Source organism: Sinohyriopsis cumingii, chromosome 11 (assembly GCF_028554795.1).
Source record: "Sinohyriopsis cumingii isolate HCF-2022 chromosome 11, ASM2855479v2, whole genome shotgun sequence".
Lineage (NCBI taxonomy): Eukaryota > Metazoa > Mollusca > Bivalvia > Unionida > Unionidae > Sinohyriopsis > Sinohyriopsis cumingii.
The window spans coordinates 38,640,444-38,784,622 of NC_142971.1; the positions used below are offsets into that span (position 1 = coordinate 38,640,444).

A 144,179-nucleotide genomic window follows, 5' to 3' on the forward strand; every position below is an offset into this window, starting at 1 on the left:
CCATTGTCATAGCCTTGGCCACGGCAGTCCTCAAGGCGATTTTCAAAGTTTCCAAAGTCTCCAGGACTAATCTTGCAATATCAGATCCAGTCTTTTTTTGCACAATCTGCAAAGATTAAAAACCGCTCTTCGATGGAAAATTTTCCAAGTTCTTCATGTACGTATCGTATGACAAATGTAGTTTGTTCAGTATGACTCACATCAGGGTTGCATCAACCATAATTGAAAAATACCTTGTACATTCACACTCTTCTACGATTCGTCTCCGAACTTCGGCAGCACAAATTCCCATGAATTAATTTTGAGAACGTTTTGAGAGATAATGCGCTTGAAGCCTTTGACCCTTTTCCTGTGACTGTTTAACTTTCATCACATGTTCCTTGAGAATTGGATCATAATGCGAAATCAGTTCTAGAAATCCTAGGAAATTTCCATTATGAGAATCTCCAATAATATCGGACTTTCTGCGAAAAGCCAATCCACGTTCACCAAGAAACAGAACCACATCCAAGATTCGTTCTAGAATTTTTCTCCATGTAGCTGCTTCGGTGAAGATTTGGCGATCCAGAAAATATTCAATTGACCTATCATTCTTCACTCGAACTTCTAATTCACGCCATTGAATGTCGCACTGTTTATGGGCTTTTGAATGCTCATGGTCAGGAATACGATTGATAAGATTCTTCCATTTCTTTCCAGGTCCCCATCCTTCTGTCATTGCAAGTGATGAAGTCAAGCGTTGAAAATAATCCACATGGCAAACAAAATAGTGCCATCTTTGCTCGGCTAAATACAAGCCAATCTCGCGAAAATGGTTCCCGATTTGGCATTTTACCTTTCAAAAGAGACATTGGAAATATGAAATTTCTAATATCTTTTGGAACCTCCAGAGGAAAGGAAATGTGACCTGCCTTGACAAAAATTTCCAGCTGATTGGGTAAGAATGTTTCAGTTTCACATTCCTCGATGTCAAATGGCTGCAACAAAACTGATCCAGTTGGCCTTGCAGAAGTAGTATGACTCACCAATTTCAGTGATTTGACTGTCCTTAAAAATGGATGGTGTACTTGTACTGTTATTGTCAGCACTGTTACCAGTAACGGATGCACCTGTACTTTTGTTGTTTGCTGAACTTCCTACGCCACGACCAGTGGTATCAGCTTCTAAACTCTCTATAGCTGCTGGAACAAAAGATTGGATGTCAGGGTCATCTTCTTTCTGAGTTGATAAACTATTAGAAGGGGCATCTGAGGTCTCGGTTGTCGTCTTAATTCCAACATCAAATAAGGTTTGCCTCCCTTTTTGAAGAGCTGCTTTTTTGGCTTTGCTGATTTTTAGCTTTGACGCACCTGATGGATATATGCGTTTCATTTCAATTCTTTCCACCTACTATGCAATTGACGACTTCAGGGGTGTATCTTCCATCTAGAAAAGTAACCTACTGAAATGCAGTACTTGTTGAGTACTACTGTAGTACTCTTGAATCTTCAACCAAAGCACTAATTTCTCAGCAGTATTCCCATATTTCCGTCTTTAAATACGGTACACGTGAATTGTTTTCAATTTGGAAGACATCGGCAGAACACAACTCATAGATACTTTTCATGCAAAATATATGCCTGACGACTGACGTTTCAGACCAAGAGAAAGTGACAAACTGGCGAAGTCATATAAAACTCAGGTCAGTCAAGTGAGTCGCATGATCGGTAGAAACTATATAGCAGGATGATTCAACCCTTCATCCACTTCCCTTTTTTTTTTCTTCTTCTTCTTCCTGTCTCACATTGTCATTAGTTACTTCGTGCTGTAGTGCATGTTATAACTAGTTTCACTCTTTACAAAAACAAACAAAAACCCCAACCAAACAAACAAACAAACGAAAACCGCCCTGTTCAAAATACAAAGAACTGATTTCATCGACAGTTATGAGTAGTAAATGGGGGCACCCTAGCCTCAATGGGAATTAGCATTACAGACAGGGTCCCGGCAGTCTAGCCTCAATGGAAATTTAACATGGGGAATACAAGCCCGGCACCCTAGCCTCAATGGGAATTAGCATTACAGACAGGGTCCCGGCACTCTAGCCTCAATGGAAATTGAACATGGGGAATACAAGCCCGGCACTCTAGCCTCAAGGGGTATTGAGCATGGGAAAAAGTCTTGGGCAACTCTAGCCTCAAGGGGAATTTAACATATGGAAATTGAACATGGTGGGTCTGTATAGCGTCAAGGGGAATTGAACATGGTGGGACTGTCGAGGGACAATGATGGTAGAGGGTCAAACACAACAGAAACAGAGACATACATACACTAGTACAAGAGTGAGATTTATATATAAAGCATTACCAAGACCTGAAATCTTGCTGGGGTGTTCAAAAATTTGCATAATTGTAATGATGCTATAAATAGCTATAATCAAGGAAATGCTCAACGACAAAATGTATGTGACTAAAAGTAACGCTAAAATGACGAAATTGTCCCAGAATTTAAAGGAAAATAAACATATCCCCGAAAATTAAGTTACAATGGTTTAGACTAAAATGGATAAAATTAGTAACTACTTACAATATCAACTTGTGTGACGATCGTGGATAAACACCTATGTATCTATTTATAGCTATAATCAGCTAAAATTCCTATGAAATCCCACTATCTATTTATACTACAACTTGTGGGTTATTCCTTTGGAAAACCCCACTATCTTTTTATAGCCTCAGCTTGAGTGACGTTCCTGTTTATGAACTCTAGTAAATATGTATAGCTACAACCTGTGGAAATCCCCAAGTCCATATTTATAGTCTCGAAATTTCCAGCGTCAGTGACGTCACTGTACTGTACAATAGGGGATAAATGTCAACAGTGTTGCAAGTGGCTGACCTGAATACACGCTACTGCAGGTAGGTAGGTAGAGTGTATCTGATAGGGATAAAGTGAGTTTTATAGGGACAAACAGAGACCAATACACACACACACACACAACGTACGCTTGCAGACATACGCACACACACACATACACACACACACACACACACACAGAGGGAAGAGGAAAAAACAAACCCAAAATATACTATCAACACAGAAGGGAGATAATACAAACCCCAAATAAACTATCCACACAAACGTACGCTAACGCGTACAAACCCCAAATATACTATCCACACAAACGGACGCAAACGCATACAAACCCCAAATATACTATCCATACAAACGTACGCGAACGCATACAAACCCCAAAATATACTATCCATACAAACGTACGCGAACGCATACAAACCCCAAATATACTATCCACACAACGTCGCTAACGCGTACAAACCCCAAATATACTATCCACACAAACGGACGCGAACGCATACAAACCCCAAATATACTATCCATACAAGCATATGCGAAGGCATACAAACCCCAAATATACTATCCATACAAACGTACGCGAACGCGTATAAACCCCGAATATACTATCCACACAACGTGGCTAACGCATACAAACCCCAAATATACTATCCACACGACGTCGCTAACGCATACAAACCCCAAATATACTATCCACACGACGTCGCTAACGCATACAAACCCCAAATATACTATCCACACTCGGGAGGAAGAAGAAGAAAAAAAACCAACCAAATATACGATCTACACAACGTACGCGAACACACACACACACACACAAGAAAAAGAGTCAGTGTTTATATTTACACTACTCTACATACACACATTGGTAAATCGACTACTATTTCTTTTCTAGAGTATTGGGTAGCCCTGAAAAGGGCTGTTTGTTTTTTTAACTCCAGTGACACCTGATTAATGATGGCACCTTCCAGGCCTGGCACCACACACTCATCTTCTTCCCCAGTCTCCTTTTACTTTTTTTCTTGAGAGCGCAGAGGGAGGATGATTGGCTTCAGCACCCCAATCCTCTGTCTCTGGTATCTTGTAAGCCATCCTCTCTCCTATTTTCTTTTCCTCCTCTTCCCTCTGTCTTCTCTCCTCCTCTTCCTTCTTCATTCTTCCCTCTTCTACTATGGCCTCCGCTGCCAGTTCATTTAGCAGGCGCCTGACATATTCCAGATGTATCTGGAGTTCAAGAAGTTTGCTTATTCTGGTATTCATTGTCTTGTTAACGAATGAACAGGGTAGCTAGACTGCCAAGTGCGTTTCAATTTATACTAAAAGCGTGGACGTGAAGGAAAACATCCCTTAAAACAAAATTGATATTACCTAGATCATGACCAAACAAACGCGCGGACCTAAAAGAAATACTCACTCACTTTTTATACTGCCCATCACTATTCTAAAAAATTTTATTAAACAAATAATATACTGTCCACATACGCAAAGCAATCCAATCAAACCCCAAATCTACTCTCCCCACACGTCAAACAGCAAAAAAACATGATCATAATCTACTATCCACACAAACGTACGTGAGCACTTACAAACACACAACAAACGTACGTGAGCACTTACAAACACACAATCATATACACAAACACATACACTCACACTATAAAAAAAGAGTCAGTGTTTATATTCACACTACTCTACCTACACACATTGGCAAATGGATTACTATTTCTTTTCTAGAGTATTGGGTAGCCCTGAAAAGGGCTGTTCTTTTTGTTTGCTATGGCAATCTTTTAGTTTCTAAGAATGCGATGTCCTCTGACGATAGACTATCTGACGATAGGTCTGCTTCTTCGGAAAGAGAAGAAGAACTCTTTGGTGTCGATACGACAATCGACAAAGCCTCTGTCAGGTTCAGGTTTCTGCTGCTGCTGCTGTTGCTGCTCTCTCTGCTGTTTCTGAAGTCTGTACTTCTCTGTCCATTCTTCTTTCTCCCTGTTCACGTCTTCTCTGAAGAGCTCTTCTATCAGGTCTTCAGTGACTTTTAGCATTCTCACATTCTCTATCTCTTCTGGCTTCGGTATCAGACTGTGTCTGACCCTGTGCAAATTCACGTAGGCTTCGTTTAGCTTAGCTAGTTTGGAGCACATCTTCGTAGGAGGATGAGTCGACAATGGATGGTTAGACTGGAGACTGCCCCGGCTTTAAAGTCAAAGCGCGGACGTGAAGGAAAACATCCCTCTACGGCTTTCGAGCCGGAACGTTCAATGAGTGCCATGAGAGGGAGAGTAAGACGTCAAAGAGCATGAATCTCTATAGTCAAACAAACCACAAAGACATTTTTTTCAAAACACAACATTTTTTTATTCAAAATCACTTAACACTAACAAACAACTCTAACATTTTTAACAATAATCCAACAATATAACATCAAACATTTTGTTTCAAATGACAAACATTTTTTTCCAACTCACATATTATTTTGGACAGGGCTGACAACGTTGTGAATGAAATTGTGATTTCCACTGTTGGAAGTCATTAGGCCATTGATGGACACTACGTTTCCTAGCTTGAGACAAAAGATAAGCATAATGGTCACAAAACCATTGATCTACTTTCACATCGTTTCTAGAAGAAGAACGAGGATCAAAATGAGTCACTAAATGTTCTAAGGAATAACCCAGACTGCGATGATGCAGAAAATACACACAGTACTGTCAACACACCAAGGAATCTGTGCCTTGTAATTTCACATTATTGAATCGGGTGGTCTGAGCATTTCTTCTCATAAAGTCAATGATATCGTCTTCCAAAGGGGGCAATCCATACGAATCAAAATATTCCACACATCCTTCTTGAGGAAAGTAGACGGCTACCCAGTGGGTTCCTGGGAGATGACTGTCGTCCGTGTTGATCACGTAAGCTTGATGGTCTTGAGGTTTGCGATGAGGGAGTTCATCTTTAGCACAGACGACAGGATTCCAAGAAGCCGTGTACGAACTGTGGTTCAAAAGGTAATAAAGTTCCCAGGTATCCATTGATTTGTGTGGTTTTCTTCTTCACAGGTAATAATAAGTCATCAATTTGATCCTGACTTTTTGCTTGAAAATGTCTGACAAATAACCGTTTCTTCGCTTCGTCTCCCCACTCTGATTCAGGAGAGCTTCGATACGATCGATCTCTTGAGTGGTTAATGGTGGACAAGAATGTTCACGCAAGTCTTTATACCACTGATGCAACACGACTTCGTCCGAGATGAGACTCCAAGCTTCGTCCAGATACTCGTTCAATTTTTCTTCTTGACTCAGCATTAGGCATTTATCGTGTTGAATTTGACTGGGATGATCGTTTTGACATCCATAGCAATCTTTCTTGATCAATTCCGTCATTTTTTCCACCAAGTGTTTGGCAAAACAGGAGACTAAATGGGCTTCTTGTTCTGGCCATCTTGACTTCATCATGATAACTTCTCCGTCTTTGTCTTGAGATTCTTCTTCCCCGATCTCCTCACATTCCATCTTCAAAGTTTCTCCACTAGGCAAAGAGGGATAACAGTCTTCCATGGCTTCTAATAGTCTAGAATGACTTCTCTCAAACTGTTGATTTCTATGGTATTGTCAAATTCTGCATACAGGAGGACGTTCACTGTGTGATCTGGAGGTGGATTTGCAAACTGAAGTTCCACACGAATCTGACCCGATTTTATAGGGTGGAAATGTCCCTCGTCGCTGCCTTGGTCTGGATGAAATCAAAACCCCACAAAGTATAGCCTCCTGCATAATCGTCGTACGAAATACCGTGACTGGTGTTGGTTCCTAACTGTCCCGTGGCTTCGTACAGGGACAAGTACGATCTCAAATAATTCTTCGCGACACCAAAGTTGGGCTCAAAGGGTCGGGTACACAAGGTCTTGCCATCGCGACTGACTTCGATCTTGGACACATTGTAATGTTGAAACTCAAAAGGATTTTGATCGTGGGTTCCGTTGAAGGCTGAATTCCTGACGATACCAACAATCAAACGCTTGGGTAACTGTCCTTGGAACAGATGATCTTCGATCATAGATCGCTGTCCAGCTGGAATGGTGAACGTTTTCACTTCTACGCGTCGTATCGGATGCTTGGCGGTCGTTCTGCTCAACGTCTGACTGACGTCGTTTCCCACTTTAGGTAACACTTCCACACGACGCACGTAAAGTCGGGCTTCTTGAATGATAGTTTTGTATTCATTGGCATGGGCCATCAAATGGAAAGCGGCACTGCTACGATTCAGTCTCAGACGGATATCCTTCCCGTTCAGCAAATACTTTTCTTGTAACCACATGTCCAAATGCAAACGATCCATTAGTTCTAAACTTCGCCCTTGCAGAATTTTCTTACGACGGTCGTTAAACCCCACATTGTGAGAATTGTCATCTTCTGTCAGGACTGTGTCGCTAAACGTGCCTACACCTGCCGTGTCAGGTTTCCATACCACGCAAGCATCCAGATGAGTATTCTTGGCTTCTTTTCCGTACGTCAAGAGATTTTCCTGGTAGGCACGATATGGGTAAGTATCCATGCTGCTGCTGACCAGTTTGTTATTCAAGTCCACTTCGGTGAACAAGGAATGCATGAAATTGTTGACAGGAACTACTCTAGCATCGCCTCCTCGATTGGTGTTGTCCGTTTTGATCACTTTCACTTTGAAATACAGGTAACTGCTATTCAGATCGATGTAATCTTCGGGTTGTCCTTTGATTTCAAACTCGATGGGAGCGGAATCCGTCAAAGAGGAGACGGGATGAAATTCCACCCACTGGGATTCTTGCATGGTCATCATGGTGGGGGAGCATGGCAAACAGATCCACTTCCGACTTGGAACAGGCGCAAGACTCTCCGTGGATCATTTTTTTCTCTTTATCAATAATCGAAAACGTCTAAGTCTCGAACGGTTCTTCTTTTCTTTGCATTTCTAGCTTTAGACGTGTGAAGTCTGGTGAAAGGGTGTTTTCTTCGTCGTCTCTTTCTGCCTTGTCCTTGCTGAATGCCTGACTCGGTAGCGTACAGGGCATTTATAGGTGTGTCTCGTCGGCCAAAAAGGTCTTTGCCCGTTTGCAGTAAGACATTTTTGCCTGCCCTCATGAAGGCTTCTTTAGGATTTTGTTTGTCGATGATGACATTTTGGAGAAATTCTTTGCCTTGTGTCAGTGCCGCATCTTTCAAGGCGTGCAATCCGCGTGTCACCATCGGTTTCAACACCGGGGCCACCGAACGAAAGGCCGATTTTAACATATCTCCTAAACCGTGTCCTCGCTGTCGAGCAACCGCTCGGTACATTGGATACATGACTTACGAATCGTGAGAGAACCATTTTCGAAAATGGAGTTTCACCGTGACTTTTCCTTTGGTGAATGAAATATTTTGTCCCAGATCTCCTTTTATAGCAATGTTGACCGTGTCCAAATACGACTTGCTGACAGGCAAATAGTGAGGATGTACAAATTCGCGGTGAACGTGGTAAGTGTTTCCACATTCCTCGTCAGTGACCGTGGCAGAATCCACTTTGAAAGGAATGACACGCTGTAACGGCACAGAGGTGTGCCCCACCACGTTATACTCCACCACATCGGAGTACACAAACATCAAATTCAGTCCTTGGTTCAGTTCTACCGGGGCACGAAATAACTTGCTAAAAGACTCGTTGTCGTAAATGATTGGTAATTCGTTTTTCTTGAGCATGGCCTTTCTCATGTCCATGTCGCCGCCCAACATGTCAAACAATTAACGACAAAATAAAATGGACACGATTTTACCCCCGTCAAATTTCATCAAGAAGCGACGAACTGCTTTGTGGTATTCCGTGGTGACACTTTTTTTGACACTTTCCAAAACTTTCAGAAACACGACATTAAACCTGGAGGCTATGGTGCTCACCAAATGTTGACCACTAAAATAATAGCCTGGGGGAACGAAAAAGTGATAGGTGGTGTACTTTTGATTTTTTGTGCCAGGGGTTTTCTTGTCATATTTGCCATGGGTATCCAAGTACTGTTACAATTGTTCGTCATGAACTTCCACATCAAAAAAGTTTTGGTTGGGAAGGACATTGAGGACTTGAGTCGGGTGAATGATTTCTACTAAAGCCACTTCCCAATGGGCTTCGTGATCTAATGGGATGGTCTGAGGTAATTTGGCCGTGTAACAGCACAACGTGTTCTTGGGAAACACCTCCATGGAACTGTCACTGGGTAAGGTTAAGTAAAATTGGTTTTGGTGACTCATAATTCCAGAGTTCTGTGGCTGTCCGAGGGGTTACTGGACGTCAGAGGCGTGTCTCCGCCCAAAATAGGGTTGTTCTTGTTGTTATTGGAGTGGTGACTGACACTGGCATTGGACACAAGGTTCCCGTGGTTCCCGTTGGAAGAGAATTTCAGGGAGGGATTGGGAAGCAGGTAACCGATGCAGCTGCTCAATAAAATGGTCCACAATTGTTTGTCTCCTTGTTGCAAACTTAAATTGGCGATGGCTGCCCCGATGACACAATACACCACGAAGATTTGGCAGAAAAAGACGATTTGTGTTTTAGGCACACGTTCTCCACACCACACCCACAAGGGTTGTTTTTGTAAATCTTGCAGAGAAGAACTGGGTGAAGGACTGGTAGCAGTAGTAGCTGCGTCTGTGTGAAAGGGCATGATGGTCACTTCTTTTTATAGTCGATGACTTGCGAAGCGTCGATCCAAGAATCAAAACTGGGTGGATATCCTTTCCAACGTACTTTGACTTCTTTGACAAGTCGTTTGCCCACTTTACGGGTTCTGCGTTCGAGAATGCTTTCGATGTCGTACACGTCGTCTTCTTTTTTGGTGACACGTTGTAACTCGAGTAAGTAAAACGTTCCTTTGAGCACTTCTCCGTTCATGTCTTCCAATTTATAGACGGCAGGATGACGGCCATGCACTCGTTCAGTGACACGAAACAATTCGGTCGTCCAGTTAGGTAAGTAACCTTTGTCGAAAGTGCGTTTGGTTTTGCCAATGCGCACCCAATCTCCTACGGTCAACACTCCACTTTTCTTGGGGGCAGCCCTCGTCGGGGACGTACCAAACAGGCGTTCAAACACCAACACTTCGTTTTCGGGAGTCACGTCTTGCGGGTCACGTCCGATGCTTCGATGGTAAGATTGGTTGTACGCTTGCACCAGGTGCGCTAAGATGTCGATGTACTTGAGAGTGTGGTGATGCGTAAAATATTTCCACATGCGTTCTTTCAAAGTGCGTTGAAAACGTTCCACGATGCTGGCTTTGGTTTCGGGCTTCTCGGTGGTACAAAAATGAATGTCACGTTTCTTTAATTCTTTTTGGAAAGCTTGGTTCAGAAATTCGGTGCCTTTGTCCGTTTGCCATCGAAGAGGGTGACGACCGCTTTGTTTCAACACTCGTTGCAGGGCTCGCACTAACTCGCTGCTCGATTTGGAAGTCAAGGGTACGACCCAGGCAAATTTGGAAAAGACGTCGATGACACAAAACAAATATTTGTAGCCGCGATTGTAGCTGGCCAAATGAGAGACATCGGCTAAATCGGCTTGCCATTGATGATCGATGCCTTCCACTTGGGTGCGACTTCTGGCAAACTTGCGTCGAATGGGTTTGTGTAAAGTGTAGGTAGCTTGTTCGTGTAACCATCGTTGCACTTGAGGTAAACGGAGACTTTTCAGTCGCATTTTGGCAGCACGATACAATTTTTGAACTCCTGCGTAACCTGCAGGATGCGAGGGATCGTAGTAAATGCTGGCTAACACTTTTTCCATTTTGTGTTTGTGTGTTAATAAGGCACCCACTCTTGGAAGATGCTACTCTTTTCCTCTTGGGGTACTTTCTTGGATTGCAATGCTTTGCGTGTGCGACCAGCAATAGGTGTCGCAGAGGAGGTTGCCGGAACAGGGGATATCGGTTCTTGTTTCACTTCTGTCTTCACTTTCTTTTTCTCTTGTGATGAAGAAGGGGTGGTCATCATCTTTTGAATCCATCCAATTCTGGAGGTAGGTGGTGTTGTTAACTTGTGTACTTTTTCTGGTGGAGTTTGAAACCCTTCTTCTTTTTCTGTCTTGGTCACTGGTAGTGGTGGTACTGGTGATGGTGCTGGACTTTTCATCAAGGTCTTAAAATCTTTCATAGTGGGTAGAGCTGTTTCGTCTAAAGCTTTCTGGTGAAAGAGTTGTAGTCGTTGCAAGAGTTGACCGTACTTTTGCGATTTTTCTGTTTCGGACAAATCTTGGCGATCCATCAAGGACTGCAATTCGTATTATAACTGGGACATTTCGCTCAAATGGGGATTAGGCGGTAAATGCGGGGTGCGTTGTTCTTGCCAACGATGGTATTCCATCCATCGTTTGTAAGGCACTAAAGCTAGTTTTCGTGCTTCCATGGGGTTGTCAAGGGTCGATTCTGAGATCTTGGGACTTCAGAGGGCCTTTTCACCTTGCTCCCATCAGTCCTCCCAACATGGTTCCCAAGACTCCTTTCAGCAATGGGCCTAACAAGAGGGGTAAAATGCCTCCACGTTGGACCAACATCTTCTTCTTTTGACGAAGGGGGATTTTCTTTTGAACCATTTGGCGAAGAACGTGACGATGTTTGCCTAAGCATTGTTTCTGGTGTTTGGACAAAGGGATCGTACCTTTCAAGACGTTCAAACAACATTCGCACACGGTATCGATGACCTCTTTGGAAACTGATTGAATGAGTTTTTTTCGTAGGGGTAGAGAAGCTTTGGACAGGACAGATAACATGTCCCCATGTTTGACTAAACGTGGTGGCAGTCCTTTCCTTTTCTTTCCTTGGGGTTGTTTAGAAGAGGGAAGTTTTCTGGAGGGTGACATCTTCAGGAGCACCAAAACACTGATACCCCGACTTGGTCACACACCTTTTTTATACTGGAACGCGTCGCCACTGATTGTCTTTACGTCGTATCAACTTCAGGACAGGCATGACACGTCGTGCAGGGGTACATAACGGACTAAATCGAGCCAGTTCTTGCTTGGACAAATCCAGTAAACTTTGTAACATGCCCGATCTTTCTTGGACTTTGATTTTGGGAGAAGGTACTTTGTGAGCAGCAGCCACTGCCACTAAATTGAAGGGTCCTGCCACTGGGGAAGTTCTTGGGGTCATCAACGGAGAAGTTCATGGTGTGATCAACGTCTCCAAGTACTCTTCAGTTCTTGGTGTCATCAACGGAGAAGTGGATGAACTTGAGGCTGCCGAAGACGCAGTCACCGCCGTGGCAGGTCGTAGTTTGCGAGTGTAAGGTTGCGTCCTGGCCGAAGTGCCTCTCTTGCGACTAGCTTTCTTCTGTGGACTTTTCTTTTTCTGGGGGCTTTTTCTCTGTTTTTTTTTCTGGGGGCTTCTTTTCTTTTTCCGGGGTGGTGTCTGGTAAGAGGAGGGTCCCGCCACTGGAGAAGTTCTTGGAGACACGGGTCTCCTTGGGGACCTGGTCTTTTTCTTCTTCTTGGAGCTTCGTTTGACTTTTTTCTTGGGGAGAACTTTGGGGGCATTAGGATCCCATCTTAAAGAGAGAGCTAATGATGACCCCTCCTAGAGTACCGCTCCCTCCAGGTTTCAAAATGATTTGTTTTTTGGTTTGAGTGTCGATGCGTCGATTGAGTGTCGATTGAGTGTGTGATGAGGAATCTGAATGATCCCTTCTAGTAATTGACGTGCCGTCACCGTGAACCATCGTAAGACTTCTTTGAGACTAGCTTCTAAGACACGAGCTCGTGTTTGTGGATTTTTTTCTCGACTGATGCCATACAAGGCACGAATCAATTTGACGGGAAGATGCGACTGAAGGGACGTCATGTTCAAAATGTGTGTGAGACAGACGAAAAGGGTCTGAGGCTTTTATAGATTTTTTTTGTGGAATGAAGTTAAGTCGAGGACGGAGACGTGTACAGGACAGGCCCTCCGTCTTGGCACCAGTGGTGAAACAAGTGGGTACGAAATCGCAAATCATCGTGGGTCGTAGTTTCAAATCGACAAGTAAATAGGCGTGTGGAGTTTGAGTGGCATCGTCGTACGCTTGAGTCAGCCAAGGTGTCCCTAATTGTTTGGCTAAGACTTGCACTTGCGATTTATCTCGAGGGCTTTTAAACAAGACCACGTAATGCGCATTGAGACTGATGGTGCGATGGGCTTTACTTTGTTGAAACAAATTTTGAGTGATGTAAACGACACTGGCATTACGATGATGCCCTTTGCGCGTGAACCACAGTTTAATTTCTTCTTCGTCTTCTCCTAACATGTCGTCGAAAATGACCAAATGGGTTTGACGGGAGTCAGAGACGATGCCGTCGTCTTCTTTAGGAATGCCTTCCACAAACACGATGGAATCGCCTTGACTTTCTCGCAAGAGGCTGTACGCCGATTGCCACTCTTTGTAACACCACACAATGCGTTGAGGTGGTCGATCGATCAAATGATGTTGATGTTCGATCAAGCGTTTGACGAATTCGGTTTTGCCTGAACCGCTAAGTCCAGCAATGAGCATGTTAAAGGGATGGCGAAGATACAAAGCCTCCCAACTGGCACGATCTAAGTGTTCGTCGATGACTTTGACAGTGGAGGAAGAGAGAGCAGAGACAGCAGAGGTAGCCCTAGTGTGAGGAATGTCACTTGTGACACGAAAACAAACAAGACGAGAGTTTATATACTTTTTTCAGGACACGTTTATTGAATGTTTTAAACATGAATACGAAAGACAAAAATACATAAAAGCCAAAGGCTTAAGTACAACGATAAAAGGCACATGATAACCATCAACGTGAAATAAAAACAAGTGTCTGTACAACATGTTTTGGGTAATGTTCTGACCAGTTCTATAGGGGGTAAGGTCACACAAGTGTCCTCCCGAAAGGGTCTTTCAGTGATCTCCACGACAGTCCTGTCCTGGGTGACGGGTTCTTCTGGTACTGTCACTAACACAGGTTGAAAAGTCGCAAGGCTCACAATCGCATTCCACTTCAGAAGCCCCAAACTTGAATTGTGCCTGTCTCAACTTGTTTTGTGTTTCTCTGAAAGTATTCATCTTGTTCACTTGGTCTTGGTAGTCACAATGAACTATCGATCTTGCCTAGGGTTCCTTTTTATATACAGACCAATACCGGCGTGTCCATACGGCAAGGTGAAATGATTGGGAAGTCGCACTCGCTTCTGGTACACGATTTGATAGACTTTTTCCAAGGGTCGACTGACGATGTGGTGAGTGGGTAAACGTACAATCTTGTTGGGTTGATAGGTGGTCACTTTAAAGTGTTCATCCTCTCTAGAATGCAAGGCTTCTTTCAATACCCCAAAGTTGACCACTCGACTGGTACGATAATTCAGAGTCAATCCTTTCACTTTACACTTCGTGTGCACTTCTCCTTGTGGGTCCCGGTATTCGTAGCCGTAATTTTTTCGACCGCCACTGACAAAACTTAGAATTTTGTCGTCGAGATGCTCGTCTGTCCAGGCTCCTAAACGGTCTCCTTCGATGTCAGGGTGCTGTTGACTCGGGTGATGGATGTAAATGCAGCTGTCCGTGTCAAAGTACAGGACGCGTTCCCCTAACAGTTCTAAAGCTTCGTACAATTTTAAGCGAGCATGAGCTGTCACGTAAGCCGCAATGATGACATTTCCAAAAGGGTCGTCTTGTACAAAGTCCAGATCTTCTTCGTAATTGACCAAGATCAAATCCTCGCGAACGACGTCCACGTATTTCATGAATTTGGTTTTGTCGTGAATCATCTGAATGTAGCGGGAAGGTTCTGTCAAATACTCCATCTTGGGTAAACACGGACGTTGTGCCATTTTACCCCACAAGCAATTTAACATCACTTTGGCAAACGATCGCCTGCCTTCGTTTTTCTCGATGTGATCTAAAGTAATGCCTTCTTGTGCCCAGTATTTCTCTTTGAATGTATTTTGGTCTTCGGGAGTGTGACACCAGGAAGGATAGCCACTGGCTTCTTGTTTCAGTTTCAAAAAGGCATCCACGTAGTCGGCGAAAATGCCTTTCTGCGTGGGGTCACCCTTGTGGTATTGTTGTGTCTTGGGAAAGTGACATTTCGTACACTTCTAACAGTTGATATCCCATGTCCAGAGCTTTGAACAATTCTACGCTGACCCAGGTTCCCGTCAAAGCCCGTTCTTCCTGGGTGTGCTGACAAGGCTGATCTTGGTTGCACGTTTCGGCACAAGTACGGCACAAGGGAAACATCAGTTTGCCTTGGCAATGGTGAGGTAAGACGGGATGGTACAAGTCCGTGGGAGGCAAAACTTTGCACTTGATCAAGCCTTCGTATTGTCGAATGTTTTTCAGGTCGATGTATTCCGTGAACAATTGTGGGTGCCCTGCAGGAAAGGGACAATATTTGCACACGTAAGGATACAGCGAAGACACGTCCAAGTATTTGATTTCTTCTCCTTTCTCTTCGTCGGCTTGGTACAGCAAACAGGTGGCATTGGTCCTTCCTCCGAACAAACTATCCCTCGGGTTCAGCGGGTCCATGAACTGGTAACTTTCCACGAGGCGTTTAAACTCGGGATCGGTTTTCAAACGGTGATCGTATTCGTGTTCCCACATTTCCACCACTTGGTATCCTTGCTGTTCTAACTTTAGACGTCGCTGACAAGTGTCCTGGTACAAGTCTTCCATGGTTCGTTGTAAAAACTGATCTTTAGTGCTACGGTCAGGGTAACATACGGGACATCCGTGAAATAAGCAACCGTTAAACTCGTACACGATCTTGGGGTTTTCTAAGTCCCAGCCATCGACCGAATGCGTTCCGATGGTCTTTTCGCCTCCTCCGTTGCGGGCATGCTGAATCCATTTGTCTTCCTTGTCGCACAAGTAATGTAACCAGCGTAGGGCTTTGACCGAGTATTGACGTTTGACATAGTTGGTCGTTTGAGGACTGATGACAGCCACGGTGTTTTCAGGCATGAATCGTTGCCGGTACACTAAGAAACACGCTTTGGCAATGGTGCAAGCTTCTTTCAAAGGATCGACCCCTCCGTGTTCCATGAACAGTTCTCGAAATTTTCCACAGCAACGTCGTAAAATGTCCACGTCGGAACGACAATACTTTAACATTTCTTCCTGAAAGTCGAAAGGGTCGGAGGCGTGAGCCTGGTACCAAGCGTAGAAAGCTTCTCGTTGTTCGGTACGCATGTTGTCAGGGTCGTAATAGTGATCCTCAGGTAAATGGGGTAGAACGGCATGTTGATTAGCTTCCGTATTGAAAAAGTGTGGAAAGTACCCTTTAGCCATTTCTGTCATTCCAAACGTTTTAGGCATTCGACTCAAAGGCATGGCCAAGTAACTCATCGAATCTTTAAACTGTACTTGTCCCACTTGCATGAAAATGATTTTGGCTCCGTTCAAAGTCACTTTAGGACACTCGGTGCCTTGTTCCGTATAGTATCTAAAAAAAAACTGTCCATCGTATCCGGAGAAATTGTGAGCCATCACCGTGGCATGACAATGACAATCTCCGTAACGTTCGATGTCCTCTTGGCTCCACGTCTTGTCGATGGGGTCTAAGACCCATTGGACAAAATCGGCTAACGTGTTCGGTCCTCGAAAGATTTGTTCACGCCCTCCGGGAATCTTACTGCAGTGAGGGCAATGTCTGAAGATAGGTTCTTGAATGCACTTCTCGCACGCTCGATGAGCCACGCAGAAATTAGGAATGTGAATACCGGTCTCTTGCATGCATTCGAAATAAAAAAAGATGAAATTGCCTTTCTTCTTGTGACCGTCCTCTTTCTCTGGTGGGGGTTGGTATTTTTGCACGTAGCATTCGTGTTCCAAGTCCACGATGTGGTGACAAATGTGACATTTTTTCTTTCCTGAACATACGTGTGCCTTGGTACTGTTGGTACGTAGGCCTTGTCCACACGTAGGGCACAATCTCAGCAGTTGACAAGCACATTTCTGCTGTGAACCTTGCGTCTTCAAATGTTGTTGGTAACAGGCAGGGCTGACAAACGTGCGCAGACAAGTTGAACAATGCACTGGTTCTTCGCTCAGACAGGGTGAAGAGGCCAAACATCCTGAGCATTTCGATCCGCAATGCTTGTGTTGCTCTCGATTGTTATAACCATGGTCACATTTCTCACAATAATAAACATATCCCAGGAATCCAGTGATACTGGTAATGGTATCGAAATGGTCATCGTGATGATAAAGGTGAATGTATTTTCCATCCTTAAAGTCTTTCCCTCGAAACAACAGAGGCCCGCGCACTTCTTGAGGGTGCACTTTCAAGGTGTAGAATGGAGCTAGGGCATCTTGCAATTTTTGCATTTCAGGAATGCCACAGGGTTTGTCTTTGGGCAAGCCAGCTTGTTGTAACCGGGGTTCTGCTTCGTTTCGTTGTTTGGCTCGGTCCGATTGTCGAATAGTTTTCCAGGCTCTTTTCCATTCTACCGTGTCGTTCTTGTTGACATAGGTTCGTCCCACCACGATGGCCCTGGCTAAACACATCTGGTCTTGAGGGTTGTGAATTCGGACGAGACTTATTTTGGTGCTGCGAAGCTCGTCCACCAATAACATCTTTTTGCGTCCAGTCCCTTGAGGAGGAGAGACGTGGGTCATGTCCAGTGTGGCTTTACCATCGGTGATGTCAAACTGGTCATTGGATTGTTGTACGTGTTGAATTTTGTCCATGACTTTGGAAGCAGTCAATTCTGCAGGGGTGCTAAACTCGATCCAAACAGGGGATTTCAAACCGTCATGTTGTATGGAAAGTCTCAAGCGATCGCCTTCTTTGGGTTGACATTGTCACTTGAGTGTGGTGAGCAAAGAATCCCACACCCCGGTGATGAACCCTTCTGCTTTCTCTAACGGTACTTCGGACTTGAAATCTTTAAACTTCACCGTATATTTGTAAGCCGTGGTTCTAAATTTTCTAGAGGAGCGCTTTTATGTCTCTCGAATCGAATAGTACTTTTCAGGGTTAACTAAGGGTGGTGAACTTTGTTTAGAGGGTTCGGATTCTGGTTCACTCATGTCCTCTTCAAAATCACTGGCATGAATTTGTGCCAAGACTTCAGCTCTGGTACGAGGCGATAGATCACGTTTCTGCCTCTTACTTTCTTCTTCTTTCTTCTCAAATGAATTGGATCGTTTCATCTTGAGTGAAAAAAGTCGAATGACTAAAATTTAAACACCATGGACTAATTTATAGTCCTAGCAGACCAGTGTATATAAGGGGTATGTGTCTTGTCCTTTCACTATTCATTTCACTCTCAAACCGAGCACAACGATGGAAGAGACTACCCAGATGGAACGTTTTATTAGAGCGTTGCGAGGGGTCATTAGAAAATTTTCTTCAGACCAGCCGACGGACTACTCTCCTTCCTTTCGAGATAAAAGTGAAGATACTTGCTATATCTGTCAGAAGAAAGGGCATTGGTCTTCAGAGTGTCCAGACCGTCAAAAAAGAAAAACAGGGGTTAAAAGAGACAAAAGTCAAGGTACCTGTTATTATTGTCAAGAGAAAGGACATTGGTCTCCAGATTGCCCAAAAAAGAAACAAGAGGAGTCATTGGTCTCCAGATTGCCCAAAAAAGAAACAAGAGGAGTCAGAAGAAGAGAGGGATTCTTCAGAGGAAGAAGAGGAGGAAGATAGCAGACAGGCGAAGAAAAAGAAACAGGAGAAGAAAAGAAGAAGGGAAGAAAGTGAGGAGGAAGAGGAGGAAAAGACTGTGACGGTGAAGAAATTTAAAAAACAGAGAGACTAAACAAGGAGACAGAAGAAGTGAATGTACTTTTTAAAGTGCTCTGTTGTGAATTGTGAATTGGATTGTAACTCTCTATAAAAGAATAAATTAGGTATAAAAAGGTAAGTGTCTTTGAGTTTTGATTTTAAATAAGAAGCTACACTCACGCACTCATATACACGTACTATAGGGGTAAAAAAAATTTTTTTTTTTTTTTTTTTTTGAGTTATTGGCAATTGAAAGTCTATCTCTTTTCGAGAGAAGTGGGTGGCCCTGAAAAGGGCCTTTGGTTTTTAGTGTAGGGGTGAGTTTAAGCAATCAACTTTAACTGCCTTAAGCCTTTGCCACGGCCGAGGCCTACTTCTGATGATGATGATTGGGTTGAAATCACTAAGGGTGGTACGGTAGGCTTAGTCACAGGGTTGGAGTGTTTAGCTCGGGAAGGTCGTATTCTCTTTGGTCGTGATAAAGAAGTCTGATGCATTTGTTTCAGACTTCTTAACTCCGCTAAAATGTCTAACACTACAGTGACCGTTTGATTTTCACCCTCTTGTTTCTTTGCTGCTGCTTGTTGTTGTTGTTGTTGTTGTTTTCTTACCTCTTCTTGCTGTTGTTGCTGTAAAAGAAAAGCTTCCAATTCTTCTTTCTGTCTCTGTCTAAAATTCTCCACGTGTGGTAATGAAGGTGACGAAGGATCCGGAACAAATTCTTGCGAGGTAAGAAAATCCACAAAATCCCAATGTACCTCTTCTGAAAGTAAGTCCGGGTTCCCTCGTGTAGTCTCCACTGCTGGTGCACCCCAATGGATCGTTTTCTGAGTTTCCGTCATGTTGAATCACTGTCTCGCATCAGTTGACTGCACACAGGCGGTAGCGAATCTATATAGACCACGTGACGTCACAGACTGTTCTCTTCGGATTGGATGCGAGCTGACTGAATTTTGTAACCCGTGTTTGGATTGGTCAATGAACTCAATCCGTTTCAATCCTTCCTCTACCTATAAATAAACGCAGTTCACTGCATTGATTTACCTGTTCTCGTCGCCTCAGCATGTGGACTGACGTTGAATCTTCCACCCTTGTGTCAACAATGATGTTCAGGACGGACATACCGATGTATGTCCGATCCGAATGGACAGTTGTCCATAGGACCGCCAGCAACCTATGGATACGTAGGATTTACGTGGAGAGGCAAGGATGCCTCAAAAGAGTCCTGATTTACGGTCCTACAGTGAGACGAAGCCTAAGGACAAGAAGAAGTCACAGATGCCCTTTATGTTAAGGGCATATATAAACCCAAAGGCCCTTTTCAGGGCCACCCATATTTCTCGAAAAGAGATCGACTTTCAATTGCCTACCCCTTTTTTTATTTAATATATATGTGTGTGTGTGTGTGTGTGTGTGTGTGTGTGTGTGTTCTATCCCTCTCCCCTGTTCCCTTTCCATAGACCCCTCAGGTCGGGACCTTATTAAAATAGGGTCCCGACCCTGTTCCATTTTGTCGCTCAACAGACCCACAATCAATTCCCATGTTAAATTTACATAGTCCCCAGATTGTCCCATGGGGTCCTGTAATGGTAATTCCCATTGAGGCTAGAGTTGCCCAAGACTTTTTCCCATGTTCAATTCCCCTTGAGGCTAGAGTGCCGGGCTTGTATTCCCCATGTTAAATTTCCATTGAGGCTAGAGTGGCGGGACCCTGTCTGTAATGCTAATTCCCATTGAGGCTAGGGTGCCCCCATTTACTACTGTTATGTGCTCCGCTTCTGTGATGAACCTAGCTAACATACGAGAATGACAAGTCTTTTGTTATTTTCATGCAACTGCAAGAATGGCTGGTGTCTTCACGCATTTTGAGCCGTTTAATATTCTTCTCCTTGTGGAATGTCATGTGTGATTGTAACGGAATTGTAACGGGAGTGTGTGTGTGTGTGTGTGTGTGTGTGTGTGTGTGAGATTAGCATTTTTAACGTAGCTTTAAAAAAAATTCAGACATATCGCTACGATGTCTGCAGTGTGGCATTTTATAGTGATATCTAGCACTGGGGCATCATGCCGCAGATATGTAGCATGATGTCCCACCCAGTTATATTATCCTGACACCAGTCTTACCAGTCCTAGCACTAACCTCTTAATGCTGAGCGCCTAGCGAGGCAGCTGTTAGTACCATTTTTGTACGTCTCTGGTATGACTCGGCTGGGGTTCGAACCCACGACCTCCCGCTTCCGAGGCAGATGCTCTAACCAATAGGCCACCGGAGCGGTGAGGGAATGGGAGAGAACGAGAGTTGAATATAGGTTGCAAATAATACATCGGTATGTATACGAACGAGCTGAACATTATATATGAATACGCAGATATTAGTGCAAAAACTTGAAAAGTCTCTGTACAGTGTTCCTCCCGTTTTAACATTCCATAGAAAAATATAAAAGCATTTGACTTTCAAGGTGAATTGAACAGATAGTTCACATACCTTTGAAATTCTTTTTATCACTTGCACAGTATCAGAAGGGAAAAAACCCTGCGCGCGCACACACACACACACACACACACACATGTATGTATGTATGTATGTATGTATGTTGTTGTCGGGTTTAACGCTATTTTTCAGCACACGAGAGGCTATACATGGCGGCCATTATCAATGGTGGAGGAAGAACCCGGGAAATCCCCGGAAGAACCACCGACCCTCGAGAAGCTACTGGCAAGCTTTCTCACATACCAGCATTGGACCAGTCCGAGACTCGAACCCATGCAGACAGAGATGAGGTGGCAATGATCCGTAACGGAGAGCGCTTTAGACCACTCGACGCCCCATGTATGTATGTATGTATGTCCAATCAGAGGTGGACCTGGCAAGGGGACATATGACCCAGGCCTCTACCCAAAGGAGGCCTCGAAAATTTTGTTAACAATTCTGATAATAATAAACATATTTCGCTGTGTACTTAGTTGTCTTAGAAATCTTTATATAATCTTTTTATGGATTTGCTTTGGCGTTCGAATAATTTCCAAATTTCAATATAGCCAGGTCCTAGGGTCTCAAACTCACCAAGTGGCCCTTTCCTTTCTCAACCTCTGAAGGGGCCTCTGTGTGTGTGTGTGTGTGTGTGCGTGCGTGCGTGTGTGTGTGTTTGTCTCTTCTGATATTCTGCCATTTTCTTACTGCAGTGATATATTTCAAAGGCCTGCGAGTACTTCTATTAAATATTCTGGTAACAAACTGTCTGATTGTGGTTCATTTATGCTAAAATTTGACTTATGGATAACAATTTTAAATAATGCTGCATAAGGCCGACAAACCTGGAATTAAACATTATCGACCAGGAAACCGGCAGACACTGGTTAATTCCGGAACTGCGTATGTATATGGTATGCTAATTAGGTGAGTTGGTTAAATGCATTTCTTTGTAGCTGAAATATATCAGTTGTTGTATGCACCTTTCTTTTCTTGTGTATAACTTGCGTGCACAAAGCGTTATGATACATTCACAATAGGAGGACCTGACAACAAGACACGGCCAGAAAGCCAGAAAGGAACTGGAAAAGTATGAATATTGCATTGTAACATGTTTTCGAGGATGCATGTCTAATTAAAGACAATGCCAGCATTAATTGTCTGTGTGCATTGTGGAAGCATTGCACCAAATTGGTGTTATAATTGCGATAAAAGTTTAATTGTATGTGCAATTTAGCTAAATCGAGATCGTTATCCGCAACCTTATCCACCGAAACAGCAAAAATAGTTCCCTTTCAAACCTTTTTGAAAGACCAATCACATTCTCCAATGAGAGACAATAGTTTGTACCTTTGTAATAGGACAAAAGAAGAAACGATTTCGGTAAAGAAGCGAATACGCTTTAAACTAAGCAGAATTGTATCCTTGAAAAAGTATGTTTACTATAAAATTTGGTATGTAAGACCTCGACGCTGATATTTATGTTTTGGGCGTCTAGGTCTTACTGCTTAAATAACGGTGTTGTGTAGCGTGTTTTGATGTCTAATAACGTTACATTGTAACGAAAATCAAATTTTCAGGAATATCTCACACAACTGGCAGCCAATAAGAAAGCTTTTCTACAAATTAAATTCATAATGATTTAGTCGGACATTGCTTAATCTTGTGTCTTTTTTTCTAATAAATTCAAATTCTCACAAAAGAAATGGACCTGTTTTAAAGTTTCATTGGCCTACATTTCATTTGGCTGGGATGCAATGGAAGCTGGGAATTCCAAAATCAGTTTAAGTTTAAGTACACTTTAACAAAACAAAAACAAGTTAATATTAAAGAAAGTGTTTAGATAGCTGTGGTTCTTTCAAGATTCTTATCATCCTTTCATCCGACTTTGGTATTCTTGGCTTCCATTGCATTGTCAACTGATTCGTAGGCCAGCGGAACTTGAACACATGTCCATTTGCTTGTGTGGGAATTTGAATTTAGTAGGAAAAAGACATCAGATTATGAAAAGTCTGACTAAAACATAACTTTAATTTTTAGAAAAGCACCAGTATGGGCTGCCAAGTGTGAGATATTCCTGAAAATTTGTATTTGTCGTTCTAATGTTAAATGACATCAGAACATGCTATGCAGCACTGTTATAAGATCAGTAAGACCTTGATGCCTAAAACATAAATATCGGCATCGAGGTCTTACAATGCATTTGGATGAGTCTTTACTTCTGTGAATTTTCATTTACCTACATGGGTATGAGGAGCAGACATGAAAGGCTTTATAGATAAATATATACATGTATTGAGAGACAATTTTTGTAACTCTGGAAATTAGTTTCACATCAAACCTGTGAATTCTTAACACTGGTATTTTAATTCACAGTGACACTTTAAGTTAATCTAGACATTGTTTTAAATATGAAAAGTTTACTTTTCAGAGTTATAAAACACCTTTTGATGAGTTAGACCAGTGAAAAGTTAAGCTGAAGAATGTCAGCGATTTGTGATTTTTCCTCTGTGCATACATTACACTTGGACCAGGCAACTTGTATTTTCAGCACCTTTATTAATACATTGTCATGCCAAAGCAAAGATGCCAGCTGATGTTTCTGTAAGTGAATAATAGCATCTAACATGACAAATATTGCTAAATTATAGCTGGAGGAGTTGTTTAATTGTCTCCATATATTTCCACTAACTTCTAGGCTATATACACAAGGGTTATCCGTTTATAAAGCACATAATGTTATGACAATCACTTATTGGTCAACATTTTATTGAAATCATGATGTTGTTTTGGATAATAAGCCATCATTGGCAGGCACCTTTGTTTAGTTCTTTAGTGAAATGGATTACTTCAGATGGAAACCTGCTGCAGCTATTGGAAGCTTGCTTTTAAAGTAAGTAAACAAAAAATGTTCTTTTGAAAAGTAATTATTTTTTATAAAAAAAAATTAGAAATATCTGTGTGAGTGTTTGCTTTGGAATGACAGTATTGACAAAGCTGCAGACTTGAAAATATATGTGACCTGGGCCAAGTGTAATGAGCATGAAAACAACATTGGTTCCTGTCATAGCTTAGCAGCTATTAAGCTTGATTGCCATAATATTATCACATGCATCAGTACTTCATTCAGCAGCATGAAATTTTCATATGTGAAATATTTTACCAACACTAAGTATGTATATTTTTAATGTATGTAGATGAAATGCAACAGGGTTCTCAGCAAACCCTTTGGTTTAATAATTTAAATGTGACCCATTTCTGATAAATGGAAATGGCAACTGTGTATTTGTTTGATGCATGTTGATTCATGCTGGAGCATCAGTCATAAACATTGTGAAAGGGCCCATGTAAGGTGACTTCTTACCAAAATTATCATGTTAGCAGAGACTTAGTGGATTACCTTCATTTATTAGCCCACCAAAGCTATGGGCCCAGCGGTTATCACTCTGAAAGTAGCCCGTATGAATTCCATCTCATAGTCTCCTACAATCACGGTGAGTATTCCATGTTTTTGTTTTTATTTGCCATTTGTGGCTTCATGAGCCTTCCACGAAAAGCAAATGGTAAGGAGTATGTGAGTGTGTGGTTATGACCTACCACATCCCACCCAGGGATCTCGCTAGGAATTTTAAAAAATGGAGTACATGACTCCCAGTTTGGTAAAAATAGGAGTCCCACCATCAAAAGTTGCAGTCCCTTCTTTCCTCCAGAATCAACACAGACGTGAGTGCATCTATTTTTAGATGGAGAGGTTTCCATAACGTAATCACTAACTGTAATATAGCTTCATTACAACAGTCCATTTACAGGATTGCAAATTTATGGTTATTTATTTGTCTATGTCCTTGTAGTAATTTTAGGCAATGGTTAAATAGTATCTGATTTGCTGTTTTTTCCTCGTATTTTCGCAAATACGTGTCAAGTCGGAAAACAGCTTAGACCTTAAAGCGCATCTCGCTAATTCCACAACATAGCATTGTCCTCTACGTTTCTGACCTACATAATTTGCAGTTTAAAGTTAAATCTTTAATTAAAAAAAATTCCTTGGCTTTGCTTTCAATGATATATATATTTTTCTGAAAATATTTGCCCGATGATGTACGAAAACAATCTAATAAACTGGTACATCCCAGACTTAGCGAAGTCCGCCATTATTTCCCATTAGGCCTACTGGTTCACTTACAGTTTGAAACTAATTTTATGATGAAATAGTGTACAAGAGGCAGTTAATATATATCCAGATCACCGATTCTGATCTTAAAAAGCAATGTTTGTATGTTTTATCATCAAAGGATATCATGCAGGAAATTGATAGTTGCTACCTTACTGAAAAAGGGTTAATGGTAAGTCAGCTATCAAAACATATGCTTGTGAATGGGAAGGAGTTTGTTTGTCAACGTAATTGATATCAAAACATGGCCTAGCTACTGATCTATAGATGAATACATTTCGCTACAAACACTAGAACTAACTGGGCTAAGGTGAGGGGCATTTTAAAAAAAGTATGGTCAGTCAATGTACCTCTTAAATAGCTTTTATTCGTCCATCAGAGTGATACTGAATTTTGTCAATCCATGTAAGGGTTTATTCCAAACACTAAGCTAGGCATCACACACTTTCTTACACTTAGCTACTGTCCTATCCGAACTATCAATTCTAGCAGCTTTAGCACTCTTTTGAATCTCGTTACAATCTTCGTAAGTTGAAATTTAACCCCAAAATACTTATCCAAATTTACGAATGACGTTTTGTCGAAGTCTCAGCATGTCTTGATTCTCATGCACTACTTATTCCCATACATTTGGAAATGAACACAATGGTTGTAGAAGAGACGGGACATTTTTGGTTTTCTTTGAGATGGATTGAATCAGGTGAAAGTGCTTTTGGTGATGCTGAATGGGGAAAAAACTGTCTTTTAGGCATGGACATGTTATTTTGAATGGAAGATGATGCTAATCTTAATTGGATGAACTGTCTCCAATGGAATGTAGTGATCAGTTATGAAGAATAATGAACAATTTTACAATGCTGGAAATGTGGGTGGTGATGCCTGTTTAAGTATACAATAAAATATTGCAGGCTATTGGCCTCAATTAAAAGCCCTGGTTTAACCTTTTTGTTTTATTTGGTAAAAATGTTTCATGCATGTGTGGGCCAGACATAACTGCTTTGATGTTTTTGTTAAAAGATAAATTGATATAGAGAGATTACAATTTAATGCCATTTCAGTATGATGCCGGTTATATGATGCAGACAGTCATTATAGTGGTGCTACTTTTAACTTGTTTTTTTTGTTAGACTCCTTATGTATCTGTTTTTTCCCCCATAAAGGTCTCATTCATTTCAACCTTTTTAATTTTTTTATGTTGGAAATCATTTACGCACTGCATGCAAGGGCAAGTGAATTCAGTTATGGTGTCTGTGGTATGGAACTGAGTGTGTTTATGTATTAGACTTATTTTAAATAGTTTGAAACACAAATTATCAGAACTAAAGAGATATTCCGTATGTGAACAAGAGCATAATTTTGTTTTAAAAAATGATGGGTTTTTTTCTCCAGTATTTTATATAAATGTAATACTGTGATTTTTAATATAATTTAAGTTTTTCCCATACTTAAATCTTTAGTTTTTCACAGAGGGTTGCCAATTAAAAGTAAAGTTCTACCAATGTAAATATAAAGGATTGCAGAACCAAAAGGTGATGAGAACGTGTAAGTGTTTGAATGTGTCCATACATCTTCAGTCACAGTGTTGCTACATCGCTCTGGTGGCCTAGTGGTTAGAGCATCCACCCCGGATGCGAGAGGTTTTGGGTTCGAACCCCAGCCAAGTCATACCAAAGACTTACAAAAAATCGTACTAACAGCTGCCTCGCTAGGCATTCAGCATTAAGAGGTTAGTGTTAGGACTGGTCGGCCTGGTGTCAGGATAATGTGACAGGCTGGGACATCATGCTACATGTCTATGGCATGATGTCCCAGTGCTAGTCATCATTTTAAACTGCCACACTGCAGACATCATAGCGCTATGACTGGAAAATTGTTAAAGCTACGTTTAAAATCTAAATAACACACACATAGTGTTGAAACATCTCAAGACAAAATTCAAGATCTCATGTTCGTTGCGTAAAGAACAGTCATCTAATTTAAGCATGAACTGTACAGTTATAGAAAGGCTTGAATAATCAATAAGGCAGTCTGCTGGTATTAGAAATAATTGCTCTCATGTACAATAGCTTACTGTTATCAGGGCTTAAATGAATATGTCATGCAAGTTGCTTTATTATGTAGAGCATTGTATTGCAGTCAAGTAGGAAAAGTTGGCCATTTCTTGGCCAATTTAAATATTCCAGTCGACAAGCTTTTATTTAATTAGGTTCCATTTGCAGCAAGAAGAGCAGGTTGGTATATTAGATTTTGGGTTTTAATGGCCATTTTTTTTACAAATTGGCTACATCATGTATAGGAAATGGAAGCTATATAAAAGTGCCTTTCCATTGGACACACCAAGGTAACTGATCTTGAACCTCGACTATTTCAACTGCAGGAACAGAGTTTTAAGACTTAATAATGTTTACTTCCAGAATCGTCAGTATATTTTTGTTTTGTAATTCATGATGTATATTTTTGTAATCTTCTATTTGTTGCTGATAAAACATTACCGTAACTATTCATAGATAACACAAGGAAGCATTAAAGTCGATATATGAATGAACTGAAACCTTCTTTCCAATGGAACAGAAACAGCATACATTGGAATACATCTGTTGTTAGAAAGAGGGGCTTTCATAATGTAACCACTCACATTCTATCTTCATTACAACAGTCCATTGATAGGATTGTAGATTTATTGTTTTATTATTTGTCTATGTAGTTTCATCAGGCATTGGTTAAATATTTGCTTTTTGCCTTTTTTCCATTTATTTTTACAAAATTGAGTGAAAACAACTTTGACCTTACACTGCTTCTTGAATTCCGGAACATAGCATTGTCCCATACCTTGGAACCTACATGACTGCATTTTTATGCTAAATCTTCATTAACATAATATTTAGACTGCTTTCTGAGTTGAATATTTTCATTAATATATTTGCCCAAATGTTTATGAAAACATGTGCAAGAGTTTGTTTGTTGGAGCAATTGAAATCAAAGGCAGTTGTTTGATTCACCTTGAGCCTCAACATAACACTGGACATAACTGGCTAAAGCAAGGGACCATTTAAAAACTTTCAGCATAGTTTTTATATTACAGCTTGTACAACAATTAACATACATGTACAAATTTGTCTGCTATAAGGTATTGACCATTAAAGGGGGGCTGCGATTTTCTTTTGAGCTGAGATATTTGATTTTATTTTATCTGATGATAATTAATTTTTCGAAACATGGTTTTTCTGAGAGACCAGTGACCTTTTTTATTGTGCCAGTGCAATAAACACATGCTCTAGATTGAACCCTGAGTATCATAAATACATGGCTTTATTAATAAAAATTATCTTCAGAAGAAAACAGATGTTAAGACCCTTTATCACTGTATTTGAGGCCAGGCCAAATGTTGAAAGATGGTTCACTGTACTCTAGATAGTGAATTTTAACCACTGTCAGCTGGATCTGTGTATACTATAAAAATACCTAGGTTTTTGTATAATTACTCTTTTAATTTACCATAACTAAACCTTGACTTTATTTCCACCATCAGCTGATTTAATCTCTTAGTGTTCAAGGCAACCTTAGGGCTTTCAGCAGAAAATTGAAGTGGCCATTCAAATTTTCAATTAGGTCACCCTATGGCTACCAGAGTTTGATGGGTACCTGGAGCAATTTGCAATTTTAGGAAGATTGCATTTCTGAAGGGGTGGTAGTTATTTTCATGGGGGTTATATAATAACGAGCATGGGAGTTGGTCAGACAAGCCATTTAGGTACTGTAACATTTGTTTGCTTTTGTCTTTATATCTAAAACTGGTGCATGCAGTGATGAAATTTGGTGTATACATTCATCTTGTTGAGAATTGCACTCCACTAGCATAAGTAAGTCATAGCTACTGATATTTCACATCAGAGTGATTTTGTAAAGTTTGTACATCTTAATCTGTCTTTTTTCTGTCATTGTCATTTGTTCAGTCAAGTACAGTGTATTCAGTCTGGGACTCGTGTTCACACCCAAAGAAAAAAGCCATTATGATGTACTTTTTATATGCCCACTGTAAGGCTGGGCATTAACATACAATGTCCATTCGCCTGTACCTATTTTATTTCCTCAGAATAATTTGGGTTCACCATCCACTATTTAAAACTTTGTAAATAGCTTTGCTTTTGTGATTAGGAGGAAGCCTAGATTTTAGTGTGAAGGGTCAGGGTCACTTATTTCAAGAAAAAAAATGTCTCTGCACAATAACATTAGTTGTGCATCAGTGACATGCACCAAACTTTGTTGATGGCTTGTGCTTGGGGTAAGGAATACATGTAATTAACAAAATCCACATGGTGACGGAAGACCAGTAATTTATGTTGAATAACTTCAGTTATGCATCACAGGCCTGGACTAAACTTTGTGGACAGCTGCACTTGGAGTAAGGCACACACCTGCTTAGGGTCAGAATGTCAAAGATCGCTGGCTGAAAAATGAAAATGCTTTCTGCACAAAACTGTGCTTTCATCAAAGTCTGTAGATGGCCTAAACATTGGGTCAAGGTCACTGGTTTTTAGCTCACCTGGCTATGGAAAAGGTAACATATGCCATGCCCCTGAGCATCAATAATTGCCAATGTAGCGACAGTATTTCTGACATCATTCTGATCAAGCTTAGAATATGTGCTTATATAATTAAGCTCTTTGATAAGTTTGATAACGAGTTGCATGCATACTAATTTGATCTAGCATCTGATTGGCTGAGTTTGTTATCCCCACTGGAGGCTATATTTCATTCCCAATTTTTTTCAAACTTGTAATATGGGTTTATCTCAAGATCTTGGATATATTTCTTAAATTAGCAAGGTCTTTAAAGAGATTGGCTAATAGTGTTGCCACTCAGGAGATCAGATTTCTGATTCAGTTTAGATTTGGATTATATACATGCATCAGCAAGATCTCAGATGGTTTCAGTAATGAGTATGATTCATGCATATTAATTAGGTGGTCCTGCATTTGATTGACCAAGCTTGTTACCACCCTGAAGGCCATATTTCTGATCTTATTTTGATAGACTTGGAATATTTGCTTCCATCATCAAGGTCCTGTACAAGTTTTGATAATGCTAGAGATGCATCCTATTAATAAATTGATTTTGTATCTGATTGGTTGACCTTGTTGCTACTCTGGAAGCAATATTTCTGATTCGATTTTGATCAGTTTTGAAATGTTTTGGCTTGTATCATAAAGATCTTAAATGGGTTTCATAAGAAGTGGATCCACACATAGTGATGGGATCTTGCATTTGATTGGCTGAGCTTGTTATGAGTCTTTCAACCTTATTTGTTATCAGATTTTGGTAAAACTAGGAATATATGCTTCCATTGTCAGGATCTTATATGTTTCACTAATTAGCAAGATGGATGCTTATTAATGAGGTGATCTTGCATATGATAGGCTGGGTTTCTTCTCTTGAAGCCATAGTTTTTATCTGTTGGGTTTCTCATCATCAAGATATTGGATGACTTCGGTTATGGGTACAAGAGACTGCATAATATGCCTTCATCTTTAAAAAGAATTTTCATCAGGATGTAGTAGAATAGATAAATATGTAATTGAAATAGAATGTTTTCTTATACCACTATACAAGCATGCTTAGTGAAATAGTTAGCTTTTAAGCTATGTAAACCAGTTAAACAATATCAGATCCACTTGGGCCTCTTGTAGTTTTTCACTTCAGTTCTAGACTATACACCTTTTCCAAAATAAGGAAAAAAACATATTTATTGTGTTGTCAAAGATCAAGGTCATTGAGGTTAAAAGAAAAATTGGGTTTGCCCTAACTCTTATTAATAGATCTTCTTAACCAAAGTTTGGATGACTTGTTAGAGAAATTGGGAAAGCTATATTTTAGGGTTTGAAGGTCACATGTCAATGTAATGGTTAAGTCTGAAAAGAAAGTAATGCTTTCTGCTTAGCAAAGTTGCAGTTAATTGAGACTCCATTGATCAATAAACTACATGTGCATAGAGGGTTATTAAAGATGGAGGGGGTTCACATGGTACCACTGTACTTTGTTTGCTACAGTAAGATTTGTTGTGTACATACATAGCAGGAGAGATGCATAAAGGTCAGAGTATTTTTTTATAAGTTGAAAGTTTATTTGAATGATTATAAATTTTTGATTGTTTACAAGAGTACACTAATTGAATATTTATTTTCAGATTGGTTGTCACCATGAAGTCCTGGTCTGATGGTCTACTGAAGTTGGTGGCTAAGTGCAACAATTTTGAATTGCCTGGTATGTACACAGTGCAGTTCATTAAGCTGTCCAGAAGAGGAATAGAAATATAATTATTTTATTCGTTTTAATCGAGAACACAAAGAGAAATTAAAACATTGTGAATATTTATCCTTCAAATGAGTCATCTATTATCAGATGAAAAGTGCTGTTAATATCAAGCTTGCACCCACACACACATATACACACACACATATATATACACACACATATATACACACATACATAGCTGCAGTGGCTTAAATAAATCTCACTGGGTACCAATAATTAATTAGCCACATGAGATGTACATACTCCCCATCCTTTTTTTTTAATTGAAACATTAATAGCAGTCAACAAAGCTTTTTCTAACTCAATTTCATTACGATTATCTGATAACAAAATAATAAGTTTTACAGTTTGTCTTATTTTAACCCTTTGAAAATGAATTATAATGCATTTTATATTGTTTAAATGCGGATGCATGTGTATGGTAGCAGTAATTTTCAGATTGCCTTGAATTGTAGTGCTGTAAGATCAGTAAGGACAGATAGCACAAGATGAAGCTTAGTATTATATTCAGATCTATCCATCTTTCGGGTGAAACTGTTGTCACAATTTTTTAATCCACCTGAAAGCACTTCTCATTTTATCTGTGCATGCTAAATCCAAATGAGCAGTGAGAATGTAAAATAGTAGATACATAATAACAGCTGAGTATTGAAGCTCACGCTACACTGATTCTCAGACAAAATAATGTATTGATATATTGTTCAAGCTTCCTGATACATCAAAACCTGTCTTGAGTGACCTTTGCTTTGAGTGATCACTGTTCATTTACAACCATAAATGTATTGCATGGATCGATTTTATGATAGAAACACACTGCCATGAGCGACCACTTCAGGAATGCAGCCAGCAACCATGATTTTTTGACACTGCTGTGAATGACCGCATCACAAAAACGTATGAACACCACTGACTTTGATTTAATCCTTTGCAAACTTGACCACTTAAGAGGGATCCCAGGCATGGTGTAGATTGTTGTAAACAACACTGCTTTGAATGACCATATTGCAGATACACATATAAATGCCTCTGACTTTATGTAATCCTTTTTAACTGCAACCACCAAAAAAGTAAAAATTGTTCTAATTTTTGTGTCAATATATAAATGTATATATATTGACACAAAAATTGGTAACAGTGCAAATTCAAAATGGTTTCCCAATGTTTCAGCTAAACAAGCTCTTTGTCAGGTGAAAAAATATCTTACATATACAAAACAAACACTTAACACATCTGCGAAAAATTCTGGACTCCTACACATTTGCCGCAATTTACAACAAAAGATATAGCAATACAAAGTTGTGTAAAACTAAAAGGCAAGCAGGTCCTTTTGTCTATCACACAGTGAACCAGTACGTTTGGACCTAATTTTAAGTTTTGAACAAAGGGCAGAAACACAGCATGGCAAGAGATCAACGCCATGTACAGGATTTGATAAAGTAATTATATTCTTTTAGAGTAATGCAAGGAGGTTCTGAAGGAAAGATGTTAAGATAACTGTTGGAATAATGGACAAGAACTATAATAATAATAATAATAATAATAAAGTTTTTCTGCTTCTCTGCCTTTGTGATGAAATTCAGATTGTAGTAGAAGTTATTCTGTGGATGCATGTTGGGATTTGGTTTGGTTATGTATGGCACAGCAACACAGATGAGTCATTTAGTGTCAAGGCAATTGGAGTAAAGTGCCTTGCCCAAGGACACACCATGTTAGTTGACCCAGGCTGGTCTGGCGATAGGATTCAAATCTGCAGCTTTCAGTTATTAGTCCAGTATGCCAGCCACCATGGTTCCTCTGCAATAATCATTGTGTTGCACATCAAATCAGGTCATTGTGATCGACTTGTAAGGTTGAATCACCATTGCTTAAAACTGTCAGTCATACCATGGTTTGAAGGGGTATCTTGTTTGGCAAAGATTTTCAGTGTGTGTGTCTGTTACAATGTATGCACAAGGTGTAACAGCACATCAGCACTATCCTGGATAGTGTGCTTAGTAAGCTTAAGTATAAAAAAAATTAAAAAAGACAAAAATCCTTTTTAAACTTCATTCATTTAGGAATGTCTTTCCTGTATTGGCAGGTAGGATGACATTCTTGGTAATTTGCCATCACAAATTGAGTTTTACCCTGTCAGTGGAATCCCTAATATATATACTTGTGTACAGGTCAGATCCATCAGTGGAATCCCTAATATATATAATCGTGTACAGTCAGATCCATCAGTGGAATCCCCAATATATATACATGTACTTGTGTACAGTCAGATCCATCAGTGGAATCCCTAATATATATACTCGTGTACAGTCAGATCCATCAGTGGAATCCCTAATATATATACTCGTGTACAGGTCAGATCCAACTGCACAACCCAGATATGCTGTTGCAATATTCACTAGCAGGTTGGTGTTTTTATAGTTAGAACTAATTAGTAGAACAAACAACAACAACCCCAATCGGCTGACACATTATGTAGCAGCAGATCTTTGTCTCTGTTGTTTGCTGTTGGATCCAGCTTACATGTACAAATAGTACAGTGTTACCCCGCTATAACACAGTAGTTGGGAGCTGTAGAACCTGACAGTGTTATAGACTGAACATTGTTATAAGCAACCAGGTCAGGCAGATGAAGAAAATGATGCATGTACCCCCAAAAATTTGTATGGGGGGGTAGGTAATAAATGCAGGCACAAACATACATGCTTCATTGGCACAGTTACCATCTTAAGTCGATGAATATTAAATGAGCAATACACCTCTATGAAAACAGAGAAGGCATATATAATATGTTACTTTATTCAGAGAACCATACATTGGTACATTTACGTGTATACCTGGGGTGCACAACCTTTTTTGGCCATGGGCCAGATTGCATTTTATAAGAACACTCGAGGGCTGCCAACACTAATTTCTTTAATATAATTACTGTTCAAGGGCCAGATTTATGTATTGTTTTAATTTGCCCAGAGGGCCGGACAGAACACATTTGCGGGCCTGGAGTTGTGCACTCCTGGTGTATACTGTTTATATATACATGTCTGATGTATAGTGTGAATAGAGTATCAACACCATGTACTCACCCACGAATCTCATCACATACATTAAATCCACAATACAAGTAATTCCATCGAAAATATGCACACACAGAGATTTAAAATATTCAATAATTTTGTCACAGGTCATATAGGTCTGAATTCAGTGGAAATAAATAGCACAATCACATAATGAATGATGAAACACATTTACTTTTCAGTACGTCCCAAGTCTGTAAAAGTTAGTTTGCGTTTTAAGCCACAGTTGGTAGCGTTTGTAAGCATAAACTTTTTTCCTGCGAAAAGGAAACTTTCACGACACAGTCACTTTGGAAGACAAAACAATCCATCAGATTCCATTGCTTTTGTGTAAGAAAGGTTCTTTGTTTTTCTTGAAGATTGTAGTCTGCTTTCTTTGATCAAGTGTGCATATGTTATTGATGCTTCTGCTAAAGGACAGCTATGGAGAACCAAACAAATGCCCATTTCTTATTGTGGCGGAAACATCAAATAATTGTATTGCATGGTTGAGACCAATTTTTCCATTTGCTTAGTACGTTTTTATAACAATCAGTGCTTCAAAGGTAATCTGTTTTCTTTGAATTTCAGCAAACTATTTTATCTGGGTACATTTTTAAAAAAGGAATTGGTCGACTGTAGTTACTGTTTCTCCCTGCCTATTGAATAGACCAACAAGTATGATCTTGTTTTGGTTTATTTAATATTTTTTACATTTGTGGTAGTGGAGTCATGCTGCCTTCCGTGCATGCATCAGAAATTTATAAAAGGGTCAATGGACGATAGAGACGCAGGTGTTCTGGTCTGATGACAGGGATTACTACAGAAAATGTGAGTGTTCTGAAGGATTTAATTCTGAGTGAAAAGAAGAGGAATTTTACATACAAATGTCAGTCTATGTAAATATATTAATTACTAGCAACCAGCTAAAAATCTGACAAAAGATAGATTATAAGATAATACCTCATCTGTTTGATCTCTGCTACCAGAAATGTCAATAAAATAAAAGAAAGGCAGATATCTCACAACATATAGTACTCATGCTAAATGTCAACATAAGCGGATTATGATATAACAATGCACTGTTAAGAACGTTTGTCAGTATGGACAAAGAATTTGTTATGTAACAAAGGTAAATTTCAGTACATTTAATGTTAAGTTTGCAGCTTCCTTTCTTGGGACCTCTGAATTTCTCCACTCCAAACCAATGGTTGTATATACAAGTATAAACAGCCAACAATGTCGTCAATAAACAATGTTGCCAATAAACAAAAAAATTCACCAGATGTAGCATCTTGATGTCATGAAAGAATGAATGTTTTTGAAGTGTTTATTATAGATTTTGTTGTTGCAGTTCTTTTTTCATATTAAATAGTACTTTACATTCATATATGTCTTAATTGTTTATCAAGTCATTCTTCAGAATGATATGCAACATCATATCTAACATAGATGGTATATGAAACAACCTGGTAATGAGATGGGTGGATTGTATTTCCTATTATCTTTGTTTTAGGATCCTCAAAGAGTACTTGTCTACCTTTTATAGTCAGTGGCCAACAGGTGGGTCTGGTACGGGAAGATATATTGGAACATTTGAAACCATACACTGACGTCTTTGAGATCCAAAATACAAATCATGGACAGAACAATGGCTGCATAACACCTGGTGTTTATCTTCTTGAGAAATACCAGTCAGTAGAGGAGAGGAATGAGGTGATGAAACATGTTCTGGAAGACCTTAGGAAGAAAAATGGTTTGGTTAGTCTGCGTGGCTGGAGAAATGAGGTAATAAAAAGTGATTTTTTTTCTCCTTCTGTGCAAAGCATTTGCAGTTAAATCACTTGTTGTTTTGGGGTTTAATGCCATTTCTCAGTGCAAGATAGGCTGTGTATGGCAGCCAGTTTAAGTGGTGGAGGAAGAATCTGGGAAAAATCCGGTAAGAACCACTGACCCAAACAAAAGCTACTGGCAGCTTTCTCACATTTCCATAGTGGGCAAGCATGAGACTTGAACCCAGATGGACAGAGGTGAGAGGGTAGTGATCATTAAAGTTATGTGCTTAGACCAGTCATCCACCCTGGGTCCCTGTGTTGTTGTGATTCATGATGATGTCAGTCTTTATTTTCACTTTCTCAACTTGAGAGGTAAATGATTAAAAAAAATGAGTTGCACACATTTTTCTTTCTTGATATTTTAAAATGTCATAAGTGCACGTTAAGAAAATAGTTATGCCCAAAATCTGAAAATTTGTTTTATAATTCAAGGATAGAGTTAGCCATGACAACTAAGTTGGTAGAGACTCAGACTCTTAATCCAAAGGTCACAGGTCTGCTGCCTTGGTGTGTCCGTGAGAAAGAATCTTTCATTATGCATGAGTTTACAATAGAAAAATCCATCCAGTGGTCAGAATTTTGCATCAGAGACATACACAAGACTTTGGAGGAGCATCAGACTACAAATTATTATCCCAAGAGTGACATTTTCTATTCAACACACATGCATATTGAAGAATCATTTCCCTTACATTCCTGACAGTAAAAGGATAATTAAGTCGAGATGTTGTATTGTCGATACTGATGTTACTTTCGAACACTAAAACATCCATTGAAAATTTTCTCACCTTACGATAGAGTGTAAAACGTTAGGTTTACACTAAGAAATTGATAAATGATATTTAAATACTTAAGCTGAAAATATTAATCCTAATTATATTTTGTAAGTTGTTGTTTTAGAATTATCATCATATGCTTTGTAGTTTCTGCATAAAAACAGTAGGTCTACAGTAACAGTAAATTTATCTATTTGCTGAGAAAATGTGTCACATCGACATGTATATTTTGGTCAAAGTACTAAACAGGGCTAGGCTAGCAGTAGTTGTATTTTGGATAGTGCTCTGCATATTTCATTGTGTGGGATAACTATATAATTTTAGAAAAAGCAAACGATTAAAAAGTGTCTGTGCAGGAATGAAAAAGTAAAACCCAACATTCTCAGATTTTTTTATTTTAATAAAACCCACTAATACTTTGCTTGTGACCTCATTTTTGTTTTTGTATGTTTTAAAGCAGAATCTCATCACTGAAATTACTGTTATTAAACTTTGTACATTTTGTGAAGCACCTAAATTTCTCGGGATTCTTTGCTCTTTCACAATCAGTGCATTTCAGTCTTTTGCAATCAGTGCATTTGAATGTATTTTAGTGGACTGGTCTTTGAATATGAAATAGCATTGTGTAAATCTGTAAAAGAGCATTCTGCACTTTGTACTGGAACTGGGCTGACAGTAAGTTACTAGTAATGTAGTGGATGTCCACTTTTACATAAATATATTGCTGTAACATTCTAATTGGTGCAATAAAACTTAATCCAAACATTATGAGATATGTCAAGAACAATCCATCATGACTGCTTTTTCCATTCCATGTTGTAAACAGTTTGGAAGGGTTAAGTTTCACTGTGAGAACATGGAATTTTTGTAATCCATGATTCATATACAGTACGTGTCAGTCCTGGCATATCTTATCGGAAGAAAGTGCCTGTTAAAACATACCTTTACCGTAACGATTTTCTTGCAGTATATGACATTGCATGCCTATTCATGGGTTGTTGTTGTGTTTTTTTGTGTTAAATTGGACTGTGTTTTATTTTATTGGGCATAACCATATTGGGGAGAAGAAAAAAAACTGCCACAGTGTAGACAAAGGGAGCTAACTCTTCAGCTTGATACATCCAGATTACGGGGACTGTTTATGACTGGTTATGTGCAATTATTATGATAAGCTTCAGCCTCATGACATATACCCATGTATTAATTTCTTTCATATGTATTGTAAGTATTCGACTGGATACATTTTATTTATTTATTTTGTTTTAATACCATTTTTAAAACATTGTTGGCTTTATGTAGCCAAGATAATGGGAGCGAAGTAATTTTCCCAGGACACTATGAGAAAGCCAACTCAGGCTGCCCTAGGTGGGCATCAGACTGACAGCTATTATGATTTGGACTCTTTTTCAACCAAGCTGCTACATCTTCCATCAGATACAATAATATGGATATTAATTATTTCTTGTAATGTTCTATCTCTTGTTGCAGACATATGATGTCAGATGCAAAAGGTCGGATCCTGTGATGATGAAAATGGAGAGATCTGGTTGCTGTAAGTCAACATAGAGCAGTCCGATTTTTTTAATGTAGAAGGAACAAATTCCTTTGTGATGCGTATTCCTCCAATTGTAATTAAAGTCTACAATCTTTAAGGTTTATGCACAGATATAATTGTTATAAAGGCTTCAATTTTGCCTCCATTCCTCACCAGTATTAAGAGATTGTGTATTTGGAACATTTTATATAAACAGATGCATATACATCCTCACATCATTTAGGAAATTTCATATTGCATTGGTTTTAAAATTACGGTTGGTAGGTAGTTTTTTATATAAAAAAACCATTGTATATATTTTAATGAAAAGTATAAATAATGTACTAAGCACTTCAAGTTCTTGGCTAAACCAACTCTATTAGATGCACAAATCAATTTTGTGAATTTTTAATTTTGTAAAAATTAATTATTATTTTTAACATTATATGATAATGATTAGTCTATATAATATACTAAGCACTTCAAGTACTTGGCTAAACCAATTCAGTTAGATGCACAAATCAATTTCAGGTGTTTTTTTAGAATTTGTTTTTCTAACTGGGGGATGGGGGAGGGGTTTGGCAAAAAAGTAGAAACAGTTGGCCAACCAGAAACGTATATTTTTTTTGCCTAAGCAGGGTACAAAATTGATACGTACACTAATCACAGTATTCCTTTATTTGGACCTGTACAGCTTTAGGCTAGGTGCAGAATACATGCATACATGAATCACAGTAATGTTTTTTTTGGACCTGTACATCTTTAAGCTGAGTGAATACATACATACATGAATCACAGTAATGCCTTATTTGGACCTGTACGTCTTTAAGCCAGGTGCAGAATACATGCATACATGAATCACAGTAATGCTTTACTTGGACTTGTACGTCTTTAAGCCAGGTGCAGAATACATGCATACATGAATCACAGTACTGCTTTATTTGGACCTGTACATCTTTAAGCAGAGTGAATACATACATACGTGAATCACAGTACTGCATGATTTGGACCTGTACATCTTTAAGCTGAGTGAATACATACATACGTGAATCACAGTACTGCCTGATTTGGACCTGTACATTTTTAAGCTGAGTGAATACATACATACGTGAATCACAGTACTGCTTTATTTGGACCTGTACATCTTTAAGCTGAGTGAATACATACATACATGAATCACAGTAATGCCTGATTTGGACCTGTACATCTTTAAGCTGAGTGAATACATACGTACATGAATCATAGTACTGTTTTATTTGGACCTGTACATCTTTCAGCTGAGTTAATACATACATAGGTGAATCACAGTACTGCCTTATTTGGACCTGTACATCTTTAAGCTGAGTGAATACATACATACATGAATCACAGTAATGCCTCATTTGGACCTGTACATCTATAAATTAATCTGATTATGAATAGAAATAATGTCTTGAGCACCCAAAACTTCAAAGCTCTTCTGTACACAGGAACACAACAACTGCATTTTGAATGTTAGTCTCGTAAATGTGTCTTGCTGGACTCAACATTTTCGGTGAAGTGATCTTTTCCTGCAGTCTGAATGATATGAAAATAGAGTGAAGAGAGCTTAAGATCATCATGGCTCACATTTGAGATGGCATCTACAAGCTAGAGGTGACTCTAACTCCATTTTTAGAAAAAATTAAAGTCTGATAAATTTGTTTTTCATATGTTATAACTGTAAAAACCATACTGTTTTGCAGTCAGATCGTTTATAGATTTCCGTTTAATGCAATAAACGACTGTCAAACAAGGGCTGGTATTTTGGAATTTGTAGAATATTTGCTCAATTCAGCAATTTCAAACTTGAAATTAAATGTGGGCAGACTTGCTCCACAAAGAAATTTGGATAGTTTGTTTATCTGTTGTGGGCAGACTTGTGGTCTAAGTATTATCATGGCTGAAGGTTTGAGATGGTGACTAAAAGCTAAAATATTTACAAATTTTACTGCCTAGAACTGGCACTTTGTTGCTGTTACATAGTATTCACCCCCATGTTGGAGAACCATTGCATGAATCAATCATCATCATCATGGGGTTTTCACTTAAAGACTTCTTATGATATCTAGATAATCCAAAATGAAAATGGTGCCAACCTGACATCTGATATGGCCACCACAAAAGGCATCTTGAAATTCTTATTGCTACTCCTCCTGAATAGAAAGACTTATTGTGTTCATCGTGTTTCTTGTAAATTTTTTATAAATGAAAAATAAATATTTTATTTCAAGTAAAAAAAAGTAATGTATACAAAAAATTAATTACAATATTGGGGAAGACATCATGCATGAAAAAAATAAAAGACCCCAACATTCAGGACTCCAAAATATCTACCTGATCTTTAGTGTTAAATTACATGCGTCATCTGTAATTGTGCAAAAGCATGCACTTGTATATGCTGGATGAATTTGGTTATATGAATGTGTCTTGGAATAGATAAATTCAAAAATAGATAAGTATAACACGACTAAAGTGTGTCATCACATTTATTATTCTGTCACCTGGTGATACAGGTAAAATCTGCCCCTATAAGAGAGACATTTCAGCTTTTCTTCATGCCGTTTAGTTCAATGTACTGCATTATCCCTGTGTAGCCTAAGTTTTTGTTAAATTTAAAACAGTAGTAACGTAAATAAAAATTATACAAAATGCTGCCATACTCCTTCATTGCAAAGATATGTAATTTATATTGAAATATTCACAACATTTATAAGAATGATCTCTTAAAATGCTCTGTTGTTTTCTATGCAAGTAAAATGACCTCCACTTTCCCACCAAGAAGATGTTGCTTTATCAGTAAGTGTATGTACAACTTCCTGTAGTTATCCAGAACCTGTCATGATTTTTGGTCACTTTCAGACATATTTGTTACATTGATTCCAAGACTTCTGTCAGTAAGTATAATAGTTCACCTAGCTGGCACTACACTGTACCATATACATTAATAACATATATAAAGTATGTCCACTGTGACAGTCATCCTGAAAATCATATTATCACTCCTCCTTCTGAATGGTTGGTCATTTTTACATGAGGTTTTGACCAAAGATGTCTAGTTTGATTTAAATGAAAATGGTGCAGATCTTACATCCGGTATAGTATGTCTGCCACAGCAGTTGTATTGAAACTCTCGCTTTTGCATACAAATATCAGGCATAGTTTCAGAATGATCTAAGTCTTTTCTTTAGAATTCATGGAAAATCTTTTTGATCTGTAAAGCACTAGTCCCAGTCAAAAGTGACTCATCTTCCTAGTAATATAGTTGGTCCTGAATGAAAATCTAAAATCCAGTATGGTTACCATGATGGCCATTTTGAAAGTCTCAAAATGATTGTCTACTTGACATATGGTTTTCACCAATAGATTTATGATATACTGTTGGTCCTAATGAAATTGATGCCCTACAGAGACATCCAATATGGCTGCCACAATGAACATATCGAAAATCTTGTCCTACGTCCAGTATGGCAAGCACAGTGGTGTGTATCATGTCGCTCATGAATATCAGAGGTAGTTTCAACACTCAGCAGTTAACAACAAAAAGTATTTCATTATTTGAAATTATTTTTGGACAGAAGAGCTCCAGTCCCATCCAGGGACTTATTATTGTTATTATTATCATTATTATTTTTATTATTATTATTATATCAACAGATTGAGTTTAGTGCACTACAGGTAAAATCGTCAAGTAAATGTTTATATTCTACCTAAAAGTTATGTTCCATATAATTATTGTATTTGCTCACTTGAATCCTTCCTTAAATCAGCTGATCTTTGTTTTATTTACGCAGTACAGGACACCAATTTCGCTACTAATTGACAGCATAGATATGACTGAAACAGGTGTGACTATTTGTATGGCCAACTTGTATAATTAGACTGTTGTTAGTAACACATGAACTGAAACTTTGATTGCCTGTACAGGCAAGTTTTATAATAATTGAATATCTCTCCGCAAAGATTAACATATTTTTAATAGCAGTAATATATTACCTTCCAATATTACATTGCTTACCTTTGGGATGCTTCATGATTCCTTCCTCCTATTAGGATGGAAGGTTCTAGAACCAAGAAAAGAACCTGGTCCCAGTCTGATGCCAGTGTCACAGCTTAAAGCAGGGGAAGCCATTATTTTGGTTAGAAAACACCTGGCTGCTGGCCACAGCAAGCAGGTAACTGTTACATACATGACTTTTATATATAAAATTTGCCAGAAGGAATGACTGTTGTGACTGTGTGGTGGTTTTATGAAGGTGACCATTAGAACAGGTTTGGATGTACTATTTAAAATCTTTTGTCATCTGTTTCAAGTGCAGACCTAATAACAACATTACTTTTGCAATGAAACCATTTTTAGGTTGATGTTTTAAATCTAAAAATGCAGCCTTGTGAATTAATAATTTAAAAAATATATATTTTAAGTTCAGCAATTGATTTATGGATATCAGTGGAAATTCAAGGTAAAATGTAAAATATATTTGTATATTTAATCTTTTTTCAACATGCAGCTGTATTTGGAAACACCATAATTGTCTCTGAAGTACAAAAGCATCACCTCATACCATATACATGACATCAAGAAAATTTGAGAGGGAGCAGAATGTAGTCCTTTTAAGTTTGTGAACAGCAGATGAATTACGTGATCAGCTATTGTAAAGTCAGAACACACTTTGCAGCTCCAAGTGTTGTTGACATAATCCCACTTTTTACCCATAACTATCATAGCAGTATGAACTCTATGAGAGGTTGGACATAAAATGTTGTGGATGTTACCTACTTACTATTCATGTTAAAAAATGGCAAAGTCTTGTACAGTTTTAATAACCAGTTATAGAAGTTGATAAAGTCAATGAAAAGCACACAATACCCAGTGTTTTCTACTACAAAAATGATTGCACATTCAATTTCTAAATTGAATGAATCACCTATTAAAAAATGTAAGCACGTGAAAATTGCACCGTCATATTTGTGAGAATAACAAAACCTGGTACAATAATATTAACAAAGAACAATTAGATGTTGTAGGCACCTGACTTCGAGATTGACCAATATAATCAAGTGAGTTTTCTCAGTTAAGAAATGAGTTGCTTTTATTGATTATCTAGTTATTAAAAGCATCTTACCAACTGTCCTTGGCAAGGTTGTACAATGGTTAACGTGGCAGTTTTCGGTATTCATTGTATTGTCGATGCTGTTACATGTATCTGTAATGCATACGATGTGCCATTATAGACCACTGGTTACAAAACTTGGTAGCCATGAGGAGACCTTCCCCCTACCTTGACTTGAAACAATCATATTTAGTAAACTGAAAAGAATTTATGTGCAGATGAAAATGTGTCACTCCAATGCAGATTAGAACCTTGTTCTGACATTTCTTACATGTTGGAGAAATGACCTCAGAAGTAATGGTAGGAATACACTACAATTTTCTGGGTTTGATGATTTGCCTCGTACAGAGAGCACCACGTATGTTGCAACAGAAATGGCAGAGCAAGTTCTAGATATGAATAGAAGCAACTTTGAATATAGTTTTTAATGGTGGCAAATTACATCTGAGGTTTCTTTTCAACTTGATTTAAAAACAGAATGTGCTAAATGATTCTCAGCCTTTTCCTCAAAAACAAGCTTTAAACACATTCTATTCTTAGATATGATGCAGAATAATATTAATACCATATTCACTCACTCACATATTCACTTGCACTTTATGCAAAAACACTTACATACACATATGAATCCTGTTTTCTTCCTTTTGCATTTTAGGTATCTAATGTTTTTTTTGCATCTAAGTCATTTTAACACTAGCAATGCACAAGTTTGATTGATTCTGCCAGTCGGTCTGATCTGTATCGATTACTGCGTAAGCTGGTGGAATATGTGACAAAAATAATTAAAAGTAGATTCGTACTAAGAGCTTATGTTTCAGCAAGTGTAACATGTAAGTTTCACTAGATTTAGAAACTAAAAGCTTTGATTATATTGTAATTCCTACCAGTTCACACTCCGTACAATAAGTAAATCTGACTGGTATCAAATGGTTATGGAATGGTTATTGTATTATGGGTTAGCTGGTTATGGAATGGTTATTGTATTATGGATTAGCTGGTTATGGAATGGTTATTGTATTATGGGTTAGCTGGTTATGGAATGGTTATTGTATTATGGGTTAGCTGGTTATGGAATGGTTATTTTATTATGAGTTAGCTGGTTATGGAATGGTTATTGTATTATGGGTTAGCTGGTTATGGAATGGTTATTGTATTATGGGTTAGCTGGTTATGGAATGGTTATTGTATTATGGGTTAGCTGGTTATGGAATGGTTATTGTATTATGGGTTAGCTGGTTATGGAATGGTTATTGTATTATGGGTTAGCTGGTTATGGAATGGTTATTGTATTATGGGTTAGCTGGTTATGGAATGGTTATTGTATTATGGGTTAGCTGGTTATGGAATGGTTATTGTATTATGGGTTAGCTGGTTACAGAATTTACTAATCATTAAGAGAAGAATATCAATGGGCTTAGTTTTGGAAATGGGGGAGGGTTCTGATATGGAAATTCAGGGAGAGTATAAACATCAGTTATGGAAATGGGGAGGTGGTTGAGATTTGGAAATTCAGGGAGGGTATAGGCACCATTTATTGAAATGGAAGAGGGTTTAGATTTGGAAATTCAGGAAAGGTATACAGGTGTAGGCACCAGTTATGGAAATGGGGTGAGGGTTCAATTTACAAATTTGTGGAGGGTATAGGCACCAGTTACGGGAATGGTGGAGGATTCAGTTTTGGAAATTAAGGGACGGTGTAGACACTAGTTCATGGCAAGGCAAACTTAACTTTCCTGACATGTTATTGTGAAATTTTACTGGCAACATAATTCAACATTTACACTAGTTTGGTTGCTTGTTGCTAAGAAAAAATTGTTTGGGGACTAGCAGAATTTCATTGTAGCTAGTCTCTTGGACTAGTGACAAAAAAGAAATATAAGGAAATGGACATCCAGTCTTGGCATAAAACTGCAAAAATTACTAAATTTTTAAAATTCTAACTCACAAAACAGGATATAATAAACTATGTTCCTTATTGCCAAGATGGTTTCTACAACTGTGGTGGACTGGATTATACAAGATGCATGTGGCTTTCGAGTATTGCAGATGGCTTCTCTAAAAAGAGTCTACATGTTTTGCATGTTGCAACTGCAGTGTAGAAGTATCTGATCCCAGATTGCAAGGCAACATCTTTTGGGGACTATTTTTCTTTTTTAAACCTTAGTTCCTTTGGCTGGTCTACAAATTGGGCATGCCTCAGTCCCTGTACAGTGGTGAGTACTTGGCCCAAATTGCTTTCTGCAGTAACCCCAGATTAAAGCTTGTGCAGGATAATAGTAACATTAATTGGAGCCAAAATATTTCACTGTTCTAGCAGGAATCTGGAAAGAGCAGTATGCCAGCACACACACACACACCTTACAACTGAACAGAGCACACAAAAATGTTGCTGTAAAAAAAAGGCACTTAATTTTGCATCATTGTACAGGAGACAACACAAATCCAGCTAAAAAATATACCATATAACTGCTTTTATTTTACTTACAAGATGTAACTATTAGAAATAATTAATTGACTTACATGTACCTACATTGGCTGTCACTTAGTATAAAGAAATTTGACTATTTTACCTGCTACATCATAAGGAAGCAATGGTTTACATACCTTTTATGCTTGCTTATAAGTTGAGTAGAACTGCAAACAACAAAGATCCTGATCTGCTTTAACATAATGATCCTCTCAATCAGGGTCTGTGTTGTTTGTTCTACTGATTACTCCTTACAAACAGCGCAAAACTAGATCTGCCAGCACGTTATGTGCTGGCAGATCAGAGTCTGTCTAGTTTGAAGTTCTACTTACCTTATAAGCAAGTACATGGAGTAGCATCCAGATTTTCTCTAATTCTCTGGAATTCTACAAGTGCTGTGTTTTGAGTATTTTTAATGTGTTGAGACTTTTCAAAAATCTGTTTTATATTTGACTTTAATCAAACTATAGAGATTTGTCAGGATTGAATATCATGACACAATGCCATTTGAAGAAACTAGTTGATTGTCAATCTTATCCAATACCATCTTCTTTGAAAAGGTTCTGATGCCAAACACAACAAACATTTAGTATCTAATGACTTATCTAAAGAAACTTTACAGCACGTTCTTTTTTTGACCATTGATGACATGCCGTAAAATCCTTCTACATACCACTCTTGATGAACACAGCCATGTTTTTGTTGGTAAAAGTTTCTTTCATGAGTCTTGGTGAAGTCGCAGCTTAGCATTGTGCACGTTTGCACATACTAAGGGTTTATTCTGGATTGCATACTGTAATACATACAGAGACAGCATGCCAATCACCGAAGGTGAAGTCAATGAAAATATACGTGGCAGCAATCTATCAAATAAAGTCTGAAGACCATAAATAACGTGAGAACATGCAGTGTTTGGGGCATGGTGTCCCAACATGCAGTGTTAGGGGGCGTGGTGTCCCAACATGCAGTGTTAGGGGCGTGGTGTCCCAACATGCAGTGTTTGGGGCGTGGTGTCCCAGCCCTCTGTACCTGCCAAGCTGGAACACTGTGTTATACTAATTTTCTAGAACTGAAAAGAAAACAAAAATGTCATTTAGATTCTTCATTCGTTTTGTATGTATACACATTGTTGAAAAGCTTTGAACAAGTCCTTCCCATTTTAATGTGACTATCTTGTAACATAGTTTCTCCTTTTTGTTGGTAGTATTAACATTCAGTTTGAAGAAATCCAATTTAGGTATAAAAATTCCACTTGAGATGCGGACCTAATGGTTTTACCTAATTGAAAATGGTGCCCAAGTGACAAGTTCTGTGGCCACCATGGCATCTATCTGATTATAGCTGTTCCTCCGGAACTGAAAGTCATATCAACATGGAGTTTTCAGCAGAAGACTTCTCATGATATCTAGCTTGTAAGTGAAAGTGGGTGTCATTTGGACATAAATAAGGCCACATCCTGAAAAATCTTGCTATCGTTACTACTCCAGAACGGAGAATAATTGAATTAACACTAAATATCAGCATAGCAATGAAAATGGAAAAATGATAGATTTTCAGAGTACGACTGAAGCATAAGTTTTTTCATGTTAAATAAGCAGCATAAGACAGCAGAGATGTCAATTTTTTTTTTGTAAATATTTGGTCGCAAACACAGATCCTGTATAGTTTCTAAACCAAATCCTGATTTTGTTTGCTTTGGCACCCATTACATGACTTCCTCCACAAATGCATTGTTTGAGATGATCAAGTACATTTCCCTTTTAACAGACAATTGTAATGCATTTCTTGCATGCTGTGAAGCGCATGCAGTACCTCTATCATGATACAACAGTATACAAACAGTCATGTCATGCAATGTATAAATGAATGTGTTAATAATCAAATATTAATTTAAACAATTCTTTTTTAAAGAATAGTTTCATTCCATTTAAATGTTGGGAATTTTTTTAAAATGTAATCTGATCAGAAGAAATAAGAATTATATACTGCTGTAAATATATGGTTTATATTGTCTGTACTGATAAATATTTCTTGTTTGCCCAAAGTAAATGGAGCTTGCAAGCTTGCACCCAATTGTATTTGGCTTGCCCAGTGTCCAGTTGTACAAACACTATAATCAATAATCACTTGTATAGGTTTATTGCTTCTGTGTAGCTAACCATTTGTCTATGCAACCTTTGCACATGGTATAGCCTTCTGTGGATGCATGGGTATACCTTTGCACATGGTATAGCCCTCTGTGGGTGCATGGGTATACCTCTGCACATGGTATAACCCTCTGGGGTTGCATGGGTATACCTCTGCACATGGTATAGCCCTCTGGGGGTGCATGGGTATAACTTAGTGTTGAACACTGCAGATATGTGCCTTGAAAGAATATTCAAAGGGAATAGAAATATATACCAACATTTTATTAAAAGTCACAGAGAAGCTTTAAAGATTTTTTCAAATATTCATGTTGACAGACTGGGCTGTGAAAGTTACAATGATAGAATTAGTTGTGACATTACTTAGTCATATCCAGTATATCACTGATAACTTGCTCTGTTGATACCATGAAGTCTTTGTAGAACTGTTATAAAAAAAATCACAGAAAAAGAATATTAAACTATATAGCATATAACGAAGATGAATTCAGATTGTGGAGGAACACTTTATAAGGGTATTGGATTTGTACAACCAAGTCCGATAACCTAATACTTTCTTTACATAAACTCGGAAATTTGGAGGAACACTTTATAAGGGTATTGGATTTGTGCAACCAAGTCCGATAACCTAATACTTTCTTTACATAAACTCGGAATTTTAGAGGAACACTTTATAAGGGTATTGGATTTGTGCAACCAAGTCCGATAACCTAATACTTTCTTTACATAAACTCAGAATTTTAGAGGAACACTTTATAAGGGTATTGGATTTGTGCAACCAAGTCTGATAACCTAATACTTTCTTTACATAAACTCGGAATTTTATTAAGATCTTTTTCAAGATGTTTGATACCACTTCGGTGGCTTTATGGTTAGAGCATCCACCTGATGTTCGAACCTGCGCTGAATCATACCAAAGACTTCTAAAAATGGTACTGACAGTTGCCTTGCTTGGCGCTCAGCATTAAGAGTTTAATGTTAGGACTGGTTGGCCTGGTGTCAGGATAATGTGACATCATGCTACATGTCTGCGGCATGCTGCTCCAGTGCTAGACATCACTCTAAACTGCAACACTGCAGGCATCATAGCGATATTACTGATTTTTTTTTAAAGCTACATTAAAAACCCAAATCTCACATATACACATGCACGCACACACACATGCACACACACAAGATACTTGAAATAGAATAATATCCCAATTAAATCCAAACTTTCTAACAGCTGTCAATCTTTAGAGTCACTTTCAACTAACTGCAATCTTGTTGCAGAATCAGATTTGGCTAAACATTGTGACCGGTACAGATAATTATTGCTTTAAAGTGCTTTCACTGGTGAAGAGCTTGCAAATTATGGCAGGCAATATGTGTTTTAGACAAGTTGTGGAAAAGAAACATAGAAACTTATCCCTAACAAAATTGCTAAGAAGCAAAGCTTCAATAAATTATGTTACACTTAATATCATGAGTATCGTAAGCAGTACAGTTTCATTTAAAATAGTACATGCCATTACTTTGTCAGCAGTACAGTTTCATTTAAAATAGTACATGCCATTACTTTGTCAGCAGTACAGTTTCATTTAAAATAGTACATGCCATTACTTTGTCAGCAGCATGTACAGATTTCTGGGTAATGAAAGTGTGACTTGCACATTTGTTTGGCAGTTCAAGTTCATAGAAAGAATAATTATGGCATCTTCACACTCTGTGCTAAGAAGCCTTTAAAACATGGATGTGTAGTTTTTTAATGGCAGCATTTTTTTGGGAAAAATTCTACATGTGACTCAGAGTGGCCGTTGTATGCAGTACTTTAATGTTAACGCCAAACATCTACATCAAGAGTACGAAAGTTGGCATTAAGCTCTAAGGCATCTCTTATTATTCATTGTACAGTTTGCAGTATTCCAATAAGTATGTTAAATTTTGAAGTAGATGTTCTTGTCATTGTTTCAACATTTTTGAAACTTGTTTGCAATAACATACAAGAATATCAGCAAGCCTTTGTTGAGGTCATTAAATTTGTTTCACAAATTTGGAACATGCAACTTAAAGTGTGCTAATTTACACTTTATAAAAATAGAAACTTGAAATGTTGATAAAGTTTAAATTGGAATGAAAAATGCTGCCAACAGCTTTTCAGTTTCTTTTGATTGCATTGGATTTAGGAAAGTTGGAAAGCATAATGGATTATTTCTTAAGCAGATGCAGAGGGCAAAATACATGGATTTAATTTTCTTTCTTATTGTCAGGTCTGTTTGGAACAATGCAGTATGGTGTCCACATTAATGGGTACTTCTATGACAAGGCTGGTCAGCTGATGATGTGGCTAGGACGGAGGTCAAAGACAAAGCCAACATACCCGGACATGCTTGACAACATGGTAATGACCTGAACGTGCAGGTTGTATATCTGCAGATTTGTGGATATCTTGTGGTCAGTCATGTCCATCTCTGATTGAATTAGTGCATGCATCCTCTGCCCATTTTTATATTTTCCTTGTAACTTGAATTCCACACTGATTGAATAAAAGTGATCACATTTGGTACGTGTTTCACAAGGATTAGTACATGGCAACAAAGGTTTCAGATCTTGAATGCAACCAAGGATATCCATCTTGACATAACCTAGTGACTGATTCAACCTTATTTCTGATGTCGCCTCCTGCCTGAAGAGAACCTTTGAAACAAGACCCAGACACTGTGCCTAATCAATCTGGGATGTTTTGAATATTCTAGACTGTGAACGGAACCTACCAGAATGTTCCTTAGAATCTTTCTTGTTAATTTCATTGTCTTTGTTGTAAATTTCAGTGTGCTGGTGGTTTGGCCTCGGGCCTAGGGATTATGGAGTGTGCCATCAAGGAATGTCAGGAGGAGGCTTCTGTTGAGGACAGATATCTGAAGAATCTGAAATCTGTAGGCTGTATTAGGTATGTTAATGCTTATTAGTGTTCTGGTTCCATTAGGTATGTTGGTGCTTATTAGGGGCCTGGTCCTATTAGGTATGTTATTGCTTATTAGGGGCCAGATCCCATTAGGTATATTAGTGCTTATTAGGGGTCTGGTCCCATTAGGTATGTTAGTGCTTGTTAGGGGCCTGGTCCCATTAGGTATGTTAGTGCATATTAGAGGCCTGGTCCCATTAGGTATTTTAGTGCTTATTAGGGGTCTGGTCCCATTAGGTATTTTAGTGCTTATTAGGGGCCTTGTCCCATTAGGTATATTAGTGCATATTAGAGGCCTGGTCCCATTAGGTATGTTAGTGCTTATTAGGGTTTTGTTAAGAGCTCCATACATTTAAACAGTGCATGGGAAAATCTTTCACTATTTTTTTACTACAAATACCATATAAGGCAGTGTGCTAAGAAAAGGTAACTAATTTGTTTATTACTTTCTGCGAATCAGTATTCATAGATTTTTCACGATATCTACATAAATAAATGCAAAGAAAATAACGCTTTTTTATAGTAAATTTTGGACAGGTCTAAAACTAAGTTTTGAAATCTAGATCTGTGTACTAAAATTGTTCTGGATATTTATTCATTAATTTTTTTATGTTTAAATAAACAATGTTTGCTTAAATATCAGCCTGATCAGTAAAATAGAATTCAGATATATCTTCAGTATCCTGTGAGGTCAAGTCAACTGTTTCATGCAGACCTTGTTCCAATAATATATAATAATAATAACAATAATAATAATGATGATGATAATAATAAAAGTGGTTTTGGATGAAATATATATAAATATATATATATATAAATATCTTGAAAATTTTGTAATCACTACTCCACCTAAATGGATGGTCATATCAACATGGGGTTTTCACTAAAAGACTAATGGTGCTGATTTGACAGTCTGGTAGCCAGAAGAAGTCTTATGATGTCATAGTTGGTACTAAATGAAAATGGTGCTGATTTGACAGTCTGGTAGCCAGGAGTAGTCTTATGATGTCATAGTTGATACTAAATGAAAATGGTGCTGATTTGACAGTCTGGTAGCCAGAAGAAGTCTTATGATGTCATAGTTGGTACTAAATGAAAATGGTGCTGATTTGACAGTCTGGTAGCCAGAAGTCTTATGATGTCATAGTTGGTACTAAATGAAAATTGTGCTGATTTGACAGTCTGGTAGCCAGAAGAAGTCTTATGATGTCATAGTTGGTACTAAATGAAAATGAAGCTGATTTGACAGTCTGGTAGCCAGAAGAAGTCTTATGATGTCATAGTTGGTACTAAATGAATATGAAGCTGATTTGACAGTCTGGTAGCCAGAAGTCTTATAATGTCATAGTTGATACTAAACGAAAATGGTGCTGATTGGACAGTCTGGTAGCCAGGAGAAGTCTTATGATGTCATAGTTGATACTAAATGAAAATGGTGCTGATTGGACAGTCTGGTAGCCAGGAGAAGTCTTATGATGTCATAGTTGGTACTAAATAAAAAATGATTTGAAAATCTGGTAGCCAGAAGAACTCTTATGATGTCATAGTTGGTACTAAATGAAAATGATTTGACAATATGGTAACCAGAAGAAATCTTATGATGTCACAGTTGATACTAAATGAAAATGGTGCTGATTTGACAGTCTGGTAGTAAGAAGTCTTATGATGTCATAGTTGGTACTTAATGAAAATGATTTGACAATATGGCAACCAGAAGAAGTCTTATGATGTGATAGTTGGTACTAAATGAAAATAATTTGACAATCTGGTAACCAGAAGAAGTCTTATGATGTGACAGTTGGTACTAAATGAAAATAATTTGACAATCTGGTAGCCAGAAGAATTCTTGAAGAAAAGTTGGTCACAGAATCTTTTGGGATATCCTGTTGTCTATTGTCCATTGTCAATCATCTGTCTGTTATCTGTACATTAGCACATTTTTTATTTCTATTTCTCCTAAACATTTGGTCAGATTACCTTGAAACTTCACACACAAATTCATCCTAAAGTCATTTTGGTCCTAAATGAAATGGGTGCAGCTTGGACTTCTTGAAAGTCTTTTTACCACTCCTCAATGATGGTCAGATCTTATCAACATGGGATATTTGCTGATAGACTTCTTGTGATATTTAGTTAGTCCTAAATGACGAAGATGCTAATCTGACAGCCACAGCAGTCATGTTGAAAATGTTAGTCACTACTCTTCCTATGGTATTTATTTTATCCTGAATTAAAATGGTGCCAATCTGATGTCTGTTATGGCCACCACAGTGGCCATAATGAAAATATTTTTTATTTCTATTTCTTCTGAATGGATGGTCATATCAACATGGATGGGTGTTTCATTGAAAGACTTATTATAATGTTGGTCCTAAATGAAAATGGTGCCAATGTGGCAGTCTTGAAAATCTTAATTTTGCTACTCGTCCTGAATATAAAGTGGTGTTTTCATTTGTAAATATTTTATGTCTTGTTGGTCATAATTGTAAATGGTGCTGATCTCGTGTCTAATATGGCCACTACAGCAGCCATCTTGAAATTCTTGAACATAATTCATGTTGAAATTAAGGTTTCAGCAGAAGACTTCCTGTGATGTCTAGTTGGTCCTAAATGAAAATGGCACCACTGCTGCCATCTTGAGAACTTGTTATCATGTGACTCCTCCTTGAATGGGACTTTTTATGATGTCTAGTTAGTCATAAATGGTACCAATCTGACCTGCAATATGGCTGCCACAATGGTCATCTTGAAAATGTTATTGCCGCTACTTCAAGATGGCTGGTCATATCACCATTGTGCTTTCATCAGATGACTTTTTTTGCTGCCTATTTGGAAATGGTTTGCATTGGATATCCAATATGGCCTATGTGGCAATCATCTTGGAAATCTTGTTACTCCTGCAGAAATGAGAGTCATATCATCATGGGGTTTAACCAGAAGGCTTTTTTAAAGGTCTTTTTATCCTAAATTAAAATGATACAAAGCCAATGTCCAATATGGCAATTATGACAATTCTGTTGGTAATACTCCTCTTAAATGCAGCCTCATTTTGACATGTGGTTTTAATCAGAAGAGTTCTTATGGTGTATAATTGGTCCTTAATAAAAATGATGCAGATTGACCCTCAATTTGGCCACCTTGGTGGCTATCTTGAAAATATGGATAGTTGTATCAAAATGGGTTTTTCACCAATAGTCTTCTTATGATATCAAGTTGGTCCAAAATGAAAATGGTGCCAATTTGACATCCTGTATATTCACCACAGCAGGTAATTTGAAATTGTTATTGCTGAAGAAGATCAGAGGTAATTTCAGTACTATGCAACTAAAAGAAGAAATGTTTGAGCATCAGTCCCTTTGGAAGACCCTGTTTTATCCATTGTGACAAGTTCATAGTCAGTGCCCATGAGACAAAATATTGTCCTATATTTACAGGTATTTGGGGAACCTGTTAAGTCAGAAAAGTAAGCCTTTTTATTAAACCCAATTTAGTATGTCAAAGTTCCTCAGCAATATCAGAGATGTTTTAGTACTCACCAGTTTAAAAAGAAGAAAAGTTTTATTTTGAATTTCTGGAAATTCTTTTCAGTCTGTTGAGAGGGTCAGACTTTTTAAAAGACTTTTGTTTCTTAAAACCCAAGCCTTTAGATAGGCCTGGCTTCAGCTTTTTGAGATATATGTGGTCCATTTATTGCCACATGCTTGTAAGAATGATAAATTGAGTAATTAGTAATGGACTTTGATCAAGCTTCTTCCAGATGCCCTCTATAACCTTAGGATTGAGTGTAAAGGCCACACAAGTGGAACTGGACAAAGTGTAGCATGTTGGGGTTTCTTAATAGTATTTAAGATGATTTCAAATGTTGGCAGATAAAAGATTCCAAGTTATCTTTGCTAGCTAAGGTTCTGATATGATAACCCTATCTACACCTTAGTGTGTTGAGCAGATATTTATGTGTTTAAGTCTGTGAATTTCATTGCATGCGGCAGTGAAAATTAAGTTGTTCAAATTTGAACACTGTTCCTACATGATCGAGACAAGGGGAGCACACAATTTAAATAAGCAATTTTCCACTGCCGGTCCATGTTTGCACAAATACCTTTCACTCAAATAGACCTGTAAGGGGTCATCCATTTAATATGTACACAAAAATCTGGCAAAGCTTGACACCCCACCCCACCCCCGTACACATGCATACTTTTGTACTCGCACACCACCTGCGTAAGTACACTTGTTGCACCCCACCAAATTCTATAGGGCGGCCTATATTTAATCTATGCAAAAACCATAAAAGGATTAATAATATTAATGTGTTTAATAAAACAGACAGTCCACTGACGTTGAATGTCTGGTTGCATCAAAGAAATAAGCTGCATGATTTAAACATTTTGTCTAGTGTCCGCTAAAATTGAAATGCTGACTGAACCCAGTTGAACAGGTTACGAATTAGAAAAATTATTATCGAGGTCCCCCCCATATCCTATGCCTACGTACATTATCAGTAGACCCCCCCCCCATACGCAAGCATATACATTTGGGTTACTCCCCTCTTTGCGTACGTGCTAAATGGATGATCCCTAATGGCTTCCCTCTGGTACATAGTCATACTTTCAATGTTAAACTGGGGGCCCCGAGTGGCTGAGTAGTCTAAAGCGCTCTCCGTTACGGATCACTGCCATCTCACCTCTGTCTGCGTGGATTTGAGTCTCGGATTCGGCTGATGTGGGTATGTGAGACAGCTTGCCAGTAGCTGCTCATGGGTCGGTGGTTTTTTCCAGGGTTTTTCCGGGTTCTTCCTCCACCATTAATACTGGCCACCATGTATAGCCTACCATGTGCTGAAAAATGGCGTTAAACCCTACACCAACAATGTTAAACTCACAAAGTATCCTTTTTAGGTCAATTGCCACCACCATTTTCAGCCAGTGCACAATGCACAATGCTACTGGTTAGTTGGCATTACATACTAAGGAAAGCAACTCATGAAGTTCAATAGATGTTGCTAGGACAAAGCACCAGTATATCTGTTTGATCTGCCATGGTGTAGATAGGGTTATTATATCAATTTCATGACTTACGTTAAATTTTCTTGACCACTAAGCATCAGCCACATGGAGGGAATCAGTTTTAAAAATTACTTTGGACATGCAATACAGCTGCAGATCTATAGACTTAAATATTTTTTTGGTACCAACTTAAATTCTGATTGTCTTTTTAGCTACTGTTATGAAGACAGCAGAGGAGTCCATCCTGAATGCCAATTTGTCTTTGACCTGGAACTGTCTGAGGACTTTGAACCTAACAATACTGATGGAGAAGTTGGTAGCTTTTCATTGCACACAATAGAAGAGGTAATTGAACATTTATTCTTGAATATGAATTGGCAGATAGCAAGACACAGATGTCATTAGCACATAGCAAGAGAGCGGTATCAGAACAGAAAGCAGTATATTGGTGTTATAGCAGTAAACAAGTTATTGATGTTGCAGAAAGCAAGATAATGGTGTTTTAGCAGAAAGCAAGATATTGATGTGAAAGCAAAAAGCAGGATATTGGTGTTCTAGCTGAAGGCAAGATATTGGTGTTATAGCAGAAAGCAATATATTGGTGTTATAGCAGAAAGCAAGATTTTGGTGTGAAAGCAGAAAGCAATATATTGGTGTTATGGCAGAAAACAAGATATTGGTGTTAAATCAGAAAGCAAGATATTGGTGTTATAGTAGAAAGCAAGATATTGGCTTGACAGCAGAAAGCAAGATGTAGTTACCATGCAAGACATCTTCATTTTGCCCCATTTGCCACATATGAGTGACAAATGAGCTCAAAACTCTCAAATGGTAATTTTCTGAGTTTACATGTTGGATGTAAGGCACCAGTGCTCAAAAAATGCAATGCCAGGGCACCTTTAATTTCAAATCAGGCCCCTCCTGTATTCTATGTAAGATCCCTGTTGCATTTGTCCAAAAAAAAGCTCATTTGTCTGAGAAAACGTTGCTCATGCTGACAAAATGTGGAAACTTATTTTCAGGATCTTACAAGACTAGTAAATTATTTAACTACCTGTATAGACCATTATGAAGATCATTTATTATACTTGTATCTAAAAGCTGCAAACTTTGTGTAGAAATTGAAGAATCTGATCTATGAATGGGATAAAGATTGCATGAGTTTCTATAATTAGTGCTCGCATGGTTTTAACATACATGTGATTCTAAAATACCAATTTGTATATTTTTGTGCAAGAACCCAGCTAGAGCCAGTCTAGTGGGTACCAAGTCTGTTCCAGCAATGGTTACCACCAGTGAAATATGCATGACAGTGTAATGGGATGAAGGCTAGCATGTTAATTGATTACTTTATTGTTGTAATCTGGAAAGTTTAGGCCAGATGTGAGATGTTTGTTGAGGTATTTAAAATAATAAATGTATCAAGTAGTGGCTTTTAAGTCTTTGATTAAAATTTGCTGATCCTTTGATGGATTCAAGATATAAAAAAAAGGAAAGACAGACTAAAAATGATTTTGTTAATAACACTTAAGTATTTTGATTTTGTTATGGTCTTGTTTAATTTCTATTGCATTGTTCAAGCTGTTTGAAGTTAAAGTTTATGAATAATATTTCAGCTGTCCCTTGCTCATGCTTCCATTAGTATAATGAAACACTGGTTAAACATATTAAGTGGCACCTATGAACAACATCAAAAGTGTAAAACATTAACACATGCATCAGATGCTAATGGACATTAACATTGATCCACTGAATAAGGACATTGTTTGAGAAATTAGACATGGCTGGCTGATAACATTGCTTTACATTTAATTTTTGGGGATCCAAAATAAACACACAAGTCAATTTAATAAGTTTTTATCTTTTCCTGTTTGAAGTGTACCAATTGCAACATTATACAACAAATAATATTAAAATAATGGGCAGTTTTTTGGCATATGGAAATTGGAGTCGGGCTTGTGGATTTTTTTATTTTTTGACACCAGCCCTGGGCCTGTGTTCAACAAAATTATTCTTTGAACACTGTGTAGCCATAAATATCCAATGCATTGTTTGGTCATTATGATTTCATAATTGTTTAAACATTCTATAGTCGCACAGCACAAGACAAAATAGGCCTGAAAACCTATCTGATGGACTTACTAAAAGAATCCTTAAATTGTACAATTGGCCTGGGGTCTGTAATATATGTTAGTTTCTTACACAATGTGTTTTTAACTAAATAGTTTTGTGGCATTAACACTAGGGCATAACCGATTAGCATTTTTCTACTGATTTCCGATTCCGGATTTTGGGCATGAAATTTTTCCGATTCCGGATACGATTCAATTAATCGGAAATGCTAAATTTAAAGGTTTTTCAAATTAACTTTTTAAACCGTGTTACACACGTTTTGCATATCACACCGATGTCACAAGGGGAAGGATATGGCAGGACTATAGCAAAATGCAACGAAGTTCAAAGCCACAAAGAATCCATGAAATTTTTTATTTTTTTGCCAGTTCCGACCCATTCTTTGTTCAACAATTAGTTGATCTTGCCGCCAGGCTTTTATTTTCCCGCCTTAATCATTTATGTCGGCAAGCGGCCAGTTCCATCCTGTACTTTATTCAACAATTAGTTGATCTTGCCACCATGCTTTAATGTCGCGGAAAATAAAAATAAAACAGGCTTTCGTTTGGTCCTATAAAGTTGGCCTCTTGCAGAATCATTTTCTTTTAATACCTCATTAGCATGTGTCAATGTATTCAATATTATGCCTTCATTATTGAGGATGTTGACATAAACGGGTAGGACTGTATTATATATTTTAATAAATTTAAATCTTTCGGTCTAACTCAAGTATTATCGTTTCATCCCGTTGTGTTGACCATATTGGACTTTTCTGACTTCTTATTTAACTTTATTAACGCACTATCGAATGACACGCAGTGTTAGACACGGTGCTATAGAAATTCAACTTTATTATTTTTATTATCCGAATCGGTCGTTCCTGCCTTGTCCGACTCCGATTAATCGGAAGTTCATACTATCCGGTGGAATCCGATTTCCGGATCAAAAGTCGGTTATGCCCTAATTAACACATCAGTCCTACAGAACAAAATATTTGTACTCTAGGGTCAGGTTTATTTATAGAAAAGATGTTGTTGTTGTAGGGTTTAATGCCATTTTTCAGCACACGATAGGCTATACATGGCGGCCAGTATTAATGGTGGAGGAAGAACCCGGGAAATCCCCGGAAAGAACCACTGACCCTCAAGAAGCTACTGGCAAGCTTTCTCACATACCCACGTTGGCTGAATCCAAGACTCATACCCATGCAGACAGAGGTGAGATGGCAGTGATCTGTAACGGAGAGCGCTTTAGACCACTCAGCTACTCGTGGTCCAAAAGATGTTGCAACAACAAGGATTTTCTTTTATAATCTCTAAATACTTGATTAAGGACCTGATGAAATAAAAGTTCACCCTGAGATTTTACTAAAAATGCCAATCATTTAGGTGCCACATATTTTTTAACTAGTAAATCTGCTTATCATTTATTAAATTAATCTGTAAAAACAATGGAAATACTGCTGTTGGTTGAAATTCTGTTGTATAACATATTGAAGAAAAAATGATTTTTTGTAAGTAATTATTTTGAGAAGAAGCAGTGAATCAAGGTAGGATAATACTTGCATTAAAACAATAGCAGATCCAAAACCAGAATGACACCTTTTCCAGTAGATTGAATAATTTGGTATTTATTAATGTTTTCTTTTTGTTACAAGTTATTATATTTTTTGACAAGTTATTAAACCTCCTTAGAAAGTTTTTTTTTAAATTTCACCTTTATCTGGTTGCAATGCTAATTTTCACAACAGTGTGTCTAGTACGAGTCATTAGAATTTCAGATCGCTGAGCATGACATAGGTGTTACTGGTGCATAGTACGATATAGTTACTGTTAGCAGATAGAAAGACATAGTTACTGTTAGCAGATAGGAAGACATAGTTACTGTTAGCAGATAGGAGGACATATTTACTGTTAGCAGATAGGAAGACATAGTTACTGTTAGCAGATAGGAAGACATAGTTACTGTTAGCAGATAGGAGGACATAGTTACTTATGCAGATAGGAAGACATAGTTACTGTTAGCAGGTAGAAAGACATAGTTACTGTTAGCAGATATGAAGACATAGTTACTGTTAGCAGATATGAAGACATAAATACTGTTAGCAGATATGAAGACATAGCTACTGTTAGCAGATAGGTGGACATAGTTACTGTTAGCAGATAGGAGGACATAGTTACTGTTAGCAGATAAGAGGACATAGTTACTGTTAGCAGATAGGAAGACATAGTTACTGTTAGCAGAGAGGAGGACATATTTACTGTTAGCAGATAGGAGGACATAGTTACTGTTAGCAGATAGGAGGACATAGTTACTATTAGTAGATAGGAAGACATAGTTACTGTTAGCATATATGAAGACATAGTTACTGTTAGCAAATAGGACATAGTTACTGTTAGCAGATAGGACATAGTTACTGTTAGCAGATAGGAAGATGTAGTTACCATTAGCAGATAGGAGGACATAGTTACTGTTAGCAGATAGGAATACATAGTTACTCTTAGCAGATAGGAGGACATAGTTACTGTTAGCAGATAGGACATAGTTACTGTTAGCAGATAGGAAGATGTAGTTACCATTAGCAGATAGGAGGACATAGTTACTGTTAGCAGATAGGAATACATAGTTACTCTAATGCAGATAGGAGGACATAGTTACTGTTAGCAGATAGGACATAGTTACTGTTAGCAGATAGAAAGACATAGTTACTGTCAGCCGATATGAAGATATAATTACTGTTAGCAGATAGGAAGACATATTTACTGTTGGCAGCTAGGAAGACATAGTTACTGTTAGCATATAGGAGGATATAGTTACTGTTAGCAGATAGGAAGACATAGATACTGTTAGCAGATAGGACATAGTTACTGTTAGCAGATAGGAGGACATAGTTACTTATGCAGATAGGAAGACATAGTTACTGTTAGCAGATAGAAAGACATAGTTACTATTAGCAGATATGAAGACATAGTTACTGTTAGCAGATAGGAGGACATAGTTACTGTTAGCAGATAAGAGGACATAGTTACTGTTAGCAATAGGAGGACATAGTTACTGTTAGCAGATAGGAAGACATATTTACTGTTAGCAGATAGGAAGACATTTACTGTTAGCAGATAGGAGGACATAGTTACTGTTAGCAGATAGGAAGACATATATACTGTTAGCAGATAAGAGGACATAGGTACTGTTAGCAGATAGGAGGATATAGTTACTCTATGCAGATAGGAAGAGATAGTTACTGTTAGCAGATAGAAAGACATAGTTACTGTTAGCAGATGTGAAGACATAGTTACTGTTAGCAGATAGGAGGACATAGTTACTGTTAGCAGATAGGTGGACATAGTTACTGTTATCAGATAGGTGGACATAGTTACTTTTAGCAGATAAGAGGACATGTTACTGTTAGCAGATAGGAAGACACAGTTACTGTTAGCAGATAGGAAGATACATTTACTGTTAGCAGATTGGAAGACATAATTACTGTTAGCAGATAGGAAGACTTATTTACTGTTAGCAGATAGGAGGACATAGTTACTGTTAGCAGATATGAAGACATAGTTACTGTTAGCAGATAGGAAGACATAGTTACTGTTAGCAGATAGGATGACATAGTTACTGTTAGTAGATAGGAGGACATATTTACTGTTAGCAGATAAGAGGACATAGTTACTGTTAGCAGATAGGAGGACATAGTTACTGTTAGCAAATTGGAGGACATAGTTACTGTTAGCAGATAGGAAGACATAGTTACTGTTAGCAGATAGGAAGATATATTTACTGTTAGCAGATAAGAGGACATAGTTACCATTAGCAGATAGGACATAGTTACTGTTAGCAGATAGGAAGACATAGTTACTGTTAGCAGATAGGAGGACATAGTTACTGTTAGCAGATAGGAGGATATAGTTATTGTTAGCAGATAGGAAGACATAGATACTGTTAGCAGATAGGACATAGTTACTGTTAGCAGATAGGAGGACATAGTTACTTATGCAGATAGGAAGACATAGTTACTGTTAGCAGATAGAAAGACACAGTTACTATTAGCAGATATGAAGACATAGTTACTGTTAGCAGATATGAAGACATAAATACTGTTAGCAGATATGAAGACATAGTTACTGTTAGCAGATAGGTGGACATAGTTACTGTTAGCAGATAGGAGGGCATAGTTACCATTAGCAGATAGGACATAGTTACTGTTAGCAGATAGAAAGACATAGTTACTGTTAGCAGATAGGACATATTTACTTTTAGCAGATAGGAAGACATAGTTACTGTTAGCAGATAGGTGGACATAGTTACTGTTAGCAGATAGGAGGGCATAGTTACCATTAGCAGATAGGACATAGTTACTGTTAGCAGATAGGAAGACATAGTTACTGTTAGCAGATAGGACATATTTACTTTTAGCAGATAGGAAGACATAGTTACTGTTAGCAGATAGGAGGATATAGTTATTGTTAGCAGATAGGAAGACATAGTGACCATTAGTCAATTGGAAGACATAGTTACCATATTAAAGCTTTAGCCAGTGTAATTATTGCGCTGTTTAATTTCATTTTATTATGCACTTCTTACTTTGTCTTGATAAAACAAGTTTGCCTTTTCGAACAATTTTTATATTTGTTGTATGCACTTGTTTTCATTTCTTATTTCTTCTGTCTTACATTACAAAAATCTCAGTCAATTGTAAAAAGTACAGGTATTTTAAAGTCGTGGAGGACAACCATCAGACAAAAATGCTTATTCATTGAAATATTTCAGATACATTTCTCATTAGAGTTCTGAGGATTTGTCTTCTTTTCATTTAGTTGAATTGCTTTCATTTTCATTCGAAACTGAGAATTTGTGGTGAGATTGTGCACTTTATTCAACAAGCTATTCCTTCATTGGCAGTTTATATTTATTTCCTGAAATGCTTAGTATTTGCAAAAGAAGTGAGCTTGTCACATGATTGACTTTGTTTGTGGGTTTTCTTTGCCTTTCAAGTACATTGTGTTATCCATGCAAGAGAAGCCATAATGGCTAACATATCATTTTTACTATCTGACAATTGGATGTCAGGCTGCATTGAGCTAAACAATACTGTACTTCTCAATGGGTGGCTTTTGTCATCTTGATAACTATCAGTTGTAATAGTAGCCAGTAAATTACGAAAGTGATGGAACCTAACATCTAAGGAACACGTGCCAGTATTTATGATCAGATTGTTTATTTCTTTGTATGAAATAAAGTTACTTGATTGGCATGTTGGAACAGCTGTTTAGTTGAGTTTAAGAATCAACAAATGTTAGTGATATTTATAGGTTACTTCATTTGTATGGGAAAATATGAACGAGTTTTCAGAATGAATACTGCACGAACTTGTGAGTGCAGTATATCCTTCCGACAAAACGAGTTCATATTTTCCCATACAAATGCAGTAACCTTTTTATTATATGCTCATATTTTTATTCTACCTAAGGTTTAATTATATAAACAAAATACACTACAAGAAACAACGTAAATGAATGAATGCTGTATTCCAATCTAAATACACAAGCGCAGATTTGACATTACAAAATGACATCATTATTAATGCGCACATAGCTCCGCCCAGATAAATTTGAACTTAGTCACGCGGTCGACATAACTTTCAAAAGAAAATGGCGTGTCTAGTTAAAATTGAAATTTGCAGTCATTTTGTGAATGAATGCGCATTGCAATGACTTTTCCATTTGATCTGGAGTGAATATATTTTGGTATTTTGTTTCAATTCGACGAAAGTTTGTGATTTTGGACTGGATTCATCTGTGCAAATACATGAAATACATCGGATTGAAGTGGCGCGGGAGAAGCGTGTTTACATCTGCAAATGTTTTTCTGTTTCTGTCATTGAATGTTTGAAATCATAACGTGGGAAAAATATGAAGTCTTTCAATTGCAATTTTCAAAAAGATGCTATGGAATTTAATGTGTATTTCATTTTGAGTGCAGTAAGGAGGATGCAGTTGCACTTATCGAAATTACAGCACACTTTCGAAATGTGTGATCCACATTGAAAACCTATGACATGGCTCATGTAATTCGGATTTGCAGAATTAAGAAAAAACATTCTGAGGAAATTCAGGATGTAAAACTGTATATTTTATTTTGCCATTCTTATCACAAGATAAAGAAGATGGTATATGCACTTGTATGTTATTTGTAACGACATAATTGTCCATCTTTTATATAATGTAGCTAGCCTAAATCCATAACATTGTATCAATGCAGAATGTGCCAAAACAGCTGGGTTTTTTTGCAGTCCACGAAACATGTTTTAGTTCATTCAGTAACAAATTTAAATAACCACAACGTAAAGAGCCTATTACGCAAATGTATATGATTTGTTTGCAAATTAAAAGCGCTGGTGTCTGCGTCATTCTTTGTTTACAATAGAAAGTAGTTTCTTCATTCACGTGAATGCTATATGTGTATTGTTGCATGCGTTCAGTATCGGGGAATATTGAACGATACTGACAATGTAAAGTTAACGGGGGAAAAAATGAGCATATAGTAAATACTTATATTACTTTTGAGCACAAACTCATCATTCCCTCTGGATTCTGACTATAAAAAGCTAAAGGCCACTGGTCATTAGGGCCACTGAAGAGGGGTACCACTGGTCATTAGGGCCATTGAAGAGGGGTACCACTGGTCATTAGATCAGAATACACTCACACAGGACTCGTGTAGAATTTGCAAAATGAAATACAAGTGATTTCCAGGGGCCATCTTTGAAAATAATGTTGAAATTTGAGACACAGTGGAGTTTCTTGGTTGGCACACCTTATCTTCATTCTTTGGTTTCTGTTTGCCTGACATGGCTTGCCAGTAAGGAGTTGAATCTTGCTGTGCCACTGGCAACTGGCCAGACAGAATGCCAGCCTGTGGCATGAGTTTGCAACTTCACTAGATTCACCTGGGAAACATTTGAATGTAGGGCAATAGCCAGATGCTGGATCCCAAAGGGATAGCCCTCACACACTCACACATGTATAAACACATGAAGAAGTGAATCCTTTCAGTGGAGCAGTCACAGTGTAAGCATTTCTGTTATAGATTTTGCTGAAGCTTACACTGGTACAATCTGGGATACAGGTGGCCCCCTAGTAGAAACAAGGGAATTTCATCTAAGAGTTATTATTTCCCTTTGTCTATTTAAAAAGATATACTATATGATAAAAAAGACAGATCCCCCACCTTTTTTTTTGGAGGGCTGGATTCATTTGTACGTATCATTAGCAGATTGCAAGACTCATGTCATTTCTAGCTAATATGATATAGGTGTTATTCACTGATAGCAGGACATGTCATTTCTAGGTTGTAAGATGTAGGTGTCATTCACTGAAGCAAGACATATGTCATTGCTGGCTAACAAGATGTATGTGTCATTAGCAGATACCAGTATGTACATGTCATTAGCAGATAAAAAGATATACATTTTATTAGCAGATAGCAAGATATAGGTGTCTTTAGCACATAGTAAGTGTCCCTCCCTCCTCCAAGCTCCACATGAAGGGAATGGAACCAGATTTTAAAATCATTGTTCACATCGGCAAACCACCACCAGTCATTTCCAAAACTTTGAAAGCTGTCTTAACCTGTGTCAGATGAGTTGCATGATATTACAGGGATCAGACCAATACTTCATATCTCATAGAACTTTATGTTTTTATTAGTGTGGAATAAAAACCATGCCTGCTTCCATTCATCGGGGTTAGGGAAATTGTTTTCAGCCTGAAAATACAGGTTTTGTGCAGCATTTTATTTAGCTTAGTCTTGTACTCCTAAGCAGGGATACTCCCATTCTGTACCTAATAACATGGCCTCACACTAAAATTCTGTATGTCATTTTTGTCTTTTGGAAATTAAATACATGATATCTAAATAAGTTTTTGTTTGTTGTTGTCAACTGTAGTATACAGATTGAAGTTTATGAAATGTACAATGGAAGAAAATTGAATCCATTTACATGCCAACAGGTGCATCTCATAATATTTCTTACTAGACTGGTTCTCAAGCTGTAAAATAATCAGTAGTCTGATGCTGACACATATACATGCAAGCCTGTCTGGACAGGCAGGAAAATATAATCATGGTACCAGAAATGTTTCTCATTCACATCCTTTTGGAAAATCATTTGCCTTGAACATTGGTGTAAAAAAGTATGGTTCCTTATGCCGCATATTGCAAAGAAGAAAAGCCCATTAAAGGCCCCAGCATAGGGTTATAATGTTTTTGGTTTTGTTTGGTTTGGTGTGTTACAGTACATCAACTCAAGTGGTCTGTTTTGTGTTGAGGCATTTGGAGTTAAGGGCCTTGTCCACAGACATGCCATGCCAGCTGACCTGAGCTAATCAGACTGTACAATCAAACCCATACCTTTTCTATTGTGCATCTGGCATGCTTCTGTCTTCATTAGTAGCCTCTTTTGACACATAGGAGGACATATTGGGCTTATTTTCCTCCAAAAACCTGAAGGGTGCTGTGTTTTGGAGAGCACACAATATTCACCCTTTCTTCAGATGTCTGTAGATACAAATTGTACTAATGAATTAAAATTTCATAATTAATATGGGTTTACCTCGTTTCTGAGAATACATTGATTTATTTCACTAGTATTATGAGATTGGAATTTAATAAAGTTTATTGATAATTAATTTATTTTGATAGTATTCTGAAAGAGAAATTGGAATACTGTTTATAAATATTTTATTTATGTCAGTTGTATTCTGAGAGAGGAATGGAAAACTGCTAATAGAGAGAGTGATGAAATAATGTTTATTGATAACTTATTTTTGCCACTAGTATTTGGAGATAGGGATGGAATACTATTTATTGATAATTAATTTTTGTTACTAGTATTGTGATATTGGGATGGAATACTGTTTATTGATACATGTAATTAATTTTTGTTACTAGTATTGTGATACAGAGATGAAATACTGTTTATTGACAATTTTAGTTACTATTGTAATATAGGGATGGAATACTGTTTATTGATAATTTATTTTTGCCACTCGCATTCTGAGAGGGGTATGGATTTACTGATGCTTGATTTTTGTCACTAGTATTTTGAGAGAGGGATGGAATACTCTTTATTGATACCTGATTTTTGCTGCTAGTATTCAGAGATAGGGATGGAATACTGTTTATTGACAATTGATTTTTGTTTGTAGTATGGTGAGATAGAGATGGAATACTGCAGACCTGCCAACCCTTACAAGTTTGCCTTAAGTCTGACAAAAATGACCCTTAAAATATGGACTTACAGAATAAAAGGAAAAAACTAAAGAAATACAATTCTTGCGGTAAAATCCAGATAATTGGCTCATCCTTGTTTTATATGGATCCAGGTTTCTTATTAGCTTTAGTGGAATTAGAGAACCAGACTAACTGTACAGTAGTACCTCAGACACTTTAAACTACACATAGCTTTCCATGCAAAGCATCTGCATGATCAATCTGTTGATTATAGAATTCTTTTAAAAATATCATCCTGCTACTGATATATGTTAAAGACAAAAAGAAAATATAAGCGTCATAAAAATGTTTTGATAATCAGTACGGAAGAATAAAAATGAATACTCAGATTTGACTGAATAGAAGCAGGAAGGGACACAATTACATTTATTGGACAATACCTGTCAATTTGAGTTTTTCACATGGCAGTAGATATGATTGCTGTCATCATGTGAAATGAAGAAAAAATTCCAAGAATTACATCAAATTGGGAGATAGTAGCAACAAACCATTGAGCTTCAAAGGGTTTGGAACTGAAGTTTGTGTAACTGTACTAGACGTAAATAAAGTATAATTGTTTACTTTACAAACTTTTCAGATGAACACAATCTTTACCATCGATGCATCATTTTGGAATACCGAACTTTTTAAATACAAGTTTTCCAACTTGACAGTAGCAGTACATTATATTTTATTACATTTTACTGAAAACTGGTCAGACTTACTGAAAAAAATCAACTGCCTTACTGAGACGATCTTGTTAGGTCTGATACTGTTTATTGATAATTGATTTTGCCACTAGCATTCTGAGATAGAGATGGAATACTGTTTTCTGACAATTGATTTTGCCACCAGCATTCTGAGATAGAGATGGAATACTGTTTATTGATAATTGATTTATGTTGTATTCTGAGAGATGGATTAAATACTGTTTATTGATACTTGAATTGTATTGCTAAATTAAACATTTTTGTTTTGTGGCTTTTGGGATTTTAAATTATTGTCCTTTTTTTCCAGGTAAAGACTCTGATAGTTTCAGACGAATTTAAACCCAACTGTGCACTAGTCATCTTAGATTTTCTAATGCGACATGGTATAGTGACACCTGACAATGGTGAGTATGAAGCTGAAGGTAGACTTAAATACTGAAACCTTTAGCTTGTATGCTGTTCTTAAACAATGGCAGCATTTCATGTACAGTCATACATGGTAATAAGTAATATCCAGAATACTCCCAAATTTCTTTTTTGTATTAGTATTATGTTATGATAATGTACTATAGTATTGTAGTGCATTTGGTATATGCATTACGATATATATATATATATATATATATATATATATATATATATCACACCTGTATGAGTATGGTAAAGTATATGTTGACGATTTCTTACCTCACTCTCTGTATATCGACAAGACTTGTGTCTTTCTTTTGTTGTATGACTGCTAATAACTGTCTTCATTTGTATCCCATGTGTAGAAAGAATTTTAAAAAAAAAAAACCTATTTGAAGCTTGGTTTTATTTGTTTCTCTATACAGTTTGCTAAACTATATACTCGTGTAAAAGTTGGATCCAATTGCAAATTGCACAGACCTAGATCTGCCATCAATAGATCTGGGTCTGTGCAGCTTGTTAGGACTAATAAGTAAAGCAAACATCAACCCTGACCTCCCAGCAGATTATACAGTATCATATCATGGTCCATGTTAATTGCAGTTGGATCCAACCTATATGCATGTATATGTGGTAGCTTATGAACACTGTATGACTGGGTAGTTTGCCCTTGTATGTTCAAGGTGAAAGTTTTTATTATTATTATGCCACAGTGGCAGGGGCATGTAATTTGTCCTGACACCTTTCTAGTTCTTCTACACTGTGTTAAGATGAACGTGTTATGGCATTGTCTATCTGTTAACATTTGATTGTGGAGGTTTTACGGTTGGATAGATTTATTTTATTTAAACAAGTACCATGGCTTGAAATTGTATTGTATAACATAACCTAGTCCCCTGCTTTAAGGTCAGGGATGGAAATGTGGGGAAATTTGGGCACAAGAAGTCCCTATGGGATACTCACCCCACATGTTTGTCCTGCACAAAAATGCTTATGAACAGATGGCTGTCTGTAGCCCGACAATGTTTTTACCTTGCAGAGAGTCAGCACACTCATAAAGGGATGAAGAAACCCCCTTCTTCCTCCTATATTTCTCAATCCCAGGAGGGTATGGGATCTTAATCTCCATAATTCCATCAGTGTATGGGATTTTCCTCTTCCATAGAGGAAAAGTTTCCCCAGAGGGACAGTTTTGTTACAAGTCCACCTGGACTCAAAATATGACTTTTTTGTCCCAGGAGAGTATAGGATCTATCTCAAGAGAAGTAGAAAAGTGTGTGGCTCTAAAGAGTTGCAGTACTCTGTCAGCGTCAGCAGCCCAGAGAGCAGATCATGCCTCCCTTTGAAGGAAAAGCAGTAATCTTGCTATGGAATGTCTGATTGTAGTTTAAACATCAGATTGTCATCGTCACCAGTCTTGACCAATAACATGTCACTGGTATTACAACACAAGTAACATGTTTTCCAACATTCCGTCACTGTTCACTAGTCATACGTTTGGGGACACAGATTGGATAGATATCCACACTGTCTCTATGCCACTGATCCATCCCAGTAGGGATAGCAGATTGTCATGTATTTTTCTGACTAGGGATGGGGATTGGAGCAGAATCTCCCCCTTTCCTATGTCCCTGTCCACACACTTCAGTATGTGGGGAAGCAAATCTGCCTTCCCCTTCAAAGTGCCATGGATGTCCATACCTTGGCCTCAAAAGCAGACTGGATTTTACAGGACTCAAGCCTGCTTCATCTCAAGTGGATCTAAACAAAGAGGAGGGTGTGGCTGGTCCTCTCTCCTAGATCATTTGTGTGCAACTTCCTCCAGGGCACAGGCCGGATAAATGATATTTGAAGTCACACTTTATAAATTAATTGATAAAACTAGTTCATTGGACCACTGGCTGTATTTTGCCCTTGATGATTTGAGATATTCTTGTCCTAATAAGTAATGGCAGCCCAGTCAATCCCCACAAGTTGAGGGACAAGAATACCCCCTTTTCCCAGATCTCCCTTCCCGAAGGAAGGAGCCCAACAGAGACATTGGTATGAGAAGCTCTGCCTCCTCCAAAAAGCAAATGGAGGATGGTGATGTCCTCTTGTGTTGGTGGCTATTATAGGGTTTGATGAGGAACTGGCTGTGCAAGTCACTTCTCCCTTCCGATCCTTGCATCTTCTCACCTGTTAGTTCAGGTATTTGAGAAGGAACAAAATGTTCACTATGGCAGTTAGTGATATTTAGTACGTTCTCCACCAAACTTGTGTCCAAAGCCTTTGGTCTTAGAGGAAAAGAAAACCCTCTCTAGTTTGGAGGGACTGTCCAGGGCAGCATACACCCATATTTGTTTTTGCATGCTCAATCCATCTTTAAATCCCCTTCCTTGTACACTGGTGTATTTCTGGTGGGGAGTTTAGTGGGGACCTGGGCCACCAGGTCAAAACTCTGGTGGCACTGTAGATTAAGGCTTGTACTCATGTAACTATAGCTTTGCACGTCAATCTTTGTTTGGGCTGCCACAGTCATTTGAAAGCACCAACTGAAGGCACCTGTGAAGATGTCGAGGCATGCTATGTCCACATTCATTGCTATTTCTGTGGAGTTGCTCCACTTCCTCAGGGATGTTGCTCTGAATACTTCAAAGGTCTTGGTAGATCACAGTAAGAACCATATGAGAGCTGCTTTTTGAAGGGTCTCATTGATGGTAGTCTGCTGGTACCTATTTTGCATAGGGTTTAATTTTTAAATGAAAAAGAATTTCCCAAGTTGTCTCAATGGTTATCCTGGCAATTGTAAAGAGATCTTGTATGTGTTAGGCATTGTTAAGGAACTTGTAATTCCCTTGATTTTGCTGTATGATGAATGTAATTTGAGTTACAGGGTATACAGCTTGGCTTTACTTCAGATATGCACCTTTCAAACAAGTGTTAGTTCCCCATGGACATTATCACTTCCTGGATTTCAAAGCTAAATTTAAAATAATGAGCTCATAACAGTTTGGTTTTTACTTTTTATTTATTTTTTTCCATTGCATTTTCAGAATCTGGTATTGCATACTGTGGTAAAATTGGTTTTGCCTATTTGAATGACTTATAAAGTTACCTTACTAAGTGTAGTTCAGTCCAATATGTTTAGCATATAGGGGCAGCCATTTTAGTCAGTTGAGTGCTTAGATCATGTACAGTTTCCACAAGGACAGTGTTAAATAATTTTTAGCCACAGTACATGAAAGTAGCATAGAGGTGTGCTTTCATTCTCTTCATTTTGCATGTTGCAAATGGAAACAACTTCACCTCACTAATGTCACTCTGTGAGAAGTACATAACATTTTTGGAGTACCACCAAATAGACCATATAGGTATTATTATTAGATGATTTAATTTTGGTTGTATTGCTTGCATCAAAATAGTCCTTTTGAATAATTTTCATGTACAGCTTTCATTAGTAGCAAAGTACCACACGTCTCCCCCTCCCCGACTGCACGAAGAAATATGAATTATTTAAAAAATGCAAATTGCATTTTCTCAATACAGCAACCACTGTTATTAAAAAAAGACAGGAACATGCCACATGCCACAATTATTTCTGATCTGTCACATCCAATTTAAAGGGATGTAATAGATAGGTTCACAGAGGTCAAAGGGTAAAACATTTGCTAGTACAGTGGAACCCCGCTATAACGCGCCCCACCATAACGCGAATTCGGATATAACGCAGTCGTAGCATGGCTCCCGAAATTTCGTATATTCATTCACACATGGAGAAAAAAAATTTGGAGAAAAGTAAAAAAAACAAAACAAGAAATTAACTTCATTTTGGGCATGAGATTAGTTGTGACTTTTAAAATAATATGATCGTGGCATGGTTCCTGAAATTTGAAATTCATTTACGTGTATTTTTATCAGACCGTGAAAATATTTGTTTAACGTACGAGAAATAGTGTGTAAAACGTTTATTATAATTTGGTGGAAGAATTCGCGTATGACTTTTAATAATAAACGATCGGAACTTAACAATTTATCCAGGTTCTTTAAGTGATTTTGGAGAAGTGATCGTGTATGAATTCTAAAATAATACGATATATATAACGTACGAGAAATAGTGTGTACAACGCTTGGCTTCTGAAATTTATCAATTTGAACAGATTGTGGTGAAGCTCCGTATTCTACTCTAGAAGAGAAAACTGGTTTCATTAGGTTTTTGAATTGTTAAGCCGAAGTAAACATTATCGGAAGTGTTACTTATTACGGATCCATGAGTAAAGCCAGTAAATCATCTTTGTGATTGTCTTCCATGAAATCTGAATACAGTCGTTGCTCAAACAATAGCCGACATGGGCTTCTTATTTAACTGCAATCACAGCCAAGCAGCAGACAAAGCTGTGGTTGATACAAGAGTCGCACAATTTAATAAACATCAAAGGACGAAAGCCGCCAACATGTATGCTGTGCTTGGCGGTGTGATCAAACAACAAACAGTTGAAAGTAAATAATATCCACTTTATCATCTGTAAATTAAAAGGGTATGAAATTGTACATCCATTCAGCTTAATTTTGTTTTATATAAAAAGTGATTCGTAACCATTGCAGGCCTTCATTACTTAGTTATCGAGCTTTATCTGTGTACGTTGTTTGCTTATATAAAAAAATATTTTACTGTTATGGAAAAGCAAGTTCAAAAACGCAAGTCGTTTTCTGCTAAAGAGAAACTGTATGCCCTAGATCAACTAAAGAAGGGCAAACAACAAACTCAGCTTGCCAGAGATCTAGGAATCAGCGAGTCCACTTTGCGAAGGTGGAAAACAGATGAAGGAAAGCTCCGTAGTCTACCCAACATTCTTGAAGAGGAAACTGGTTTACAGCGTAAAAGGGTTAAGTTAGCTAATGACAATGTCCTAGATTCAGCTTTGTACCAATGGTTTGTACAAGCTTGCTCAGAAGGTGTTCCAATTTCTGGCCCAATCCTGAAAGCCCAAGCAGAGAAATTTGATCGCCATATCAATGGAGATGATTCCAAATTTAAGGCGAGTAATGGCTGGCTAGACAGATTCAAGAAAAGGCACGCTATCAGCCAAGTTCTTGTGTCTGGGGAAATCCGCTCCGCTGACAAAGAGGCTGCCAATTCCTACCCGATTGGGCTTAAAAAGTTGCTGGAGGACGGTTACTACACAGCCGACCAAGTTTACAACTGCGATGAGACTGGTTTATGTTATAAAATGTTACCCGATCGCACCCTTGCAACCAAGACTGACAGTCACAAACGAGAAGGTTTCAAGAAGAGGAAGGACAGAGTGACTCTCTTATTTTGTGTTAACAAGTCTGGCAGCCACAAAGTCAGACCTCTGATGATTGGAAAATCGAAAGCTCCCAGATGTTTTCATCATGTAAATATGAAGGCACTTCCATTTCAGTACACTAACAGCAAGAATGCTTGGATGAATAGCTCCATGATTGACGACTGGTTTCACAAAACATTCGTTCCAGATGTTCGGGCTCATTTACGAAAACTCAAGCTGGAGGAAAAAACTCTCCTCCTGCTGGATAATTGCCCTGCCCACCCCCCAGCGGAAAATCTTTTCAGCAGTGATGGCAAGATCAAAGTTTCGTACCTCCCGAAAAACACTACGTCAGAAATCCAGCCACTTGACCAAGGCATAATTTCCGTATTTAAACAAAATTATCGCCGTGAAATGATAAAGGGAATGGTAGCAGATAATAACGCATCCGTCGACACATCATTGGCATTACTCAACTTAAAAGAAGTATGTCACCTTGGAGGTAAAGCCTGGGATGCTATCACTGCACGCTGCATTGAACGATGCTGGATAAAGGGTCTTGGGCCAGCTTTTACGCCCTCGACACAAAATGATAGTGACGATGAGCTTGAATTTACAGGATTCACTGAAGACGACGTACGTTTAGCAGAAGAAGCACTCAAAAAATACGAGCACAGTCATCATGATATCCTTAACTGGTATTCAGTAGATGACATCTGCCCTATATACGAACACATATCAGATGACGAAATTGTTACAAATGTCAGCAGGAGGAATGAAGCTGCACAATCAGAACCTGAAACCAGTGACGATAATGATAACGATGACGATGGCACCCCAACTCCCCCACCAAAAGTGTCTGAAGCAGTAGTACATTTAGAAGCAAGTTTAAGGTGGCTGGAAACACAAGATGTTGACAGCGTCAAAGTCCTTCAATTAAGAAACATTCTTGACTTTGCTAGAACCCAACAGTTCGCGGCAAAGAAGCAAACGTCATTGGCTATATTTTTCAAGAAATGATGAAATTTAAATTTGGAACCACACTGACTTTGCACTTTGCGCAACGATTAATTTAGCAGTTTTCACATGTTTCTTTTGATGTTCATAAAATCTGAAATAAAAGTTATTTGCACGCTGAAATCATGCATTGATTGTTAATTATTCTTGCAGTTGTCGCATATGATAAAATTTTAGCGGTATGAAATTTGTACAGACACCGTATGTAGACCCGGGAATAGCTGTATGCAATGACCGTACGATATCAGACGGCAAGTAAATGGTTTCAATATTTTGTTCATCCTATATTTTACACGATGAATTCAGACTATTACAAAATTATTGAATATTTTAAATCTGTATGATTTTCAATGAAATTACATCCATTATGGATGAACTGCATGCACGACGGCACGGTAGCATACGGTGTTGATACACTTTTCATGATATAGCGATAGTCTGGTATTATTGGTCAATCTGTATTATCATTCAAACAAATAAAAATTAGTAAATGTTTTTAATGCACAGTAATAACCTATAAATATATTAGCCATCGATTATTTTGAATATATCTTAATTAATGCATTCCAGTTAATATTCATCTGATGATAAGCCGACTTTTGATCATTGTACATGTATACACGTATATGTTCTCGGAAAAAAAGTTAAATATTGTAAAACCCCGCATTAACGCGACCCCGCTTTTAACACGATCCGATTTTATGGACCCCGATCATCGCGTTATAGCGGGGTTTCACTGTACTTCTACCCCAGTATATTGAAGAAAGCAAATCTTTGCCATCATTTTTTCCTTAATTTTATTACAAAATAAATGAAAAGAAATATTTATGCAATATTTTTCTTTTTTTAAAAATTTTAAGATGACTACTGTGTTAACAACACCAGTAATTTATTTCTAATGTCTCTTTTCAGAACCAAACTACCCATATTTGAATGAAATGATGCATTTCCCCTTGCAGAGCACATATCTCACCTTTGGAGATTGCTGTGAAAATTCTCTGAACTAATTTCTGCATGGAATCAATGAAGAGCCAACAAGATAAGTTTGGGGCACAGCAAGTTCCATGCCATCAAAGAAACTGATGAATTGTCATGCTCCATCTACGTGACAACAGCTGTCAGTCGCTCACTGCATATCAAAGTTTCTTGTGCATAGCTGACGAGTCTCAATTGTTATGTCTGATTTGTTATGCAATTGTACCAGGATGGTTAAGTTTCTTTGGCTTTGGACCAGCATGATCTGAAATCTTTCCTTTTTTTCTTCACATTAAAATATACCGTATTTGACATAGTATCTGCACATGATTTGATAAGTTCTCATCTTTCTTCAGAACTTGCCATAAGAATTTCCCTTGATCCAGGTATGCCACGTAGGAGTGAAGATACTGCTTAAACTTGTATACAACATTGTGATCTTCTTTAAATTTAAAAGGATGCTTGTCTGATGTCACATTGCCATTTAACTTAATGGGTTCAAGCGGTCTTTATTGATTATAAACATTTTTGGATACACAGTGTACCATCAATGTGGAGAGTTTTCAGTATAGACGTATGGAACTAATTCTTTCTTGTATGTATATACACTTGATCGGGACATTGTTCATCTATGTGCATTTACTGTCATCTGTGTGCACTTACTATGATGACCTTAAACATGAGGCTGTTTGCATAAATAATGATTTTTAAAATGCACATTGTACATATGAAATTGAATACGGTATAGAGTCATATTAAATTCAATACAGTATAGAGTCAGATTGTTACAGTTCAGCTACTTGTCATCAAATTTTTGTCTGCAAAGCACTGGCAAGACAGGGATCACTTCTCTGACAGCGTTGTTTTGTTTTTATTGTCAAAAGCATAAGCTTTAAGTTTTGCACTTAGCTCGTTTAATCTGACACCATTGTATTTTCAGTCATGAAACACTAAAGTCACCATTGGCATAAGTAGGTCATAGTGACCCACTTTTCATACTCCAGTAATTTCATGACCATTTTGCATTTAACTCTGCCATTGTGTCTAAAGTCATTAAACTTGATGGGTATACTGAGAAAAAGTAGGTCCTGGTGGTCTACTTTATTCTCTCAAATGATCATTTTCTTTCATTTAGCTCAATTTATCCAAGCACTGTTGTTATACATAGTCATGTGACTTTATACTTTATTCATCATGGGGGATACTGCTCATCCCAGGCAAAAGGTCACAGTGACCTACTTTTCATTCTAGTGATTACATTTGGTTTTTGCATTTAGTTCAGTTTCTCTTACATTGTTGCATGTACAGTTATGAAAATTGATTGCGTTTATCTTGGGTATTTTTATCACGCTAGGCAAAATTATATCACAGTAACCCATTTTCTTGCTCTTGTGATTTTGCAAGTTGGATGGATTTTGCAACAGAGTAACAGGTGAGACAGCATTCTGCAGAATTGTTGTTATCTTTATCACAGTAAAATTTTCCAAAGAAAACCTTGATATGTTTTTTGAGTACTCACTTATAAGTCATGTCCAACTGCAAACTGCACAGACCCAGATCTGCTGCCACATAATGTGCCTGCATATTTAGCTCTGTTCAGTTAGGAGAAATCAGTAGAACAAATAACATAGACCTTGATCTGCTGGTACATTATATCATGGCAGATTAGTGTCTATTGATTACAGTTGGACTTGGATTGCATGCAAGTATTGATGGTAGGTATAGCGTATAGTTAACTTGGTGCCTATAGATCACCATTCAAGTGGTAGGATGTGGATCAATTCATTACCATTCCAAATGAAGTTCTGAATACAGTGAAACTTCCCTGAACTGGTATGTCTGTGGACCAGCTTTCTCTGCACATTGCCTCATATATTGTTCCCAATTTGGCCTGTCTAATAGTAATTAAACCTAAAACTTTATGCCTCTATAAAATGCCCAACATTTATAGTATTGACTGAGCCTGGTTCAGGAAAGCTTTATTTTATGTGAATTGGCAGTCGGACCATAATTATCAAAAGATTTTGTTTATTTTGTGCACTTTTAAATCTTTCTAATGTTTCAAATCAATACCCAATTTAATACTAGTTTTTTGTATTTTTATCCATTATAATCATGAACCTAATTCAGAGGAATTTAACTCGTGGCTCATATCAGGAAAGTTTACATCTTGTATTAGAAGACTTCATCCTGTCTTCATTTGCTTGAGGACGAGAAGACTAGTTCATTTTCAGTGAGAAGTATTTTGTTTAAGTCCACAGGTTAAAGACCAGAAACATTTTATTGGATGAATGAGTCTGTGTCCATGGTATAGTAGTATAGTTTGTAAAAGATGATAGTAGAAAATTCCAGTTAAATCTACCACTTTTGTAAGTCATTGTGGGTAATTCTGGTTGTTATCGGTATTAGGTTATCCTTTGCAAAAGTTTAATTTATTTAGAGGCATGGTAATGTAATAAAAGTATAAAATTATACAAGTTTTATGCACTTTGCCTTTAATACCCACAATAGCTTGCTAAAATGACTGATTTGTACCAATATTTCCACAGTCTACAGTCAACCACAGACATCTATGCATTATACTTTTATTCTAATTTACATTAATTTGCCTACTCAAAATAATTGAATCTTCAATGTTGTCAAGGTTTGTAATTATTATACAGCTCGTCATTGTTATAACAGTGTATTTGGATCCATAACCACTAATCGCGTTATATATGAAACCATGGTATAGTGAGTACAGCAATATAAACTGAACTTTAGTATAGCAAGAACCATGCCTGTATTGAAACATGTTATAGTGGGAATTATTGAATTTTGCCAAATAATGTTTGACACAAGAAATAAAGATCTAACATAAAGCTTAATATTACTTTGTTTCAGCCCATATTGTCATATATTTGTTGAACCAATTCAAGTACAGTGTTTTAAATTTGGTCTAGGAGTCTATAGTGGTACTGCATAATATCATGAATCACATTATAAAGTGATGCATTATAATGAGGGAGGCCTGTATTCTTTTTGAAGGGTTCATCTATCAGACCATGTTGAAATATATTTTGATTTAACATGTATTTAATGTTTCTACATAAAATATTTACCTGGTCACATTACTTGAGGATAACTTTCTCATACCTACAAATCCATTCACCACCCCTCCCCCAGAAAGACGTAAAAGATTTTGAGTGTGTGTATACATATTATGTAGACGAAGGGAAGCAACTCTTACAGTGTAATTCCTTATCTCTACCTGTTAGATGGTTACCATTATTCCCATATTTACCAGTTTTCGCTTTTGCTTTCATGAAGTAAAGATGTCCTCTTTAGAATCTATTTAAATTTATACTTCAGTTTCGTCATCCATTTTTTATTTTCATTGGTGTGCTGTTCTGACTGCCAACCATTCAGTCCAGCCATATGAATGAACTATCTATGATTGCAGTGGTCAGGAGTCTGTTATCACTGACTAGTGAACCCGCATCCAGACAGCTGTACCAACCATACCACACAAACTGTCCTGACTGCAATGCATATACTGTCTCTGGATGTGGTTCTGACTGCCAACCAACTGGTCCAGCCATGCAAACAAGCTAGGTACATATACAGTGGTCAGTACTTTCTTATCTCCAGCTGGTGAGCTGGCTGCCCAGATATACTGTATAGCTAGCCAGCCAGATGGCCAGGTGACTTGGCCTACCAATCCTATGAAATTTATAGTAACCCACATTATTTGCAGAGCCATATGAACCAGCAGTACCGGACTGGCATTCCATAATGCAGCTACCACTGATGGCATATCCAAACCAGCCATGCCGGACTGGCATTCCATAATGCAGCCAACACTGATGGCTTATCCAAACCAGCCATGCCGGACTGGCATTCTATAATGCAGCCACCACTGTATGATCCAGCCATACTGGACTGGCATACATGCTCTTTGAATCAGCTGGGATTTAGTGTGGGTATACACCTTTCTTCCATCAGTTTTAATTATGAAGATAATTGATACTTGAGGGGCACAGATTGCAGTATCTCTGATTGCCCCACTGAGATGAAGCATCCTGGATCAAAAACTGCTCACGGTAGAAAGAGATATTCCCAAAGAAGTCATGGAACCTTGACTCTGCTCCTGCGGTCAAGATTACCATAATTCCATCTATGTCCAGAGAAAGTCCTTCATCACTCCTGGCATCTTTCAATGATGATCTGATCAGAAAGGAGTTTGTAGCTTCAATCATGAAGAGTATTGCAACATCTGAACATCCTTCACATATATGGGGAGATGTTGTCAGTGACTGCTGTCACATCAGTGTTATAACACCACTCTCAGCATCCATTCTGCAGTGGCAGACTTTTTTCTTTTTCTCTTTGAAGACAAGAATTTAGCCCCTATCACAATCAAAGGATACTGTTCCATGATCTCAGGCATGTTCAGACTTCATGAAAGAGATGATTTTGGCTGCAACAAGGCAAACTCCAACTTGTGGTCCACTTGTGACATAGGCAGACCACACTGACTCATACTATTCTCAAATGAAATCTCTTCCGAGTTTTGACATGGCCAAACTCCTATTAGTTTGAGCTGCCATCCTCCCCATCAGTGAAGTAGCTATAATTCATGATTTGCAATTTATGAGAACACCGTATTCAGCTTGCAGAGTGAGTGAGCTACATACAATATCCATAGATCCAAACCTCATATAGTTCTGGTTTGCAGGTTCAGTCATTCTAATGACAATCTAGTTTCCTTCCTAGGGGCCTCAAGTGGCCGAGTGTTCTAAAGTGCTCACTGTTCCGGATCACTGCTATCTCACCTCTGTCTGAGTGGGTTCAAGTCCAAGGCTCGGCTAGCGTGGGTATGTGGGAAAGCCTGCCAGTAGCTTCTCGTGGGTCGGTGGTTCTTCCCTGGGTTTTCCAGGATTCTTCCTCCACCAGTAATACTGGCCGCCATGTATAACCTATCTTGTGCTGAAAAATGGCATTAAACCCAACAACAACAACAACAAGTTTCCTTCCTAAGAACAGGTTGCTGACACTAGTCAACCAACAATAACTATTTTCTCCCTCTCCTTGATCGATCTGTTCAGAGAAGCAAAGCTGCAGGACCCTGTATGTACCCTTAGATGTTACCTGAGATGCATGGACAATATCCACATAAACTGTAAAAGACTTCCTACTAACAAAGGCATGAATGCAAGACATAACCCCACAATCACTGTCTGTTCGGTAAAAGGGAGTTATTAAGTCTATGGTTTGTGAACTCTCACAGGATCAGATGCACTATTGAAGATTTTAACTCATGAAATATGATCAACTTCTGTGATTCTGGTTTTGAACATTATGTCTCAGTTCAGTACATTGCCGAGTCAGCTGAGTAGCATGTCTAATGTGCCTTCTCTAGAATCCATTTGCATGACAGTGGCCTCACTAAAGAGAGAACTGAATCTTGTTGAGTTAGTGGTAGCTGCACAGACAGTGAACACGATCCAGTCATGAAAGCACATCCTTAGACCCAGACATGAATTTGCCACTTACACTGGAGTCGCCTTGGAACCTTTGATGGTGAAACAATAATCAAATACAGAATCCCGATGGAATCTCCCACATACATCCAGAATCCCACTGGAATTTCCCACATGTATGAAAACAATGCCTCTTGTGCTAAACTATCAGTAGGAAAATCCTGTTACCACTGGGTGATGCATGTAACAAGTATGTCTTTCTCCTTTTAGCTGTTCTCATAATGTATTCAGATAATGTATTGACAGAGAAAGCAAATATTTTAGAAAATCATTACAAATAATCCGTCCCATCCTTTATGGTTTTGTCAAAGTAAAACCTGGTACATCCTGGTATAATAACCAGTGGGAATAAGAGTTGCTTCCCTTTGTCTACACACTATATATAGATGCAAACCTGTTTTTTTGTTTTTCCAGGAGGGCTGGAATCAGAGGTATCAAAGAAATTTATCTTAATATAATGTGATCAGGTAAGTATTATCAGAGAAACTTAATTTAAGAAATCTACTTCAAATTATTTTCATTGTTTTGCTGCATGTTCAGTGCTTCCTTTTTAAATCTTAAAATGACATATTGTTTCTCCAGCATGTGCAAAGAATTGTTTTCTTCAGTCTGCAACAACATGTTTGAGCTTCCAAACAATGTGAGTATTTTGGGACATTTTAATTTTGGCACTTCAGTATTTGGGATTTGTTAAGTTAGCCAGTCAGTGTTAATTCTGTTGTAGGATTAGATCGAAAATTTATGTGCTGTCATTAAAAGAACATACTAAACATTAATTTGAAAACTGCCAAAAACTTGCCATATAGTTTTAGAACACTTAACATATAGTTTTAGACATAGGTGGATTAAATTTAACCCCACTGTGCACATGGAGGGAATATATTGGTTTTACTTTATGTGCTTAAGTGGAAACAAATCTGTTTGAGGCAGTAAATCTAGAACAGTGTCACCCTTGGCCATCAAGCTTTAAGTGTTAGTGCATTCTGGGATTGGAATTTTCATGTGATGGGTAAATGTGATCATCATTTACAGTTACTCGCTTGTGAGTCCAACTGCAAACTGCACAGACAGATCTGCCATCACATAATGTTTAAGCAGATCTGGATCTATGCAGTTTGTTAGGAGTAATCAATAGAACAAACAACATAGACGCTGATCTGCAGGCACATTAAGATATGACAGATCAGGATCTTTGTTATTTGCAGTTTGACTCACTTATAAGTGAGTATATATGGTACACAGATTGCTATGAAGTCTTGTCTCAACTTTCAGTAGTTTTATCTTGTGGCTACAATATTGCCAATACTGGCGCTTCAAGTCTTGAATGCATAATGCATTAGAAATAGGTCCCTTTGACCTTCTTTTGATACTTTTGTTTTTTAACGTATCTTAGTTTTATTCTTTCAGTAGTTTCAGAGCTTTTTAAACTCGGCCAAATTCTTAACAGCGTATTTGAATAAGTACGTTTTGGCATTTTTAGCCAGTCATACCTTCTGAGCTTTTAACTTAATGTGGAAAGATTATCAGAGATGAACTATTTACATAATAAGATCAAATACTGTTTTATAATACTCCAGTTTTCAAGGGACATAATGAGAATTCTCTTTACATAATACATCACAGGAATGTATTGTCAGCATAACCTTTTAATGTCCTCCCTTCTCTCCCAGTGATAATGTTTATGCATCCATCCTTCCATTTATAGACAAGTTGTTTTCCTGTTTTTGTTGGTGGGCTGGCATTATGTGATGGGAGAATCCTGTTTTAGTTCCATGGTCAAGGTCACAAGATCCCAGATTGTAACTTTGGTTTCCATATGCTAAATTAAGTTCTTGCACTTTAGTTTCTACAAAAGTTATAACTGGACCAGACTTCAGTCTAGGTAGCTCCCACAGTTTTTTCCTTAGAAGCTGAAAATGTGAACTTGGATTTGGCAGAAGTGAAGTTTCCTGCAGTCATTTTTGATCAGACTTATTAGTTTGTAAGCACTCTGCAGCACCCTGTGGATTTAAGGTTCAAAATGTCAAAGATAGTCACTGGTCATTTTGTGAATTTTCACCAAACAAGTCATACTTCTTGTGGTAATGTTTCATTTTGAGATTTGGTAGAGTTAGTTCACCAGAACTTACTTTTCTTCTACTTTTTGTCATCAAGTATCATAGGTCAAAGGGCAGGTCTCATTCCGTACCAGGTTAGATTTAAGTAAGTTCAAGGTTGCTAAATGTAAATGGTGATAAACACCATATATAGTAGTTACTAGCAATAAGAGATCATCGACATTTCTAATGATAATCAGAACTACATGAAAAGTAATAGTGACAAGATGCCAACTGGAGGTAATGCTAGAAAAGTTGCTGACAGATTCTCATTTCAGTCTTTTTGAAATAGTAGAGGAGCTACAGTGACTCAGTCATTAGCATAACAGATTTCAATCAGTGAGTTATGAATTTCAACACTGCCTGGATCAGCTACCATGGTGTATCTTTGGGCAAGTTACTTTACTCTCTTTGCCTCAGTACTAAATAGTCTTTCATGTCCTGATATACTGCTGATCAATCAATCAATCAATTTACATATGCACATGATCATCCCAAAATAGGGAAAGGAAACATCTCTGTATGTTTCGATATAATGATGAAACCTATTCATACAGTTAAAATTACAAGATTGTAACATAAATTTTTATTCCGCCAAATTTTTTATATACTAAAATGGTAATTTTTTCATGACCATTTGGATGCATGCTTGGTTAACGTTGCACAACAGCAATTGGGATAGTTTTGATCCATCCAATGGATGAGAAACCTGATGGGGGGGACACCTCAGTTTGTATTTATGGGTAGGAGGGGGAAGTAATGATCAGTGAGTAAAGCACAATAATAATGCAGCTTTGCTGTAAACTTTGCTTTTGAAGTTAATGCTGCTTATTCTCAACAGAATCGTAGAAGTATATAAAAATACATCGCATTCTCAAGCTTTATATCAATTTAGTTTCTTTGAGTACAATATATTTCAGATTTTGTGTGATAGCATTGTCATTCTTGTAAAGATGTTGAATTCTTTTCAGAAAGTTTTTCATTATGTAATAATTTGACAGATTTTTCACTATTTTCATTGTTATAGCTTACACCTATTAACCATGTTTACACCACATTGTTGGAAAAAGTATTTGTAAATTCCATTTACTGTTTATTTGAATGGTGTTTGATATAAATTATGGACATATCACCTGTTTACACATGTAGATAAGTACTTGTTGAAGACAGTGTTTGAGTATTTTTGTGATGTGTGATTATGGGGTATCTTTCCAATATAATTAATTACTACTTTAAAGAATAATTACATTTAGTTTTATGTACAAAAGTTGACATTTCTTGGAAAGGATGCTAACCACCCACCCACTCACTTACCCATCATGAAGTTTCAAAATACAAAATTGCCACATCGGTGCTTACAAAATGTACTTTTTGATTTCTAAAATGTGATAAGATTTTTGCAACTCTAATAATCTTTATTATAAATGTAAACTCCAAAAATGAGAACATGGTTAATGAATAATACTATTCAGGTTAATAAATAATACTATTCAGGTTAATAAATAATACTATTCAGATGTTTTATCCTCAAATAGAAGTTTTCCATAATTTGTGAAGATTTTGTCAGTTTTTGTCATACCCATGAAAAGCCCTGGAATGTACACTAAAGCACTGAGAAACTTGGTTATATGTATGTGAACTAAATATCCAGATATGTATATATAATAAGAAATAAAGAAATGGAAACTGATTTTTAATGGTTGAGGACTTTTTCTGAATAGAAAGTTAAGCTCCCTGTCAGCATTTTTCTAAAACCAGTTATTATGCATTTGATTTGCATGATGACCGAGAGTGAAATCATGAAAAAGGGAAAATTTTGCATACAAAAGTAATTATTAGTTTTGTAAGAAGTGTTCAAAATTTTGCAGTTTTATAGTTCGGCTTTGTACCAGTATGTAAATGTTAAACAATAAAAATGCAGGTCTTTGTGTGGCAAATTCTATTTGCACAAATACACCAAGAACTCGAAGCTTTTTCATCAACATATGGGTTGAATTTTGTTGTTTATTTTCATACAGAATGTTTTGATTTATTTTGTACATTTGACAAGCTTTATGTACAAAAGCTTCTTTTTTCTTGTCCTGCAAGTATAAATGAGCCTTTCTGTTTATGATTAGATGATTTTGTTTTACAGAGAATGGTTTATAGGCCATGAAACTAATACAGTAAGAAAAAGATCTGCCAGAATAAAGACACAAAAATTAAAAAAAAAAATACTTTGCAATATCATTCAGACATATGCAAAATATTTTTTAAAGTTAATATTCATTTGAGGTTTACAGCTGGATAAATTTTCTTTGAACAAAGAATTGTTTACTGTGAAAGAAATAGTAAATTCTAGACCGGTATCCTGTTACTTTTTTAAAACACTGCCTTTTGTCTGTTTTTATGTCTGCCATAAGGCGAAGAGTATCATGTTATAATGTCCATTTGTTTGTTTACAATTTCACTTCTGCATAATAATTTCAGTTCTTCACCACACACCATTTCCAAACTTTGAAATTAATTAGGATTTGGGCAAGAAAAATACATATCGATCTAAGCTCAGATAGTTATGGGTCAAAGTCACAGGGATTCTAAACAATAACTTGATGTGTACACAAGATATATACTTGCATATTGGTTAATGCATTGGAGTTGTAACTGAAAGGAAGCAGGTTCAGTTTCCACCATCAGATTAGACCAATTATACTGTTATGTTCAGGTCTTTGTCAAGACACTTTACTTACCTAGGTTCAATATAACCATCAGTTTTGCAATGTCTTGAAACACCAAACCAAAATCAACCAAACTAAACCAGGTATCATTTACATTAACCAGATTTTTTAATTGGCTTGCATTCTAGGTAAAAAGACTAACTATTGATTTTGGAGTCAAAGGTCAAGGTTACAATGATGCTAAGAATAGTGATGGTTTCTGCATGATATCTTGAGGTGGTTTTTTTTAGCACCTGCTTTGGTCAGGCTTTGTGGATGTCTTACATTCAAGACAAAGAAGACATCATTTTATGTAGTAGTTGAAATGTCAGTGTCAGGGACTGAAAAAGGAAAATCAATTTCAACTAAAACTTTTGTATTACATGCTTTGACTAAACTTTGTAGATGGTGTGCATTTGAGACAAAAATTTATCTGTTGATTTTGGGATTAAGGGGTAAAGATCAAGGTCAAAGGGACTCAAAGGGGGAAACACAGTTTCCACAAAATAACTCTAGTCTTATGCCACAAACCAAGACCATACTATATAGGTCACTTGAATTTGAGACAAAAAAGACTTCCATTTGTTTTGTCTGAATCAGTCCAAAGGTAAGTGTCACTGTGACTGAATTATGAAAAATGGTTTCTGCACAAACATTTCTGTTCTCCACAATGTACCTTCACCAGTGTTTGAAGATGACTTTCACATTAGTTAGGAAGGAAGACTTTTGGTATGGGATCCAGAGGTCAAGTTCTCTGTAACTGACAAAAATAGACACTGTTGTATCATAACTTGAATCTTTAGACCACTGGACCAAAGTTACTGAGGGATTGCAATTGATATAAGGAAGTGGCTTATTGATTTGGGTTGTCAAAGGTGAGAGTCATTTTGGCTCAAAGAGAGATGGGAGTGCACAATAACTTTTATTCTAGAATAAATTCCTTGACCAAACTTTGAGGATATCTTGTACTCTGGATAAATAAAAACCTTTAGATGTTTTGGTCTAAATGTTAGAGGTCAAGGTCAGTTTAAGTCTTATAAGAAGATAAAGGTTTCTGCACAGTAAGTAATTTCATATCTTGATTGACGAAAGGAGATCAAGACCTGATGGTCAATAATCTCTTGAGTGAGCAGTGCCGTACTAGTGCCTGTATAGCGGATTTTCAAACATGACACTGGCATATAATGCACTGTCCACAATTCTCTTTTGCTTTATGAATTGTTCATAATCTTGATGGAAGATGAGTGAAACACGGATGTTGAGGGAAACAGAGTTCTGCATTTGAATGTAATATATTGTAAAACTGGATAATAAACACATACTTGAAAAATAAGTGTCGATCAAAAACAAGTGTACATGAACCCACCTGTTTTGTTGTAGAAAGAAGATTAATCAAGTAGCAACGTTTAAGGAAGGAAATGTTATTGTCTCTGAAACTCTTATTAATGCTATGTAGCAAGCTTATTTTAATTTCATCTGTATATTGTACTTGCATCACTTGAAGCTTATAGTGTTTCTATCAAATTTGATTATTTTAAGAGTAACTAGGTTTTATATTTCGATATTGTTAAAGAATACTATCTTAGGTATGCAAATTTTGTAATTCATAGTTTATAATAGGCAGGTAGGACATTCTCTACTTGATAAATTATGGAAATACACATTATCTGTGCTTTACAGTGACAAAGTCAAACTTAGAGATGATAGGTAAGAACAAGGTGTAATGCTGTATTTTAGTCTCCATTTGCTCAGAGTGATACTGCATTTCTCAAAGTGGGAGCATATTTCAGTGTTTTATTTCATTAGTAAATTTATGGTACGTGTTCCGTATAGAGACAATGCACAACTTGGCTGGCCTGGCAATACTCTTAAGGGAGTTGAATGTGACAACATTTGATAACATCTGAAAATGGTCTCTGAGATTTTAGATTTTTCCTCAGACATCATAAGGAAGATTACAACTTGTTCACTTAGCATCTGTAATTGTCATTGTGCAGAATTCTCAGAGTTACTTGATATTATCTTTTTTGCACATTTGGACAGAAATTTAATTAAATAATATGTCACATTTTTATACCACTGCTTAGTAGTAAATACAGTTAATTTATTCCATCTGTCATTTTTATCTGGCCACAAACTCTGATCTTACCACACCTACTGAAACCAGATTTGATTTGTAGTGCATTTTGGTATGTCACATAAAATTTGGATGCTCTGGCCCACTTTCCAGGACTTGTTCTGAATCTTACATTGCTTAAAACTACTGTCTCGCCTCTAGGTCCAATAACTTTATAGTTATTGCCACTAAACTTGTAGTGCCGGTGTATCTTGGAATAAAAGTGGGCCACAGACATACTTTCCGGATTTAATTGAAATAAACAATGGCAGGCTATCATGTCCGTACCATATCACTTGTCGCCACTAAATGCATAGTAGATTCATCTTTGGATAAGGGTGTGTCCCACCAGAATTGGGTTGCTGTGAGATGCTTTTTTAGGGCTTATTCAACATTACTTAAAACTCATTTAATTGTATTCTGAAATTGCCACCAGAAATATAGAGGTGCATATTAGGATAAAGGTTTGTTAAGCACAAAATAATTACCTACTTGGCAGGTTTTCTTCAACTTAAAACTCCATGACTGCGGTCCTATATCAATGTAATTTTTTAATCAGCTGCCAATAAACTTCCGTCTTTCGATATATTTGGAGATGAAGTTGTAACATGCACAAAATCCAAATTTGCCATGACCTACTTAATTTGGTTTACATTTCTTAAATGATAACTGACTCATGTTACAGTGGTAGGGTATCTCCTGTTGCAATTAATTCAAATACAGAGTTAGGTGCAGATCACACCGGTGAATGCTATGATATTTGTCTTCATAGACCAAACAAATCTAATATTGTGTCGTTTTTAGTGTTTATTTAAGTCTTTCTACTTTTTTTTACAGAGATTTCTTGATTTAATAATGTAGTATTCTTAAATGTTTATTATTTGGTTTATTTGGTTTTGTTTGCTTTATGTATTTTCCTTGACTTGGAAGGTATGGATGTGGAATTGGGATACTTCAGTATTGATAGTACATCTATTGTTCACATTTTGCTTGTCTCTGTTTATTGGAGATATCACGTACATGTAAATAAATTTCTTTCAAAAATGAGTGTGTACTTTTATTTTTTTAAAACCTATGCATGTGTATAATTTACTTGTATTAATGTGTGTGTTCAAACCCAAGGATAGTTATAGTATTGTTGCAAACTATTAAACCATACAGCTGTATTTTCATTTTAATCTTCACACATAGGTTATCTCCCTTACGGTGTTGATTTTAAAAGATACAACTTAATATTTTAAGGGGGATATACACCATGTTTACCTGTATAATAATAACACCCAAATGCAAACAGAAGAGCATAGACCCTGATCTGCCATGGCATCATGTACTAGAAGATCTGTTAGGGTCTATGCTTTCTTTCTGTTCACGATTTCAAACAGTGTAGACCAGAATTTGCAGCACAAATGGCGATGGTTAATCTTATGGTTATGTTGATGCAGTAATTTTGAATTAAATTTGCTCCGATAATCTATCTAATAAAAATGTTTTTCGTGACATATGGATTGACTCTGAAATAAGATTTCTATAAAGCTTTCTGCCAAATTTGATAAACTCTTGGATAAAGTTTATGAGATATATGATAAAATTGTAAAATGATTTTTACAAAATAAATGAAATCTTATGTCATAAACTTGATATGCTTTCTTGAATTGTTTTTAAGATATAAATGTAGTCAGATATGTATTGTATAAGATTATAAGTTTATCATATAACTTCTGAAGTTTATAAGACAAATAATACATTTATTAAGATGTCTTATAAAACTTATACAATTTACAAGATATTTTTCTAAATTTAATCGGATATCTTAAAAGATAATTTTTATATTAAGAAACGTTATACAATTATTGACCTTTTGGGGGGAAAATATTTGGAAATTATTAGCTGAGTATTGACAAAATATTGGGCCTAAGCACACATGACGTAGTTTGCCATCAAAATTGCCCACTATGTTTTAATCCTGTTTCAGTAATATAATTGTATAAAACATGCATATTAATCGTGTTTTTGTTATAGGAATAACGCAACTGAAACAACACATTATTGGAAATTTTTATATGTTCATTTTTTTGAACGAAACCTGATTGCTGCCCAGTTATACATGCTGATTTACTGCATATATGGGGTGATTCTAGTTCAACACTGAACAAAGCTTAGTTTGTTAACAAGGATGGAATGTCATGTAGACAAAGAAAAACAATGAAATATTAAAGTTTGGAAAAATGATGCAGTACATCAATGAAAATTGACGATAAAATCATGAAAGATGGTCCAGAAATATTATTTCTTAGGTTATCAGTGATTATCTCAGTCTTGCAGTTATAGTCATAATTTTGAAAGTGTGTGTCTTATTTCATCAAACAGTATCTCCTTGCAGCCCCTTTCCTCTCCCAGTGGCCCCAACAGTTGCTGTTCAGCAACATACTCAATCTGGTTGTAGACAAATGGTGCAACAAAGTTATGATGAATGTCCTCTTCCCAGATCTGGGACTAGGGAGAGATGAAAAGGGAGTTTATTTTTCAGTCTTATCGGGAACAAGTCCACAAAGGGTCTCCTCTACATTTGGAAAAAGTGACTTTGCTACCGACTGGTGCAGAGATCATTCAGTGAGGCTTACACATCCCCTTCTGGTCAGACTGTCAGCTGGGTAATTTCTCTTGTCCGGAATGAGAGAGTGATCTCCAAGGAGGCCTCTCTTCGGAGGAGGTTCAAACCTGCCTCAGAAATTTGAGTATACATACCTCCTTGCCACCTAAGGTATGCTATGACTGGCATGTTATTTTGAGCAGACCATCACACAGTGATTCCTTATGAGGTCGACACACTCATATAGAGCTAGAAACACCAAGATCCCTTAAGAAATATGCCCTCTGGCTCTAAGTGAGTGTCCCAACCTAAATCTGATGCATTGGTGTACAAATGAGTTGAGGTTAGATGTATGAATTGGGACTATGGTTAGAAACCGGTCCCGGTTTAACCGCCGCCTAGATGCAGAAATTGGAGAGGGTGCAAAGTCTTCCTAGTGGGACCAGGAGCGGAAGATAAAGATAACCCAACAATGAGATCTGGGTCATGAGAGCCGTTATGTTGATCCTGTCCGGAGGAACACGAATTCTTTCCGAGGTTGGTGAGCAAATTCATCCCCACATATACAAATACTGGAGAAGGGATCTGATTGGACTTCTCTATGTTTGGGAGACGGGTAAGTGAGGACCAACATAGTGAAAAGATTTTCTGAAGGCAGTCTCTGAGGTTACAACATACAATTTTACATTACAAAAACATATAATGAAATAAAAAATAAAAAAGAACTAACAATGCAAATTCAATATACACAGCAGCTATTAAAATGCCCTATTTTCGCCGGAAGCAAGTGATAACACATCCACTGTGAAAGTCGTCTAATTTTATATGTTCTCCATTCTTGTCATTAAATTAAATATTTTTTGTCAGTAAATTATATGACCTTACGCACATACTCTGATACTGGTAGTAGAATACAGTTTTCACAGTGAGGTCAATTATTTACATATTCTTCATAAGTCTTATAATAGTCATCGTCATTCTGATTCTGGTGGATTATTCATTTTTAATATAGCTGTTCATCCAAGATACTATAAAATCATCATCAGAGACCGTTCCGGTGGCCTAGTGGTTACAGCATCCGACTCAGATCTAGAAGGTCGTGGGTTAGAACCTAGCTGAGTCATACCAGAGACTTATAAAAATGGTACTAACAGCTGCCTCTATAGGCACTCAGCGTTAAAAGGTTAGTGTTGGGACTGGTCAGCCTGGTGTCGGGATAATGTGACTGGGTGGGGCATGTCTGCGGCATGATGCCTCAGTGCTAGACATTACTATAAACTGCCACACTGCAGACATCGTAGTGATATAACTGAATTTTAAAAAAAAACTATGTTAAAAATCAACACATACACACACAGACACACACACCACCATCATCATCATCACCATCATCAGCCTAATCTGAGCCATCAGAATCATGATTGTCAGTGTGATCAGGGTTTGGATTGTGGCAGTCAGAATCAGGATTATCGGAATAATCGTCAAGATCAAAATTACCGCTGTTACCACTATTATTATTATTATTATTATTATTATTATTATTGGTTGAAATTTATTATTATTCTTATTTTTGGTTAAAAGATTAATTTGCCAAGTCATGCAAAAGGAGTCGGGCTACAAGTTCTCACAAAACAAGATAATCCCTTCCCCATAAAAGTACAGTGATACAAATGAATCAAACATGACAAGTGCAGGAGTAAAAGAGACGTAAAAAAACACTAACAAATTAGTTAAAAGATAAAGCTTCAACAAAAAAAGGAAAACAGAGGAGAGATATCCAAAGCAAGTAGACAGCGATGTTACCAAACTGCGAAAGGAACTGCATTTAGTATGTAATACACTTACAACACTATCTGTTGGTCATTATACAGTCGGCAAAAGTAATAGTAATAATATCATTTTATTTAGAATCAAGCAAAGAAACATTAGTTAAATCGCCTCATATCCTTAATGTATTTTTGAAACAACTTAAAGATATTCAAATTTAGCTCAGTTGCAAGTTCAGGTGTGCCAAATCAGAGAGTATTTTTATTGAGATGGGGACTGCCATCTAGTTAAGACTAAGTATTAGATTGCTTCTGAAATATGTACTGATTGGATATGAAATATGTACTGATTGGATATGAAATATGTACTGATTGCATATGAAATATGTACTGATTGCAAATGAAATATGTACTGATTGCAAATGAAATATGTACTGATTGCATATGAAATATGAACTGATTGCAAATGAAATATGTACTGATTGCATATGAAATATGTACTGATTGCATATGAAATATGAACTGATTGCAAATGAAATATGTACTGATTGCATATGAAATATGTACTGATTGCAAACGAAATATGTACTGATTGCAAACGAAATATGTACTGATTGCATATGAAATATGTACTGATTGCATATGAAATATGTACTGATTGCATATGAAAATATAACAATATGCACTTTATTCTATCCCACAGTTGCATAAGTGATTGTCTAGCAGGTGATTGTCGCACTGTTTTTTTTTTGTTTTTTTTTTTGAGGTCGTTACTTTGGTCTCTGACCCTAGTATGTATAATAGAGTATTTACGATCACCAGAAAGATAACAAGGAGCATTATTGTTTCGCGGGGTAATATACTTTTTAAATATTCAGAAATCTCATTCCGATTTAACATTTTCAGGTAGGCTATTCCTTATGAGAATAGAAGAGTTAACTAATGTTTTAAAAAAAAATATATTATTTCATGTTTAGAATTTAATATAGAGAAGCAATATCGATTGAGTAAATTGTATCTGGTCGTTTCTTCCAACAGAGGTAGGTAACAGTTCATTACAAAACTTAGCGAATCATTATAAATAGTTCTTTGTCAAGTGAAGAGTTTGTGAGATTTTTGTCTATCTACGAGCGGGGACCAGCCGAATTCTTCATCACTATTGCGTGGATGGGCATTCATGGTTAGATTCATTACTATCCTGTTATCCTCTACCTGAAATATCTCTAATCTATCTGAATCTGTTTGTGAACATCCATCACAGACAGCATGTGCATATTCAAAAATAAACCTTATATATGTTAAGTGAATTATATCTAAGGGTTTTATAACCAGCTTGTATCTGAGAAGTCTTAAAATATTGAGCAATTTAGATGCTTTCTTAAGTATATTTTCAATATGTAAAATCGCATGCACTACAAGTGGTAATTCCGGAAAATCAACATTGGTATGGTTGATTTTAGAAACATGTTAAAAACGAACTTAAACACTCGGCCTTTAACTCTGAGATTGCAATGTTCAAGGTGATGGTATATTATAGGATAATTTTGATTTAACTACGTGTCGGGTGAGCCTCCAAAAGTCTTTTGAACTGGTTTGGAGAATGTCTAGATTTGTATAATATTACTTTGCAATTTTTTGTATTGTTTACTTTATTTCAATTTTTTTTTGGGGGGGGGGGTATTCAGCCCAGTCTCTTGGGTTGTTTGTTCTGATCGCTATGTTTCTCAATCGATCTCTGTTTCTAGTGTTCCTTCGTAGAAGGCTATCATACCAATTTTTATCAAAAGGTCGAAAACGTTGCAAGTCTGGTTGGGATACATCTGTTAGCCATTTATAATATGGTGTATGTAAATTGATTTGTTGTTTCGTGATAAACTTTTGTATCCAATCAGAGTTTATTATTAAAGTATTATGGCTCTGAAAGTCCGCATATTTATAAAGCCGCACCTTCCGTCTAAAGCAAAAAATTGAACTGTAACATAATTTTGGTTATTAAATAAGATGTCCGGTGGTAAATTATTGATTTATCAGTAGGAATAACTCCCGAATCAAGAATTTCTATAATAGGTGATACAGTAACAGGCTCGAGCAAAGATTCTGAATGAGTGGTTACTCCGGTAGGTTCATTTATCAATCGTTTTTATTCGTTTAGTACCATAATTTCCCTGAAGCGTTTCAGATCGGAATTTAGAAAGTCCCCATTTATGTCTCCAAGAATGATAAAGTTTTTAGAAATAGTGAGGCTTCGTTCTAAGTTAATATTGAAGGTATCCCAGAAAGAAACACGTTCCAATGGAGATCGATACTATTATTATTATTATTATTATTATTATTATTAGTAGTAGTAGTAGTAGTAGTAGTAATAGTAGTAGTAATAGTAGTAGGTGTGTGGTTTGGATTTTCAACATAGTTTTAACAATTTTTCAGTGGTATCACTACGATGTCTGCAGTGAAGCAGTTTATAGTAATGTCTAGCACTGGGACATCATGCTGCTGACATGTAGCACGATGTCCCACCTAGTCACATTATTCTGACACCAGGTCGACCAGTCCTAACTCTAACCTCTTAATTACGAGCGCCTAACGAGGCAGCTGCTTGTACAATTTTTATAAACCTTTGGCATGACTCGGCCCAGGTTCGAACCCGCGACCTCACTCATCCGAGGTGGACACTCTAACCACTAGGCCACCGGCGCGGTCAGTAGTATATTATTATTATTATTATTATTATTATTATTATTAGTAGTAGTAGTAGTAGTAGTAGCAGCAGCAGCAGTAGTAGTAGTAGTAGTAGTAGCAGCAGTAGTAGAAGTAATAGTAGTAGTCCTATGTTTGCTAATATTACTTGACATCACTTCAGTATCACAACGTGTCTATTTACCCTTTTTCTACTTTGGAGATAATTTGGTAACAGACAGAAGGTTAGCTATAATATATTCGTCACTCTTTCAGTTAACCTATCAACCACCTTTTGAAATACTATTTCAGTTACTCTCTCAAGTATAGTTTCCATCAGTCTATACATTTATATTCAGAGTTTTGTTCAAAATACTCGTTTGCATGCTTACTTACTCCAAAAGTATTAAGAATATTTCATACTAGTATAAATAACATGGTTTATCGTGCAATAGCACCAGGTGTCGTTGTGTCTAAATTTTATGGAACAAGATGATCCATAAGAATGACCGTCCTTACTCTCTTATATATTCAGTCCAACTTCAAACAATATAGACCCTGATTTGCCGTCATATAACGCGCCGGCAGTTCAGTTCAGGGTCTGTGTTGTTTGTTCTACTGATTACATGTAACAAACTGCATAGACCCAAATCTGCTGCAGCATTATACGACCTCACATCTGTGTCTGTGCACTTTCCACTTGTACTTGTCTTATAAGTGAACAAATATGGTTTTGGTGCCACTTTGCCAATAAAAGTGACTAGGAAGTAGCTGTCAGCCGGTAAGTAGTACATGTGAAGAACAACCCATTGAGAACCTAAACCGGGATGAAACATGTGCCACGGACATCTGGGGAACACTTAAATAATTTAAAATATTCATTGCGTACAAGAGATATGTTTTAAGTCGATATTGCGGGGAAAACGGACATTTGACTATCATTCTAATAATGAAATACTCCAAAATAGTCCACATTATAGTGACCTTTAGCTGATAACAAAGACTACATATACTATTATAGTTATATTTACAAAAAATAACAAAATAAAAATTATACAAGTATAAGATTTGTACATTGGAAAAACATAAAGAGAAGACCAAAGTGTAAAAATTACATTTAAGAAAGTTGTAACTGCGGTTACCTTGCATGAAATGTCGGAAAGGAAGGAATTTTGTTCGTTTGTTGCATACAATTTTTTTGTTGCATATTTTGTTTAGAAGGATAATTTAGAACTTATTTTTTGGTATATGCAGTGATGTTGTTATCTGGTATTGGAAGAAAACTTTTATGTTTGGTAACACATAGGAGAAACTTTATAATCGCATAAAGAAGAGTATGATAGAAGCAGAAGTAATAGGAAAACGTTTATTACAGAAGGGATAGACAGATGTTGCCTACGTTGTCTTGTAAGTGTATACATATTCCATAAAGAACACAGTGATGAAATAAAGCTGAAAGGATGTACTTAACATATGCTTATATAATAATAGTAGACGAAGATAAAATATAGCTATGTCTATTAAGTATTTTAAAAAAATAACAGGAGAGTGGTTCCAGACTTTTAAAGAAAAGAATTTCACAGGTTTTCCTTGCTGGTTACACTGGCTATTTACAAAAGACCTTGTATATTTTAAGTATTTTTAAAAGAACTTTTAATTCCTTTTGTTTGGGTGTCTAATTGATGGATGTAATTTGGATTATAGATTATACAGCTTGGCCTTTATTCAAATGTGCATTTCTCAAAAACTGCTAGCTCCGCAATGTCATTTTCACTTCCTGGACTCCAGAGGTCAGAAATAAATTGTAAAAAAGAGCCGATACAATTTTATTCATTATATATATATATATATATATATATATATATATATATATATATATATATATATATATATATATATATATATATATATATATATATGGTAATTCATTCATTGTACATTCAGAAGATGATATTATCTAGCTAGTCTGGAAAAAAATCATAACTGATAAAATGATTACACTTTAGACAAATTCAGGATGATTTTTCGAACACCTTGAAAAATTAATTTTGGTTAGCTTTGTACTTTGAAGCAGGTAACATTTTCTTCAAGAACAATAACCAAAGAAATTTCAGACACAGTCCATGAAAGTAACATAGAGGAATGCCAACATTCTTTCCACTACGCATATTGCAAATGCGAACAAAGTTCACCTTACACCTGTCACTCTCTCAGAAGTTCATAATATCTGTAGAGCGTCCTCTTATTTGATAAGTTGAAAAGACATATGTTGACCAAGGCTGTTAGCAAGTATCTAAAGTCATGAATAAATATAGAATTTACATAAATAACTTTTTATTGATCCATCGTTGTAATCTCCTGTCTTCACACACTTCAATGACAGCTTCCATAATTTCCAAGATCTTTCATTTAAGGCAACTGATATTGTGAATTCGGAAATTAAATTTCCTTCAAAAGAAACATATTAGATTCACAGTCTAGATAATCTCTATCCCCTTTTGTTTGGTGTCTCAGAAACACGCGCTCAAAAACTGATTGGGATAAGCCGGCTTTAAAGTTTTTTGCCTTCAAAGCTTTTAGTCATCTTTATTTCTCGACAGATATTTCTGTGTACACTGATGTGTATATAATGAAAATTGTTTCAATACTTTTAAATTCTAAGAGTATATATGAACTGCGCAACCCATAACAATGGAACTCGAATTCGTAATTTTATTAATTATTTGTAGACCTCTAATAAATATATCAATACAGTAGTCCCGTGCAATATAACAATGCAAATTTTATCTATGGTACTTCCTTGAACTATTTATTTATCAAACTAAAATAATATTTAAAGTTTCCTTTGATATTCTATTTTGATAAGGGAAATAAAAGTGTTTGTCTCTATTTCTACCAAAAAATTAGAATTGTTTCTACCCATACCGCTTCTGTTGTCGGGTGTATTTTCACAGTGAAAATCAACGAAACACCTCAGCTCACTAGATGCACTTATGCGCATGCTCAGTAGTTCACATTCAGCGAAGAATGCTGAAGTTAATCAGATTGTTTTACACCGTAGGAGATAACATATTCTGTATATGTAAGCTACTCTATTTTATTTACTGTATGTGTGATTGGTAGATAGAACAGTTATTGCATAATACCTTTGTATCTAAGCATGAAAAACGGTCCAGCAAAGGATGTACTCTTCAACGGAGAAAATAAAAAACAGCCACAAAATATAAAATCCCCCCCCCCAAAAAAAAGAAATACCCCCCCCCCCCCCAAACACCCTGGATGCCAAAAGCCAAATATACTTAAGAGGATATTCTATTGTCCTACAAATATTCCTTAAAGACTCATAAACATGAACGAAACCGGTGGGTTCTTTTAATGAACAGAGTGACAGACGAAGCATACTGAATAAGAAAATGAACTGCATTGTCAATATAACATCAGAAACAAATTTTTTAACTAGAATTTATTGATTTATATACAGTGACAATGACTTCATAGTATATATGCTAACATTGTATACAAAATTATAAAACTTGTATGCACTAATATTCCCTGTCACCAATGATAAAATTAATAAAAGAACTGATTAGTATAAAACTGATTTGACACTAATAATTTTATCATGTTTCTTCAAAGGAGATAACATTGTTTTCTTCCTCGATTTGTGTACTGTCCTGATGAAAATAATAAAATTATTAATGACAGAATAAACAAAAAACAATATGTAGCAACAACTAGCTAGCACAATATTGCTTGTAAGAAAATAAACCATATCCAATCTATCTTTGAATAAACCATATCCAATCTATCTTTGAACTGAAATAAGACGTGAGACCAGTGCATTCTCTGTAATAGTCTCCTGAAGACAATGAACAGTATGTTTTTGATAGTAAACAATCGTTTCCACTTGAACAAAATTGACAGAGTACAATGCAAATTGTGAAATGCTATAGAAATAATATTTTACATTTTTGCTAAATTTCGCTGGGTTCCCTAGGTAAACAAAAATTAAAATTGCCGGCATTTATTCTCGGATGTGCACTCCATGCTTATCCAACAGCTTCCATTTTTGTACTCATCACTACAGATATTTTTACTTCGCAGACGTGGTCTTTCCATGAAGTTTGCGAAATATGTGAAACAAAGTTGATTTGTAGCAAGCCAGAATATTATAAAATGATCCTTGTGAAAACTGCAATTTTTGTAAGCAGATTTTTTTAAATATAAATTGTATAGTTTGTTTTTCAGTTCATACTATATATTCAAAGGTACCAGTGAATGTTCGGGTTCGCCTTTTCCCTGAGGCCTGATCCTCCGCAAAGGTTTTAAGGCATTCGGCGAGGTGATACCGCTGCCAATGACAAAGATGAACGACATCTTGCTAGCAATGGAATGCATTTTTTCACAGAAAAAGGGGAGATAAACATTATCATTCACACACTAGAAATTTGTTTCAAATGAATATGCAAGAATACACATATAATAACGTCTCGTTTCTGTTTACTGATAGACCTCTTCTTACAGATCAATAATACAGAGCTTTGCCAGATTACAAAAAGTGATAAATCATGTTTTGTACTGAAACAGTAAAGAATGAATGACAGTTGGTATTGATTAACAGTGAAAACTGAAATTATTTCTTTTGGACGTATGCATCGAGTAATCAGAAACTTGCTTTATTTTAAGTACTCTAAAAGCAATAATTTGTGAAAAGATTCTAGGCTAAATTATACCAATTTTTTACACTTAAAAATGCATGCTGCTGCATAAAAATTGGCAAATTTAATGGGTTAGAATGAAAGAATTAATTTATTTCAAAATTGGAATAAACTACAAATACTTAGCATTGAAAATTATAAGCAAAATACAACCCAAATAATGTATATACTTCCGAACCAGAACTTTAAAATTATTAATAAGAAACAAGCCATTATCACGGTACTTGTATCACATTTGTACTCAAGTACAAATATTCTTCTAGAGTAACTCTGTGTGTGTGTGTGTGTGTGTGTGTGTGTGTTCATTGCCAAATGGTATAAAACATTGTAATTTCAACTTGCATTAAAACCTTGTATCATTTGCGTCTGAGATGAAACCGTGCCGATGATCTTGCTTAAGAGATTCGTTGATAACATCGTAAGGAGAATGGTCTTCATTGGTTGGCTCTGTGACAACATCGTAAGGAGAATGGTCTTTCTTGGTTGGTTCTGTGATAACATCGTAAGGAGAATGGTCTTTATTGGTTGGCTCTGTGACAACATCGTAAGGAGAATGGTCTTTCTTGATTGGTTCTGTGACAACATTGTTTGGAGAATGAGCTTGTTCTTTTGTGTCTTTGGTTACATCGTGAAAATTGTCCCGCGTTTGCGACTTTTTGTACTTTTCAGACATAAAGAGTTCCTCCACTTCTTCCAGCGTTTTGTTCTTAGTCTCAGGAAGCACGAAGAAGAGCCAGATGAATCCAAGTAAGCTGATCCCGCAGAAAAGCCAGAATGTACCTATAATAATAATAATAATAATAATAATAATGATGATGATGATAATAATAATAATAATAATAATAATTTAATTAGAGTAGGTGATTAAATTTGTCCAAGACTATTCTCTTTTGAAGCCCTCATATTTAAGAATACAAGTAGAAAAAAACTTGCACTGCAACGGAATGACTACAATGTAAGCATTAAGAAAAGGTCTATGTGTTTGACGACGTAACCCCAAATTGACGATATATCTCAAAATTGACGACAAGTGGCACTAACTGCAGCGCCATTTTACAATAGTTAGCAAGTGATTTCCGGATTTTGCCAAATAAAGATAGATGAACCGTCCATTTTGTTACTTTATCGCCTCAGTTTATTATTTTTGTTTAGGTAAAGAATAATAAACAAAGAGGATATATTCTAAATTAAACTTCATTGCACTAAGATTGAACCATACATTTTTATGCTTTGGACGCGCTTTTCTTGGATGTAATTCTAACGATAAATCTACACGCTTTGGACGCGCTTTTGTTGGATGTAATCCTAGCGATAAATCTACACACGTTGGTTGCGGTTTTCTTGGATGCTGGTTGCAGTGATATTACTCTGCTGCAACTTCCACTCTTAAAACAGAAAATACAAGACCTGAAATTCTACTCAATCGGCACACACTTTTTTTTGAAGTAAATCACCGAAAAGTGAAATGCTTTTTTTTTTATTTAGACTGACTGGGACTGTTGGAAATAAAGTAGGACTTAGAGATATTAAACGATGAAATTGCTCTCGCAAACTACTTGGCCTATGCCTTTCATGGTCAAAGAAATTTAATATGAGTCAGTATTTCTTTTCAAACTGGTTTTATTTAGGTATTATCTGATAGGTTGATTTCAGAGAGAAATAAATGAATGGTTCAGGAAATGAATCACCAAAGATTTCAACACAATTGTTTTTTCAGTGGTTGTATGGCTTTTACTCGACCACACAAATCGAGTAATTTTTACTTCCTGCAATTTGCTCTCATTGTTAAGCTTCCAAGTTAACATAATTTAATTCCTAATAATGTAAATTATGTTACTCACTGTAGTTAAAGCCTTTGATGAAATATGTCAACAATGAACTTTCTACTGTCTAACACAGGTTTACTTTTGGCACTATTTAATTTGAGACCAAACAGTACACGTATAGCAGAATATTCCAAAACCTGAAATGATGTTCCAGTACAAGAGTATGCCATCTGAAAATAATGTTATATCGTAGACAGATTATTATATTAATACTCTTTATTTTCAATATTGATTCCATTTACTGTCTTTTCATTTTCAAAAAAATTACAAAGATTGTGGCACATAAAAGAAACAGTAGGGACTGATTTGATCATCTTGGCGATAACCTCTTGTTATTTAAAATAATTTGAGAAGGAATCTCTTTTGTATCAATACTGACGAAATATTTCTGTAACAGTTTTATTCAAATTTTGCATCATACGACCAAAGTTACAAATGTGGAAAACACGTTATGCCAAATATCTAGGAAACAGAATCAAAGATTTCTTTCCAAGTCAAAAAGAAGTAAATGTTCATTTTTCTTGTCCATGATCTTATCTACTGACATAACATGGTTTAAATATAGTCGGTCATCATGTGTAAATACTGCTGTTATACAGGAATATCCAATTATTATGATAACTTTATTATGATTACTGACTGATAAAACAGGCAAAACACTTCAGCTTTTAATTGATTAAGATAAAGCATTTCTAAATGGAATGGTGTGACCAGACAGGTGCTAACTGGTATTGGTTCAAACATTAGTGTAATCAGACAGTTGAAATTGAACACTTGTCCGGTCAAACTTTATTAAACATAATAGTTAAAGTATGCACATACTGGCCAATCAAACACTATGCCGAAACTAATTACTGTAATTGAAACAAAGAACAATAAACAGTAAACTGTATTTATTACAACATTACACCGTAGAAATCTCATATGTAATCAAACAGCTGCAGTCTTCTTAAGGCACCACTCAGTCAAAGGTGGACGACTGGTCTAAGCCGCTTGCTTTTACAGGTCACTCACATCTCACCTCTTTTCGCGTGGGCTTGGGTATGTTAGAAAGCATGCCAGTAGCGTCCTGCGGGTCGGTGGTTCGTCGCGGGATTTCCTGGGTTATTCCTGTACCAAATACATTGGCCGCCATTTATAGCCTGTCATGTGCTGAAAAATGTCCTTAAACGAAGAAAACCAACCAAGTCATCATAAGAAGATCATTTGTTCGCAGATTTCGTGCGTTGAATTTGTCCGATCTTTTTTTGCCGTACGCTGTATTCAGGGCCGTAGAGAGCGATCACGGGCTCTGGGGTAAGAAACAACCTGGCCTCTTCTAATTCTTGTTCAAACAAAATATTTCTTTTATAAAATTAAAAAGTGTTGTTCGGAAGGGGGTCCTCATTACGGGCCAGGGCTCCGGGGATATATCCTAGGTTACCCGCCCCCCTTGTCGGCTCTGTTTGTCCCATATTATATTTCCGTGCGCAATATTTGCCCCTTATTATATTCCCGTGTGCTGAAATTGTCCCATATTCTCTTCTTGTGCATTGTATTTTTGTCCCATATTCCATTCAGTCGATTAAAATTTATTATGCATTTTGATAGTTTTCTCTTACAAAATGAATTCTGCAAGCCCCGGTTTTATGAATGAAATATGGTGCTTAAGTGGGTTCAGACAAAATCGATTTTTCGGTGAATTTAAAGAATGACAACTTGTTTAAATTATAAATTGTTAACAAATTTATCCTATGTTATTAAAATATCCTATTGGGAACATAAATTAGGTGAAACAGTTACTGTTCTGATTTTTATTTGTTACAAAATTAACCGCTCCGGTGGCCTCATGAACGGCGTTTTGGGGTGGCAAGTGGGGTGAGCGCTCCAGGCCCTGCTCTTGAAGGGACCCTGCGCTTCAGACCTAAGGTCGTCCTTATGAGTTTTTCAAGCTATATTCTTCGGTAAATTGGAAACGTGATACAGGCCGCACGTAATGCACTCAAAGATGCAAGTATGAAAAGGAACTTACGATATTGCGAATTAAACACCAAATTATTCTAGAAATACAGACACTAGTCCTAATAATAAACATTTTGAATAAACTTGTTTGACAATTCAAATTAAGTGAAACGCTGACAGCGTTGATGTACCTTTGATGACGTGTATTGTCGTATTGTACCAATAGCATTTTATTGCAACACAGTAATATAATTCCAGGTTTAAATACACAATAAATCCCAGGGAATGTATCTGTGTATGAATGTTTTTTTAATGAGCACTCTGTATTTCCAGAGAAAAAATATTTGAATTATAATTTGGACAAATAAATTCTAACCCAAATGAACGTCTGAACACAACAATAATACATACTGATTCTGCTAGATCTTAAAGCACGAATGAATAACATTTTCAGTAACATGATTATTTAATCTTCAACTTGCCCTCAGGTTACAATTAACATTTTCTATATAAAAAAAACCCATTACCTAATGGAAAATAACCCTGTAGAAACTTCTTAATTTAACAAAATAAAATGTTAGTTATAATTAGAAAGTCTGTTACTAAAATTATAATATAGAGCATAGAATATGTCAGGTACGCCAGGTAAATTGTAGGGGAATTTCAATAACCTAGAAAATAAACATGTTTACTTCTATTAATAATGATCGTGATATTAAACCCATACATACAGAGAATATTTTAGCTATGTAATAGTTGTTTAAAAATAAACAAAATCAATAATTCAGGTTAAGTAGAAAATAAACTTGATTTTGGACAAGGTTAAGTCCAACAGATAATGTTATATTACAATAGCATGTAATGAAACAAAAACAATTGACAAACAAAGCAATGCAAATTAATTATGTGTAACACATCCTTTATTATAAAAAGATTTATGCAATAAAGATTTCATTTTACTATTAGTCAAATATACACGTGACTCAAAATTGCATAAGATGAAATCTTATGAGTGAAACAAAGTATACATGAAACAATATAATATTACCAGACACGTGAAAGTGCATCTGCTGTTAAATTGTCTTTTCCCTTAATGTGCCTGATGTCAATATTGTATTCCTGCAACATCGAACTATGCCTTAATATTCTCTGATTTTTGTTTTACATCTTACCAATGAAATTGAGGGGATTGTAATCACTAAACACAATAATCGGAGAAGGAGCTCAACTTCAAAATGCTTTAATGTCAATATCAAAACTAAACATTCCATCTCGCTAAAAAAAATTGCACACTTGATGATCTACACCGTTTTTGTCTTCTTGAATCAATAGTGCACCAACCCCAACATCACTTGCATCAAAAGATATTTTAAAGGATTCACTGAAATTTGGAGTTGAAAGAACTGGTGCGCTCTTAGATATGGTCTTTAACTTAACAAAAATATCCTGACATTTTTCAGACCAATGACACTTGCCTTTCTTGCACCATAACTTTGTCAGGGGTTCAGCAATTAAGGAAAAATTGGAACGAAAATTTCGATAGTATCCAGCCATACCCGAAATTCGCATCAGTTGCTTTTTACTAATATGCACAGGGAATAATTCAGAGATTACTTGACCTTAGCATCTATAGGTTTAACGTGTCCTTGTCCCACAATATATCCTATAAATGTAACACAAGAACAACAAAACTCACTTTTCGGATAAATTAATTGTCAAATTTGCATCAGCGAGCCTGTCAAAGAATTTCCGAATTGTCTCTAGATGATCTTCTAGGTATCGTTGCAGATGATGACATCATCGATGTAAGCATCACACTTATCTAGACCAGATGTAATCTTGTTTATTAAACTTGAAAAGTAAAAGGCAAACTTTCATGCAAAATGGCTTCACTATATATTGATAAAGTCAATCTGTAGTCACGAAAACAGAAATTTCCTTTGCCCTTTCCGTCAGAGAAATTTGCCATAATTCTTCCAAAAGGTCAAATTTGGTGCCATATTTTGCATTTCGAATTGTATCAATGCAGTCATTGTTTTGGGGCAATGGAAATTAATGTTTTAATCAACACTTTTCACCTTCCTATAGTCTGTGAACGTGCGGTAGGTATTGTCTGGTTTTTCTGGTTTTCGTACAAGTATACATTGTGCACTCCAGTCACTTTTACTCGGTTCTATGAAATTATTTTCCAGCAAATACTGAATTTCTTTTTCTTCTTCAAACATTCCTGTTTGAGAGGGTTCATCCTGTATGCAAGCTGTTTCACAGGTGTGGAATCTACAATTTCATCGTCATGGTAGATTGTATTTGTCATTGTAGGAACATCTAGAAACAAGTGCTCATATTCAAGCAACAACTGTTTTAATTCTTCTTTTCTTGTTGATGCAGATGTTAAAGTTTCTGGTCCATATTATTCACAGTTTCTGAATTCCAAAGATTTGTTACTCCAAGGTCACTACAGTTCGATTGCATTTAATGCTTAAATCCTATGTGGGACAGGTGCAACTAAATTAATTGCATGATTATCCTGGCTATCTCTACCAACATACTCCTTCAAGATATTAATATGGCAAAGTTGGTTTTGTTTTCGTCTCCCAGGAATATTGATATAATTTAAATCATTTACTTACTTTTGAACTGTGTAGGGACCATAATACTTGGTCTGAAGAGGATCTTGTGATATGGGCAAGAGAGCCACAATTCTATCACCAGTCGAAAAACCACTTTCCCTTGTATATTTGTCATACCTTAATTACATTTTTGACTGAGTAGAGTGCAGATTAGTTATTGCAACCTCACAAGCCTTCGACAACTTGTACATAAAATCGGAAACATAATCGAGAAGAATATTTTCTATATCTTCATTTGAAAGAAGTGTCGCTCTTAACAACTTAATGGTCCACACACAGTATGTCTAAAAAATATCTAGCACAACTAGATGGAATCCTAAAGAATCATAGCTGATTCCCTAACTGCAACCAACAGTAAATGAACACCTTCGTCCCAATCTTTTCCAGCATCAAAACAATATGACAGAATCATATTTTTTCAGAGTTTGATGAAATCTTTCTTAAGCCCCTTTGTTTTCCGGGTGATAGGCAGAAGACTTTATTGTTAGATCACTAACTCATGCATAACTTGCTGAAAAATTCCAGACATACATTTTGATCTTTGATCAGACTGGGCACATTTGGGCAGACCAGATTGAGTGAAATCTTTATGAAGGCTTTTACTATTGTTTTAGTTTTAATATTCCTCAGAGGAATTGCCTATGGGAATCTTGTAGACGCACATATCATGGATGCCTGATTTGGTCTTAGGCAAGGGATTGAAACGGTCGCAATAAAACTGCTAAATGGTTCGTCGAATGAAGGAATAGGTTGCAGACCAGCCTTATGTATCTTATGAATGGTTTTTCCTACCATTTGTCATGTAGTATTTACAAATATCACTCTTAATTTTTGGAAAATACAAGTAGTTCAAGATCTTGTAATCGTTTTACTGACCGTTAAGTGACCAGCCAAAGATGTTTAGTGGGCCACACTGAGAATTTCATGTATATACGATTTTCGAACTACAATTTGATAGTTCGCTGACTATTTGCCACCAGCAAGTACCTCAGGTGGTCTCCATTTTCTCATAAGGACCCCATTTTTAACAAAATAAGAAAGGAATAATTATGTGGCTTCATTTTCGCTAATGGCCTTCTGAAGCAAACAGGAAATCTCGGGATCTTTTCCTTTTTAACGACAAGTGATTGTCATTTGTCACCCTGATTAGCAAAAAGAGAATGAGTAGTTAAAAGAATATCACTGGTCTCTCTTGATTCAGTTGCTTAATTTTCAATCTGCAGCAATCAGAAATAACGTGCCCATTTTTATTGCAATAGGAACACGTAGGAAGAGTTAACGACTTCTGATCAGTCTTATCAGAAACTTGATGTCTAAAAGTTGTACCAGTTTGAGGTTTGGAATTGCTCGTATTAGACTGAAATAATTTTTTACCGGAAGACTGCTGTGTAGAAGACCTATTGACAAAAGAACTTTGTGAGTTAAGGAATACAAATCATCTGTACCAGCAGCATTTTACAAAGTTTCGTCCTTATGTATATCAAGATACGTATTAACGTCACTATGGACGAAGTTCTTGAACTCTTCAACTAATATGAGTTGTCTGGGATTTTCGTTATTTTGACCAACGTTCTTGGCTAAGCACCACCTATCAAATTGCTGCTATTTTTCTCTTGCAAATTCAGCATGAGTTTGTTCAGTTTCTTTTTTATAGTTCCTAGATTTTTGTCGATAAGCCTCAGGTGCCAGCTCATAACCATTCAAAATGCATTCCTTAACCATATTATAATCAGCACTTTGCTGTACAGACAAGGAAGTGTAGATGTCACTAGCTTTGCCAAAAAGTGCACATTGTAATAAAAGCGTCCAATGCTAACTAAACCATTTCAAACTTTCTGCATTTTTTAATACGAGGAGAATATTTATCTACTTCTTTTTCCTAAAAAGAAGGTACTAAGATGATATTCCTGGTAACATCAAATCTTGAATTTGTAAGTAAAGTGAGGATATATTTTTCACTTCCAGCTCTAATTCTTTTATAAAATAAAATTCCCTTTCTACCTTTTCACTTTCTCTCTGTTATTCTCTCTCTCCTTTTTCATGTTGCTTCTTTATTTGCATTAACATATCGTCTCTTTCTCTCTCCTTTTCCTCTTTTTGTAACTGTAACTGTATTTGTCTCTCTCCTCTTTCCCCAACTGCATTCGTTTTTTTCTTCTTTCTGTAACTGAAAATGTCTTTCTTTTTTCTCATAAGAAACTCTAGCTTCATTAACTCTGATTCCATCTTGTGTTTCAATTTCAATTCCACAACTGGCAAGTTGGATCCAGATTTAGACTTATTATTCAAATCAAAAGCACTTTTAATCAAAACATTCTTTTCTACCAAATATTGGACCAAAATATTTTTATTTCCTGCTTTGCTAAAGAAGCTTTTGTCCAGAAAGATAATATTTTCTGGCAAGCTAGAGCAATTCATCCTTTTTTTAAGGAGTCTAAATTTTGCTAGGTAGGAATTGAAATAAAGCTCTCCAATTTAGATGACATTGTAAAAGCTTGTTGGTTTCTCTAATGATTTCTAAGATGTGAAATAATACCGGGGACTTGAAATTCCAAAACAATATGAATTTAAAATTCAAAAACAAAGTTTTCAGAAATATTGTTACAGAAATTCGTATCCCAATGACGAATCTCCAATTTTCTGTTACGAGTCTATGGTTTTAATATAAGTAACAGAGAAGAGTGAAAAGCAACAAGCTTTGAAAACTTCAACAAATAATTTATTTCCATAAATACAAAGTGGAAGTGATAAAAATAATTTACGGTACTGCGAATGAATTCTTAAATATTCATAGAATTACAAACAAGTTCTAATAATAAAAGTTCTGAATAAACTTCAGTAGAAATCCAGATTAACTCGAACGCTGAAAGTGATGATGCGCATGTGATGACCTGTATCGTGGTGTTGTACCAACAGTCTTCTATTGAATTACAGTAATATAATTCCAGTAATTGTCACCAAAGACATGGTTTTTCCCCCGTCAATTTACTAACAAGAATTCTTGTAAGAAGAACCAGTATGAACCATTTTTGGCGGTTTAAATATGAGATTTATAACTGAGATAGTAAGCCTGAAGAAACTGTCTGCATTAAGAATTATTTGGGGGAAAATGGTTCTGTTATTTTTAATAAGGAAGGAAACTTACTTCAAAATAGTTTTAGACTTATTACAGGAAAATTATTCATATGTTTCAGCTTCACTAAAAGCTTCCTATTTTTTCTCAATCAAAGAATACTCACCATATTTGGTAATGGTTTCTGTCAGAGTCAGGAAAGTCAGAGATACAATCAAGTTGAAAACCCAGTTGGTCACAGTGGCTATTGATACACAGGTGCTCCTGGCCCAAAGTGGATAAATCTCGGAATTAATCGTCCATGGCATTGGTCCTAAACCTATAAAATGTTAAATTACGGTTTAATTAATACATTACCCGGTCGGGTTCGGTTGGTTTAAAGCATTCACTTTTACACAGTGAGCTCTGTTAAAATAAAATAAATAGAAATTTCACTTCCCAATAGAACACAATTTATGTTAGATGGAAGAATTTGGCGTTTTAAATATCGTCATTTCAATGTAGTATTTATATACGTTTTTGGGTGCGTGGGTGGGTGGGGCCATAATATTCTTTTTTAATAATATGAATTTAGAAAATGCTTTAGTATTTGGCTGCACGTCTGAGTTCATGCCATGCTAGCAATATACAAAATCTAGGCCATTAGATTAAAATCTTTCCTCATTTTCCAGCAATCCGATCTTCAAAGTTCTAGTATAATCCATGTATTCTATATCATGTGTGTTGATCTGAATTCATTCTACTGGACGTTTCGGAAAAATGGACTTATTAATGTTATCAATTATATATAAGACTTCTTGCAAGTGTTCTAAAGCTTTTGATCATCAATACTCATAATGGAAGTTGACCTACCTGATTTTATTAACCAAAGACTGTGACTATTATTTGACTATCATATTATTATATTTCAAAGGTATAAACCAAAAACTATTAACTATTTTTTTTTAAAATTACCGATCGAGTTATAAGCTCACTTGCAAGGTAAGGAAAGACGGCGTACGAGATTGCTATGATCTACTGTTTTAACTAGTTTTCTATTTAATTCAAAGTAATTTAGTATTTCCAGATAAATGTGTGCTTATTCAAGAATAACTGGATCAGGAGAGGTTCCACTGTATTGGTCATTTGCTTTAATCATAGTACCTCTGATCTGAGGCATGAGGACTGAGCCGAGAGTAAGATAATTCAATTTAATTTTTTTGGAAACTGGGGGATTTGGATTGGAATGCTTCTCAGCATGTTTTGAATTTAAGTTATGAATTTTATGTCCGATTGTCAGATTTGTGGTTCTGACAGTCATATCTGTATAAAATGTAATATTTTGTGGGGTGGGCAAGTTTTAGGCATACTAGTTCAATCAATAATTGAACGTCCACTTGTCAGCTAAAGGTTACCACGTCGCAAACACATAATGCTTGCTGAGCCTTGCTACTGCTGTGTGTGTGATTCAGTTATGACAGCTTCGCCAAGAGCTTGATAACTCGAACAGTTCCGACACCTTGGAGACAATCTCTTTAAAACAAATATAAATTCAAATAGGCTTAACTTCAACATGTCGTCTTCAGTTTTTATAAAGTTTTCAATATATACCGAGAATGCATATAATTATCATAAAAGTGGATATTTGGGTAAAAAATGTATTCAGAGCTCTTTGCTCTGACAATAAATCACTTATGTCACTATATCACTAGCATAATCTAACATATTATAAGCCGTAATTTTAATTCATGTGTTTGTAATCGATGATTTTACTACTGGAACTTTCCATCACCATATAAACAATCTATTCACAACGGCATTCCCGTTTGGGACAAACATTTATAACAAAAAGTTCGTGAACAAGTTTTCCTTCAAGTTGTACACAAAACAACCCTGCCCGTTGCCCCGTCGATCCCCACAGAACGTTCGCCACCGACATTCTGTTATAGAGTAATTTTCCAAGGGTAAAAACTACTCTAAGAGTTTCTTTGCCAGAGATATGTCACTCAGGCTTATTTTTCCGATTAGAGCAGAATGTTTTCACTCAGCGTCGGTGTCAGTTAAAAATCCATTCCTCGAAAAAGTCCCAACAATTTGTTTAAATGTATCAACTATAACAGAAAGTGTTGCTTGAACCTGCCGACTTATCATATGTTCTAGCATCGGACCAAATCTCTCAGAAGCGTCGTCTTATAGCTTGCACTTCTGGTACAATTATGCCTCAGTGTAACTTTAATTATTTATACGTTGTAATATTCTTTTACGATTCAGAGTCTAACCTTTTACAATTCATGCGTTCATGAAAACGTGAAGTTGATTCAAGCCAGATATCAACGGATTATGGCATATAATCTCGTAATTGTGCTATCCATATTCGAGTAACTATCTCTTTTTACTATCGCGGGGTCAGGGGTCAGTAGCTGAGTGCTCATTGTGTTGTACTAGGATTACTTTCCAAACCAGTCCTGCTAACGTACAGCATTCTTCGGCAAGACTTTGCCCTCATTGCCCAGCAAAAGCTAATGAGAGTCACAAGTCAATGACTTCAAAAGCGTGCAGAACCCAGTCAAATCTGGTATGTTGTTTTGCGTTTTTGATGGTTAGTTAATTGCAAGGCCAGCAGGAAAACAGATATTTAATATAATAATATTTACCCGGTGCAAATCCGAGTACAAACAGAGCCAGGCCTAGCACAGCCATCCACGTGTAGTCAGACGGGCAATATGAATCGGCCCAGTGGTATATTCGCTTGCTCCTCTCTAGGTCATATACATTGGTGGCATTGCAACGAGACGATGAAAAATTGGCATATCTCTCTGGAAACTTCTCGTACACGTTTAAGCATGTTCCCGTCGTTAGTTCCTTTCCTACCTGATAGCAAAATCCACAACCCTTATTGTCGACACATGCCTCGCATTTGCTATAAAAGATATTTTAATTATGAAAGACAGAATTATTATACGCTCTATTTGCAGTCAGAGCAATATATTTTCTGTAAAGCCTACATATTATCCTTTTCGTTTACTTGATTCAGTAATGGCACTGGATTGAATTATTATATCATATGATATGCAGGAACTTCATTCTAATTGTGTTTATAATGCCATAATGTAATGTACGATTTTTGTGATTTTAGATATGCATATATATATAAATAATGGTTTCCTTCAAAAACACCCGTTGGCAGTGCTTTTATGTTACGTGATTTTCAACACCTTTGCCAAAAGATCAGTGCTGTGTTTATCGCGCTCTCTACCAGTGTAGTTTTCGACAAAAATGTATCTTAACTGATTCAGGAACAAACAAACGACAGTAGAATTCACGCGCACAGATGTGTGATGTGTCAGAAATCTGTTGAAGCGAGCGCTTAAGACGACTCGTGTCACGGCCCTAAAAGAGAACAACTGTACAAGAACAGCGCCATAAATTTAACAAATTTTGAGTTTTACAACGTTGTTTTCTGTGATCTTAGAGTATCCATGGAAATTAAAAACTAGATGTTTTTCTAAAACCTATATTCTCCGAGTGCAGACGCAACGTTCTACTTCCAGAAAGTTCATAAATTTGTAAAAAGGATTTAAAATTATATACTAACATGAAAACCAACTCAGGTAATCTAATATATAGAAGCTCGCAAATGGGTAATGATTTAATATTGAATTTATGAAACGAGTTGAATAATGTGCAGCTTTGGTATTAAATTATTACCCACTTGAGATTTTCTTTATCACATAGTTTTTATTTTAATAGAAATATGAGTGAAAGAAGAAATAATTACATTTGTTGCGCGTAAAGAAGTAGTCCCTGGAATGTTTTGCTCTGTTATATAATTACAAATAATTATTAGTATAATTTATATCAATTATAATAAAAGAGCAACTATCAGGTTCACTTCTTAGCATTGCTGGATATGTAAAGGGTTGGTTATAGATTTATAGTAATGTATTGTTATCGGAAATATCCATTATTTGAGTTGGGACAGTAGACTATAATAGACAGAGGTGAATTTATTTATTCCTATAAGTTAACATTTTAAACTGCTGGATTTCATTTTAAAGGTATAACCATACCCCTTTCCACTCGCACGCTATCAACTGACCAATTCTCTTTGTTTTATTTGTTGTTGTTATTATTCTTGTTTGGGGTTGAACGCCATTTTTCAGCGCATGATAATCCATATATGGCATAACGGGACCATGGGGTTAGATGAGTTAAATTAAGACAGAAGTGACATCTTTCCAAAATCTCATTTGAGTAGTTGATTCGAAAAAAATGGCAGCCAAAATGTTAGTAGTAATAGTAAAACCAAAAGGTTCCAGTAGGCGGGGTAATTAAATTTTCCCACGATCGCAGCCAATCAGTAAAGAGAATATTGCGCAAAAACTTTTCATAGGCTTATTTGGACCAATCACTAAAACTGACATGTTAACATCTTGTAATATCAAAAATATTAAACTAAACACACTACAGATAAAGTGTACCAATTCTGTGATAAACATAAATAAACGCACCTCAAATGTCTAAATCAGATTAATTTTGCTTAATCGTGCTAACAAGGTTTTGGTCAAAAGAAGTCTAAATCCCAAAATTTCAAACATGGATACCGAAAAATGATTATAATGGCCTGAAAATCTAACCAGGTCATCTATGTAAGAATACAAATCAGCTCCGCAAATTTCTTTCTTTAATATCTCAAGCTGTTTTCGCTTAGTCATGCAAACAAGGTTCATGTCGAAGAAACTTAAAAGACCAAAAGGTTCAAAACAATGTTTGAAACCTTTACAAATCGCAGCAATGACATGAAAAATCAAATCAGGTCGTATGCATACGGACACAAGTGTGCTAGTACAATTTCACTTGTCTACAGTGAATAGTTTTGTGCAGTATTGTTAGCAAGCTTCTCGGTACAGACAGACAGACAAACATGATTACTCAGCTGCTTACATAAGAATGTCTTATATCTAAAGAAAATGCTCTGTGATATTGCTCATGAGATGATGCAATGGTAAAATTATATATTGATCTACTTACTTGTATGTGACACAGTCTCCACTGGAAGCATTGCCGTCTAGGCTATAGATGGCCGTGGTATTGATGGACGGGGTGTGGATTGACGAAAGCTGGAAGCCAACGGCAAGTATAACTAGGGCTATCATTACACCTGTAATACAGATCAAAGGAACGGTAATACGTGTAAAACCATCTTATAATACGACCACCTAATTATAGAAACGTAGATGTTAAAAAGTAAGATTTTCCTGCTTTCTGTGTTGCATTGCTTTCATTCGACCATGGGTTAAAGTTGAAACAAATAACGATGATTGATTGGTGTTGCACGGCACATCAGTATAAGAGAGGCTGTTTAGCGCTGAGAGACAGGAAGTAATACACCATGGAAACTGACATTTGAACTCGCAACCAAAAACGATAATCCCTGCATAATAACCACTGGGTCACCGTGGCTCTTTTCATAACAAGGAACATATTTACTCGCTATGCAGCTCCCCAAGCCACGCTACAGGCATATGGCTGCCCAGTGTTTAGGTCTCACTGGATAGTTTCGTATTTTGACATCCCCCTAATTTTTAAGATAGAAGGCATGAACCTAATTATCACAAGCCTAGCATTTATAACTTCACACATAAGCTAAATCTATAATGCGGTTTAGATTTACTTTGAGTTAGGCTTGGAAATAGGTTGGCTTGTTGGTGACTACCTGTCGCAGTTAGATGAGCACTGGAGATCAAATGCGTAACTTGCGCTGCAAATGAGCTGCCGACTTGGCTTACGTATTTTTGTGTGTCTGCTACAGAGGTAAATATCTAAAAATCTAGATGGTTGAGGGGTGATGAAAAGTATGCTAATTTGTTATAGTACTAGTGAACTTTATTTATGCATAAGGCACATACTGATTCTTTTAGCTGCCTTGTCACAGAAAACTATTCAAAATAGCTATTTCTTGTCAAAAATGAATGTAAAATTTAGGGGTTGGTGGCAGTGTTAGTTCAGTATAAAAACCACCAGTTGCGTCAGGAATTAACCTGATTACTGCAGTCAAAATCTCACATGTATGCTTTCTGCAAAAATCATTAGTATATTTTTATTTGTATCTTCAGTGTAAAATTATTGTAATTTTTCTGTAATTGGTCATTGTCGGATGAAAATTCACCAGATAAACTGTCCAGTGAGACCTTAATGACATTTAAACACAATTTTGACTATATGGTGGAATTATACGGTTAGATCTGAAAATATACAGGTGAAATAGCGAAACATATTATGATATATAAGCTCCTCCAATTAACCGTGAATATTTAACCAATCAAGATAAAAGGCAAAGATCTTACAAAAAGATAGCAAAGCATGCAACGGTTAAACATCAAATCTTCAGGAATATGAATCATTCCAAAAATACATATTTTCTTGTACAAGATAGAAATTTAAAGTTCTTTATAATGTAAAACGAAAGAAAGAAATTTAAGATATGTTTGCTTGAATCTTGAAATATATTATACTGCACAATCGTTAAACCGTATCACTAGCTTGAGCGCGCAAGCGTGCCTCTGTGTGTGTGTGTGTGTGTGTGTGTGTGTGTGTGTGTGTGCTGTCCGAGAGAGAGAGAGAGAGAGAATTTGAGATCAAACTGTATACGGTAAACATAGACAACATCATTACAGTTTTATGACTCTAGGTCTAAAAATATGTAACTGGAAGAAATGAAACCAACAATTGAATAAAAAAAATCACGAAGTAGTTTATCCCTCTACGATATAATGTGAAAATTCAAGAGACGCTTAAAAAATATGAACTATATCCGAAATAATTATAAATGTCCTATCAAAAGTAAAAAAAATAGAATGTTCCGAATGAATGCAAGTAGTCTTGAATGTCATGATATACCACAATGATGCAATCAAGAATGCTTTTGAATGTGTTCACAATAGTTCCAGAATAAGGTGTTGATCTAATTTCAATGATCATTAGTAATTCCAATGAATAATGTAAATAAATAATTCCTCTCGAATTTAATCTGGATAGACTGTAAACCCTGATAAGAAATGGATTTCAGAGACTGACCGAAGATAGGAATGAATGAATTATTCTTTGCTAAGTCTCTATTTACACACTTTTTCACTTGACCTAGATGTGAGGTCATTCTAATGGGAAATTGCATTCAAATGGTAAATAAGTCTGTGTCTAGACTGTTCTTAACTAAAAAGTTAAGTCAACTTCTTATTTACAATTTAGAATCATGAACACAAGTTAGTCATATAAGCATCTTATGTGCAAATGACAATTATCTTAAAGAACCATCAACATTCAAGGACAAATTTAAGCCGGTGGCGATTATGCCTAAAACTAGTTATAAATGTTGGGAATTACACGTGCTACTGCAAGACAGCTGTTGTTTTACACTTGCGCTCTTCAGGGCCATGACAAACGAGTAGCTGACTACGCTCAGCAGTGCCCCCACCCCTGTCTCGCGAGCAGGCGGATGTAGATTAGACCGGATACAATATCCTGCATGCCGTAAGATGCCATTATTTTTGGCAATTCGTTTTGCGCAGGGATGCGTCCTTGACGATGTTCCAGCTGCCCAGGTATGGTTTTTATAAACCCTATGCTTCTCAAATAAAAATCTAACCCTGTTACATGTGCCGTCTATGTGACGTTCATGGCGGCATACCAATGTTTCCCCATAAAAAATAAAAAGGAAAGGGACATAAACTGTAAATGAACGTCGTCTTGACGAAACTATATTCTTGCAATGCTCTAATTAAGAAGTGTGTAATCTGAATTACAGAATTCAGTGGAATAGGATATAGAGTACATATTTTTTTAAATTCTTTGTTTATTACGGTCTCCTTTCATATGTTAGGAATATAAAAGTTTGTATGCTTTATACTGTTATAATCATAGTGTGAATCCGAGAATCATAGAAAGATCATTCTTAGTTTTAACATGGAAGTTTAGGAATATTATTTAACATCAGAAGTCAAAAAGATTAATTATAAATGTATCATTCTTAAAAACATTATCTTGAACGTTAAAGATAAATTAAAAGTTTAGATTTTATATAAAATTAAATATGTTTTAATGCATGCAAATCCACGAGAATGCGGCTTGTTTCAAATATTCAGCTTCGTTAATGAAGGATTTTACCTTTTTGCCTTCATCTTTATTTTGTATGTCTTTTTTTAAGGTTGAGGGGACACCTAAACTTATTCAGCATTATATATATATATATATATGTCGTTAAACCCTATACATCGATAAAGGTTCCGATGACATGCGTAGATTGACTCATGTATAGTCCCAAACAGACAGGGCCGGCCTGAAGATATAGGCAACCGAGGCCGTCGCCTAAGAGATAGATGTCAAGGGGCACCAAACTAGACGGAAGTGTATTTTTTCCGGGGGTGGGGTGGGGGCGTCAAAGTCAATGTTTGCACGATGCGCCAAAAACCTTTGGGTTGGTTCTGCAAATAGCGTATTATATTTGCAAATTTTCTACGTCTAATCCAGTTTTAAAAAGTGCACAACATTTCAGTTGGTGAAGGGTTTCATTGATTATTAATTTCCGAGTTCGTTGATTTTGTAATAATATTGTTTATACACTGTTTAAAGAGTTAAAACTATGTCCTGAACTGCTTGAGAAGGAATCGGAATCTTTACTCGGGTTTCGTATTTACGTTAAAATGCTCTTGTGATTTGCTCTTTTTTTGTACCGTATTGACGCATACCTAACAAACTGATAAGGGTCAGTATCCTGCGGCCCATTTTCTCTACCAGACCAATACCGATGAAAGTGGCTAGGCAGTTGACAGCATTCGGCACGCACACCAACCAGATAGCCATCTCTGTAGGGAACCCAGCCAGTTTTAGGATACTGGCACTGTAGTAACTGGAAGAGAAAACATACAATTCTTTGAATTTTTTTATCATTTCCTATCTGACGACAATTTGTTTGAAAGCATCCAACGTGCGAATGGGTGGGGAAAAATAGACATTGGGGTTTAGAAGATGGGGGATGAAGCTTAAGACATCTTGTTTATCAAACCTTGTAAGATGCTTCAGTCGCAGGACTTTACTGTTGCTATTCAGTTCTATAGCATCAACTGTTTGCTACATTTTTCCTGATATTTCAAACATGAACCCAAATTCTCCCAAATGAGCTGGAACAATAGCAAATATGTTACCTTGACCTGACCTATGTGACATTGACGTGAACTTTGAAAAGGTAACACTGTGATCTGTGAATGTGAAAATGAAAATATGTAACAAGTTTGTTGTACAATCCAAACTAGCTTTATAGTTCTCATGCTGACGTCAGAATCTACAGATTTACAGTTTTGGTGCTGATGTGAAAATTAACATACGTGCCAATCCATTCCCATGACCTTTTCAATAAGTATATGAATTTGGTGTCTCGGTTATATGGGTGTCATTTCGTTTCGTCCCTAAAACGTGCACAGTTTCAGTGTTATTGTGAACACAAGAAGAGTAACGTTTTCCTTATGTTGACCTTGACCAAAAATGCGGAACTCATCTGTTCATGCAATAATGAGATGATAAACGAAAATTCAAGTATTTATGCACCTATTTACATTATTTTATATTTCTTGGTACTTTTGTAAACAAAGACAACGATCATCTTCTCCAGCCCTTTTATATACTTATTTTCAGTGAATCAAACTGGATAAAAGGGCGACTAATTACCCAACCCTGCTCGATTGTCGCTTTGATCGCTTTAATATAAATGCATAAAGTGATTTTAAACCAACAACCAACAGTTTTAACAAATTCAAACTGATATACTAAAAATACAAGTTAATTTAAGCATCATTCAAATTATTTGATGTTTACTAGTCTGATTTGGTGTTTCTTCTTTGTAAAATATGAACCATACAACGTAAATTACTATTTTTATGCTTTGCGTTTAAAGAGCTAACTCTGAACTTCACACATAGTTGTGTCACGGGGAATTTGAAGTGAAAAGAACTGGAGAACGCAGAGAAAACTACCGGCTGTCTTTGGACGACTGCTAAGAACCAATTAGCAGAACCAAAGCGGTGCAAAAATAATGTACTAAACATTGCACCATCCAATTTTTGAATATTAATATAAACATTTCCGATATTGAATTGATTGCTAAGGAAATAGCTCTTATTAAAATTGTTTCACATCATGTTTTTGTAATCGTTGTCTGTATCTTACAATGGTCTCAGCTGATCAGAAATCTTAATAAATTAAATAATTACAATATTGTGTTCTTACATGACAGTATTGATTCCACAAAGCTGTTGAAATAGCTGTAGAGTACATCCGAGGACCAAGGCTTTTCTTACTGGCTGTGTAGTAAACACTCTAACGATGGCTAATCGATCACCGGCTTAGAAATTTAAAACAAAAGGAGGTATATAAGTTATTTTGATACTTAATTACAACATTATACATTTATTATCATGTGTTAAATTCTAAACGACAAAATTTGTTTATACTTCCCTGAGTGAAACCACAACATGAGCATTTATATCTAGGCCTCCAGCCTGCACCATTTGCCAAAAATATTACTCGTGAGAGCTCATAAAAAACCCAAAGAAAATTTGCTTGCGTGTAACATACTACCTTGTAGATATAGATAGGTAGAAAGTTGCGCGTGACGTAATTATATCAGAAAGTAAAGTTGGGGACCCCGAGTGGCCGAGTGGTCTAAAGCGCTCTTCGTTATGGATCACTGCCATCACACCTCTGTCTGCATGGGTTCGAGTCTAGGATTCGGACAATGTGGATATGTGAGAAAGCTTGCAAATAGCTTCTCGTGGGTCGGTGGTTCTTCCCGGGGTTCTTTCCGGGGTTCACCATTAATACTGGCCGCCATGCATAGCCTATCGTGTGCTGAAAAATGGCGTTAAACCCCACACCAACAGTAAAGTTCAAAAAGGAGTTTAAAGTTATTGTGAAATTTTCACCTTTAATTGGTATGTACCTTCTCATTCGATTAAGGAACAGTTTTCATACCTCTCTCACAAAAGAGGATTTTACGTTCAAATATGCACGCAGATCAAAGTCAAATGTCTTCATTACTAATTTGTCAAATATATAGGATCGCACTTGAATTGTACGCTATCAAGTGAAAATGTTTATATGTCTTTCCTTGCTTTGTACGCACGTAAAAGTCACAATGATGGTTGGAAGTTTCATTTGAGTTTTTCGGCACAATTTATGCATGGTGGTACGCAGGTCTGAAATCGAATCAGAGATAGATTCTAAGCTGAGTAGTTCGGCAATGTTTGTGAGTGTTACAAAGTAGAAACCAAATTGGAATTCATGGTCGGGATTTTAATTTGAGTTTAATTATTATTTAATGTTTTGTTTCTTTCAGAAATTGAATTATTTGATTTAGAATGTAATAACTAAGCCAGTCAATTTGCTGCCATTTTACAACAAATGATTTAAAGAGTTCATGCTCAAGCTACAGATTCTGTAAGCAGCTTGCAAAGAATTCGCCAGAACAAAGTTAGAATAAACTGAATGAAGTTTTAATTTATTTAAATAGCACAATGTTTTTAGGTGGTTACTTGCTGCTATGAATCAGGTTAATTCCAGTTTACGTATTTTCTACCATTCATTTCTATTTTTGTTTTTAAATCAATTTTAGCATTTTGCAAGCCATCCTTTATGTCGTGGACAGAAAACTTCTAAAATATACCATGACTATTTTCTCCCTTACACATTTTTAGCCACAGTATCAGATAATATCACATTTCCCACTTTGAAAATCCCCACCATCAAACAATGATTTATGCTAAACTAAACTATAATTGTTCACCATTACTATTATTCACTGTGTTAAGATCCGTTTAAGTTAATACAGTCTTTAGACACCTTTCTTATTTATTTATTTTTTGCTTGCTTTGACTCATGTTTATTTATCCATGATAAATGCTACATTCCATACTCAGTTTTGGCAATACATCTACTTTCAATTTGTGTAAAATATTTTCACAATGTATTATTCAAAGTTCTATAAAATCTTAACCTCTTTTTTCTTTTATTTTAGCCCGAACGTATTTGGAAAACACTTCTATCACAGACAGAATATATTTATACTCTTATGGCCCCTTTAATATGCTTACAAATTGACTACATCTTCGTAACAACTGAAGCTCAATATGAACTACATTAACCCTTTTGGGAGGCTTGCTTGCTTCCATAAATGATTGATAATTTGTACTTGGATACCATTTGATACGGCTACTTTTGCAAGTAGAATTGGTGTACTTGATTTATAGAAGCAATGTCGTCTGTAATCATAACACAGTGGCTGGTGTTGACTCACCAAAATACTTATGTAGTTTTGTGTCCTTCAGGTCCATTATCAATCAAGTATGTTTTATAAGTAATATCTCTCAAGTACTGGCGTTAAAGTTAGTACGGATTTTCAGATCTATGTGGCTCCTGGTTGTATTTAAAAGCTTGTTCATCAGGTAACGACATTGCTCGTGCAGATAATAGCTTCCTAACTTTAATGTAGAAATGAAACCTGTATACTGATTTTACCAACTCTGTCAAATGCCAATACGATATTCTGCATACAGCTTTTGCCACCAATACTGCCTTGCTTACTTGATTGTGCCAACAGTATATATCACTATATTGTCAACTCTGATCAATTTTAATAAGTTTTTATCATAAATGTTTATTGGTTCATGTGTGGAACGTAGTGTGTTGTTTTACTAGGTTGTTATCTCTTATATATTTATGTAATATCTCTGTTGACAGGAAAGTTATATTGAATTGCGTGAGAGTGATAACGAGAACGAGCACTGCATGAAAATGTCTTAAATCTGAATTCTAATAAATCGTTTGTTAGAAATGTTTGTACATCAACTAAATCACTAGTTTTATATGCTGTAATTCTTTTTAAGTAAATATTTTACTTGCTTTACGATGACCACTGTGTCTGGTCGTGCCTAAACACTTTTGCCTGATCATGGGTATCATGTTAGTATGTTTCTTACGAGTGGTTTTCGATGGTGAAAAATGCGATGGCGGAGGCATAGAAAAAAAAATTCTCGTTTTGTGGTTTTGTTCATTATGGTCTAAGCATTTTATTTAAGTTTTAGGTTTTCAGACCAAAATTAATAGTTCGTCAACATCAGTCGTTATTCGTACTTAAAGCATAACAAAGTTAATGAATTTTTGTTAAATGTAGTAATATAGTTTCATTTTTTTGTGAATATACAACGTATCTACACTTAAAACGTAACAGATCAATGTTAGAACGTTATGAATCGAACTGGCATCCCAAGATTCATATATCTTTCGTATTTATAATGCACTATATTACTTAAGTCACGGAAATCTACAAAGCTATGTATGTATGCAGACAGATACATATATAGATAAATGCGAAGATAAATAAGTAAATAGGTAGGTTTAAAAAAAAAAATTTTACAATTTTATTCTAGAAGTACAAGTACGCCATTTTTCAATTCATCGTCTTTAATTAATCGCATTATGTTTGCAAAATATAAATACAATCGTGTTATAACATACAGGAACTGTACTAGTAAAATGACTATTAGTAAAACGCAGGACACATATATACTTTATTCTAACATCTGTGTTCAGAGTTAGCAGCTATTTTAAAATATTATCCATTCTCCCGTGGGCATATTTTATTTCTGCTTCCATTCTCTTTCATCTGCGTAACCTTGATGTCATCTGCAGAAATATATTGTTGTTCAAGTTGCTCAAACAAATGTCTTCAAATTTAGACACAAGATTCCGCATTGATGTCCCAAGACTATATTCGGTTTCAGCACAGTTCCAGTGCACATACTGTATCGGGCTTTTGTATGTCAGAATTAAAATGTTAACGTTAGTTACTAAAACGCATGTATGAAGGCTTCGTTTATCAGCGAAACATCATCGTAAGCTCCAAACAAAATATTTATTCTCGAGCCTTTCGTCGTTAAAAGGTCAACATAGATCATCATTTGCGGTGAAAATGTGAATACTCTACCCTTTTTATATAATAAAATCTTGATGTGTTTATGCGTGTGTTTGCTTTTATCGGATAAATTTGTATGCCAGAATTGTCCTTTGCACGCAGTGGAAACTTCATTATTTCAAAATTTTCATGCAGTTTTATTTCTTCAGAATAACAAATAACAAAAAAGACTAGTGTGTTATTCGTGTAATTTTTGTCATTGTACTTGTTGTTGCTGTCGATGATATTATACCATTTTTATTTCAGGTTTCTGAAAGATCTTCTTAATAATTATATTTTTTGTATATACGTTTACCTACTCTACCTTCTGTACATTTGATACTTTTGATGCGTTTCTGCATTCTGACCATTTCACTTACGCTTCAAACATCCATCTCCTAGTTTAAATTATTTCTGGTTATTACCAAATTACATGCTTATAACTAAAATCGATCATGAATAATAGCCTAACGTCCCGTGTAGTTTTTAAGCTGAAACCATCTTGGCACCATCTAGCTGGATAGAGAGATAGAGACAGACAGAAAGACAGACAGACAGACTCACTCGCCGCTTGTACTTTCTGGTCCTCTTCCACTGACAATATGATTTCATTCAATTCTGTATCCACATTCTTCATGTCCCTTATTTTACTCAGAGCTTTCCTTGCTTGATCATCGCGGTTCCTGCTGACAAGCCATCGTGGACTCTCTGGCAGGAAAATAAATCCAATGAACTGAATGACGCTGGGAACTCCTGCCAAACCAAGCATGTATCTGGGGAAAATTAAAAGTAAAAATTTTCCAAGAACGAAACCAGATATATATTAATTAACTAACTGGAAGATTACCGAATGTCTCGAACAAATACAACACGAGTTTTGGTTTTGTATAAGGCGTCTTCCCCCGCTTGTTTGCTTTGACCTCTACCCAAAAGATTTTGCTTCATGGATAGGTCCTTGTGTGTATGAGCTTCCACAGGACACGCATCAGTGTTGGATGACGTGCATTTTCTCTATTCATGTCAGTTAAATTATGTGCATGTTTATTAGGTGAGGATCTCAATAGTTTTGAAGTTATTACCTAGGGGCTAAGCCCCTTGTGGATAAGGACCGACTGACTCTGAAGCCAACGTTAGTTGCACGTATAAATTTGCCTTTTCATGCCCGGTAATTATATATATGGTTACAGGGCGGGGATTTGGAGAGTTTACGTGGTATGACCCACGTGATAAACCCGTATGAATTTAAGATGGACCTTAAGGCAGATTTCTGATGAATATATAAATTCGTACTTACATGCCCTGTACATGTATATGTTGTTACAGAGTGGGGATCGTAATAATATATATGTTATGAACCAGGGTCTAACTTCGTGGTGGCAAGGAAAGACCCCAAAGTATCACCGTGAAGTCCCAGTCTGACGTGTGATGACACTTGGGTCACTGACCTTATGTGCCAATTATCAGATATACGAGACAAACAATTCAGAAGTCACTTGACATTAATGTAAAATCATACCAACCGTCATAGCCAAACCAGCAGTGACGAACTAAATAAATCCATTAGTGCTGGCGCAGTCAGCACCCGTAGGGCCTTATGTGTTAAGTTTTAAGTGTGCATGAGGAGTTCTAGGACATTACAACATTTTATAATATCAGTATTACAATTGTATTACAACATTATGCACTCTGTTTAATGTCAGTATTACAGTTGTATTACAATATTACAACATTGTATAATGTCAGTATTACAATTGTATTACAACATTATGCACTCTGTTTAATGTCAGTATTACAGTTGTATTACAATATTACAACATTGTATAATGTCAGTATTATAATTGTATGAGAACGAATTTCTGGGATAGTTATGAAATAAGAAATGTGCATGCAAAGGAGAGCTAAAGAAAGAGTACATGAAAGCAAAACAAAAAATGGAACTTTGTAAGACATAACAAAAGCAAGCTAAAATATCGTAGCTCCTCACATTCATAAGAACGAACTGATCAACAGTAATATCACGATATCACAAACAACTTTCCTGCAGGGGATTGTAGGAGATTGTTATGTATTGAACTCAAAACTATAGAGAAATTACATATTGAAGGTTTTTCTTTTTTTATTAGTATTACTTTATTTTTTATTTGGTAACATTTTTTTATTGTGAGGAGAAAGAAAATTTAAATTGTAGGAACATATAATTAATATTATTTTCAACTTATATGTGAAACAAAAATCTTGATACCTTGTAAGTCATTAGTTTTGTTGGTTTCTTGTGATGAAATGTATCTCAGCAAAATACAAAAGTATTTTGTTTCTATTTCCTTTTTTGGATGATCACTATGATCTTTTTCTTTGTATTTCTCATAAACTAGCTTTCAGTTAATACGTATAACACACGACAGAGTTTTACCTCCATCCGTTTTCTTTGTCAGTACTAAAAAGTCCGGCTACAATACTAGAAACGAGGATACCAATAGTAATAAACAACTGGTTCACGGTCACCAACCGTCCTCGGATGTTGCTAGGCGCCGCCTCGGCTACGTAAACCGGAATGGTCATGGACGCAAATCCTAGAAAATGAAAGCAACATTTACAATTCAACATTCAAGAGATGTTAGGACTTTGCAATTTTGCTATATACCAGATAAAAACTGGTCACGTTTTAGTTTTATTTTTACATTTTTATCATTACTATTATTATTACCCTTATTTTTGCTGTTGCTTTTGAAAATTATTATTTAAACGACTTAAATTTTTTTCGCTAATTCTAATTTCTATCTCAGCTTATCGTGCATTATAGTATGGAACTCACCCTCACATAATCTTGCATATATATATATATATATATATATATATATATATATATATATATATATATATATATATATATATATATATATATATATATATATATATATATATATATATATATCTGTGTGTGTGTGTGTGTGTGTGTGTGTGTGTGTGTGTGTGTGTGTACAAATAATACTATTATACAGGTTAGAGAATAATGGGTCATTTTGCCCTGTTTCAGAAACTGCTCCAGTGGCCTAGCGGTTAGGGCGTCCGCCTCGGAAGCGGGAGGTCGTGGGTTCGAACCCCGGCCAATCATACCAAAGACTTACAGGGACCCCGAGTGGCCGAGTGCTCTAAAGCGCTCACCGTTACGGATCACTGCCATCTCACCTCTGTCTGCGTCGGTTCGAGTCTCAGATTCGGCTAATGTGGTTATGTGAGAAAGCTTGCCAGTAGCTTCTCGTGGGTCGGTGGTTCTTTCCGGGGTTTTTCCGGGTTCTTCCTCCACCATTAATACTGGCCGCCATGTATAGCCTATCTTGTGCTGAAAAATGGCGTTAAACCCTACAACAACAACAACAACAACCAAAGACTTACAAAAATGATACTAACAGTTGCATTGCTTGGCGCTCAGCATTAAGAGATTAGATTTAGGACTGGTCGGCCTTGTGTCAACGATAATGTGACTGGGTGGGACATCATGCTACATGTCTGCGGCATGATGCCCAGTGTTAGACATCACTATAAACTGTCACACTGCAGACATCGTAGCGATATGATTGAAACATTGTTAAAGTTACGTTAAAAGTCCTAATCACACACACACACACACACACACACACACACACACCCTCTGTTTCAGGAAATTTGCTTAAAAGCAAAGCCGTACTGAAGCAGAAAACTAGTCTAGCCATCTCGTAGCCATCTAGTAGCAAATAAGAGTAAAGGGTTATTTGGTGTAATGGAGATGTACTGGATGATAAAGATGTACCAGCATTATTGAGGTTTATTGTACACTTTAAAAACTATTGTCATACATAAACGTCATCTTTTCAGATTGCTTGGTTCTATACTTGAGTTTTAGTCCGGATAAAATGAAATATTTAAGTAAATGACATTAAATAATTTCCCACATTAGAAAATCACATCGACTTCTAGATTACTATTTTTGTAATGCTGGTCATTGTCAACAAAAAGTGAATTAGAATGCATTTGGACTTAGGTTGTAGCAATTAAAACTTGCATTAAATAAAACTATTTATTTTAGATAAAACTGGTAACTTTTTAAAAGTATTTAAACAATATGATCATAAATTATGAAAGGTCAAATCCCTATTAAGCCCAATTATTGGAAGGAGCGCCTTAAACGAGCGCCTTAACTCATTGGCTTGGACACGGGTCATATACTATTGTGTGTCACTGGATAAGGCACTTTACTCAAAATGCCACCGCTAAATAACCTAATTTTATTGATGTGCTGTAAAACACCAAACCAGACCAAATCATGGACTTTTTTAAAACCAAAAACACCCCATGCATTCAAATTTTATAATTCTTCTATGATGTCCATGTTTTCGTATTTCCATCAACAAATTATTTAAGTAAAATCTATTGGAAATAATATGATCTAAATCAGCTGAATATGATAAAGTGCACCATTTCTACATCTTTTAAACATACTTTCAGTTACTAAAATAACAGAGAATAATCGACCCACCACGACCTGGACATTTCAAGATGTTGCAACGTTAAATATGTATTTAAACAGGCAATGGTCACATTCCTAGCAACAATCTATAACAAGATGTGGCAGACAGGAGAATGGCCCACCCATGAAAGCAATCTTTGGTCGTTGTGCTCCACAAGAAAGTTAAACCTACAACTATGTCAAAATCGCAGAACTATCAATCTGATCAGCCACCCAAGCAAAGTCATGCAATGCTTAGCAGACTAAAGCCTCAAGCTGAGAAAAGTATTGCTGAAGAGCAGGCAGGATTCCGAGCAGGAAGGAGCTCCAAAAAACTAATCTTCAATCTCAAACTCCTTTACCTGAAATACCCTCAGCATCAGCAAAATCTATACCATGTTGCGAGCAAGTAACAGAAAAGAGTGAAAAGACAACAAGCTTTATAAAATTTAACAAATAGTTTATTTCCCTCGAACACAAAGTGAAAATGAGAAGAAAAAAAACTTATGTTATTGGGCATATAATCCCAAAAGAATCCAAGAATTACAGACACAAATCCTAGTATTTCAAGTCCTAAATAAAACTCACTACAAGTCCCAAAGAAATCCAAAACAAAAGGCAATGATGTGTCTGTTTTAGATTATAGAGTTTTGATATGTCCACATTCTTTTGTTTAATCAAAGTAATATAATTCAAGGTTTGAATTCTGAAAAATTACAGTGAATGTTTCTATCCAAGAATTTTATCAGAACAATTTTGTATTTCCAGAGAAAATAATCAATTGAATTCAATACTTTGAAGAAAATTAAATTCAATACAACTGGTCACAACATAACACAACTTGAAAGTGCTAGATGTTAAAGCACGAATGACAAAGTCCTCACAATTACAAGATTATATAGTTATCTACTTGACCTCAGGTCACAATTAGCATTTTCTATAAATAAATAAAAATTACCTAGTGGAAAATAACCTTCTAGAATGGTCCTGATGTTTAGAAAATCAAAACCATAACCTGGATTACACTCAGGGAATTCCAAAATTTAGACCCAAATAAGCATATTTATTTCTTCTATTAATAATGATCCTGAGATTAAGCCCATACACAGAGAATAAGTTAGCTATGTATTAGTTGTTTACACAAAATAAAATAAAAAGTCAATCAGGTCAAGCAGAAATGCACTTAGTTTTGGACAAGGTTAAGTACAGCATACACTATTACATTACAATAGCATGTAATGAAATATAAAAAATGTTTAAACTAACAAACAAAAAAAACAGCAATTAAATGAAATATACATAACAAGCATGTCTATATAGATTTGAAGGAGGCCTTTGGCATGTGTCATTATTGGCATCTGTGAAAAAGAATAACATCAGCTCAAACCTGGTGAGGGTTGTTGAACACGTTTATGACAAAGTCAGCAGTGCTGTCATCATCAATGTCAGCAGAGGAGATAGGTTACGAACAACATTTTTAGTCAGACAGGGATGCATACTGTCACCTACACTCTTCAACAGCTGTTGGAAAGGATCATGCATGACGCCTCCGAAAACGACGAGAGCACTGTCAGCATTGAAGGAAGAACAAAAACCAACCTTTGCTTCGCAAATGATATTGATTGTTTAGCAGGAGATGAACAAGAACTAGCTGACTTGGTTGAGCGCCTCAACACAACCTCCACATCACACGGTATGGAGATTAGCGCCGAAAAATCAAACTGATGACAAGCATCACAAAGGCATCAGTACAGAAATAAAAGTCAGTGAACAGAAGCTAGAGACCAATTTTTCCTAGTAAAATATGATTCCTCGAATATACTTATCCAATCATAATACCTTAGGATAGCTACAACTACCTCGCAAATCCAGCCCTCCCAGATACTACTTTAATCTAAAGGGAGCAAAAACTTGTCTGCCGATCTATGTGGCGGTAGGACAGAGTGATCTCCCCTTAGATATAAAAGTTGGCGGCAGAATCTGGTTGTTGTTGTTGTTCTAGGGTTTAACGCCATTTTTCAGCACAAGATAGGTTATACATAGCAGCCAGTATAACAGGTGCAGGAAGAACCCTGGAAAACCCAGGGAAGAACCACCGACCCACGAGAAGCTACTGGCAGGCTTTCCCACGTACCCACGCTAGCCGAGTCTTGGACTCGAACCCACGCAGACAGAGGTGAGATGGCAGCGATCTGGAAAGGTGAGCTCTTTAGACCACTCGCACACTAGTGGCCCCGGCAAAGTCTAAGAACCTCTCAGTTACTATTAGAGTGGATGGCGCGCTCTCTATGGATGTAACTGCAGAGAGGCTGTGAGGGTGTATGCATATTATGACTAGGTAAGTATTCTCGAAGAAACATATTTTACTAGTAAAAATGGTTTCTAATTTAAATACGTTACCCAGTCATGATACCTTAGGAGAATAGGTAATAGTTGGAGGGTGGTATATCTCCTTAGAACGGAGATACCACCTCCGGTCCCCTAAGGTATGTGAAACACCTTCTAGGTAACCAGAATGGAGTGGACTCCATCTGTTGGGGCGCGGCTTCAGACATGGAAAAATCTCAATCACCACCACAAATCCAGCGGACTACGTGAAGCCTCGTCTTAAGAAGCTGTCGATCGACGTGAAATAGTGACCTGTTGAGCTGCAGCTATATTTTCTACGAGATCGAATTGGGCTCTTTGGGATGACAGGTCCCAGAAATAAAACCTAGAGAATGATGACGGTTAGAGAACAGTTCCATTTGAATGATAGGCTGTTTTAACTGCTCAATCAATGTGAACCGAAATGCGTAATACTTTCATGTGAGCTGGGGTTATTTCTCTATATTCCGAGCGAATTACCCACCACTTAATCTAGGAAGAGGTAACCTGTGTTGATATTATCTCTCCAGAGGCATAGGAAGGGGTGTGGTCTCATTTGACATAACGAAACTGTTTTATTAAGATAGCACTTCAAAGCCGGAACTGGGTTTTGTTTGTATGTGGCCTTCAGCTGATGTGTCCAGACGAGTCAAAGTTTCATGACGAAAGTCTGGTTACATGCGGAAGGAAGCCGGTTCTTGGAGAGAATAAAATTATGACGTCATGAATAATACCGACCCGTCTTTTCAGAACCGGAGGTAAATCGGGTATGCTGATAGGGCATGTATTTCGCTAATTCTGCTTCCATCCGAGTTGTGGAATGAGGAAAAGGCGACAGGCTGATTCTCTTGCTTTCTTTGTCACTTTTGGAACCAGATATGTTAGAGGGTATGTGCATGCGTCCAGGTTGTTCCATGCTAGTGATAGAGCGTTGCTTGCCCAATATTTTGGGTCCGGGACTGGAGAGACAAAAGGTTGAGAGTTTGGTATTCCACCTTGTCGCAAATAGGTCCACCAACAGTCGGTCACATAGGGTACATATATGAGTGAAAATCGAGAGATAGAGAGACCGTTCCGTCTGTTTTAGTTGATTGTTCCGAGACAAATGATCTGCCCGTACGTTGAGGCGTCCAGAGAAGTAGCGAGCGTGTGGATTTGTTGTTGACAACACCACCCTTGAAAGACGCACACCATGACGCAAAGGTTTGGGGAATTGCTTCCCCCTTGTCGTTTGAGATAAGATACCACTGTAGAGTTGTCGTAAAGAATGAGAACTCCCTTGCCAATTAAATATTCCTGCCACCAGTGAAAGGCTTTCACGATGGCTGTCATCTCCCGAATATTGATATGAAGAAGGCGTTCCTGGGGAGATCATACACCGCTAGCTACCCTAAAGGATGGTAGTAAGTGAGCTCCACAGCCTTCCGTATTTGCTTCGGTACAGAATGTAATCTCGGGCGGTCGTACTTGCCGAGTTAAACCCGAGCCAATATTCCGAGCCAAGTTGAATGTCCCAATTCCGCAAATGGTGCCTCAAATGTGTGCAAATGGGGAGAGGTTGGTCCAGGGACAAAGTTTTGGCCTCCATTGGGACATAAGAATCAGTTGTAATTGACACATAAAAGGCGACCTATGACAATTAGGTCCACTGCCGCATTGAGCAAACCTAGTAAGCAAAGGAATTTCTGTGACGGGAAACGAACAATGACGCATGTGTACTGAACTCCATACATAGGTGAACAAATTGTTAAGATGGTACTAGGTCGGATTTTTCTTTATTGACGAGAAGCCTATTATGATAAGCGGTGTAAGAAGGTTATCATATAGTGTAGATATAACTCACATGCTGTTTCTGCAAGATGTGGTCCAGGAAACTTGATGCTGCCGTAGTAGAAATGGTCCAGTCATTCTTTACGATGTTGTAGGCTAATCACAGGAACGTCATGGAAGTCTTGTGCATAGGGACATAAAGGTATGCGTCATTTTAAGTCTACACTTATGGCGCAGTCTCCATTTTGGATGGAATTCCAAAAGGCACCGTTGTACTTTCATTGAGAAACAAGGGTTGTGAATGATTTGATTTAGGGCGCTTTGGTCGATGCCCGGAGCAAGAGTGCCGTTGCCTTTCGAACTAATAAAAGTCTGGGATAAAATCCCGGAGAAACGTTGGAACGAACGATAGGACCCTATTGGTGCTTTATTCGCTTCGGCTAGCGAGAATTGTGGGCATCGCTGAGTGGAGCTTCGATAAGACAGTTTTCAGAAGTTCGTGTCCTATACGTGGCCTTGATTAATTTTGTTGATTTCCCGTACTATCCTGGTATCGACGTTTTGGTTGCCGGGGGAGGGAAATTTGACTCCTTGGTGGCTTGGTTAAAGACTTCCTCAACCTAGCCGTTAAAAGTATGGTTAGAGGATAAATGCTGTGCTTTTAGCTTGGCCCATCTTCGCTAGCCAAGATTCCGATATGAAAACACTATCTACACCTTGGCGGATCGAACAAATATATTGGTGCTTTGTCCTAGCGACATTTTGTGGATTTCATGAGTTGCCTCCCTTAGTATATAATGTGTAGACAGGGTTATCACTTCCGAACCTTGGCTAGCGTAGATGAGCTTGGTCTTATGGTGGTTCTTCAGGAAAGTGCAGGCAGAGAGCACCGAGTATCGTTCTGCCAATTATAAATTCGTAGCTGTGGATACAGCATTGATCAAATTGTGTTTAGAGGCTCTGTTCAGTACTCTTTCCATTCTTGAGACCAATTCCCACGCATTCCCTGAGGTATTCGTTGTGAGAGAAGAGAAACTATGTTCTTCGTGTTGGAAGATAGCCAAAGAGACGAAGTCCAAGATCGAAGCCACAACAACGATATTGTATATTAGCTGCAGCGTGTCATCAAAGGTCATCCGATTCACACGTATGGAGTTGGGTTTGTCATCCCCAAAGACGGCGATATCACTGTCAACTGCTGAGATTTTCAAATGAAAAACTGGTATATGGCAAAGGTAGAACCTCTGACGAACGGATGATGAAGGCACGTCACAATATCAGAAATTCTCCATGACTGCGGAAGTAATTGAAGTTGGACGTTTCCGTTTCGTCACAAGATCAAGTGATACTGGAGATCTGGCTCAGGACGCTGATGGAATGGGAGGAGGAGGCCAGACATCCGGGAGTCAAAGGCGGAAAACATTAATGGAGGTTCGGAAGGCTCAATCTTTCCGTGACATAAGATAATCCAGAAGTGATGACATCACTGGAAAACAAACAATATTTTCTGATTGCATGAGGTGAGGCTAAGGTCTCATGTAATGCATGAGACTTATTGGCGATGAGTGACGAGGTCTGACGTTTACTAAACTCGTAGAACGCCCAGAATTAGAAACTAATGCTTCAAGACAGTCGCCTAGGAAAGAGTCTCTCCTCTGTTGAAGCATGATTAACTATTCTTGCCATCGTGTCTGCAAAACTCGGGTTCGACGTACTAGAAGCCCGGAATGTAAGTGATTGAGCCCGTAATATTGTTGCTTGGCCCTTCGTGATACTTAGTTTATGGCCTAGGCCTGTTGCAACAGAGATAGGCCATTTGTTCGGGTATGGAGATCGAAAGGATCATCAGTCTGGGATGGGTTATGGGATGTTTGATCACTGTAACATGTCCCCTTACGTCTGCTGAGTGAGAAGGAAATGAGCTATTTGTTTAGCTCTGTTCTTCGCTGTGACGGAAAAGGAATCAAGTCGAACCCCGAGGAGGCAAGATAGAGTGAGTGGCCAACCATGTTGGGTCTTGTAGTGGGGGCATAGGTGCTGAAGCTGTTTCAGGGATTGGAAATGTCCGGCGTTTCGTTGCTGAAGGGTTAGAGCTGATTATCTCTGTTGTAAGCTAGAAAATCTCACAGAGGAAAGTTCAGCATGCAGACTGGAGACGTCTTCGTCGCGAGATGTACGTTTTCGCGTTTTGCCCATAGATCCTATCTGTAAGACAAATAGAGCTAAACGTTTAAAACTGTATCCCCGCTCCTATCTTTTAGAAGACAATGTCGGTGCAGAGTTATATCTTAAATTGTTAAGCCAGAAATTGATAACAGTGTAATAAAGCAATGAAGCATACAGGTAAGTATAAACCTGTAGGCCTGCACATGAGATACTGAATACAGCGTGGCGCAGAGCTATACCAAATGATTGTTACCTGGACAAAGTGATAGCAGACCATCTCAATTAAAATACTAATTGTAGGGAAGGTCAATGGTGGCATGTAGAGTTAGAACAATTGAAGCATGGCGTTCCAATGCAAACGATGCCGTGGTAAAGGAAACTTACTCGTGTGTATTATAAATGACAGAATTATACATATATAATGAGTTTCTTAAGGGCATAACTATATGTACACATAAAAATTATTGTAGCAGAACTTACCTTGTGAAGTCATATTGTCTACCAGTGCAAGTGACTAAGTGCTCTATATATATGATGGAATGCTTATGCAGATAACATGACTCAAGTGTTGCCTATAGAAACATACACCCGTCAAAGTGAACCGTATATAGAAAGCTTACCTGTTCTTGTTGGACCAGGACGGAATGTACACAAGTGTATACATTACACGCCAAAACCTTTATATTAAAGGAAACTGAGGATCCGTTATAGATACGTACCAAGGAGGTGCGACACTATCCATTATGATGAAATTTCCTGTGGGGAAAAGGTCCACAGACAGCCTGTAGATTTAAAAGCATTGAGGTTGGCGCTCGTCCGCTACGAATGCATTAGAATAGAAACTCGCCGATATGTACCCGTTAGTAATGGAATTACACATACTTTAGGATTTTTTTTTATAAGGCGCTAGAGACTTGCACGTACAAAATAAGTATAGCCCGAACTGAATGTGAAGTATCTTAGACTCCCCGTACAAGTACCTAAATGTGTGACGACGACAAAGTGTTTGAAAATTGTAAAGGCAGAACTTTGCCGGCATAGGAAGAATTTTCTTTTTAAAGAAGGAATATACTTTCTTTAGAAGTCAGAAAACTCCTCCAACTTGAAATGGTATATCTTCGAAGTAGATTCTGGCTTTTGAGAGTACTCTCTTGACGACAGCGTGTTTCTTGGCACGGTCGGAAGTAGTAACTGGGTGGTTCTGAGACTTTGTCGTCAATTCGGATACCTAAGAGGAGATCACTCTACCAGACCGCCACATAGGTCAGCTGAAAAGGTTTAGCTCTCTTTAGCTTAAAGCAGTATCTGGGATGGCTGGATTTGCGAGGTAGTAGTAGTTCTCCTAAATTCTCCCAGACAACATCAGTAATAAGAAGTTTGAAATCAATATGGAAAGACACCAAAATTGCTCTTGATTCTAAAATAAAGCTCATGTGCTCTAATATCATATCAATCTTTCTGTATGCTTGTGAAACGTGGATGCTTACATCAGATCTTCAAAGCAGGATTCAAATCTTTGAAATGAGATGATATCGCAAGGGCTTGGGAATCTCATGCATTGGCCATGTAACCAATAAAGACGTTCGCAACATGATCCAATGAGCCATCGGACCCTACGGTGGAATGGTCATGCCATACGATCAACTAAACTAGCAAAAACAATCTTGCAACGCACAGTGAGAGGGTGCAGAAGAAGAGGCAGACACAAAAAGAGGTGGGAAGACAACATTAAAGAGTGGACATGCATGGGGTTTAGAGATTCGCTAAGGGCAGTGGAGAACATGAAAAGATAGAGAAATGGTTGCGAAATCATCTGTGGTGCCCCAACGACCTCTTGGATTGCGGGATTGATGATGATGATGATGATGAAAATGATGATGATGATGATGAAATATGCAACTTGATTGAGAATTATTATTATTATTATTATCTAAACATTCCATTAGTCGTTGCTGTCATGCGTTTACATAATAAGATGTAACGTATAATAATAATAATAATAATAATAATAATAATGAAAAATGAATCCACAGCAGTCAGCATTCCTTGCGTTGATACTAACTGGAGCCAGGCATAAAACATGGAACTGATCGAGGTGAAGAGCAAACGCAGTGCCACTGTACTTTCCAAAGCCAAAACAATTTTGCCCTTCCTCGACTTCTTTACAAAAATATGTGTAATCTGAGTAGACGTTTGGAACCAGAATTGACAGGTGCTAAATGTTTCCAATATATGTTCAATATATTTAATCCATGTTTAAGGAAACTGCACATGTTTGGGGCTTTGCGTCACTTAATTCAACAGTGTACGATACTAGTCTAATGGACTTGGACGGAACACCAATTTCAAGGATCGTATCTCTGATCTCGTTTCGATAAATATCATCCCATTACCTCTAGGTTTTCATTCGTACTTGAAATTAGTTTCATTGCAAGAAAACCGATAAATACGTGATACGTTATATTTCCTACTTAGTTATCATTTCTATAAATGTTTGCTTGTGCAATTTTGCGATTGAATTATCCTGTTCGATTGCATGATTCACCATAATAACACCACCCTTGATAACTTTTATCTTTAATCCTACCAATTGACCGATCGTGACAGAGTATTTCAAGAAAACGTAAAAGGAAACCTCAGATCTAATAATAACAATTAGAACTGATCTGATGGATTGATTATTTGTTCATCTGTGTCCACAAGATGCAGCTGTAGGAGGTTTCTTTGTAGTGGGATGCTAAGCCCCAAAACACTAGAGAGTGGCAATCGCACGTCAGCGTAAATCACCAGTTTTAGTTATATTGGACTCGAGTTTAGCGATCAAATGATCTTATATGTCGTTTATAAAAGGTAATAATAATAATAACAACACCAATAATAACAATCTTTAGTTATCCAGGGTAATATAATTAGCATACATGTAATTTACATTATGGCCCTATAATTAAAACAAATCTTCAATAAATATACGTGTAATTAGTAAAATCTACACGGTTAACATCGACTGCGTAAATAAAACATATAGCCAAAGTTATTTCAAATTATACAAGGATGATATATTGTTATCACAGTGAATTTGATCGCATCTATCGTTTAAAATCTTAAGTGGTCATAAAAACAGGATTTCTCACTAAAATATTTATATATTTATAATTTTCATAAAAGCGGAAATATTAGATGCTTGCATCATGTCATGCTGAAAGATATTCCACAAAAATGCACCGACGTTGGCAAAGAATTTCTTAAAATACTCTATTCCAAATTATGGTACATATGAATTATTGTTTTCACTCGACAGTGTGTACTCTTTGTATTAACGTTCCTAACAAACTGAAAATTATTAAGACACTCTGGCGCTAAATTAATCATGACCGTGATAGTAGTGTTATAAATTTCGAGCATGCGCATTTGGTTATAGCGCCCTGTTTTAAGGAATTCTTAGATTTTTTTTATTCCTTGCCTGATTATTGGAATTCGGTCCAATAGAAATATTCCTTTGCCCGAAATAATTAGCCAATTACTGAGAGCAAACGTTATGTATTAAAGTGTTAGTGAGTTTCCTTGATGCCATGGTTCACTAGTAGTGAATTCAGTTCCAAACCGAATGAGTGTCCCTGAAGAACAAAGTCCCTACTAAAATCTAGTGGTGTACATTGGTGGTGTGACTGCAGTGGCAGTATTTACGGTAGGAAACCGGTAAATTACACAATGGAATCAATAAGAAGGGACTCGGCAGGTACCATTTATATTGACATGGTGGCAAATGTGATGCATTTGTACTGGCGAAATGTGCCTGAAAACCGTAGTTTCACTGGCCTAAGGTGGCGTAGTTAAAATAGTTCCCTGTTTAAAGAATAGTTGTATAGTTTCTACGGCATGAACTGCTCGCGGTACGAAAACCTAGGGAAGAGAAACCATGCAGATGTGCGGTTGATATATATTTGGCAGGTTGTGAAATATGTGGTCTTGCATTGATTAGAGTAAAAATTTATGTATAGAACGGACAAGTCGGGCTTTCTAATTTACAACAGAAGTTGTATGGAAGTCTTAGGAAATTTGGGGTAAACATATGACTTCTAGCAAGAATAGAACAAGGTTTAACATCACTTAGTCAAGCAAAGACCCCTGGCTTGTAACAGTAGGAATAGATTTTCTGAAAATAATATAATCCATAATTGGCATCCATTTAATGGTATTGAAAAGACATGCTGGAGATGTTAAAATGTCTTGAACATTTAAAATTACATTGGCTGATGTTATCAGTACATCGGTTGTATATTGATAAAAACTAAATTTTCTCATTTGAAGATGCGAACTACTCGGTGTTTATCACTCCAGAGTCTCTAATTTCAATTATCAATATAACCCTGCAGTATTAGTGGTTTTATGTTTTAGAAAAATTCGTGTAATAAAACAATAAAAATACTCTCAACATTTATAGTAATTTTGTGTTAAATAAGTCGGAAATTAATTATTTTAATTTTAAAATTTTAATTTGAACGAAGATAAAGTCCGTTTGACAATGTTTTCTACATTATTCTGAAAATTATTTTGTATCACCATCTTACATTTAGTAATATATAGTAATGTATAGATCCTACTAAGATCCTAAGAAATGTCTCAAAGTTTTGTCGCATTTCCTTCTAAAACTGCTGATTGCCTTTAAAAAGATTCCACGCATCTATCGCAGTCACTCTTATAAAAGAACCCCCAACGAGTTCATTATCGAGTCGAACGTATATCCTTTTGTATGCTTAGAAATAATGTGAGCGTTATAAATTTATTACATACTTTTTTAACAATTTCAGTACCTTTGTTAGGGCATATGGCCATAGAGTAATTAGTAAGAATGTCCTACACAGAATCGAGTTTTGATTGGAATGTCTTTTCGTAACATCTCCGATATGTTAATGTTTACCTGGGCATAACAAAAGATAAAGGATACAAAGCCTGTATTGAAATGTTGGGAAGATACCAAGGTAGTACGACCTAGCTCGTTTTCAAGTGTACTTAGATTGTGATGTCAGAATTCATATGTTGTCAAATGCTGAATGTAAATCGTCTTGGAGGTTCAAATATAGGTTAACAATTTGAAGAAAAAAATGAATGTCGTGTCGCGATTTGCGAAAGACACAGAACAATCCGGGTGGTCTAAAGCGCTCGCTTTTGCAAATCACTGACATCTCACTTCTGTCCGCTTGGGTTCCAGCCTCGGCCTCTTCACGCGTATGTGTAAAATCTTGTCAGTAGCTTCACGTAAGTCAGTGGTTCTTCCCAGGTTTTATATGGGTTCTTCCTCCACCAGATATATTGGCCGCCATGTATAGACTATCATGTGACGAAAATGGCAAAACCACAAAACCACACACTTAACACCACCCCACCCCCCTCTCATTACACGAGAAATCTGTAATAGCTCGTAAGTACGTTTTACAAGTTCATCCTAATTACTTGGGAAATATAACAAGCAAAATTCTTCTTCAGTAATCACCTGCAAGTGCTTGTATAAGTAAACACACACACACACACACACACACACACTACCTAGATAAAGCTTATAATCACTTGTTCTTGTTGACTTATATTAGACGCCATTTCTCGGCGCAAGATGGGCTATATGTGGCGTCCAGTATAATCGCTGGAGGACGTCTGTGTGTGTGATTTGGATTTTTAACGTAGTTTTAACAATGTTCATGTCATATTGCTAAGATATCTGCAGTGTGGCAGTTTATAGTGATGTCTAACACTGGGTCATCATGCCGCAGACATGTAGCATGATGTACCACCCAGTCACATTATCCTGACACCAAGCCGACCAGTCCTAACACTAACCTCTTAATGCTGAGTGCCAAGCGAGGTAACTGTTGGTACCAGTTTGAAAAGTCTTTGGTATGACTCTTGCGGAGTTTCGACGCCGCGACCTCCCGCATCCGAGGCGGACGCTATAACCACTAGGCGGTTTAATTGGTGGAAGAAGAAACTGGTAAATTCCCGGTAAGAACCATCGAGCCTCGCGAAGCTACAGGCAGCCTTCTCAGATACACACATTGGCTAACATGAGACTCGAATTCACATGGTCAGACGTGATGTACTGGTCTGTAAGTTATGTCCAAAAATTGCACAATGCATAGACCATGATCTGCCGTTTCATTATATGCAGGCATATAAGGATATACGCAACTTCTTAGAAGTAAACAGTGGTACAAACAGCATAGAACTTCATCTGCTGGGGCATTTTGGACCCGATTTGTAAGTTAGTATATACGGCAAGTTTTTAAATTATAACTGTACACGGGGCGGTCGTAAGGGGTGGACGATAAGGGCGAACCCAGGGCAACAAACTCTTGATGGAGCGCCATTTTAATTGGAATCGGATAACTGTTTCGAACTACTAAGCCAGATTCCTAATTATGGGCATATTCTGATACAGTCCCAATCATGTGCATGGATTTATTAAAATATACCTATTCACGTCCCGCCAGGCGTAGACCGATGCACTGAATCGGATGGAGTGTCACAATATACCAGAATATAGTGCAAGATCCACCAACTCCCACCCTTCCTGATCAACATATGGGTAAACTGGAAAGTTCAAACATACAGAGAGATTAAATATCTAAGTGTGTACCGATCGAGTTTCCCATCAATATATACCACTTCAAATAGCTATATCACTAGAGTTCACATCCTTATATCTGGCGAATAACACAATGGTCAATATTTAACAAGTAGGCAGGGAAAGAGATAAGTACCTTGTGATTTGGTTACGATTTTATGTGCACTTTAAAAAATGTTTTGTATATATTTTCCTGCAAACCTAATGGATGGACTCAGTTATATATATCCCTGTATGGCAAAATTGGTTTTCTATTCCCATTAGGAACCTAATTTATTGCTTCTGGTTCTACGATGTTCTATGCAGCATGATTGAGAATATCGTCACAGCACGAAACCCTTACCCCTTTCGTCAAAACAGTAAGAATAAATAGTGTTACGGTACAGGTTAGAGAATGTTAACTTCGTCCTCCACGGAGATTTGAACCCAGGTCTGCGAGTTACTGTACCCATCGCCTTGCTTGCCCGCATGAACCCCTATACCACGTGGACCATGGGAAAAGGGTGCTTTAGAGTCGCAGAAAACCTAGCAAATCGCACATTTTCATATTTGCAAATTAAGGCTTTCAGACAATTGTATCAAAAATTGGATGGATCATCTTGATAGCAGTTGTCGATGTAAATATTGAAAATTTCGGATCAAAAACGTTATGCAAACAAATGAATGCGAGGAAATTGCCACACAGGTAGCCACGGGTGATAAGGGATAGTGGTAGATTAACTCCCCTGGCTTGCAACACTGAGTCTGGTCCTTTGGTCATCGAACTAGTGGCGTATCTATCCCACCATGTCATCCTGTAGAAGGCTTTAGAATATATTTTGAACTATTGGATATAATCGCATCCTTTGGATTTATTGAAACAAAGAACCTAACAAACTGTGAAAACGCAAGCTTCAAGCTTCTGATCTCTCCCACATGGCTTACTAACTGGGAACAAACTCACAAGATGCACAAGTGGGCCTGATGTCGCACAGCTAGCTTGCGTACCTTAGCAGTTAAATATTGAAGGTGATGTAGTGTTGTAATTATACGTTACTGCATTTTTATGGGAAAATATGAACTAGTTTTGGGATGGAATACTGCACGACCTTGGGAGTTCAGTATATCATTCCGACAAAACGTGTTCATATTTTCCCATACAAATACAGTAATCTTTTTATTATATGCTCATTTTGTAAAATTCTACCTAAGGTTTAATTATATAAACAAAATACACTACAAGAAACAACGTAAATGAATGTATGCCGCATTCCAAACTAAATACACAAGCGCATATTCATCATTACACAATTCAACATTATTGCTGCGCACATAACTCCGCCCAGATAAATTTGAACTTAGTCGCGAGCTCGGCATAACTTTCGAAAGAAAATGGCGTTCTAATTAAAACTTAAATTTGCCGTCATATTGTGAATGAATGTGCTGCAACTTTTCCATTTTATCTGGAAAGAATATATTTTGGTATTTTGTTTCGATTCGACGAAATTTCGTGATTTTTGACTGGATTCATCTGTGCAAATTGTGCATGAAATACATCGGATTGAAGCGGCGCGGGAGAAGCGTGTTTACATCTCTGCAAATGTATTTCTGTTTCTGTCATAGAATGTTTGAAATCATAATGTGGGGAAAATATGAAGTCTTTCAATTGCAATTATCAAAAAGACGCTATGGAATTCAATGCTTATTTCATTTTGAGTGCAGTAATGAGGATGCAATTGCACTTATCATCATCTAAACTACAGCACAATTTCGAAATGTGTAATCCAGATTGAAAACCTATGACATGGCTCATGTAATTCGGATTTGTAGAATTAACAAAATACATTTTGAGGAAATTCAGGATGTAAAACTGTAAGTATATTTCATTTTGCCGTTCTTATCACCAGCTAAAGAAGAGACTATATGACTGTCACTTGTATGTTATTTGCAAGGACATTATCTTGCGTCTATTATATAATGTAGCTAACCTAAATCCGTAACATTGTATCAGCGCGGATTGTGCCAACGCAGGTGGTATGTGGCAGTCCACGAAACATCTGTTTTAGTTCATTCAGAAACACATTTAAATAACCACAACGTAAAGAGCCCCTTACGCGAGTGTACATGATTTGTGTACAAATCAAAAGTGCTGGCGTCTGCGTCCATTGTTTGTTTAGAATAGAAAGTAGTTCTTTTATGCACGTGAATGCTACATGTGTATTGTCACGCGAGTTCAGTATCGGTTAATACTGAACGAATCTGACAATGTAAAGTTAACGGGGGAAAAATGAGCATATATTAAACTTACATCCTATAAAAATTATCTGCCCAAAGATATATCTTGTCGATTTTATAATTTATATTTTCAAAGAAATAAGCATAATTGATTTACATTGTCTCTTGCTCATACTCGAATTCATCTGAGATCTTGATGATATTTATAGGTTACTGCATTTGTATGGGAATATATGAACGAGTTTTTCGGATGGAAATACTGCATGACCTTGGGAGTGCAGTATATCCATCCGGCAAAACGAATTCATATTTTCCCAAACAAATGCAGTAACCTTTTAATTATATGCTTATGTTCTTATTCTACCTAAGGCTTAATTATATAAACAAAAATACACTACAAGAACCAAAGTAACTACGCAACAACAACATTATTAATGCACACATAACTCCGCCGAGATAAATTTGAACTTAGTCTCGCGCTAGACATGACTTTCGAAAGTAAATGGCGTATTGGTCTAACTCAAATTGAAATCTGGAGTCATATTGTAAATGAATGCGCATTGCAACAACTTTTCCATTTGATCTGGAATGAATAGATTTTTGTATTTTTGTCAATGCTACGAAATTTCGTGATTATGGACTGGATTTATCTGTGCCAATTTTACATGAAGTACATCGGTTTTCAGCAGCGTGTTGACATCTGCAAGTGTGTGTCTGTTCTGTCATTGAATGTTTGAAATATAATGT

The 144,179-nt window shown here is 36.9% G+C and overlaps 3 protein-coding genes across 3 annotated transcripts in view; 1 reads left to right on the forward strand and 2 right to left on the reverse strand.

Annotated features, from left to right (window-relative positions):
- Positions 1-295: 295 nt before the first annotated feature.
- LOC149787950 (uncharacterized) lies at positions 296-718 on the reverse strand. Its single transcript, XM_089973499.1, has one exon. It carries the CDS (start codon positions 716-718, stop codon positions 296-298), a length of 423 nt encoding a protein of 140 aa, XP_089829625.1.
- A 21,251-nt stretch (positions 719-21,969) lies between these two features.
- Positions 21,970-80,099, forward strand: LOC149787951 (uncharacterized). The gene is made up of 9 exons (XM_089974215.1): positions 21,970-22,142; positions 31,408-31,484; positions 36,099-36,370; positions 38,682-38,745; positions 50,723-50,853; positions 51,284-51,402; positions 56,636-56,768; positions 68,826-68,922; positions 76,126-80,099. The coding sequence occupies exons 2-9, from the start codon at positions 31,421-31,423 to the stop codon at positions 76,218-76,220; spliced, it is 975 nt and encodes a 324-aa protein (XP_089830341.1). The 5' UTR covers positions 21,970-22,142; positions 31,408-31,420; the 3' UTR covers positions 76,221-80,099.
- An 18,997-nt stretch (positions 80,100-99,096) lies between these two features.
- Positions 99,097-144,179, reverse strand: part of LOC149787952 (proton myo-inositol cotransporter-like) — a 55,899-nt gene continuing 10,816 nt past the window's right edge. Inside the window, exons 2-9 of the mRNA XM_089974216.1 lie at positions 126,227-126,386; positions 124,381-124,589; positions 120,096-120,210; positions 118,562-118,722; positions 114,849-114,978; positions 112,472-112,737; positions 110,005-110,157; positions 99,097-101,148 (exon numbers count right to left, since the gene is read on the reverse strand). Coding sequence (XP_089830342.1) covers positions 100,712-101,148; positions 110,005-110,157; positions 112,472-112,737; positions 114,849-114,978; positions 118,562-118,722; positions 120,096-120,210; positions 124,381-124,589; positions 126,227-126,386 — 1,631 coding nt within the window. The 3' untranslated portion in view covers positions 99,097-100,711. The remainder of the gene's footprint in view (positions 101,149-110,004; positions 110,158-112,471; positions 112,738-114,848; positions 114,979-118,561; positions 118,723-120,095; positions 120,211-124,380; positions 124,590-126,226; positions 126,387-144,179) is intronic.

Excerpts from the sequence above, each read along its gene's own strand:
- LOC149787950 (XM_089973499.1), bottom strand. The coding sequence starts at position 718 with ATGACAGAAGGATGGGGACCTGGAAAGAAATGGAAGAATCTTATCAAT.
- LOC149787951 (XM_089974215.1), top strand. The coding sequence starts at position 31,421 with ATGAAGTCCTGGTCTGATGGTCTACTGAAGTTGGTGGCTAAGTGCAAC. Across the intron at positions 36,371-38,681 it reads TGCGTGGCTGGAGAAATGAG|ACATATGATGTCAGATGCAA; the intron begins GTAATAAAAAGT and ends CTCTTGTTGCAG. Across the intron at positions 56,769-68,825 it reads CATTGCACACAATAGAAGAG|GTAAAGACTCTGATAGTTTC; the intron begins GTAATTGAACAT and ends CTTTTTTTCCAG.